Here is a 133967-nt window from a genome sequence, read left to right as displayed (position 1 = left end):
CTTTGCTTTTCACGAAGCACACGCTTACCTCCCCTACGGCCACAAATAACAATCGGAACCGAACCGAACCGCGAAACCGCGGTTTAATGGTTTTTTATCTTCTTCTTTTTAATTTAAAAAATTGTTTCAAACTAATCTTTTCATTTTTAGACCTTATTCTCACATTTTAGGAACATCTTTAAAATTTTAAAATAATGAAATATTATAATTTTAAAGATTTTTACAATTTGACCTAAGTTGAAAAACCGAAACCGAACCACGAAACCGCGGCGTGGTTTGGTTCTGGTTTCAAACAAGGAGGTTTTAGGGTTTTCGTGGTTCGGTTTGGTTTGGTTCTGGTTTGAAACAATTTTAATGGTTCGGTTTTGACCCTCTTCAAACTGAACTGAACCATTGCCGATTGTTAGCCACAAAATCTGCCTCTCGAGCCCCCCCCCCCCCAATATGAAAGGTGCGAAAACCGAACCTCGAGCTTGCGAATGCACCCTTGTTCCGAGAGAAATTGCATTTGTTGTCATACATTGCAAAGTTGGATGTGCCCTTTCACTCTTCTTGAAAGGTATCGGGCCAAGTTTTAAATGGCAAGACTCCTTTTTGTCATATATTCCACTTCCCGGACATTTGAATGGGTAGTGTGGCTATCATGTCGTATTGAGTATCCAAGCAATGGCATAACCTTCAGTGTGTGAGCGCACACTTAGTTTTGAGGTACAAAAAAGGAGTTGTGCAAATAGACCATGATCCCTTTGTCATGATCATGGAGTAACCGTCACTTTAAGAACTTGCAAATATGCTTCTATATTTGAGAGATAACATTGCAAATTTGTGTGTTATGCCTAAGTTTTTTTGCCCTATCGTTTGGATGACTACAATGTTTGATTGCGTATGGAAGCAAACACTTAGTTTTGAGGGATGAAAAAGGAGTCGTGCAAATAGACCCCAATCCTTTGTCATGATCATGGAGTAACCGTCAATTTCAGAACCTGCAAATACGCTTCTATATTTGAGAAATAGCATTGCAAAATTGTGTGTTATGCCTAAGTTGTTTTGCCCTATCGTTTGGATGCCTACAATGTTTGATTGAGTATGGAAGGTTGAAAATTTCCCTCAATTCTAGAGAAGTTAACGAAGCTCGTAAAAAAATATTGTGTCTCCCTTACTTTCACATAGAGGTAAAATCAATTGAATATTATTTTATTGAAGAACATATATGTACAATACTACAGTATGGCATGGTGGTATAGGATGTCAACCCTTGCTTAGATGAGTGTGGGCTTATAATTTGCTTTTTGGTCAAGAAGTGATCTCATTGTCTTATGATATGGTTGTTTTGGGCATACATGATCATAGAATAGGAATATATGCAGAGGATTTCATGGGTATGTGAAGAAACAAGCAAATCTCCAAAAGATAAGAACTTCCTTGAACGAACGAACAATAAAATTCCATGCATGTACAACAAATGGTTTAGAATTGAGAACTTGTTTATTACATTGACTTTTTTGTGACTTCTTCTAAATATGGGGAAATTATGAGGTGACGAAATAGCCATTTGCACAAATGTCTCCATGTTCTATTTGCGAGTCTTAATTTTATGTAAAAATCATAATCTTGAGCAATATATCTTATTGTGTGATTGGAAATAACATCTTATGAGGTGGAAGATGTCATGTATTTTTCTCGATTTTATTAATTGTTTTTTTACATCATTATGAGCTGACGAAATAGCCATTTGCACAAACGTCTCCATGTTCTATTTGCGAGTCTTAATTTTATGTAAAAACCATAATCTTGAGCAATATATCTTATTGTGTGATTGGAAATAACATCTTATGAGGTGGAAGATGTCATGTATTTTTCTCGATTTTATTAATTGTTTTTTTACATCATTGGTTACTAATGCATCCTATGAGAGAACACATCATGCAAGTTGCTTCAATGTCCATTATCATCCATTTGTCAGGCACATAAAATAACATACAATATTATACCCAAGGAATTGTAGATACTATACATTGTACAATCATTTCAACGAGTACATTGTCCAAATTTTAGCTCCAAACATGCCTTCAATGAAATGCACAATTACATCAATGGGTCAATCGAAAGCAGAGATTATGCTTCACGACATTGTTAGGTTCATTAATTTTTGAAGAATAAATGGAAACGTCTTTAGAAAACGAGAATACAAGGTTCCCATTATAGAACCACCATAAAAAACAGAGAGGGTCCTCCAAATGAGTCCAAATCTCTTCAAAATATTGTCATATGGAAGTACATTCGGTGACCGTCCACATAAATAGAGTTCTTTTTCACATCATAGTCTCGAGTCAAGTGCTTTGGAATTGTTTTACTTTCAACCATTTTTGTAGATAAGTCCATGTTAATTATATAGAAGCCTCCAAGACTTTATGTTTTTACAAATCAATATTTGATTCATTCGTTTGGGATTATATGGAATCTTACATAGTCACTGTGATGACCCTCACACATTAAGTAGAAACTCAAATAATTTATTTATGAAATGTTTCTTATGTTTTAATTGAAATACCCATCACTATTCAAAGGAATAACCCTAAATCTTGCATCACTTCATAGTTAATACAATATCAAATGTTTACCAACTATGTCGAAACATCACTAGACATGTAATTTTTTTAGGGTAATGCATAACATGGAAGTTTCACATAAACTCATATAGACAGACAATCAAACCTTAGCTCGTATTGTGGTCTCTCGATGGTTGGTAAATAAATTTCCATAATATACAAAGGTTTGGGAAGAGATGGTGATGATAGTTTCAAAAGAAACTCCATAACAATCGATGCACAATGAAAGAAGCATGACTTTAGATACATTGCTTCTACCTCTACTAACATAAAATGCATGAACAACTTATCAAATTATAAAGGTAACCTAGCTAGTGAAGGTTTTGTAAATAGGAAGTGCTATACAAACCAAACACACACCCACACACGCGTGCACAACAAGATAACTTTTGTACTTAGGTCCTATGGGTCAATATTGCCCTCTCTATGAACGCTAAATCTCTCTATCTCTCTATCTCTCTCTCTCTCTCTCTCTCTCTCTCTCACACACACACACACAAGGTTCTAATTTTTCCATTCGAGGGTAAACTCATGTGTTTTACGTGTAGTGAAGATCCAAATAGAAAGTAAGAACAAGGTTGACACACACACAATTAAAACATGGTTCCTTATTCATTCCATGTATATTGTGTTTCAAAAACAAGACGTGATATACCAAATATAAAGAAATCATGCATGTATACATATTATTCATGGAAAAATTCCAAAAGTACCCTTCTTCATTTCAAAAATATCAATACTATCCATGGTCACAAAAAACACATAATTGGTGTAGTTTAATGATAATCTCCACCAATATTGGTTCAACTCCCTCACTCATGCTTTAGTCATGTTCCTCTAGCTTTGATCTCTTGGTACTTTTGATTATAAACAATTTCCCTTTAGTATAATGCGTGTGATAACCACATACGACCACATATTCACCTCCAACTCATAAACATTGAGTCGCATGTAGACAATCTATATTATAACTTGGTTAAACACCATGCACTGCTTCACAAGGTTCACCCCCTCTTGTTGCCTTGTCTAATTGAATATATATTATTAAGTTCTAAATGAAAATATAGAAATATACCCCTCATATTAAGTGTAATGTCAAAAATACCATTGTTAATTTTGAAAATTGCATTATTGTCCTAGGTCAAAAAGATAATTTGATCAATGTAGGATCAATCAAATTGCTTTGAGACTCCATTAAATTCACGGTTGATTATAATTTACATAATAGTGTGAAATGCACACAAGAGATCAAAACTAGTCTAGTTAGCTTCTTACATCTTACTCAATTTATAGTTGATACAAAGGTACCCATTTCGGTTGGCTTAGCTAAAAAGGGTGTGCTAAAAGGGTGGCGCAAAGGAACACATGCACACCACATTTCCCCCCTAAGAGAAACAAGAGATTGAGGAGCAGGAACATGAATAGGAACAGGAGTAGTGGCTTGTTGAAGGAGGGGGAGCATTTGTTGGAGATAGAGCCCCCCAAGTGGCACTTTCCATGTTGATAGGTTTCAAATGGACATCAATGGACGATTCTAGTGGGAGGCGAGGGTTACGCCCATAGAGTGCTCGACAAGGGTTTATATGTGTCGACGCCTATACAGATGTATTGTAGGCGTGGGTGATGATAGGCAAGCTTTGATCACAAGTTTTGTTGCATGGATCGATGTAAACAACAATCTCCTTCTTAAGGGTCTTGGTGAGGCGTCAGGTGAGACCATTTGTCTGAGGATGGTATGGGAACTTAAGCACATGTTGGACACCTAGTTGAGCTGCAACGATGTTGAAAACATCCCTATGGAACTGGCGACCCTGATCAGATAATAGTTGGACAGGACTAGTGATGGAAAATGAGCAAGCAATTGGCGGATAGAGATCAATCCCTCCAATGGAATGAGGGCCACATGGACTTGGTTGAGATGGGGGACATGAGGGCTATCATGTCAGAGGGGGATCAGGGAAAGATCAATTGGCGGAGAAAGATAAATCCCTCCCGTGGACTGAGGGCCACCTAGACTTGGTTGAGGTGGGGGATAGGAGGGCTATAGGTGGATAGAGATCAATCACTCATGTGGACTGAGGGCCACATGGACATGGCTGAGGTAGGGGACAAGAGGGCTATTGTGTAGGAGGGGGATCGAGGAAACTCGTGGGACAAGAAGTTAGTGGGCAACCTAAGGCGAGAGGGAAGAGGTGGATTGTTGGACGTGGGGGACTAGTACCTCTCATCTCCACAAATATGTGAAATGCACATAAGAGATCAAAACCAGTCTAGTTATCTTCTTACGTCTTACTCAATTTATAGTTGATACAAAGGTACCCATTTGGGTTGGCTTAGCTTAAAAGGGTGTGCTAAAAGGGTGGGTCAGCTTAGGTACATGCATCCTAAAAAGGGTGGGCTAAAAGGGTGGCACAAAGGGTGGGCTAATAGAGATCAATCGCTCATGTGGACTGAGGGCCACGTGGACTTGGCTGAGGTGGGGGACATGAGGGCATTCGTGTCAGAGGGGGATCGGGGAAAGATCAATTGGCGGAGAAAGATCAATCCCTCCTGTTGACTGAGGGCCACCTAGACTTTGTTGAGGTGGGGGATAGGAGGGCTATAGGTGGATAGAGATCAATCACTCCTCTGGACTGAGGGCCACATGGACATGGCTGAGGTAGGGGACAGGAGGGCTATCGTGTAGGAGGCGGATCGGGGAAACTCGTGGGACAAGAAGTTAGTGGGCAACCTAAGGTGAGGTAGAAGAGGTGGATGCTCGGACGTGGGGGACTAGTACCTCGCATCTCCACCGATATGTGAAATGCACATAAGAGATCAAAACCAATCTAGTTAACTTCTTACGTCTTACTCAATTTATAGTTGATACAAAGGTACCCACTTGGGTTGGCTTAGCTTAAAAGGGTGGGCTAAAAGGGTGGGCTAAAAGGGTGGCATCTAAGTTCATGGACTTATTGGGTATGACATAAGACAAAAATGACAAACCGATTGGGTACACCATAATAGAGAATATTTGTTGCTTGACAGATTGTGGCAACCACACAAGACATGAATCCCCACACCTACACCAAAGAAGGTCACAATATTGTAAATGGTGTCGAGTTGTTGTGGTCACTAATAAGATTGTTGAAAACATCTTATGAGTGTTTTGGGCAACCTTTGTGCGAGAAATGCTAAAAAACACTTCCCAAATTATTCAAAACCCATCCCTTGTGACTTTATGTGACATGAATCCCCACACCTACACCAAAGAAGGTCACAATATTGTAAATGGTGTTGAGTTGTTGTGGTCACTAATAAGATCGTTGAAAACATCTTATGAGTGTTTTGGGCAACCTTTGTGTGAGAGAGAAAGAAGGATGTCGATCCACCCAACCACCCCCGAGCGAAGAGACCAAGACGTACTCGAGCCTCGATCGGTGTCCCATAACACCATCATGGCATCAAGTCGTACCTAGTTGATTACCACAAGATCAAAGTCTCGACATAGCCGATAATGTGTCAAATGAGGGTAGCTAGGCCTCATATTTATAGCCTGACCTAAGGCTCCCAAGCAAGTTCACACTTGGCATTAATGAGTTGTCTTAATCCCTAGAATTAAAAGTAATCCTCCCTTCATTACACTCTTGGTTAACCCTCACGAGTTATCCTCGTGTGTAGAATACTACAATACAACTTAGCATGGGATATTATATGGTTATACCTGTAACATACTCCCCTCTTTAAAACATTGCACTCTTACAATGAAAAGATAGGGAAGTTAGTTGTAAGAGTATTTTCTCGTTCCCATGTAGCATTTCTTTTTGACTTATGCATCCATTTAATTTTAAATTCTCAGATTATTTTAGAATGCAAATGTTTCATTTTAATATCGAGAACTCTCTCTGGTACATGTGGTTTAGAAGCCAAATCTTCAAAAGTGACCAGAGTTTTAATTGTAATCATATTATCGCCAAAACCGAGTAGTTCTTTTAGACAGCTTACATGAAAAACTGGATGGATTTCGACACCATCAAGAAGAGCGAGACGATAGGTTGATGAACCAATGCGCTTGAGGATTGTAAAAGGTTCACAAAACCATGGGGCTAACTTAGCGCACATACCTGTAGACAATGTTTTAGAATTATGAGGTACATGTAGAAATACCTTCTGTCCAAGGTTGAATACACGAGGATGCCTATTACAGTCAACACAAAAGCGTGCTCTATATTGAGTAGTTTTTATATTATCTCGTGCAATATGCAACATATCTTGCATATCCCTTAGAAAGTTTTGCATACTTCGCAACTCATCATCGTGTATATTAACATCACTTAGAAAGATTTGTGTGTTTATGTATGTGAGAGAAAGAGAGAGAGGAAGTTACACTTATGAACAATAAGATAAACGAGGGATGATTAACAAGAGTATAGATAAAAACCTTTCTCTATATTAATAAGCATCAAGTTAAAAAAATACCCACAATGAGGTATATATACAACTCATGTGCAAGGGTGCACATGTGTGAGTAGAATATAGGTACAAGAATGTAAGTCCTATATTAAATATACTTGGTAATGGAGGATCTAGAATGTATCCCCACTTACATATAAGTACAAGAACCTATTTAAGGGTTTAAAAGCTCAACACACTGACTAAATTCTATCTAGGTAACTACTAAGTTACGTGGTTAACTAAGTGGCCAAACTAAGTTGAGCTTGATATCTCAACAAATTTACTCGATGAAGATTGATGGGGTTAACCGTGGGTTCGACGTGCAAGGCACTATCCCACAGGCGTGCCATGTGTTGGCCTTTAGAGTAATAATCCGGAGCGGAAGTGTGGAGGAGGAAGAGATGGATCAAATAAATATTATGTAAATATTAGTTAGTAAATATTAGGGAAAGACGAATCTAGATAGTTGTACCGATCCGGATCCACACCGATTGATAGTCGACAACCGGTAAGGCATCGTTTTGTAATCTGTACCGAATGTCTATAGAAGGATCCAGATTGATGTATAAAGTTTACGGAAGTAATACAAGTTAAGTGTTGTTGCTTTTAATCTTATTGTTAGGATTGTGAATGGCCACAACCGGTTATGCTCACGAATATGTTCGGGTGCAAGAAAAACAAGAAAGCTAGTACCAAGATAGAAAACTAGATATAGAGACACAATATATTTAACATGGACCCCAAATGGGAAAAACCACAAGGGTCCACAAACCCCGAGAAACAGAATCACTATGATGGAGGAGAAGTACAATAAGAAACTCGGAGGCAACGACCTCGAGTACTTTCGATCTCAGCCTCGACTGAAATACTCATCGACTCCACCCGATTCGGTTCTTTCTCTTCCCATCCAAAGGGACTTGTTTCCCAACACTTGTCTACTTACTATTTGTGTTATAATGATAAATCCTACGCGTGTAATTAAGATCCGAATAGTTGTGTGATTCTGGAAGGCATCTGGAAGGTAACCGAACAATGTTAAGAGAATATGATCCGAATTATCATCCATATCTCCGACCATCCCTTTGGAGACATGTTCCGGAAGGACACCCTATGTTTGTGGCTAGTCCGGCCCAAGATAAACAACGTGGATAAAAAATATCCAAGTGCATACACTTGAGGAATCATTCGCAAAATTAGGGGCCAACTTTCTCGTATTATATGTGAACTTTGATGCAACAAATGATTTGGGATGCAAGAGATTTTACGAGGAAAGTTGAGGTGTACAACATCGAAGAAGAAGAAGAATCATTATTAAGTAAAACATGGATATTGTACCAATATTTATCATTCATGTGGACAAATTTCTCTTGAGAGAATGAAATTGTAGAAGTGTTGACCCCCCCCCCCCCCCCCCCCATTCAAAGACATCAAACTATGAATTGATTGGCAACAAGGGATGTAAGCATAATACACTCTTCAAGGAAGCGAACCTAGCATAGGGCAATGAACTTGGCAACAAAAAATGCAAAAGATATGTAAGCGAATGAATATCATTGTTGAATTGAGTATGAAGAAAGGCAAGAGTAACTAGCTAGGTTGTGGAACTTATGTATAGAGTTTTCTACATAATATCAACTACTCTATATATACTCCTTAAGGTTCACTTGATTTGATAATTGCCATGTGTATTCCACACATTTTTCAGATTTTCCATAACTTTTACTTATGAACTCTTAGTATGTTCACAATTACACGTATGTTATGTACAATCACTTAATGTCAATTATAGACATAATTTAGTTAGGAAAATATTATAATTACCCTTTGTATATGGGGTTATCTCAATTCTACCCCGTCGGATATATTCCTAAATAATAAAAACTATCCCTCGTCAAACTCTAGAAAGACTAACAAATGCTTTCCTTAAACATATACTCTAAATTCTAATTAAAGGGAATATGCAATGGTGAAGTATCGAAGCCACCATATTTTAAAAAATAAAATAAAATAAAGCAATCTAATCAAAGAAAACTAATATGATGCACGTTTGATCGCTTGCTTTATTTAAGCCCTTTCTTATTTGTTCTTTTATTGTTTTCGAATCACTAACCTTATTTGCACACATGAATTTTATTGTTGCCCTTTAATTAAGGTATTGCATCCAAGAAACGTATTTGTTACTCCTTTGACAATTGAACAAATTGTAGCTTTGATACCAGAAGAAAAAGAGTAGATCTGTGTACGAGAGGTGTTGTTTGCTATTTTACTTTATTGTTACCATCACGATTAATAACTCATTCGTTGAAACTACAAGTTACAATGATTGCATGCAACAAAGTCACATGGAAGGGTTTAACTACAATATATTTTTCTTTATATATATTAACCAAGCCTCCCTTTGAGGCTTTCGAGCATTAAATGAATTTAAAAGGGATGGTCATCTTGTAATCCATACCTCCTCTTAGGCCCTCCCATTTTTTGCAATGCCATGTTATTAAAATGTATCATTATCATTCTTGTGCCTCGTCTGCAATTTAGTTTGAGTGTAAATCTTTCAGGAGTTTGCCAAAAAGAAGAAGCATTTGAATGTTCTTCTCCCAACTAGTCTATAAATGGAAAATATGTAACTTTAACATCTTTAAACGATCTTGAAGGGAAAAAACATTGTTTGTGACTCTTTTGTGTGAGAAAATGCAACGAGGTTTGGATATCTATGACACTATAGTGGTTTTCTACTCGAGAATGGGTCTTTGTTATTATAATCTATTATAAGTTAAACAAAAATAGATGTTAACAAACATGAGCATTTTCGGTATTCAAAGAGTAAGCATTTTTATGATTGATTCATTTGCCCCTTCTTTCTAATTTAATGATGCTTCATGTTTGTTTTTAGCAATACATATATTGTTGGTGGGAAACGTTAATGTGTGGTAAAACCCCATGAAAAATTAACTAAATTTTAGAGCTCAAAAACATTTAAAGTAAAGTTGAAATATCCCCAAGAGATTTTATGCAATTGATGAGTGATGATTTTGTCGTATGACTATATATAGTTCGGATGCTTATGCAAACATATACCATTTGTCCATGACCCTAGATATTGACATTGTCAACCTTCAAAAAGAAAAAAGAATTGTTTGTTAAGGCTTGATCAACTAGTTGTTACTACGAAAAGAGAGACAAGCCTATCACATCTCCATTTATAGGAAAATGTATAACATTGCAAAAATAGGGTGTATTTAGGCCCTCCCTCTATTCGTCTCTTGGTGCATGACATCAACAAACTTCCTTCCAAGATCCTCATTCCGGAGAAAACGGAATATGAATTGAACAACACATAGAAGTGATCGGCGCACCAGGACAATGTTTTGCATGCAAAAAGCTTGGTCATTTAAAAAAGATTTGCCCCACGATGGAGACCTTGGATGGTCGGGACATCATAGGAAATCAGAAGCCTCCCCCACCACGCACCGATAAGGCTGTGATGGAATGACAAGTGGTGGGGAAATCCCATGTCCTACATAAAACTCCACAGTCCCAAAATCCTCCATCGCCAATGAGCCCCAATCATTTTGATCTACTACAAGAGCTCCCCCCTACAGATGAGCACTCCCCCAGTGCTTTCTTAAGCCCCAAGGAAAGACCCAAGGTGACCCCAAACACACAAGAGAAAATCCTTGTTAAAGCTTACAAAACAGGGAAGTGGCGAAGGATAAGTCATGTTAAGACCCTAATGCGGAGCTTTAACGGAATTGCAACCAATGGAGAAACAACAAACCAAGGCAGTAGTTTGAATATCACACGTCAGATCATAGTCTTCCTAGCCATAAATGAGGGTGATACATCTAGCCAGGACCTGGAACCACACCCCCAAAATGCCCTGAAATGGCTAGATATAGGGCATACGACAATGGACAAAATAAGGGTACATGTATCGACGGTACACAAGAATGGAGTACCGACGACCTCAATTTCTTTTCCACTCTTGGTTCCGGCACAAGAGGATTGGTCCAAGTCCAAGATCAAAGATACCCTATTCAGTCAAGCAACCTGTTTTGTCACAAAAATAAGAGATGAAGCCCTCATGAACGAACTAAAGAAGCATTGGAATAACACAGAATTCTGGTGCACCATGGATGACGAGGAACCTCATCTCTGCACATCCACCTGCGGCTTATCATACACACCCAACTAACTCTAGGCTTCTTCTATTTCTATGAGAAGCAGGAAGGGACTATTGAAGCTCACCGAATAGCCCACAAACTCCAGCATTCTATCCCTAGAAATGACTGGATGTCTAAATGGTGAGTGCTCCCCTCTCACGACTTGTTGTGCAAAGCACCAAGAACAACCGGCAATCTCCCACCCCATTCCATGAGTATGAAGATTGTACCATGGAACGTGCAAGGGCTCAGAAGTCGACTAGACCAACAAAACATATGGAAACTGAGAAGGGATCTTGAAGAATATTTATTAGGGAGTGTTGTTGACATCATCATGTTGCAGGAACACCACCTCGATAGCACACAATTAAAGGAAGTCAGAGACCTTCTACCAGGATCATGGCGAACAATTTGGGAGCCAACAATAGGGGAGGATGGCAATCATGGTGGTATTTGCACTTTGATTCGGGAACATCTAGCCCAAGGCTTAATACACAAGGAATCACTTATACCTGGTAGGGCACATTTTTGCACAATGGCCATCCAAGGGCAACATTCTGGGACCACATCCGCCTACAAGTAGTGGGTGCAGAAGAGTGGTGCATTGGAGGGGATTTTAATATGATCGAATCCATTCAGGATAGCTCCAACAACAACCCCATAGTTCTACAAGGAAGGGAATAGAAACAATGGGAGAAGCTTTGTGTACACCTTAACCTGCGAGACATCTGGCATTCTAACAACTTTCAATGAAAAAGGGATTCTCTCTTATTCTCCTGTTCAGACGGGCGGAATAGTGGACCCACCCTATCTCACATTGACCCCATTTATGTGGGCGAGGCTTTAGAAGCGAAGGGAGGGCGGTGTCGCATAACTCCATGCACGACTTTCTCTGACCATTACTTGGTAGTTGGTCATTTTCAATTGCATCGGAAATGGGGCCCATTCCAGACTCGCATCCCACACACTATTTACACATTTATAGAGGTGAAGGAACAACTCTCCAACCAATGGTCATTACCCGTCAATGACTCATCAACATTTGCCCAACTTTTAGCTAAATTAACAAGAGCTTCAACTCTCCTACATGAGATTGTCAAGACCAAAAGCAAGGATGCTCAGGAGAAGCGACAGAGGACAAAACGGGAACTAATAGCCTTACAACAACTCCAACAAAGATACCCGTCATGCAGTTGGATTGCAGGACAAGTCGCCATGGCCAAACATGAACTCAACATGGTGGAAAAGGAAATATATGACATGGAGTTTCATGGAAGCATGGTGCGATGGATTCGAGTAGGGGACAAAACAACGAAGGAATTCTTCCGTTCCAAAGGCCCGAGGCACGCTACAACAGTGATGCACAGCCTTAACCGAGAGGATGGAACGACCACTGAGGATGGCGACAAAATGAGGAATATTGGCACAAGTTACTATAACCGCCTACTTACCGAAGATACCATGGCTACAGGGGAAGACATAAGAGAAGATACTATCCTCCAAAGCATACCCAAGAAAGTCACGCCGGAAATGAATACATGGCTCGTGCGTCCCCTATCAATCATCGAGATATGGGAGGCCCTCTTGGATTTGGATGCCGATAGTTACCCTAGAATTGATGACCTCACCTCACGCCTTTTCACATGCCTTTGGGACACTATTAAAGTAGACCTCCTCTAGGCATATGAGGAGATCATCACCTCTAGAAGCAAGCCGGAGGAATTTGGCCAGGGGATGATACATCTCATTCCTAAAAGTGGTGGGAGTGCTAACGACATTAGCAAGTGGCGGCCCATACTTCTTCTTAATACTGCCATAAATTGCTCGCAAAAATCATGGCACGCCATTTAACACCACTTCTCCCTCAACTTGTTCATCCGTCCCAGACATGGTTCGTTAGAAATCGGAGCATCCTAGACAACCTCTTCTCATTTTGGGACACAATAGCTCTTGCCAAGCGTACCAACAACAAGGTAGCGGTGGTGCTACTAGATTTTGAGAAAGCATATGATAGGGTATGCTAGAACTTTCTAGAAAGTGTGATGGGGAAACTCGTCTTTCAAGAGACATGGATCAAAGGCATTGTAGGACTTTATAGGAACGGCAACAGTTGCGTTTCACTGGCTGGTGAAAGGGGCCCCTTTTTCCGAATATCCCGATCTGTACGACAGGGATGCCCACTAGCTCCATCCTTATTTCTATTATACGCCGAAGCACTCTCTTGCTTTCTCAACTCGTGGCATCTCAACCTACACGGTCTTCCCGTACCTCATTCTCACCAAAGCATCCTGGATATAGAATTTGTAGATGACACAACGGTCTACCTACAAGGGGACTTGGAAAACCTCCAAAAGCTAGAAAGTGGGTTAGCCGTATTTTGCAATAGATCCAATGCCATGATCAATTGACACAAATCCTGCACAATATGTCTTTCTCATGAAACACATTCAGTGTGGCACCCACATCTTGCTTTCAAATGGATCAATCAAGGAGCGAGCATTAAATATTTGGGCTTCCAAATTGGTTTCAACATACCGCCAGAGACTATGATTGCACCCATTATCCATTCCATTCGACAAAAACTGATACATTGGAGTTCGAAAAAACTGTCGCTAGTGCGTTGCATCATAGTGGCAAACCAGGTACTACTCGCAACAACATGGTACAGTCTATCTTGCTGGACAATTTCCAAGGAAAGTATACATAAGATTCAACGACTGGTCCGCAACTACATTTGGTATGGTAAGGAAGACCATGTAACTCGTGCCAAGGTGGCATGGTCTATACTCACAACGCCCAAGTCGAGAGGGGGATTGCGTCTTATTGATCCCCTTTCACAATCGAAAGCCTTACTTGCCAAATATGTGGTGCGAGGACTCCAACCCGGAAATGACTGTTGGAAAATGCTATTGTGGTTACGTTTTGCTTACTTTAGGCCAAGAAAAGGGGTCAATTAGGCCCCCCAAATGGGATGGATTCTAAACATGTATCTCGAACCTAGGTTCTCCCACCAATTGGATGATAGATTTAGTGCATCCATGTGGAAGGCATGGTGTGACATTAGACGAGGGCTCAAGTGCGATCAACCGAGTTCTGAACCTGCCTGGCTCAGTCAACGTATCCTATGGAACCCATGTATCAAGGTTGAATCTAATCAACTACTATGATCATGTAAGGGGTTGTCATGGGGATACATTACAAAAGGTCCAGGAAAAAGAATAGAATGTTGGCGACGGTTTATGTCACTACCACTACAAGATCAAGCCAACATACTCCATGGAATTAGGGGCGGATGGACTATGAGATCGGAAATCATTAACACTATACTGATTAGGGAAACTGCTACTCAAAGAACGACAATGGAGAAATGGATAGGCCATGAGGAGGAGGGATCTCTGATCCCGAGAGGTAGGGGAACACCGGACAGGATCAAAGGCTTTGAATTGCGAGACACTGAGACACCAACACAGAATAACGCAATTCGAGTACTCGCGTATACTGTTCAGAAATGGATTGTAGATCCGGATCCGATCAAAGTACAACCCGATTGGCACATATGTACTCATGAAAACACATGGCTACGTAAGGTCAGTTGGGACCCTTTGCAATGGACATGGCGAGATCCTTACGCGGGGCAAGGAAGCAAACCCATCCCTTTCTTCCAATTCACAACGAGATTGGGTCGCCACATTGTAGCTGCTTAAACTGCTCGAGAGCTGAGTGTTGTGAAGGTCTGGCACACATTTCAAGTTCCTCCAACAATTATCACCAAGTTTTGGCAGAGAATCTAGAAACAACAACACGCGAGGCGAATTACCACGTTCAAATGGCTATTAATACATAAGTCACTACCGGTGGGAGCATGGCAACGTGGGAACCTTAGCTCTCCTAATTGTGTAGAGTGCCCACATGCAGTAGAATCAATACGACATGCTTTGTGGGACTGCCCAACGTCTCATCGAATATGGCAGGGTGTGTAGGATCTATGTATCAATGGAGTTAACTCCTCGATGTCGTTTGTGGAGCTCGAACCGGCGTATACCCTTTTGATGGTGAATCGAGCGAAGATGGTTGTCGGACACCTCCGAGCCTCACACTCACTTAACGATTAATAGATGATTAAGCACGATATCTCTCTCACTCTCTCAAGGTCGCTCTCATAGACAATAGGGTAATGAATATAGACAATAAGAGTAATGAATATGTTTATTAACCCTCTTTGCTAAGAAGTCTAGCACCAACGAGGAAGAGAGATTAATGTTCTCTATCTAAACACTTCACTAATCTCTCTTAAGCTTAAAGGTTACAAGAAGGAGGAGAGGAAGCTCTAGCTCTTAATCAATATGGAGATATTTACAAATGGAAGAACCCTTACAAAGCCACCGTTATGTGGTTTATATAGCATTCACGTTTAGGGTATGGACCTTTCACACTTGGACGTCCCTTAGCCTCTTTTCCTATTGCCATTTCCTCTTCGTAGGTCCTTCAACACATACGACGTCCTTGTTGATGCACTCTTCTTCATGATTGGTTGTGGTGCAATCCAAGCGCTTAACACGGGGCTAAATTATATACTCCTCGAACTGGAGGAGGGCGAAGTAGCAATGACGAGGAGGTTGTGACGAGCAGAGAGAGGCTTCTGTGCGCCACGCCTGCAAACCTCCTCCCTGCATTGGCGCGGTTCAGAACTGCTCCTGCTCCGGCTCCGTTTCCGTTGCTCACTGGCGCGGGTCAAAACTCCTGTGCTGCTGCTCCGCTATGCCGACCTCCTGGTGAGAAGCTCACACCGCATATCTCTGCCCTACATTGGCACACCACTTCGCTACTCCTCGCCTAAGATTTCTTTTTCTTTGTCAAGCATTACTTTGCAAGAAGAGCATTTCTTTGGCCATATATATCTAGCAAGAAATGCAAGGACCAAAACTGATATTTCACGTATTGGTTCAAAGAAGGCTAATCAAGATTACCAAAATATTTCACTCAATAGAACATAATCATATGGATACCCTAATATATGTGGTGCACATAAGTCATTGCCATTTGGTTGTTCAATAAATTATGGAAAAATATTCCTCCATTTGATGAACTCGTATTGAACCAAATGTTTTTAATGTTTTAAGACGGTGAATGTATCGAAGGATTCAATTTAATAAAACCCTCTTTCCAAGACAAGCGTGTATCTTGCGGTTCAAAATTTTTGACACATAATAGTCAATGGTGATGCCAACAAATCTATATATTTTGTAGAAAAATCATCAGTGAGATAATCTTAACTAGGGCATTTGTCTTTCTCCCCAGTCACATTTGTATTTCATAGAATTCTCTCATCACATGGACCTGTCACATGATATCATTAATAATTCTTTCGCAAGAATAAACTTGAAAGTCAAGGCTCGAGAAACTTTCTCCGACTCTATTGCTTTGTGCACCAATGTTGGTTAACCATAATTGTGTTCATTGCTATGAAATTTTGATTCAAGCAAGTTGATTAGGTTCATTGACAAGGATGTAAATGTATATGACCTTATTTCAATTCTTTTAAATTGCAATGATGTTTCATCAACCGCTCATTTAATTCATATATCTTCAGTTTCATAAAGTGAAATATAGGTTTCATAATGCCATATTCATATTTATATCTTATTTATAAGCAGAATTTTTAATGCACAAGATTGCAACCTACGATAGCTTTAGATTTTTGTTTGAAGTAAACATTTGGTTACAAACAACTTCATATGATGGCATGAAATGATATTATTATGACTCATGAGTATTGGGATTATTTGTATTCATAACAGCACATGGCTTGCAACTAGTGATGAGTGATATATAGATTTCTCAATGTTGGACACATTAGTAGTTTATCACATTATTCATGACACATGTGATTATGTTTTTAGGATGACAATGGGGTGTAATATAATGTTGAATGCTTGTTATTTGCATTGGTGTGCACAATATCTTCGTAAAATAGAGTATTTTGTGCAACGACATTTAGTTCTTCGTTAAGATTGCTTTTTGAACGGAGATGTTATAGTTTTCAAGCACAATGTAGAAAAACAAATGGCATTATTAAGGTTTGAAAGCCATTTTAAATAGCAAATTGATGGTGTGCATGATCTATAATGAAGATTATGAATATGCTTGAGGTTTGGGGCAATAAAGCAACATCGTGAATCAATAAACAATTATTTATTGGGACATCTAAAGTGATGTGTAAAGACATCTCTTTCATGTTCTATGTTTGAATGTCCTTTTTAAGTTTAGACTCCTTCAATACTTTCAAGATTATATACAAATTATAAACATATGTGTAAAAGCAACAAAACTAGATATTTGTTTATAAGGTTGGACTATGTATCATCAATAGGCTGGGGTGATTATTGAAACCAATATCGTGAATATACTGACACATCAAAGTACATTGTTTTTGTTTTCTTATGAATACCTTATTATAAAATATGTATACTTTTTTCAAAAGTGAGCATCAAAGTGTATAACTTAGTCTCATATGCTAAAACAAAGGTTTCATATACTTTAGGTAGTCAGTTTGAAAGGCTATGTAAGTAGTCTCATTTTCTTGAACTTGATCGGAGGGAGATTCCCCGTTTTGTGTAAAGCCTCCTTGTATAGTCTCTTTGTAATAATCATTCCTAACTAATGGGAAAGTAGCTTCATTTTGAAAAAAAAACAAAGGTTTCATATATCAAATTAAACACACTTATCCAAAGAATCAAGGATGTGCATTGAGAATTTGCTCCTCCTAGTGTAAAGTTATAGAGGATATAGTTTTTACATCACCAATAATAATTATTAAATCAGGGACAATTAGCTTGGGGAAAGACGATAGGATGTCCTTTGAAGAATTGCTCTAACTAGTGTAAAGGCATGGTTAGACATATTATTGCTATCAATAGGAATCCTTGGTTAATTAGTGCATGCAAGTGCATGAAGGTTTGTTGGTTGTTAAGATTTACACATGTAAGCAAATGGACAAATGGATGTGTATTATCACGTATATAAAGATGCTTGAGGAAGTTCTCAAAGTATATTCATGTGGTGAGAAGCACAACAATTTCTTTACTCTACGTAAATCTTAATCCACATGCAAAGGTATGCTTAGCATCGTGTGAGTTCTTCAACTAATCCTTTTGTTAGCTTAGTTCATCAAGCTTAAGCTTTACTCTTGTAACGAATACCCATCAACATATCGTCCACAAATAATTGAGGATGATGAAATCTCCAAACAAAGCCTTCTTGGTATTCATAATCTTGGGAGTAGCCATTGGAGGGCATGGTTGAGCTTGGATAACATTCTTGAGGTCCTTGTTTGAGCTTTTAGAAGTAGGAATCAACAACGGTTCGGTTTCGACTTAAAAGGTTTGGCCAAACTAGTTAAGCCTAAATCTGTTTAGGAACCGATTTAACCAAGCCGATTAAGCCTTAACCGGTTTGGCTTGAGCCATCCCAAATTGAGCTCAAACCGCTTAAGGAATCTCAAGCCTAAAGTGAACTAAATTGAATTTACGGTTTGTTTCAAGCTTGAACCGAGCCGTTGCCGATTCCTACATAAAAGCTCTTTTCAACCCCCTCACAAAATGTTTCTTTCCTAGAATGATGAAACGTATCAGTTTTTGCATGTAGAGTTATCATTTAAATTGTCTTCCAGGCTTGTGTGGGCTTTTCATCCCAATGCACAAGTTCCTTATCAAGCATGGCAAGAAAGTGCAATGAAAGAAATATTAGTTGAGATCTTGATGAGGAGAGGAAATATATCACCAATTTCAACACCATGACGTTGTTCGATACAAATTGCAATTTGGACGTGTTTGTTTTAAAAGAGGAACTTAAATCTCAAAATCCATTTTCTGCTTTGCTTCATTTCCCTTTACAACTTTGGTGAATCTAGAGGGTTCACTAAATAGGAAAAGTAACACATCATCCAAAGAGGATGATGCTCAAGTAGATATCATCAAGGGATATATGATATAGTTTCTCTTCATCTTATTCATGCATAGACATGGGCGTAGGAACATATATGTCTTGTAAACATTCGAGTACTGGCGTATATTGGTCATAAATGGATTATAGATCCTGATCCGATCAAAGTACAACCCGATTGGCACATATGTACTCATGCAAACACATGGCTACGTAAGGTTAGTTGGGACCCTTTGCAAGGAACATGGTGTGATCCTTATGTGGAGCAAGGAAGCAAACCCATCCCTTTCTTCCAATTCACAACTAGATTGGGTCGCCACATCCTAGCTGCTCAAACTGCCCGAGAGCCGGCTACTGCAAAGGTCTGGCACACATATCAAGTTCCTCACACAATTATCACCGAGTTTTGCCAGAAAATATGGAAACAACCACACGCGAGGCGAATTACCATGTTCCAATGGCTTTAATACATAAGTCACTATCGATGGGAGCATGGCAACATGGGAACCTTAGCTCTCCTAATTGTGTAGAGTGTCCAAATGCAATAGAATCAATACGACACGCTCTGTGGGACTGCCCAGCGTCCCATCGAATATGGCGGGGGTTTGGCCGCTTGTTGCAATTATGCCAGGTGCAAGGCTCAATCAAGTGGGGAAATATATGTTGGTTATCATGGCAGACCCCAGTTGGTAGATACGAGCATCAAGAGGAGGGGATGACTTTGGTGATAAAAGCACAAGAGGTTTTTTCCTCCACCATCGACAATGTCCATTCAACTCCTCTTAATGACAAATCTCAAGTTGTGTTGGAATTGGTCAACCCAATAACTCTTTGGATTCTATGGAAACAACGGTGTATACGGGTCTTCTCCAACCAAACCGCGAATCCAACAATGTTACTGCAAGAGATATGGAGTGAAATTGTAGCCACTCTAAAGAGCCAATATGATGGCCTCAAGGGCATCTCCGATGGAGTTGAAAGACAACGAATAGCCTTCATGCAACAATGGTTGTCCTCTCCCTTTCTTGAGTTAGTGGGCATCCACATAAGATGGAACTATCGCGTCCCTACAGGGATTTGTACATAATAATCTCATTTGTAAAATTTAAAAACTAATGGAAGGAGTTTGTTTTTGGAAAAAAAAAACTTGACAATAACAAAAAATGTATGAAAGGTTTCTCATACATGACTTACTAGAACACTGTTATATTATCAAACACTTGGTCATTTTTCACAAATCCCAACCTTTCCACCTAATATTGGAACCCTTAAAAAGATTGACAACACAGGAATAACAAGACATTACATTTGAGAGCACACACAATCCATATTGGATAATTGATCCCGATTGCTTTCCACGATGAATCACCTTCTCACCTTTTGAAGGACATGATCAAATGACCTTGAAAAAGAGAAACTCATTGAGATTACAAATAATAAGTTGTTAAATTAAAAAACACGTGCTCTATACTTGACCATCGATCCCCTCATTGACTAGCCTTCCCAAAATTTTACCATCCAATCCAACATTTTGAGAAATGACAAAATGACTTGCACATCATCAACTATTTACGATCGCTAGATCTAATGACCCATAAAAGGCTGACAAATTGTGTCCTCGAAAAATTACACACTCCCACAAATTCACAACTTAATCCCCATCATTTTCACATTGTCCAGCTTTTCCACCTTTTTTAACGAAGTCGCTATAATACAAACTCCACAGAAAAAGACAAAAAGCAAACAGTTGCACGAAAGAACAATCGGTTACATTCAGAAAATTAAAAAACCTCGGCTCCTCCATGCTTGGTTTTTACCTTTCACGTTTGTGCAATTCTCCCCACCTTTTACCAATTACGGATTTGATCTTGCGGCAAAGCTAAAAGAGAGACATCTGGGTTTTTTTTTTCTTGGAACACAAACGGTTTAAGATCCAAGTCTATATAGCTAGGCGAGCCAACGCTGATCGAGGGTGCCCCAACAGTCTTGGTCTGCGGTTAGTCTGGATGAAGTGACCCCCGCGTGCAGAATCGAGCGATACAAGCAAGCAGGAGTCAGGCAAGGGGGGGGGGGGGGGGGTCATTGACAAGACTCCTCCGGAATCGGCCACAAAGATAGATAGATTATATTATCATCTCCGGAGGTCAAATATGACCTATGAGGCCAGAAATATTACATTTCACGTGATACGTGTGAAAGTGCGTAGCGACTCTCGGTGTTCAAGAACTTTACCAATGAATGTTGCAATTCGAGAGCACGCACATTGTGGTTGTGAGAGGAATTTGTGCAAGGATTGGTAAGGTTGCTCAAAGGAGACTAGGTGGTCACACGGGTTCAACCACCCCCTGCATTCCACAGTGGCATCTAGTGAAATAAGAGATGCCAAATAAGAGATATATGTATGTATCTAGTGAAATAAGAGAGATATGTATCGAGTAATCATAGAGAGGTGAGAAAATCGGGTTTCGAACCCAAGATCTAGGGCTAGTAATGTCAACGACTACCCACTAGGGTAAGCTAATTACAACTAATGAGTTGAAAAATGAAGAGGGAGGGAGAGAGAGAGAGAGAGAGAAAGATATATGTATTAACGTCTTCTAAAGTGAAAGAGACAGAGAGAGAGAGAGAGAGAGAGGAAACGCAGTCTCATCCCAAAGCCAACCTTCAAGAAAGAGGAAACGGAGCCGCAGTAAAAACAAAAGAAACGGCGAAACGGCGAAACGGCGAGCCCCCACCACTGTGAGGAGGAGAAACGGTCCTCCCCCTCACACACACACACACACACATACACACACATTCCTTTCTCTTTCTCTCTGTTAACGGCTCGGCTTAACACAGAAGAAATTCTCAACGTCTCTCTGTCTGTCTCTCTCTCTCTCTGTGGCAGAAACCACACAGACACACAGAGAAGCTTCAGCACAGAAGTTATATTTCCTTTTCAGGTAAACAAACACTTCTTCCCCTTCTTTCCTCTCCCTCTCTCCCTCTCTCTCATGTAGATCAACATCGAATCGGTATTAATCAGTGTAAGCACACCGATCTTTCGTGTTCTCTCTCTCTCTCTCTCTCTGTCGGACTTCTCAGAAATGGATTAACTTTCGTGCATTTCTCGTCACTTTTCCCTGACGGTTTTGGTTCCCTTTCCTCTTTTCATGGTCCGAATTCCATCCTTTCATGTTTCTCTTTGCTCCCGTTTTCTCTGAAATTCGCTTTTCGTGTACTTTTTTCTTCCTTTCATTCACAAAATTCACATCCTTCCTCCTATCTTGAAATTCCCTATCCTTTCTCATGTTTCCAAACTTTTCTCGTTCGGCTTCCTCAGATCTGTACTTTGTCCTTCATACGGAATTTAGAAATATTTGTGCACTGATAGTTATGATCGAAATGCCTAAAAATCATTTTATGATTCTGTATTCATTTTTCTTTGTTCTGATCCCTCAGATGTAATCCGTTTTCGTATCAGATTTCATCAGATCTAACCATTGTTCCTTTGCAGAAAAACTTTGAAATCAAGTCCAAAAACAAGGACAAGAAAACAAAATCCTCTCAAGATATACTTATCCATCAATGGCGCTCAAGGACGAGCTTGACATAGTGATTCCGACCATCCGAAATTTGGATTTCTTAGAGATGTGGAGACCATTCTTCCAGCCTTACCATCTCATCATCGTGCAAGATGGAGATCCAACCAAGGTCATTAATGTCCCCGAAGGTTTCGATTATGAGCTATACAACCGAAATGATATCAATCGGATTCTTGGCCCCAAGGCTTCTTGCATATCGTACAAGGATAGTGCTTGCCGATGCTTCGGCTACATGATGTCCAAGAAGAAGTATATATATACTATCGATGACGATTGCTTCGTAAGTACAAATTACAACGTGTTTCGGTCTATCAATATGTGCCGATCTATGAATGTATCTTCATGGGAAGAAGTTATACAAATAAACGTGAATTAGATGTGTGCTATGAAATGGGTTAGGTTCCATGTGTTTAGGCAAAGAAACAATAGTTTAGATATGTGTTATACAGAAAATGCCTGTTAGAACAGTTTTATGTAAAGAGGTTAAGTAGGTAGATACACTATGCAAAGAAATTGGATTAGATGTGTTAATGCGAAGTAGTTAAACTGTATGTGTTAATGTGGAAAAGATAGATTAGATTTGTGTGTGGATAGAAGCTAGATTAGATTTGTTCGTGTGTAGAAGTTAGATAAGATGTGTTAATGCAAAAAGGAGGATAGATTGTATTTGTTTGTGCACAGAAGTTAGTTTAGAGTTGTTCGTGTGCTGAAGTTAGATTAATGTGTTATGTAAAGGAATGTGACTTAATAAATGGTTTGACAAATCAGATTACACAAAAGAACTCAGATTACTGTGATCTCAATCATGCTGAATTACATGTTTATACGAAGTCTGATGTCTGCTTATTTTGTGTGCACACCTATGATGTTGGCAAAGTACATCTATACAATATATTGACATAAATGCATTAGTCGGAGAACTTAGATTCTTGGTTCTCGATCTTCCCAATGCACCTTTTGTGTATTTTGATGGTTATTAGTGTTATGTACACTCACTTAACCTCAATAAGAGTCAATATAATTATTGAGAATACAGATTACTGCATGCTCAATCATGCTGAATTACACAATTTTGCATATTTTGATGGTTGCTTATTTTACGTGCACACATATATGATGATTACGAAATATATCTACACAATGTTTTGACATGGAAATGCATTATTCAAAAACTTAGATTCTTGGTTCTCAAAAACATTTTGCATATTTTGATGGTTATTATTGTTATGTACACTCACTTAACCTTAATATTAGTCAATATCTGCATATGGACACATATGAAAAATATTCATCATATTTGGATCCTCTAAGTATTGCCACATTGGGTTTCATAATTTCTGAATTTTTGGAATTCGAAATTCTACCATCCAATTCTTTCTGCAATCTGAGCTGCATTAAAGATTATCATATAATAATCCATGAATATTCAAGCCCTCTTGAAAGTTCAAAAGAAGAACTTTGGTTTGGTAGCCATTTATATTACAGTGCACTATATATGGTTCAGGGTGGCAACTTAGTGTAAATTTTGAGGTTATGAACCATACTTTCTCAATGCTTGCATATTTTGTCAAATGGTTCATGTTATTTATGCACGTGGATTGCTATCCCCATCCAAAACTGGGCGTAGTGTGGAAATATAAATGGCTTCGCCTAGGCAGATTATGGTTAGTGGATAGTTGATCTCTATGGCTTCTATTGGTCATATTTAATGAAGATGATTGGAATTGATTACTTCATTGATAGCGACACCGAAACTTATTGTTATGCAATTCTCATGCGTGTTTTTTCTTGTGGTTTTCTCATATCCTGTTAATTAATTCAGGTAGCGAAGGATCCATCAGGCACAGACATCAATGCTTTGGAACAGCACATAAAAAATTTGCTATCGCCTTCCACCCCCTTATTTTTCAATACGCTTTATGACCCATATCGAGAAGGTGCAGATTTTGTACGTGGTTATCCCTTTAGTCTTAGGGAGGGTGTTCCAACGGCCATATCTCATGGTCTCTGGATGAACATTCCTGATTATGATGCCCCAACACAATTAGTGAAGCCGGCAGAGCGCAATACGAGGTATACCCTTTTGTGGTTCATTCATATAAACTTAAACTCGGGAGTAATGAGGAGATAATGGGGATAAAGATATAATAAGTCTTGGTTTAGATTTACAAAGTCTGTGATGAAAGAAAAAGCTATACCTGCTTTTATAGTTTGTGCTGATATTATGTATCATCCCATCAATATTCTTTATAAATGAGGTATAATGACTACATGGATTACAAAATCGCTGCAAATTTTGAGATAGATTTTTTTAAAATCTTAGCATATTTCTGTGATAAAAGAAATAGCCTATATAAATCTTTTACTTTGTTTTCCTTTCCCCTAATATTATGTGTTGTCCCATCGATATACTTAATAATTTTATAGTGCCATAGACATTTTGTACAAAGTGAGGTCCAAAGATGGGACTAATAACCAGCTTTGGGATAGAAACTTTGGAATCTTAGCTTAGGTTTTGTGATGTAATACACTTTTAAATATTTCTTATGACTCATTAACGTTTTGTACTTGTAGATATGTTGATGCAGTTATGACCATTCCAAAGGGCACCTTATTTCCTCTGTGTGGAATGAACTTGGCCTTCAATAGAGAACTCATAGGTCAAGCCATGTACTTTGGCCTCATGGGAGATGGGCAACCTATTGGCCGCTATGACGATATGTGGGCGGGTTGGTGCTGCAAGGTATTTTTTTACTATCGAGATCATTTTGTTTCTCATCATTTCACATGTAAATTAAATTTTGTGAGAATGCAATCAATGCATATGTTGGACTTCAGATATAACATGTTTTTTCACCATGAAACATATAATACAAGTACTGCTTTCTCACCATGAAATCTTTTCACAGGTGATTTGTGACCATTTGGGTTATGGTGTGAAAACTGGGCTTCCTTACATTTGGCATAGCAAAGCAAGCAATCCCTTTGTAAACCTCAAGAAGGAATACAAGGGGATCTTTTGGCAGGAAGAGATTATTCCTTTCTTCCAAGGAATAAAGCTACCGAAAGATTGTACTACAGTTTCACAATGCTATATCGAGCTCTCGAAGCTTGTCAAGGAGAAGCTCACACCCATGGATCCTTATTTTACTAAACTTGGAGATGCAATGGTTACTTGGATTGAAGCATGGGAGGAAGTGAATACCCCGAAATGAGAATATTTAAAGCTAAACTTGTGAGTGGAATGTCTTCCAGACTAACAAGAGATAAGAGTGGTTAAGTTCCTGAGGCAACTAGGCTAGACATTTGGCATTATTGAGGCCACCAATTTCATATTGAGTATTTCATTTGATTCATTTGATTTGACCTATTTCAGTATTATGTGGAGTTTGACAATCTTAAGGTTTAATTTCTTATAATGTCCGGGCCACATGTAAGTTTTTTAGCCTAATGTGGTACTGTTAATTGGACACATGTATACTAGAAAAGGGATTTCGGTGATATTTTATGCTTTGAATTGTATCACTGATTGTTTGCAAAAAGGATTAATTTAGTGAGATATCCTAGGTGGTTATCCAAGGGATTTTTGGTGATATTTAATGAAGTGAATTGTATGGCTGGTTGCTTGCTAAAAGGATTGATTTATTTAGTGAGGTATCCTAGGTGTTCAAATATGGTAATTTGATTTTATTAGAATCTTAGATACACTTGCATCCTTATCTTCATGGGTGTCTCAGTGTCTTATAAATTGTTGTTAACAAGCAAGTATACGTCAGAACCATATTTCAAGATCCTTCCATGCTACAACTCTGTTCCTCAGCCCTAAGTGATGTATTTTCATTAGGGATCAGGGCTTTCAGCATCTCAGTATCTCTTTTTGCTATGATTTATCCCAAGTGCAAATGAGTAAGAACTTTTCTTTGAACCTCCACATTTAGTTGTATTGGGAGTTCATACAAGACCAAGAATTTACATACCAATCACAACACTAAGACGCTATTGCATTTTCAGATGCTTGTTTCCACATCCTCTAGACAACTGTAATATATATGGTAAGTTCCACTTGTTGAATTTGATTGCATATATGCAATTTGTCTTATAGCCAAATCATACTGTATCCAAATATTAGAAAGCAATATGCTAACAGTCCCATGATGCATCATGGGATCAATATTCATACGAAAAGGATCAACATTCATATGAAAATTTATTAACATGCTCTATACTCTTTACGTCCTCTATCATGATACATCTAATCTCGAAAGTTCTACTAGTTGAACGTTTGCTAACATATACAAATTTGTCATATTACTTATGACAAGGGTGATAATAGTTGTATCCAATTATGAACTCAAAAACTATCAAAGACAGTTTTAAAGTGCATGCATAGTGACAAGTCCTTAGCTGTCAATTTTGTGTTAATACTCTATATTTATCCTTTTGTGTTATTATCACTATGTTTACTCTTTTTAAGCATAGCTACATTTTTAAATGCGGAGTAGCAACAATATAGAAAATGGCAATGTTGGAAAAACCACTTTGCAAACAAGAACTATAATTATAGATTAATTTGTTCAGCACTTCTGTTAAAAGTCATACCTCACAACCTTATCAGTAGCATTAGTTTAGTTTAATTCCCCTTCCACAGTGAGATATCACAGGATCACGTATGAAAAGGTGTGGATGGTTGATTGAAGAAATGGATGAGCTTCTCAGTGAGACAAGTTGGAATGCGAGCCTCCTGAATAGAACATGACGTTGTGTCTTCATTCAGTGGACTTTTTTGTAGTGGCTGCAAATGTAATCAATTACTTTTTATCCAATCAAAATAATCAAAAGTATTGAATGGAAAGACGCCATTTAACATTGCTATTGGATACATTTTTGAACTATTCCATTAGTACTTGTTTTACATCTGTGTAATATCTAACACAGTTGATAGATTCACATTTATTTAATCTAAACAAAGAAGACATCTTTACTGCTGATATTGTTTTGTTAAGCTGAGAATGATCAAAAAGTGGATTTGTTTTTAGGGCTAGCTTTGGAATTTTAGTGTTATAATAAAAGAATGTCGGATACAAATATTACGAGAAAAGCAGCGAAGCCTTTGTCAATGCATTGAAACAAATGCTCCTTTCCCTTGAGATGAAAGACTCCTTTCTGTAAGGCTGTCTCCAGCAATATGCCAAAAAGAGGCAGTTTTGAAACATCCATTTTGCTGCTTCCCATTTTTGATGAATTGCATATGATTCCATTTTTGATGCACATGAAAAGTTAAAACTAATTACAAGCTATAGAAACGAAGAAAGACAATAAAGAACCTCCGATATCTTCATTTTAGACAATAGTGAACCTCTGATATAGCAAGAAGAACCCACAATCCATGATGATCCTTTTATAGCGACTCAACTTCAGCTTTAGAATCATCATAATTGGTTCTCCAGTAATTTACATCAGTGAAGTTTGTGTCTCCCGTAGTAGCTTCACAATTTTTTCTATCTTCTAGTTCCTGTAAAGAAGGACTATTGGTTGGAGAATTAGGGCCAGACTCTCCATTGTGGCCTTCTTGCAATGCATGGTCGATAGCCTTACCTTCAATCTCCACTTGAACACAATCTATTTTCTCATCAAATAGTGCCTCAGCTGTTTGTTGGGAGGTTCTCTCAATCCCAACATTGTTGTCTGGTTTTACATTGAATTCATCTGATACAGTGGTCATTTGTACATCTTCGTTTGCCATTGTAAGCATTTGGCTGGTGGTGGTTTCGACTACAAATTCTCCTCTCACGGCATCTTTGAGAGTATTATTATCACTAAATGAGATTGTTGGCTCCTGCCAACTAGTCCATTCTGGTGACCGGACAGATAATGAATCTGTGGCAATATTCTCATCTTTATAATATGCTGAAGTATCAAATTTATCAATGCTTGCACTAAAGTTGTATACTGAAGTTTCCATCTCACTTTCATTTGCCGCCTCACTAGTTGTAGCAAAATTCTCCTCAAGATGAACGGAGAAAAATGTGTTAGAAGAGCTAGCAGTATCAACTAAATCTTCATCACTACTGGCAACTTCATTATCATCAATATTTCTGCTGTTTGGAGAAGGTACAGCGTTTGAATGCCTGTTTAAAAACAGCACGATTGTCAGCATCTAGCCAAAAAGGAAAATGTTACAACTTCACTTAAAATATGGCAAGAAGATCACATACAGGTCCTGTTCTTCACCAAGCCTCAATGATGACATAACAACTCCAGATGAATCATGCTCAAAATATCCACCCTGCAATAACAATTAGGCACTTTGTAAGTATTTCTATCTGGATATGTCCAAACTAGACTTTGCATACAGAAATCTGACATTCCATGTACCAGTTACCTCAGTTAGATCATCACTATTCCTAGTTTAATGGTAATTTAATTATTAATGCCTAGGATCATCCTTGTTTTGGCTTATTTAATGGAAAATTTTAATATACATGGTTGGTATCAAACTAGGACGCAATATGTATTGCAGCAGATTCATTATTAACTTTCCCATCTCTTTTGAGCAAATATAAAAATGTGCAGGAAGACAGGCTTTGTTAATTAATATCCTGGATTCATTGTGTTGCTCTATAAGAAAAATAAATACTCGAAAAACTTGCAAGTTGCTGATAGCTAAAATACTCCGTAGACATTTCAATGAAGTATAAAGAGTATTAGCAAAACGTATTTGTCTTACATCTTCAGCTCTACCAAATACCCCAAGTTCCTGCAATATAAGATAAGCCTCAGAAAATAAATGTAAATACGATTAGTTAAAAACACTGTAAGTTAAACACGTACACATACCTCATCTTCATTCTGTTGCATCTGATAGCCTAAAACTTCACGACTTATGTGTGACGATATGTCATAATCTCTATCCTGATATTCATCCTCATCACTATTCACAGAACGCTCACGCAAGGTGGTTGGACGACTGAAACCAATTAGAATTGCAAAGCAGATCATACATATGAATATTGAAAATTCTAAGAACTGTTCTTTCCTTTAGAAACTTATTTCGGCATTTTACTCAACAAGAGCCATCTAGTTCCCCAGATTTCTTCAAACTAAACAGAAGCAGAGACATTACCCACTTCAGATGTTTCCACTTACCCACATGTCCATTGAGACACATTTTCTGTGGAATTAAGTCTTTGTAGGACAACTTGCCATTGCAACCATTCAGGTTTTTCCTATACAAATATACTGACAAAATCAAGCTTAACTTCCGGGTTAGAAATAAGTAAAAAAGAATGACCAACCTGTAGGTGAGCTTGAATTTCTGAATTAAAGCTAGATGCATGAACCAGCCGATTTGCAATTCTTGTTAAATGGCCCAGGTTGCCTACTTTCGGTGGATGTTTTCCAGCCTTAGCTACAGTAGGCTATTGTAAAATAGATATTTAGCAGTAATATACATCCATATTTGAGCTTGACAAACAAGTGACAGATATGTGGGACTCAAGCTTAAAGCGCTAGATCATACCACCTATAGCACGTGAACAGGATAGAGTTTCAAGGAATCGCTTCAAACCTTACTGTCCATGCTAAGTACAAACGGATTCTCAAACACTCCCAAAAGTCTTGCAACCAGATCACAATCAACCAAGAGATGATCAATTAGTATCTTGCTGCCACTCTCAATACATGAGGCTATAATGTTCTCCACATGATGATGAAGGAAGTTGTTGAATGGGTAACTGCAGAAAAAAACAGTAACCTCAGGCAAACCCAATTTCATATAAAGATGCTTTATATAAAAATAATTTAAGAGAAACTTCTTACTTAAAAAATAATTTAAGAGCTTGTTGGATTGCACCAAGCCGGACCAACCCTTGTCTGGCTGCATCACTATTTGTTCGGAGAAGAACAGCAACAAATTCTATTATCTGTGTGTAGACACAATCACAATAACGGTAACATTACATATAACATGTCAAGTGTTATGCTAATAAGAAATAAAAAATAGAGATTTTAATGCATTAGAAGTTTTAATCTCTAGAAACATTGATAATAGGCCTTGATTTTCTGATTATTAATAATTAGAAACTTTGATTGTTCCAGTATACCAATCCTGTGACAAAACATCAAGACAACTGCCAAAGTGGTCTTTCATGACTATGAGCATCTTAATTCACGGCAAACTTTATAAGTTACTTTCTGGTACAACAGAAGAACCAACACAAAGGGAGATAGTCCCAATGTCTACACCCCACGGTAACCTATACTTGAAACCAAAGATTATAAAAATAAGTAACTGTTCAAATAATGGTTATGAAAATGACTAATGGCAGAAAGATCTGTAATGACTATCATCCCTCCACATAAAACATGCAAAACTGCCCGGGAGACCTTAGTTCCAACAACAGACAAGATACAACCTCTAGTGGAAAATTCCATGCATTTTCTAATCCTTGTTATACTTATGTCAGTGATATGTTGAATAAGACTCGAACCAAACATATCACTACATATAGACATACTGTATGGATAAGAGTTCAACTTACACAGAGATCATTCCACGAAGCAACATCTGATAATAAATTTATATTCTCTGATGAAAGTAATCTATAGTTGATTGAGATATTATGTATAGTTTAAAAGAGAAACTTATTTTAATATTATCTTTTATTTTATATGGTAAAAAGTGAAATTGAATCATTTTATTTTAATATTATCTTTTAATTTGTACAGGAAACTGCTAAAAGATAAGTCATGGAGTATTATGTGATGACCTAAACAAGCTTCATCCTTTATATTAGAAACAAATTGTGCTGAGGGCAATTAACTATTCCCATTTGTCTACTTCGCTTGATTTAGCCACTTAAATTATCAAATAAGCTCAAAGATGCTAATTACGAAGTTTCTAAAGCTTGTCTTCTTGAAAAGTTTCAAAGTCATTGTTCTAAATTCATAATGCAGTGCAAATCAGTGGTTTTTCCTGTTGGAGGGTGACAGCTCCAGACCTGCACTCTCTTTCATCTTTATTATCTCTGTACTACATTCTCTCTTCCCAGATTCTTCTCTCTCTAGAATCTGCAATGCTTTAAATGCCTTCTCTCTCTAGAATCTGCAATGCTTTAAATGCCTTTTGTCTCTTCCACTTTTTCCAAGATATTCCCTTTTTATTCCTAGTTTATTGTACCTGTTTGGTAGTACAAGAGTCTCTTAACTACCAAACAACCATTACCAATTTTGTATAAATAGCTTATACCAGCCTCTTTTGTAATAAGATTATTTTCTGCTGCTACTTAGAAACAAGCACAACTCTTTGGCTGTGTCTCTACTCTTTGCAACCATTTTTTCTACTGCTGTCTAACAGCCTTCTCACAGCTTGGCTGTGTCTATTTTGTTCTAACTCTTCCGCTGCTGCTATTAACAGCTTTTCTCACATGGTATCAGAGCAGTGAGGTCTCCATATCCTCAGCCTGATTATTTTTGCCAAAGAGCACACAGAACTGTCTTCTTTTATCCCTCCCTCCCAACCCTATAGAGGAGGTTCTCTTAGCAGCCACCCTCCCAACCTACAGAGGAGGTTCTTTTTTCTTTCTTTTCCCCTCATCTGAGCCTCACCTAGCATCTAGGGAGAAGTAGAAAGACCCTGACCATATACTTACAACTGATGTAAATTGTCCAGTTGTAGCTCAAGAGGAGGATATCCATGGCCTCACATGCCACGATTGTTTCATCAACCATTCCCCAACTCCCCAAAGAGTCAATGGGAACAATTACTTGGATTGGGAGCTACAAATAAAGACCTTGTTACAATACCATCGTTTATGGAATGTAGTCACTGGAAGTGACAAGAAACCACCAGTAACTTCATCCTCTTCAACCAAATCAGTTGCTAGCTCATCTAACGCTGAGATTGAAGCGTGGCTAGATAAGGATTCTCGTGCCCATGCTTTCCTCATTCGCTCGTCAATTTCAAGATACAGATGAAGAGACAGCGAATGAACTATGGACATTCATAAAAAAGAGGTACCATCGAGCTAATCATGCTCAAATGATAGCTATTGAGAACCAACTAGCTAATCTCAAGATTCATGACACTCCCAACATCATGGATCAAATAACGCAATTTGTTACTCTCCAAAAGGAACTAGTTTCTTTGGGAAGCAAGTTAACTGAAGTTTAGTTTGTGCATCGTCTAATGATAAAGTTGCCTGAGTCATTCCCAGCATTTTGTGACACAATTTCTCTTCTTCCCAACACACCTGATATGAATACATTCCTTGGTATTCTACAAGATACGGCAACAAGGAAGAAAAGTGCTCAAACTTCCAATGAGACGCTTCTACACGCAACAAGTAAAGGCAAGTGGAAGCCAAATGGCAACTCCTACAACAAACCCAATCCAAGACCACCAAACAACCCAGCCTACAAGGAGCTCACTTGTCATTATTGTGGCTACAAAGGTCACATTCATCCTGATTGTCGGAAAAAGAAAAGGGACAATGCTAAGAACTCTTCTTCTACCGAAATCCAACTCAGCCCACTCAATCAAAGAAACAGTTTTCCTTGGCATTGAGGAACAAACTTCACATTTGGCTGGACCAACTACCTCAACCATTGATGAGTGGTCAGTAGATAGTGGTGCTACTTCACACATGACCTATGACAAATCCATTTTGCATGATGTGAAACCTAGCTCCTCCCAAATCTCCATTGGAGATGCCTCATGCATTGAGGCTTCATGTGTGGGTAATGTGTTTCTTAACTATTCTTCAAATAAGAACCTGTCATTCTTCAAGATGTGCTACATGTGCGTCGCATCTCTGCCAACCTACTTTCAGTCTACCAAATCACTAAGCAAGGTTATGGTGTCTACTTTGATAGCTCGGTTTTGGAAGTCATTGACACCAACAACCTACAAATTGTAGCTAGTGGCACACAAGAAGGAGGTTTATACCGCCTGAAAAGTTCCCATAGCCCCTTGGAAAAGTTCAAATCTCATCTTCTTCATCTTTTTCAAGGCTCTCATGCGTTGGTGGCACAAGAAGATCCCACGTTGCGGCATGCTAGGTTTGGTCATCTCAACTATGATTCTCTTCAAAAGCTCTCCTCTTCCCAACTAGTTGAGGGTCTTCCTATTTTCAAAACTCCCAATACCCCATGTGTTGCTTGTCTTCATGGCAAGCAACATTCCTCATGAAACCACTCACCGTGCAACATCTATCTTGGAGTTAGTGCACATGGATCTTTGTGGTCCCATGAAAACCACTACTCTTGGTGGTGCACGCTACTTCATGCTCATCATTGATGATTTCTCCCGCAAGGTTTGGGTTTATTTTCTTGTAGAAAAATCGCAAGCCTTCACAAAATTTCAAGAATGGGTAGCTCTCGTGGAGAACGAGACATCGAAGGAAGTTCGAAAGATCAGGTCGGACAATGGTGGAGAGTTTATCTCCCAAGCTTTCACCATTTCTGCTCTCAACGAGGCATTGCTCACCAATTTTCTAACAAAATGGAGTCGTGGAAAGGAAGAACCAGACAGTCCAAGAGATGGCTCGTACGATGCTATCTCAATCTGATCTTCCTCTCTCGTTTTGGGGTGAAGTTGTCACCACAGCGGTCTACATCATCAACTGCCGCCCAACAAAAGTTGTTGCTGGAATGACGCCTGCAGAAGCATTTACAGGTGTAAAGCCCTCAGTATCTCATTTTAAAGTCTTTGGTTGTGATGCTTATGTTCACATTTCAGATCATAAAAGTACAAAATTTGAGTCCAAAACCAAGAAATGCAAATTTCTTGGTTATAGCACTCAATCTAAAGCGTACAAGTTATGGGATTTAGAGTCAAAGTCCCTAGTCATCTCTAGGGATGTTCATTTTGTGGAGTCTCAGCCAGATGATTCTAGGATTTCACCTGAGTTCACGGTTGAAATCCCAACTCCTCCCGAATCTCTTATTTTAGACGAAGATGTCTCACCTTCAAGCCCCCCATCTTCTCCTACTCAATCTCTAACTTCGCCAACAATTCAAACCTCTCCCTCAACTCCACTTGTTTCCCCTCCCACTACAAACCAGCTTCCACCACTTCCCAAGTGGCTTCAAGCCACCATTCGTGATTCTCATCTCTCCGATGCTGAACTTCATGAGTATACATGTGGTTCTCGAAAACGTAAGTCACAACGGCCTCCTCACTCATGCAACTTTGCCTTACTGTGCACTGTTGGGCAATCACAAGAACCCACAACAGCAAAAGAGGCCCTTGTTCTTCCAAAGCGGAAAGCAACAATGGATGTTGAACTTGATTCCATTGAGTGGAATCACACATGGGAGCTGGTTCCACAGCCTCAACATCAACAAGTCATTGGACTGAAATGGATTTTCAAGACTAAGTACCATGCTTATGGTACTTTGGATAAGCACAAGGCACGTTTAGTTGCAAAAGGCTACTCACAAGTCAAAGGAGTGGATTACGAGGAAACTTTTTCTCCAACAGCAAGGTACACCTCTATTCGATGTGCGCTTGCACTTGCTGCTCACAACAATTGGCCCATCTTTCAAATGAATGTCAAGACAGCCTGCCGTAATTGTGACTTGAAAGATGAGGTTTATGTTGAACAGCCTCTAGGTTTTGAGATTTCAGAGCAGAAAAAAATGGTCTACAGGTTCCACAAAGCCTTGTATGGCTTAAAGCAAGTTCCCAAAGTTGGGCATGCCAAATTGATACCTTTTTTCTCTCTCTTGGGTTTCAGAACTGTTATGCTGACAACGATCTCTATGTTTTTTTTCCTGCTTCCAAGGAATGCCATTAATCAGCTCCTCGGTCGACTCAATGTTTGAATAAATAGGCTTATACCAAACAACCATTCCCAATTTTGTATAAATAGGCTTATACCAGCCTCTTTTGTAATAAGATTATTTTCTGCTGCTACTCAGAAACAAACACAACTCTTTGGCTGTGTCTCTACTCTTTGCAACCATTTTTTCTACTGCTGTCTAACAGCCTTCTCACAGCTTGGCTGTGTCTATTTTGTTCTAACTCTTCCGCTGCTGCTATTAACAGCTTTTCTCACATTTCCGACACATGATAATGTGTGAGGTTGGCATCAATGGCATAACTGTGTAAAAATGGAATTAATGATTACTCTAGACTCAGATGCATATGCATTGTCACAGCGAAACATGTTTCAGGTCTGAATCAAACTTTCTGAAATGCATGAATAGGTTGGGTAATTAGTGTGGAACCTTCACTCCATCCTTAGGAGGCTTTTATTACTTTGTTAACATTTTCTCTAGCATCAAGTGCCTATCCATCAACACTATGAAACACATTTCACTTCTGCTATCTATTGATGAGTATAAAGCTAGATGATTTATAAAGGTACATGTCAAATCGCACACATGGTCACTTTATTACAACAAAAAACATTAAGATTTATCTATTTTTTATTTATGCATGCGAAGCACAGATTTTCAACTGTAAATGTGGTCAAAGAATATCAGATATTCTTATGACAAAATCACCAACCACATGTAATGTGGCAGTCCCTTGAGGACTTGTATAGAAAACCCCCTTGGCCCATTGTGTTTAGTTAATGATCTTTAGTTTATTAATGTAGCTTTCTCTTCAGTGCATAAACTGAACTCTGTGTATTTTATTATTTCTGGTTATTTTCTCTGATTCCTTCTCTTGATCACACCCCCACTCTCACACATGTATTACGCTTCCGCATAACTCTACGAGAGTTAGATTCTTTACATATCATTTTAACTGCAGCCTCTTTTTGTATCATACTAGTAGAATCTTATTCATATAATTATGCTAGAGTAAATAGATGCTATTCTCAATTTATTAAAATTAGCCACTATAACATTATATTAACAAAACATAGTGAAAAGCTAAAACCTTTAGTCGATGAATGCCAAGAGGAGGACATAATTCACCATAGGTAGTATGCAATAGCTTTCCATCTCCTTCCACATCAAGGACCTTCAGCAAATCTCCTAGTACATATAGTGACCCAATTAACATTTAAGTAAATCAGACCACCAGCTGTCAGTCAAATAATAAGTCAGTTCAACTTCCACATTCTATAAAATCACACGAATAATGTATGATAGAACTATGGTCCAGCTATAGCATACACTTAATAAGGAGACTGTGTAGGTACTAGTAACTACAAAAGAAACCTTATTGCTACAACATTCTGCTGGAGGCCAAACTGTGTTTAAATATACTTGGTCACTAAAATGATTCCGCAACAGTTCTTCTTTGCACAGAAAATATTGAATATGAGGAGTTTAAAATATGCCACGATTTTATTTTCAGAGTTATTTGAAGGAAGGTGGTGGATGACCAATGGCCAATGTCATCAGATCGTTGGAAATGTTGAACTTGATGGCTATTGATATTTTGTTCTTTAATCAAATGCTCAAGAACACTCCACATAAGAGTTTTCACTGAGACAGTCTGGTATTTCTACATGGCATCTGAGAAACAATTGGTAACACGTGGAAGGAGAGATGTGCCATGTAAAGTTCAACTAGTCGAGTTTTTCTCTCTACACCATTTTCTAAATCTCGAGCAATAAACAAACCTCAAATTAAACTCCATCCACAATATGCTCACCATATGGTGAATAATACTAACCTAACCTCTGCAGCATTCCATCTATGGTCTCCGCACTTGCAGCTGTTTGGAGTGAGTCTGAAATTTGTTGCCCTCTACCCATTCCAACCATCATGTGCCTCTTTGGGTCGAGCAAGGCAATGCAGACAGTCAAAGAATGCACAAGTGTGGATTTGGAATCTTGATCTTCTAAAGCTCGATTTAATAGTCTGGCAATGAAGCTGCACAAAAAGAAAGCAAGAGAGAGTATGTCTGATTCCTGATAGCCATATTCAGACAAGGCAATGACGCCATGGTTACCAACAAACTTTCAGTTTAAGGAATCTAAACAAGGATTGATATCCACAATATAAACCAACCTCGGGCTTGAGAGCTTCGATTTCAACTCTGACAGTGACAGTCGAGAGACAGCTGAGAGAGTGTCAGCTGCATTTGCATGTGCTTCCGATGAGTTCTAGAGGGAAAAACGGAAATTCAAAAGATCAATTATGTTGCTCAACAATGTATGAATTTTTGAAGTAGAACAATCTTACAGGGGGGCTGAGTTTATCAAGAAGCATATCGAGCAAGTTTGTATCTGCTAGCCAGTTGAAGCTATCTTCATGAAAAGCGTGCATGGCATCATCTGTTCCGATGATACGTATCAAAACCTGATACATTGTTCGATTTTTTTGCATAATTAAAAGTTATGCTGTGCTCCCATGTAAGTGTGCAACATGTATAAAACATTTTGGCTTCTCTGGCACTTTCTGAATGTTGTGCCATTTCTCTCAATAAAAGTTTTGGAATTAACATGCATCAGCAGAAAGTTTACCTCCATTATGGATGTAATAGAAATTAGATCGACAAGCTTCCAAAGAATCTCTTGATGTGTCTGTCAACAGAAACCAAAAAAGGTCACACATAGCAAACTAATCCACTGTTAAAAGTGAGTATCCATGTAGAAGCATGCAGCCTTACCTGAATTCATACCCTTATCTTCTATATTTTAGCCTAGCTAAGAAGAGATGAGAAATGAATCCACAAACTATCAAAATGCAGACTTTGTAAACAAGATGCATTTACTAGTGACAGGACAAGGAATCAGAGCCAATAATGCAAGGCAGCAATCATCCAATATTGTTACAAGTGCATGCATATGGAATTCATAATAAAAGACACTTGTACAATGATATTTATTTATTCATTGGTTTCATTTATTATAGTTTATTTGTTTAGTTCATATATCAGCCAGCAAAAACTCAAACAAGATAGATGTGCTTTGGAGCTACATATACTCTTGCATTGCAGGATAAAGTACTCTAAAGTATCTAGAATAATTGTTTATCAAATGTGTTACTTGTGGTTCATCTGGATTTTGTCAGCTTTCACTAGTTGTGGTCTTGGGCATCATAAATCCATCTACACATAGTACTTGGCATCTACATAGATCTGTAAGATTCTATTAATTATCATCTTTCAAATTACTAAATCATGTCAAAACTACATTACTTTGTGCATTGCTTACACAGAAATTCGATGGTGCAATATGCATGTGGCATTATCCTTGTTCATGTTTGACCTTATTCTCACAATGCCATATGTGATGACAAAACTTGCACATTATGCAGTTTTAAGGCACTTTCAGGATCATTATTATCACTTCAAGCTCATAAGATCCTGTAACCAAGCAAGCACTTGAGTCTATGATTCTAGCTTCTGGGAAGGACAGGTATGTTAAATGGAGTTTGGAGAACAGATACAAAACACGTTACTATATTGTGAAATTGAAAATACATTGGAAGCTCTAAGGTACTTTGAAAGGTATATATACTGAAACAAAGAGGGGAGAATGTTGTGTGAGACTGATCATGCACACAAAAGATGTAATGTATTCTAAAAATAAGTGCCTGTGTGTTGGCATATACAAATCAATCTCACAAGCAAAATTACAAACCAATACTCCCAAGAATACCTGCAAGTAGCGCATTACAGATGCGGTTTTCCTCATCAGAAGGCATATAGCCACCTGTGCGGAATCTTAAATAATCAGTTATCATCCATCAGACTAGAGCACTATTGTCAAGAGAGAGAATGCTACCTTACTGAAGTATCCAGCAAGCAACGGTCCATGAGAACGTTCTGGATCCAAGAAGGAGAACAGCAAACCAATCAACTACGAACACAAAAACGTAGTTACTAACAAATTGCATTACACTAATGTCTTATAGGTCAAAATGGCCTATAAGACCAAACATGAGATTACACCTTAAAAACTTGTCTCATCCTTGTGAACAAACCAAAACAAATTTAACTATGTGAAAACATAAATAGAAATAAACAGCCCAAAATGAAGAGAACTCCCAAGCATTAAAAACACCTGTGATGACAAGGATAGTGACAATGGAGATAATAGCCTTTATTTGTTGATGACAAGGATAGTGACATTGTAGTTCACAAGGTCGGGTCCCACATGCACAACTAATTGGTATGGCCTATTATTTCACAACCCCTTAATTGACTTGTGGGGTTAGTAGTAGTTATAGCGCTAGAGAAAGTTATGATCGTTCTTTGTCAATGAGCTTGTGTGGTTGTATTGTTGTCCTTCAACAACTTCCCCCTATGTATCTTGAGTTCTAGCAAGAACAATCCCAAGCACCATTGGTACTCATATTCCTTTACCTTGTGTATTGGGCAAAGCCTTGATTAGAGAGCCAATGGTATCTCCCTCTTTTTTCATAGTAGCAATATAGTAGCAAACATAGGTGTTCTTCATATTCCATTCCTGGATAACACAATTAACAGATTCTTTCTTCCAGAAGTGTATGCATATTGGCCTACCTCAAGTTATAAGTAAAATGAAGACATCCACACCTGCGCTATCGCAATATGCAATGCATGCAATAGATGTATATCCATATAAGGGGGTCTGATGGAGAATCCACCCTCCAATGTATAATTGTGAGCCATCTTCCTACCAAGAGATGTTGTGGGGCTGATCCATGTTCCATTATCCAATTTGATACTATCATTTCTGATCACACTATAGTTTCCCACTTTGGTGATGTTCAGATGGGGAAAATTCAAGCTATATTGGAACAGGGGTAGTGCATTTATGGTTATCTATATGACTCTTAACCATTCTTGTGTTTCAACATACCAACAATGATCATCTCCGTGTTCAGCAAGTTGATTTTTTTTTGATGTCATAAATGCCAACCTTGAGTACCTTTGTTTAGGGAGCTACGAAATGGTTGGATATTAATCACTAAATGGAATAGCATTCCGGTCATTAATGGGGCCGCTCCCATCAGTGCCCGAATTAAATCATGGGGCATTGATGTTGTGCTCTTCCGTATCATTAAGAAATCATTGAGACTAAGGTCTCTTCAAATCTCTTTAGTTTTTTACCTTGTGAAGACTCGGTCCCCATGTTTGTACTCCCAAGAGAAGACTGGGGCAATGAGTATAAAAAAGGCCCAATTTAGTCTATGAATCTTGGAGCTGTATATGTGAATATTCTCTTTCAAGAGCACCAAGGGCTACATATCCATAAGAGTTTTGTAAAAAGAAATGAGGCCTTGCGTATGTTACCTAGATATGTGTAAGACTATGTGTATGCCACCTTTTCTTTTGTCAAGAAGAATTATGGTTTTGATATCGTTGCCCATGCTTTAGTGGTGTTAAAGATCATCACTCAACAAAGAAACAATCTTTATAAGCCAAATAATGAAAATTACCAATTGAATCCTTTTCTTGCTGACATTTCATTTTTCTTGACTTGAGTTCATATATGTAAATCACTAGAGCATAGCACAAAGACACTTGAAAAAAGAGCAACATAACTCCAAGGCTGCAAAATGAGCAAGGACAAAGCTTGGAACAAAATGAAAATGGACTTTCATGCACCAAGAAAAAAAAAATCAGGCATGGAGAATCTCCAAGCAGAGTTGGACTCTCTATACTTTGGCAAGACAGTTTAAGATAGTTCCAGAAGCCATTGAAGCAGAAGATTGAATGAAAAGGCTCAAGACAAATAAACAAATGGAGCAAATGTAGGAGAAATACCTAGAGTTAGGCAGACTTATCTAAGACAACAAGATTGGAAAGTGGTCAATAAATTGATTAGCAAATGAACTGTAGTTTCAGGTGGAAAGACAAGTCAACTTCTTTTTATTTCTTCTCATATGGAGATAACAACACAAGAGCGCCTCGTTCAGGCCATACAAGTTCTTGACAATAAGCATAGTTAACATCTCAATGGCCATAAACAGTTGCATCCAAAAAGTACTAATCCATGTATTATACTTGAACGGCAAACATTTTGCAGATTACCATATTGTTAACATCATAAATACTTACCTCTTCATCCTCAACTATGGTTTTCAATATTATCTCAATTTCGCAGGTGAAAATTTCACAGGAAATGAAAGGGAACCTGCGAAGGCCATTGTGATTTCTCATTTCAAAAACATGAAATAAGTGAAGTTAGGGATAAATAAAGCAAAAGACAACTCTGGACGTCTCTTACTTGAAAACTCTCTTATTGTCAGATCCCTCTGGTGGTTCCTCAACAATATATTTCAAAAGCTGTTGGATCTGTACCTTCCCTCTAAGGCTGCAATTTCCAAGTTCCACCAAGATATGTAAGATAAATGGAAAATATGAGCAAAATCACAAAACAAAAAAATTCACATGTTGAAAGGGCATAAAGGATTACAAATTTATCAAACGTGTATTCAACGATTTGCACTCTTGAATAAGGTCATCTTCATCCAAAAGCTCTTCGAGTGTGAAACTATCTTTATCAAGCAACGACTCCACCTAATAGTACAAAACCCAAAATTAAAATGCATAGTTATAGTTTGGGACACACACATACACATATATAGTAAGGTTAGCCATCGAATTACAAAATCAATAAAAATGAAAATATATGTATGAGACTAGAATAGAATAAGAAATTGCACTCACAAATAAATTGTGTGAACAGAAGTTCGGTGAATCAATGTTCTAAATATATTGATTGATATACAGATAGACTTTCTTACTGTCCTTGGTTGTCAAATATGACATATGGGACCAAAGTAAAACATTTCATGTAGTACGTTACATTGGTAAGTGATTCTCAATGTTCGAGAATTTAATTAATGGATGCTGAAATTGAGAGTGCACAAGTGACAGAGAAATGTGTGTAGGAATAAATCAGGGTTGAAATTACGAAAAGCTAACTCAAATGTGAACGAACATGGAGCATTACAATTATACTCAACCTCATGAATTTGTCCAGGGGCAAAACATGCATCATCACAAATCTCCTTGTTGATGTTCCAACAACCTATTTCACATCGAAGATAATGTGAATTGCGATGTGGATGGTACCACGAGAATGTTTCTTGCGTGTATGAATGAGTGTCATTTGTCTACTCAGAAAAGAAGTTGATTTTGTTGTTTGGTGCAACATATGTAAAATATCATGTGTGATGCATGAGCCTCCACATCTTTCCCAAGTAGTGATACATGGATGTTGCAGAAAAAACTCTTTCGTGAAGGATCATTTGAGGCATCATGAAACAAGTGTACTGCACTCCATCTTCAGAGCAATTTTTGCATATTGCACATCCATCCAGAACTCAATATTTTGAGCGAGTAACTTTTGAGCTTTTGTACTTCTCATTTAATTCTAGGAAGTCCATCTGAGTGAATCTTAAGCACGTAATTCACAACCCTCTGCATGCCATGATCTCAAGATACTATAAGCTTTTGCACACCTTCTGATTTGCTAAAGGTGCTACATCATCTGCATATAACAAAATCATAATGAATGGATTCCCAATAGTAAGCCCGTTGGTTGTTTCCCTCTTGTGTACAAACTCATCAACCATTCATCCAGTAAAGAGTTTGAAAATTCCATCTCCCATATGCACACAATATGTCGCCTTCTCATAGATATGAGAAATTGTAGGCATATACTTACTTGGTACTTAGAATTCTTCCACATATCTCCAAAGAAGCTATTGGGACCCTATGAAAAAGTCTTGTCGAAGTCTATAAAACATATACTTCCTTATCTTTAAAATAATTTTCCTCCTGTAGGACTTCAGTGCTGTCAGGTGATTAAAGGTGCTATGAAGTTTTCGAACCTTTTTGTTTGTATGCTCTTTTTCCATTCTCATCAGACCGTGCATTAAGCTTTAATGAACAAAGGAAAAAGATGTGATAATGAACAGAAATAAGTAAGCTTTCAGAAATAGAAATGAGGACATTGTAAAAGAACATTGATATCCAAGTTCAATGTCTTGTATTGACTTATTATTGACTTTCAAAAATATTTGGGCACCACATTCAACAGATCATCAAAATCTACCTTTGTCACAATCTTGAACTTGCACGATGTGATTACCATCATCAAGCTTTCCATCTGGAAACAGCAATTGACTTATCATCATTTCAATAGTGGAACCTCCGTTCTTTACAATTGCTCCAGCTTCCACGTATTAGACAATAACTTCAATTCTCTTCTTGTCCAGATGTTCAATGTTCCTTTCCAATGGTTTTGCTTCTGAATCTAATTCTCTGCTCCCTCACAACACTATACATAACGATGCTAGGAGAGACTTCACATCGGCACACAACATATATAGCCATTTTGCCTCACAGACATAGGCACACCTTGAGAGCTTTAGCTCATCATAGCACAAGACAGCCTTACATATATAGACCCAACAAGAGGGTTTTAGATCATTTTCCCACAGTAGAAACCCATGTGAAGTCAATCATTCGAATAATATTACTTCTTCTTCAAGAATTTACTCAATCCATCCATAAGCCTGGTTTTGCATCACTGTGGATGTCCTTCCAAATACAATCATTTTTCTTCCTAGATAGAAGTTAGAAAGCACTAATTCACACATAGAGATAGAGATCATATATGTACAATATCTATTAGACATATATACCTAGAGAGACACAGTAATGAAATGCATAACTAGAGATAGGTAATTAATCACGTCACTATTAATCTCTTGGCCATTAGAAAACTATCTCATATTTTGATTTTGATGAGCCAAAGACCATGGACACAAGAAAAAACCTTACAACCCTAATGAAAATAGATCAATGCAGTAAAGGAAATGATACCAGTCACAGAAGAGGATGCAGTAAATGATACCTGATCACTGCAGATTACTACTACTCAGCATAATTATTTATAATAGTGACTTGTGAGACTTGATCATTGGGTCAAGACCAAAAACAGCAGTGACCACAGCATAAGATTATCACAAATAAATTTGAAAATTTGAAATTTATAGTCACAAACTTGAAATTTGTTTTTGCCATTATGATTACGAAATTTAAAATTTAGAATCACCACCGATTGGCATATTTCACTTTACAATCATAATGGCAATAATCAATGATCAATTAGAGGCAAAACACAGTGCTGAATAACACCAGAGGATCACTGCTACTTTGGCATTATTCACCATAATTCTTCTTTAGATCTTTATAGTGACATGTCACCATCAGATCAATGTGGGAAACAGCATTTAATACAGAAGAGACTCAATACAACTTCTCCACTGTTCGGTCAGAATTCTTACAATTTCAATAGCAAGACTTAGCCATTAGATCAAACCGCATCAAATAAACGCAGACCATAATTACTACTTTGCCTCACTCAGCAATTGTACAATTTTTATAGTTATATTTCAGGATTATATCAAGGCAGAAACTAGTGCTGACTCATTCACGGAATACAACCGATCAATAACATTTCATAATTACCCAGATCTTCTCAAGGTAGAGAGAAACCACGAACTTACCGGGGAGATCGTGGACAAGCCAGCCATGCGCCAAAACATCTTTTCCGGTAGATTGTATAGAAGAAACGTACAACAGTCTTTCTGTAATTGAGAACTACAGAAAGCTTGATAAAAATTTGATCGATGAAAAGAGGAACCTTAGAGAATGATGGATTGTTCAAGAAAGAAATAAATAAATTTTGAAGGAAGAAAAAAGGATTGATCGATCCAGAACTAAGCACACTTGACCAGCCTTCCGCAGAGAAAGCTGATTATTTTCTTTCTTCGAACGAGAAAGGGTCTGTAGGATGCTCTATTGGATTTCCGGGATATAGAAAACTTTAAAGATGGATCGATTTGAGGAGAATCTATCTTCGAAGGAGAACCACAGAAACCCTTGGGGTTCTGAAATGAGAACTTGACTAATATTATATTAGGTTTCCTGACTTTAGAGATGGATCGATTTGAGGAGAATCAGATGGAATTTCTATCTTTGAAGGAGAACTATAGAAACCCTTGGGGTTCTGAAATGAGAACTTTGACTAATATTATATTCGGTTCCCAAACTAAGAAAACCTTCGAGATAGAACAATCAAGAAAACGTCTTTCCGCAGAGAATCTGATGTAGGTTCATTTCTTATGAGCTATGGGAAGCTTGAAGATGGGAATGATCGTTCAGTCCTTGTGCATTAATATGATCTTATAAATTATACTTTCGGAGCTAGGGAAAGCTTAAAGATGGATTTGATAAGTGTGATGGATGAGACGTCTGTCTGCAGAGGAACTGGCGAAGGTTCGTTTCTGGAATGAGGAAGAACTTGAAGGTACAGACAGTGTAGCCCCTGCAAAGATGCGGTAGATCGAAGGATCTGTCCGCCTGCCTGCGATTAGGGTTAGGGTTAGGGTTAGGGTTAAAGATTGCAGAAAAGAAACGGAGGAGGCGGAAGAAAGGAAGACATAGATGAGAAAATTATTATTATTATTATTATTATTATTATTGTTATTTATTTTGCTCTTTTTCCTTTTTTTAACCCTTTAAAAATAATAATAATAATAGTTTTATTTTTTATTTTTTATTTTTTTTTCTCCTCTTCCTTTTTCTCACCCTTTATAACCAACAATGTACATATGTATACTCTTCATTTTAAAACGAATAATAGAAAAATGAACTAGTTTCTACAAATTACAGAAATAGCCTCACCCTTCCTTTTCTTCACACGAATTTCTCAAAAATAATGCTACTTACCTCTCTTATAATGTTAATGTAATCACTTGTTTAGTCTTATAGGTCATTTTGGCCTCTTGGCTTAAAGTGATGGGCTCACACCTTCGCATCATACATCGTAAAACCCGAGAGACCCGGCATTTTGATCCTCGCCATCGGCTACATACACCCTATCCCATGGATTGCAATATGTTTCTCTCGTGGACCTTCTTCCAAAGGATGATCGATCAATCGATCAATCTGTCTAGTTTGTCTTTGTCCCAAGAAATCACCACCACGGGAACGATTGTGAAGTGGTTCAGAGAATTGAGAGACTTTTATTGTTTGTTGGAACTGCATCAACTATTTCGGAAATCTTAGTAGTTGCGGCTGTTTTCGAAATCATGAGAGAGGTAATAATCGTGGAGTTGTCTCAAACCGTTAATGTATCTCAATAATAAAAATAAACCCCACCCACCCCATCCCATTTCTCCAAGTTAGGCGAATGAGGCCTTTTCTCGCAAAGAACAATGGAGATCACACCATGTTGACATTGAACTTCGCTACCACATCGTTTTGTGAAAATGTGAACATTGTCACTCATTTTAGGCTTTATCCATATTGAGAACGATCAACACGCATTAGCAGAACATGAAATCGGTTAGGCAAATGATTAGTGTCATATTGCGACAAAGTATATCCACCCTCGTTGTTTTTGGATGGTGCATTGAATGATAGTTAAGTTGTGGTTTACGTATTGTTTCCTTGTAAAATGGAAGTTTGTGTTGATGTTGTGGCAGAAAATCATTGTACATAGACATTTGGCTTTTCAAATTGGATATGAATACTTATCTTAAAGATTTTGCTTCGTTTTTCTTTTCTCCTTTTTCCTTCTTTTTCCTTTCATAGGGGGTCATGTATTAAGTAGGCACAATTCACACCAAACATGTAAATGGAAATTCATGTTCTGAAATTGAAACTAGTGGAACGAGATAGACACGGTCCATAGTTGAATAAAGATTTTGATGATAAAAACCAACATGGTACCTTTTGGCACATTGTCAAGTACCCTTTTACAAACAAATGTACAAACTCGGCGATTGATTACCTCTATAGAGTAGCATACAAAAGCTAACAATGATATAATTCATAATTGGAAGTTTATGCAAAATGTTGTCTTCATCGTCTCACAAAGATAAATGCTCCAATCCCCAAATTTAAAAGCATCAACCTTCCATAAATATGGGGTTGTATCATCTCTATGTGAACATCCATCACGATTCATCGAACTTTGCATCGTTTTCATTATATAACCGTAGTGACTGATCTAGATGGAGGAGGTTACAATAGTAGTGGTGCCATTTTTTTAAGTGCAAACAATATTGCTTTCTAGTTCTTTTATACTCCAATCCAAGCAAACATTGACTCTTATGTTGCTTCATGATATCAAGCCTTATCAATCATGTTATTGTGATCTCCTACTCAAATTTAAATTATTTATTTATTGTAGTATTTTATAATTTAGTTATTGATTGGCTTATATTGAAGTGCAAAATTCAAGTTACGTATTCACAACTTCAATGTTGATTTTAGCGATCGTTTGTACATTCGACGTCATGAAGTTATTTGGAGTAAGGTGGACTTGATCAAGAGTTCACATACCCGTCCACTTTTGACATTGATAAGTGAAATTTGGGAGAACATAGACTATTAAAACTTGTAATTATTTAAGTAATGATTTTGATGATCTTCATGCCAGTGCTTGAGGTCTTAAACTTAAAATACGGACAAATGTGCAAGATGATGCATATGTATTGCATTGCGGGTTTCCCTAGTTGTTTCGGTCACGACATTAGTGCATGGATCCCAAGAAAAACCCATATTTATTGGTCTATCATATACATTGTCATCATGTCCATGCATAGATCCCAAGAGAAAACCATATTTGTTGGTCAATCATCTAATGTATATTTGTGTATCTCCTTGTATCAAAGTATACGAAAATCCATAGGGTTGGTTACATAGAGCAACCCCCAATTCCTACGATGTACAATGCAAATATTTGAACTCATATGTAAGTATGGCATGCTCTTTTGGAAGTTGTTGTCAATTTTATATAATGTTTACTAACCATCTTTGTGTGATGCATAATCGCACTGTGCACATACATATGCACATGCAATCTTGCTACATAGGATTCCATTGGATATTACTAAGATCGTTGATCAATGGATGGATTATAAGCATACCTAATTTGTTTACATGATTTATAATCCTTGATACAATGACAATGCGAAAGTTGATGCATGAAACTATAACATAGATCGAATTCTAATGTTTGGAGTTTAGTGTGGATTGATAAATTTATTCATACATATGACAAATGCCAATGTGGAATGTAGCGGTTGAACCCATGACCTCATGGTCTCCATTGGGCAACCTTACCAACTGAGGTATATCTCTCTCTCTTCTCTCTCTCCCTTGATCTTACTTTACTACTAACGGTCTTTGACTCCAACACACCCCACGTGGAAATACAATATGCAAGTATAGGCCCAATCATTGTGGAGGGACTAACACATATTCTTTTGATCATAAGCAGACCCCGACCCACTCAATTGTAAATTTATTATGACCAAATGGCATCACATTCCTTCTTGTTTTGTTTATCAAAGTCATGTCTCAACTTAAATAGGTCCAATATTTAACATACAGAAACATGATGTCATGTGGAATTCTAATTATAGGGGGAAATACACGTGTATGTATGTATGCAAACTATAGATTACTATAACCACATTGCAAAATGACTAAATTTCTTATGCCATTGCTTCTCCCTTTGTTGAATATTTGAGCTCTGATGTTGCCAAGGCCCAAGAGGATGCAATGGCAAGGAGACCTCTCCATCTTGTCAATTCACATGCCTTTTCTCAAATATTGGTCCTTGATTGGCATGCGAATAATTCTCTATCCACTTCCATTGTTCAATTCACAAGTGGATGCATTAACTATTGTGAATTCCTTTCTCTTCCACAACCTTGTGTTCGCACCTTGTTGAGCCATTGGGGTTTGTTCCCCCAATGCAATTAAATCCCTTCGTGTAATAATTATCATTGGTTTCCGTTCACAAAATTCTCAATATCCACCATATCTATGACCATTGACATTACTCTCACTCATGAATATATATGGCCATTCAAAGTGTGCCATTACCAATATATATCATTGTATGTGATCCATTTGTAAGTTGTAACCTATTCATGATCTATCCAACATCTCCATGGCACACCAAATACATGCATTGTTATCATCCATGACCTATCTAAGTTTGTTTAGATCCAATGAGAACCATTTACATTCAACCATGATCCTTGACCGATCAACAACATGTGATGATCTCCTCCATTAACTTTACATGTCTCACTGTAAGGGAAAAAATATCCTTAAAGTTTCTTGATTGGAACTTGACAATGAAAAAAAGAAGTTGTGATGGTCCCCTGGATGTCGTGCCTTATGGTTTGATAAAGGATAACTTGCTTTCTTCATAAATAGTGTGCATTAAGTAATAGTAAGTGGAAGGTATGCTTCGGTCAGGTGTGTTTCATATGGGAGTTATGACGCTCACATGTGGGCCATGGAAGTGGTGGTTTTATGTGAATGAAAATGCATGATGTGTCCTATATGTAATGTACATGTCGTGTTAGGCTCCTCTATGGACCATACACCCACTAAAAACACAAATTCAAATGTTGTCCAACATTTGAAATCAATTTATATGAGAGATGAGAGCTCATCCACCACCGACTCCCCCAAAATGAACCCTTATTTAACACATGAAACCATCCAATTACAAATCGCAAATGGAAAACATAGGGAATTGAATTAAATAAGAATTAAATGTAACATAGCCAATATAAATGTTTATGAGCTCAAAAGAGAAGTTTAACTATTCCATTACAACAACAAAAATATTTAGGCGGTGAAAAAAAACAAAACCTGAAAGCATATGATAGTGTGTCGTATGAGATACTTTAGATGTTCGCACCAATTTGAGTTACACATAGAGACATGATTATTTTTGCTTCATTGTTTGTGGCCTAAAATTATAATCATCCACTTGCTCCTAGAAATGGCTTGATGAATTATACACAACCAATGGTCGAAAATGATAATGTTGGCTAAACAACAAATGAAGTAAAGTTGTTAAATTTCATTCTTCGCATCATCAATCACTCGCGAGTTTATGGTCAAAACAAGGGATCTAGCAGTTATACAATGTCAATAAAATATTCCAAAATGGTACTCACGATGAAACCTAAGGCATGTACCAATATGAAGGTATGATATTGGCCCTTAAATATTTCCTAAGCCACCCCAGTGCATTCAAACATAGATTACTTGTTTTTTTTTTCTAAAAAAAAACTCCTTCCATTAGTTATAAAAATTTACAAATGAGATCATTATGTACAAATCCCTCCAGGGACGCAATAGTTCCATCTTATGTGGATGCCCACTGACTCAAGAAAGGGAGAGGACGACCATTGTTGGATGAAGGCTATTCATTGTCTTTCAACTCCATCGGAGCCGCCATTGAGGCCATCGTATTGGCTCTTTAGAGTGGCTACAATTTCACTCCACATCTCTTGCAGTAACATTGTTGGATGCACGGTTTGGTTGGAGAAGACCCATCTACATCGTTGTTTCCATAGAATCTAGAGAGTTATTGGGCTGACCAATTCCAATACAACTTGAGATTTGTCATTAAGAGGAGTCGAGTGGACATTGCCGTTGGTGGAGAAAAAAACCTCTTGTGCTTTTATATCCAAAGTCATCCCCTCCTCCTGATGCTCGTATCTATTTTAAATTTTCTCTACAATGTGCTCCACTCATTTTGCTTCTATTGGGTAGCTAAAAAAATTGTGAACTACCTTTTAATGTCTTTGTAAATAGCCAATCATAAAAGCGGGGAGGATCGAGAATGTGATGTTAATAAGGAATTAATTAGAAGTTTGAAACCCAATTGAAGGCTCAAAATGGTGGGACTAAATAAACTACACTTGATGAATGCTCTATAATTTTGGCAAATTGTTTTGCAAGTATGTGAAAACTATAATGATTCGCGTTTTTGTGGACATCACCCCAACTCCATAACATGATTGAGAGGGCAATAACCACAATGAAGACATTGACAACACAAACGTATGAAGCATTATGGTGGGAATAATACCATGTGTACTTTGGGCAGTGCCCAAATGCCACATACTACACACTACTTTCTACTCTTCCTAACTATCCACAATTGAACAATTGTTCTTGTTTAGCCATATTAGTCAAAAGATACTCACACACATACAAGCACATTGTCATGTGGATGTGCATCCATCAAGATCACCAACAACATCACACGAGAAGCAATGACAAAAAACACGATGTAACAAGAGTTAATCCTTGGCATGTTATCAATAACGAGGAACTTAAATGCAATTAAATTAAATAGTCATAATTAACAAAGTAGTTAACAAACAAGAGGACGACTATCAACCCATCAATTGTTTCTCAAATTTTGAATCTTTATCAATGCATGAATATCTCATTATCCCACAAGGAATTACTATGTTCCCCTCTTGGGGAATAGTTGGTCCAATGAAGAGGTTGCCTCACACTAGCTCCTCATAATGTAGAACGCAAATTAGCAATAAGTGAAGTTGAGCAAGTACCCCTTCCAAACACTATGCACGTGTACACTCGGCTAATTGTCTACAAACTAACAAATGGCTAACCTCTAAGCAAATAAATTTGATGGGAATCAAGGGTTGTAGAAATGACGATATCAAATTCCATTATACACATTTAATATGACTCTACAATCTAGAATGGGATAATTGTTGGATTGTTTGGACTATGTTTAATCTTAGTCTTGTAGCAGTGCAATAGCTAAGCAATGACATTCCTAATAGTCAATTGCAATGATTTGGTAACATCACCCCTTTTCACCAGGTGATCCTTGCCAACCAAGTGTTTTCTTAAGTAACATTTACTATTCTCCAAGCAATGAATGTTCCATTTTCTTCAACTCATTCCCTCTTTCATCTTATTGTTGCATCTGTATGCCCACCCACACATACAAATTAATTTGAGGCCTAAAGAGAATTCAATTCATTTTTGTAAGATTTTGCACTTCACTGTAGCATAGGTCATTTTTTGGGATCAAAATAGTATTACAATTGTGTCATTGACATCATGAGCATCACCGTGTACTTTATTGAAGGGTATTAAATGACATATAATTGTTGTATGGAGGCTTCGTGTAGAGCAATGCCTAGGGTGTTGGACAAACGAGAATTATGAGAGAAAATGTGAATATGTCAATTGACAACATGTGCGACCCATACTGTTGTTATTATTGTATATTATAGATATTTAAGCACAAATTGCTCTATGGTTTAGGGAGTGCGTGTATAATTAATCAATAGTGGCATGATAACAATATCATATGTTTGACTTATGAAATATATGTTATTTGTAAAGAGATACCTATGAAGCACTACGGGAGCAATATGCATAAAACTATGGTATTGGATTATTGTAATAAAGAAAGGTTTTTATATTATCTATCAATATCTATCATGATGAACCTAATTCCAGGTCTTTTAGGTAGGTATTGTTCTAGACAAGCATTATTCATACTCCAATGGCACAATGTACTTATTGATAAATTGTGAAAGTTTGGTAGCTTTAGTAAATTGTGTAGTTTTGGGACTGATTTGTTATAAGAATAACTTGTCACAAGAGAAGGATCAAGGGAGAAATGATTGATATAACATACAGGCAATGGGTAGCTTCATATTTCGGTATTCATGTGCTAGATACACCAAATTAGGTGCTTGTAATGTACATGTCTATTATGAGAGACCTTTTATTTTTGCTATTTTTACTTTGCAATAACGTTTTTTAAACATGAAATCAATGCTTGCAATAGTTATTAACTAGTTGTTAATTGTACAATTGTGTATAAATATCCTAAAGGTAAGCGTCCAATATGTGTGCACATCATAAACTTCAACAATCAACAATATGGACGATCAAATAGGATGTTTGATCACAATATACATAACATTGTTTCAATTTAGGTCTCAAAATATATCTTCTATAAGTTTATTGGCCTTGGCCATGTGTCCAGAGAAGATACATATCATCAAGGTTAGTATCACTTTGACCCAATCCTTTAATTTCATAAGAAGCCAATACCCAAAGGATCATACAAGAAAAGCATGGGCAATGATAAGGACTCACTCATAGGAAGGAAAAAGTAGAGGCTTTTCCAATATTTGTTTGGATTTTGAGCATATACTTGCATTCCATTTGTATAGGGTCACTTCAACGCCTCAAATTTGACAAGGTCTCAAATCAATACAATCTTTATAAGTAACACAATCAATAAAACATAGATGCATGATCAAGTACTTTTGTTAGGGCATATCAAACTTTTGTGCAGTCAATGATGCTCGTTGAAATAAATGGTTGAGGCAAAAACTAGGATAGGTATGGTTGGCAACTAGAAGCAAGGAGGGAGCCACTAAGTGTTCTATACGATACATATAATCACGTCTTGAAATCCTCTACATTTTAGAAAATATATACTACATTAATAGATAAATCTTAAATATGTGAAGGAAATGAGTACAACCATACACACATGCATGCATATGTGGGCACATCAAACTCAATAACTTTAGACAAAACATAGATCCACGATACAACCACTAGCTATTATTAATGATAAGTATGATCAAATTTGTTAGCAATGTGATATACACACTTATGCATGTGTTGAATGTACAAAACGACAACTATAATATATATACATTAGTTATATTATATTATATTATATATATAACAAGTGGAAACGTTGAGTTAAATACTCACAACTTATTCTACTATAATGCTTATTGGATCGTGACAAATCAAAATTTTTGATTGGTCATTGTTTCATACAATTGTAGGTTAAAAGAGCCAATAGGACTGGGCTCTTGCGAGGAAGCCAACCCTATGAATGATTTGACAATTGTCAAATAATATTCTTGCAATTGACTAAGAGCCAAAGCACACAACTTCATACTTAAGAAATAAAGTTTTATTTTGAAGGACTACGAAAGGGTTCAACAAATAATTGAGTGCCAATATACCCCAAAACTGAACCTATGCAAAAATGAAAGAAACACGAGGTACTTAATAATATATAAATAAGATTTTCACTTGCTTTTTTCAAACTAAGTGGCCAAGACAAATTTCCTTTGGGTAATAACACGAGGTACTTAATGATATATAGATAATGGCAATAACACATTGACAAGCAATATCCCAAGTAGACATTGCATTGGTGAAGAAACAAATGTTACTCAATAGGGAACAACTCATTAGCTCAACATTTCCATCAAACCCGAGATTTTTTCATAGCATGAGCAATTCATGAAAAATATATCCAACCATGGTATGGGTAATACTTTATTGGTGAATCCAATTTGTAGTGATTAATTATTAACCAGAATAATAAATAAATTGTCAAAATATGTCTAATTTAGTGATTGAGGCATAGGTGTATGGTCCAAAATATATCGTAGAATCACATGCTAATAGGGCATGATGGAATCCATACCTAGGCCATGTATTCAATTGTCATCTAGGAAAAGCAATAGGTTTGCATCATCGAAGACTATGTTCACTATGATGATTGATCTTTATTTTTTTGTGAATTAAAAAAGTAAGCATTTTGTTGCTCCACCTTTTGTGAAAATATTTGGAAAATTAAAACTTCAAAGTTTACATGCATTAACCTCTTTCCTTTGCACTCCAAATGTTTCAGAATCCATACCTAGGCCATGTATTCAATTGTCATCTAGGAAAAGCAATAGATTTGCATCATCAAAGACTATGTTCACTGTGATCTTTATTTTTTTGTGAATTAAAAAAGTAAGCATTTTGTCGCTCCACCTTTTGCGAAATGTTTTGGAAAATTAAAACTTCAAAGTTTACATGCATTAACCTCTTTCCTTTGCACTCCAAATGTTCCATTGCTTTTTCCGACAATCAATGAAGTTGGCATCTAATAAGTATTGTAAGAGTTTACCCTAAACCACAATGTCCAATTCCTAGAGCATTCTCGGTGAAATCCATTGCAAACAACAAATATCAAATTTGGTCGTACTATTTCCACGTTGTAAAGTTGCTTTTTGAGCCTAGAGAAGTATTGAACAACCGCATATTTATGTGCTCATGTCACACCCAAAAAACAAGAAGAAGACGTTTGATTATATATATAGCTTTGGTACAAGTAGTTGGTCACGAACGAGTGAAACAATGTTATCACGTTGTATTCAAGATCATGAAGAGGAAGTCAACAACAACTAGGGGGCCACCATGTTCAATCAAGCCAACATCCATCTATCCATCTATCGATCTATCGATCCATTGATCCCCATCCATTGATCCATCTATCCATCCATGCATCCATTCATTGATACATCCATCTATCAATCCATTCAACCCCATCCATTGATCCATTGATCCATCAATCCATCCATGCATCCATGCATTATACATCCTTCTATCGATCCATTGACCCCCATCCATTGATCCACCAATCCATCCACGCATCCATGGATCCATTCATTGATACATCCATCTATCGATCCATTGATCCACCAATCCATCCATGCATCCATTCATTGATATCTCTATCTATTGATCCATCGATGCATGCATGCATGCATACACAAATACATAGCCGATAGGAGTGTAAATAATTGACTTTTATTTATTTATGTTAAAGGGATATGTAGGTGCTGCCATAAATAATAATAATAACTAATGACTTTCGTCGTTGTTACCATTGAATTGGATATTGGAGACCGAATATGCAGAAGATGAATATAACGTTTCTACAATGAATAAAAATAGCGCGAACACACACAGAAGACAGACGAGAAGAAGAATTGAACCCATTCATTTTTCTAACCCTAACCCTAACCCTAACATTCGGAAACACAGCAGTAACACCTGTCAGGTTGAAACAAGAAACAAAATAAAAAAGAGGAGGAGGAGGAAGAAGAAGAATAGATAAAGAAGAAGAAGAAGAAGAAGAAGAAGAAGAAGAATAGATAACGGTGGCCATTCTCTTGGCTTGATCCGCGCCGAAGCATCTGCTGGAAAAACTTGTTTAAAGCGCGTGAGTCTTCTTCTTCTCCATTCCATCTCTGTTTTGGCTATACTTAGGTCTTTTGCGCACAAATTAGACAAGAGAAGAAAGATCTAATCGAGTGATTGAAAGAAAAGAATACATGTATTGACATAGTATTCGCAGAGATAGAATATATATATTTCTTGCTCGCGAATCAAATCGTACAAACTTCAGGTGAGATAGAATTTAGGGTTCTGTTTTTCAGTTCGACGAGCCTCTATATCGATGTTCAATTTAAGGATGAGTGATTTCGATATGTTTGTTGAATCCCCGTTTAGGCTCATGAATGTATTTTGAATCGTTTTTTTCTATTCGTGTATTCAGTATCAATGTATTCATATTGCCTAATCATGGTTAATAACACATATGAAAATCAATCTCATTGTGAATGATCAATTTAAGGATGATTGATATCTATGGTTTTTGAATGTTTCATTTTAGGGACATGAATGTTTTTTCATTGTTTTTCTTTTGTTTATGTTAAAGTATTAATGTCTTGCTACTGCAAACTGTGGTAAGTAACATTTATGAAGATGATTTGCTTGCTGATTTTTGTCAATCTAAGTATCAGGAATTTCGGTATGACTTTTTTGGCATTTAATTGTAGCCACATAAATGTGTTTTTGTTTTTTCTTTCTTCTGTATCTCTTGGGATTGTTGTTTTTTATTGCCTAATTATGATGTATAGCCATAGGCCTAAATGAAGGTGGCTTATCTCAATTGATGGATTGATAAAAGTTGTGCTTTGAACTTTTTATATAGTTATTTGGGCATTTATTTTCAGGCACCCAATGGTTTCTCATTCTTTCCTTCGCATTTCTCCAGTATCAATAGTATTATGTTGCCCTAATTGTGCACCAACTTTTCTGTCACCCTGAGGATAAGTGCTTTGTGTATGGAATTTTATATAGGCACAGTGATCTTTCGTTTTCTCCTTCACGGTTATTCTTTGTATTTACCGAAAGTGCAATGCATTGTATTGTCTGATTGCTATAAGCAGCACATATAAAGGTGGATCTCTCTTTTGATGAATTGATCTTGTCTTTTGGTCAATTGAAGGATGAGAGTTTCCACTAGGTCTTATCGTGCAATTGTCACATGAATGTTTTTTGCTGTATAATCTTTGCAAATTAAGGAGCATTATATTTGCTTACTTGTGGTAAATAGATCTCTTTGTTAATGGATCAATTCAGCTTTTGTCAATCTAAAGGCGATTCTTTTACCTTTGCACATTAAGGAGCATTATATTTGCACAATGGGTGTAAATAGGTCTTTTTGTTGATGGATTGATTCGATTTTTTTCAATCTAAATATCAGTGCTTTGTAAGTCTGTCTGTTTTTAGGAGCATGAATAGTTTTTGTTCTGTTTTCACTTGTTTTTTGTTTGTATCTCTTAAGGAGTGTTATTGAGTATTTATGGTAAATAACCTATGCCATATGTAGGTGTCTATGGCACATGATGACAAGGAAGAGAAAAGTGATGAGGAACAACACACCACTGATGATGAAAGGAAAAGTAAGACCAAGATGGGAGCACTCAAAGCAATGGCGAGGATTAATTCACGGAGACTAAGGGATTCTTTGAAACGCCGTCGAAGAAAGCATTATGGCAGTGACTCATTGCTGCAAATCAAAGACATTAGAGATGCACAAGAACAAAAAGCTGTTGATGATTTTCGTCAGGTGCTCGCCGCAGAGGATATTCTTCCAGCAAAGCACGATGATTACCATGTTCTTCTGAGGTGACTTGATCAGGAAAACTTATGAAGTTTCTTTGTATGGCCGATTTGTCAGGACATTGTTTGAAGCTCTCTTTGTAACATTGAGATAAGGTTATGGAAATAATCTGAAAGATTTTGAACTCTAGGAAGTGAATCCATTGAACATGTTTATAATACATCACTTCACAGGTTCTTGAAGGCTCGTAAATTTGATACCGAAAAAAGTAAGGAGATGTGGGCTTCTATGTTGCAATGGAGGAAAGAGTTTGGTGTTGACACAATTGAAAAGGTACAGTGCTTGTTTAGCCATCAAATGGGACATTCATGTTGCATTAGCATGTGATTTTGAATATTCATCTTGTATTGCCCTTTGTATCCTTTGTTCTTGTGCCATGAGAAATTGCATGCAACTACTAACTGCCCAAAACAGGATTTTATATATTCGGAGCTCGATGAAGTGAAGAAGTATTACCCCCATGGTTCTCATGGAGTGGACAAGGAAGGGAGACCAGTTTATATAGAGAGACTGGGAAAGGTGGACGCTAACAAATTGATGAATGTAACGACATTAGAGAGATACTTAAAGTATCATATCCAAGAATTTGAGAGGTCTGTGAACAAGAAATTTCCAGCTTGCTCGGTTGCAGCCAAAAAGCACATTGGTTCTACTACAACAATTCTTGACGTTTCTGGTTTGGTAAGTTCCATTGTGCTCCTTTTCATTTCTTGACATAAAGAGATAATATTAGTTCATCGCTTTAGTAGAATAGAAATAGTTCTCTGCTTTTTTATGATATGATTGTTTAATATTTGATTTTCTTCACAGGGAATTAAAAATTTCAGCAAAACTGCAAGAGAACTCCTCCATGAGATCCACAAAATTGATAATGAAAATTATCCAGAGGCATGTAGCTGTATTTTGAATCAAGGGGGCAGGTTAATTTCATCACTAAGCTCATAATGTGGAATCTGATGTTCCTATTTTGCACAGACTCTGCATAGGATGTTCATAATCAATGCTGGACCTGGATTTAGGCTTCTTTGGAATTCAATCAGAGGGTTTCTTGATGCAAAAACAACAGCAAAAATAAGCGTAATATCTATTTTTTTCGTTTAATTGTTTTTTTTATTACTTTTTTGTGTGTGTAATTGTAATGCTTTTTTATATCTAGTTGATTTACCTTATCTTCAACGGAGTTGGAATTATGGTTTTCCTTACATATAGGTTCTGGGAAATAAGTTCCAAAGCAAGCTTCTAGAAGTAATTGATGCAAGGTAAACTAGTATAGTTAAATGTGTGAGTCACAAAGTCTCCATAACCAAGTTTTTAACGGAAATCAGTATGGTTACAGTCAGTTGCCAGAATTCCTTGGAGGCAAATGTACATGTGCCCATGAGGGTGGATGCTTGCATTCTGATAAAGGACCTTGGCAAGATCCTGCTATTATGCAGGTAAGATAAGTCATTTTATTTATTTATTGAAAGAAGTAAGGTGAATGATTGTATTTCCTGTGACAATTGTGTACGCCAATTATCGAAAATCTTTAGAAATTATTGGTCTCATACATGGCTGAATATTATTCATGCGTAAACACACTTTAGTTGTCTGGAGATGGCCTTTTGAAATGTGGATGATCCAATCCTGAATGAATATGGTATAAAGGGTTTTGGCTACTGCTGTTTCAATCCATTATTTTTATTTTTATCATCACGTGATTATTAATATTGATATCACCTCCATATGAATGGTTTGAGCTAGATGACATACCTGGGAGTAGTATGTTGCGCGTCAACACCTCTCCCATGGGCCACAGTTCACGGGATATATCTATATATATGGTTGGGTGCATAGTAATCCCAATAGTGTAGTTATGGGAATGGCCATATGCATAAACTGACTTTGGTTGTTTGGAAATTGGAACACATCTTATGTTTCCAAACTAAAATACTCGAAAGGCATTTTCAAGTTCTATTTCAAGATATGTATCTATTTTTATTAGCCATATAGATCTACACTGTCATGTGTTGACTGCAGGTGGTATTAGATGGTGAAGTAAAGAATGCTAGGCAGATTGTAACAGTCTCGGCTACCAATGCTCACCATGCTTGTGAAAAACAATGTTCTAAGGTCCATTGTTACTGTATAATTTTTTACCATTTTTTCCTTCTTTCGCGTCGATGCATTCTTTTGCAGCTGTATAAGGCTATTTGAATTGCAAAACCTCTATTTACTTCAGTCTAAAGAGTATAGCTTATCTACAACCGAGTCTGAATCAGAGTTGGATGATGGTATATTACGACCTGAGGGAAGTACCAGCGAAAATAATGCAAATTTATCACCTGTTCGTGAAGAGGTATTTAGGCCATTTTGCTGAAAAAACTAGTTTCTTGTTTTGAGGTTTTTTGAGCTCGAATATGTTGGAGAAGCTTTATAAATGAAGTTTGCAAAAAGTTCAGCTTCAATATTGTATTCTTTGAATGTCTCAGTCTCAGGGGAGAGAGAGTGTCAACAGGATGATGCTGGATAATTTATCAGGGATGGAATCTGTTCCTTTGGTTGATAAACCAGTAGATATGGAATGGGGAAGGAAAGAAGTCATCAGGGAATCTAACTCCATACAAGGTCTCCTCCCTCCCTCCCTCCCTCTACATATATCTCCTTGTATTAGGGCTATATTCTAGTAGTAAGCTAAGTTTTTATTAACCCTTGCACTACTTTACTAGATATGCCATTTACAACATATAGGGGTTGAACATATGACCTTGGTGTCCACCGAACAACCTTACCATCTGAGATATAACTATCTCACAGACTTGATTGCTAGTTTATTTGATCTTCCTGAACCCTAGAGATAGTTGATGCATGAGAGTATACAGATAAACTTTTAAAACCCAAGATGTCGAATAAACAATTAATGCATTCTAATCTGAAGATATGCATACTTGATCTAAGTTCAGGGATATACTGCAATAAAATAAATAAATGTAGAAGTGATATGGCTGAAGGAGACCAGTTTCTCTCTAATCACGATAAAGTGCTGTAAACCAAACTGATGAAAGGAGAAGAGTTGAAGGAGGGTAATGCAATCCTATCTAAGGATGATCCATCCAATATTTTGTTGACAGTGTGTCATGAGGGTCTTATGTACTCTTGTGGGCCCATAGATGAGCATAATCATATTCAGTTTCGTTTCTCTTTCAAGAAAACATGCAATTCACAGTGACTAGAGTTGGAACTATTAAATTAAATCTTTAGAAGAGTAATAAATCAAGAATAAACAAGATAATACATTGTAAAGCAGAAAGAACGTGAAAGCCTTTCCTCTATACAGCATATAATATGAGACTTCAGATGTCCTGATAATTTTTTTTATAGATTCACAGGTTTATCATATTTCAACTGAATATAAAAGTATAAAATATGGTGTAATTGAGAAACTTGCGTTTTACAACATTAAGGTTGTGGGTGCAACTCTCAAGTAATGGGTTTGATGTTGCGTGCATTATAAAATCCCATTATAATTTTATTCTGTGGTCATACAGACAAATCTGCACCTAAAAACATCTCAACAAAATCAGTATTGAGATTATTTCTATGACCCAATGGTTGAAATGATAGAATTGTGCATTGAAAAGGCAATGCTAATAATTCGGTTATCTTTAAATTATACACCAATGTTTTTAAAACTAGTTTTTCAAAAGCAGTATACGGAATGTCAAAATCGCACAAATATGTTTGCTGTTCTCTCTCCTTTTGCATTATATATGTTATTGTTATTGCAGAAATCTACATGAATGATATAATGCTGAACATTACGGAGTTTCTCTGCTGGGTGGTAGCGATCATCACGGCGTTTTTCATTGGCATTGGGCCGGTTGTGGACTACGTCTTCCGTGGAATTGTAGGGAACAAGAGAAGAGAATGTAAGAGCCATGTTCCACCCTTAACATTTGGTACCATTATGAAAAGAAACTTGCTAAGTGTTTTCAATTATAGATCACACATGGCTCCATGCCATTAAATATATAAAAAGAGAAAAAATGGATTTAAATAGAGAAAGATTCTCTTTTTTGGTACTCCTAATTTAACAAAAAGACAATTTCACTTGCAATTTATTTTGATTTTTTAATAGCAATTCTTTAAATAAATAGGCATGCAAATCCAAAGTTATATCTAGCTATAACTTCAAAGAGAATAAACCACCTAAATTATATTAGAAACATGTTTAAATGAATCAGAAATTGTTTTTAACCTTAAAGCTATTAAAACTTTAGTGGGATGCGGCTCTGACCTCAAACCAGTTTATGATAAGAAGAAGATACCAGAGTCTCAGTATGGACTCTATGCATCAGAGTCCTTGAATTTCAGTAAACGATTGGAATTCTTAGAGGAACAGATCGATCTTTTCAACAAAATGCGTGAGCCCTATGGTGCGTCAAAACAAGCCATTATCGATGAATCGTTGCATAGGATTAGATCGCTCGAAGAACAATTGGCTGAGACACGAAAGGTAAGCTTTTCTATTGAAATATGAAAGGAAGAATAACATCACAAACCCATAACTTTTTGAATATTTACCACATCACCCCTCAGTTTTGAAACTTACCAGATAACACATTTTTTAAAACAATTACCAGAATACCCCTCGGTCTTGTTGACAAATTTACTTCTGTGGATGTGTATTCTGGGTATTCTTTGACAAAAAGGGTTGATCTGGTAAAATATATCCAAAATGATATTGAATATTTTGGTGAGTTTTTTAGGGTTTCTGGGGTTGCCAGGACCCAGTGATTTGGATTATTTTGCTTGATAACTCATAGGTCTAGACATCAATTCCTCCATTAAAAACAAAAGCAAAATGGAAGGTTCCAATATCACCTATAGTTCTCTTCTTTATTTGACATGTATTTTTTGTTGTGTTTATTTGTTTTTGGAATAGACATTACGAACGGTGCTCGCAAAGCAAACTGATTTGTATGATTGTCTCGAAGAATTCAAAGATAAGAGATGGCAGGTGAGTAATTAAGTTGCAAAACTGTTGTTTTCTTTGCCATTTGTGCTTAAGACCAAAATATCTCATTCAAATTTGAGATTTATTTATTTGTCAAGTGTACTTGATCTCTTTGTTTAAATTTGAGAATTTTTCCATTATTTGTTGTATTTAAGTCTGAAGTTTTAAATAATGATGATTTTGTTTACACAGAAGAAGAAAGCAAGTTGTTGGTGATTCATCGATCTTCATTGTTCAATAAAATATCCAAATGAATCAAAATAAAATTAAAAAGGTCTTGGTCATCGTGAGTAATCTCTTAATTGTTTCATTTGGTGAAAAAGGCAGATGTTTAACTTTAACACCACATTTAAAAAAAATTTATTATCTTACTAAGATTTGTGTAATAATCGCCAAACTTATATATGAGGCTTTGGTGAAAGGGCTTGATCTTTTATTATCCAATATAAAACTTTTCGACCTTTGAAAAAATAAAGTTAACTATACTGTTATTTAATTGAATTCTGGGCATTCAGAGATACTTATTACAATGTTATGCATTTACAATATTATGGAAACATAGATATAGAAGGATTTCAATCAAAAAATGAAAAACTAAAGAGAAGAGATTCAAATGATTGTAAATTGTAATAAAGTTAACTAAACTGTTATTTAATTGAATTCTGGGCATTCAGAGATACTTATTACAATATTATGGATTTACAATATTATGGAAACATAGATATAGAAGGATTTCAATCAAAAAATGAAAAACTAAAGCTAAGAGATTCAAATGATTGTAAATTGTAATATCTAAGGTGATTGAAAAAGTGTCTTTCGTAATACTTTTTAGCACATCTATACATCAATAATCTTGCTAAATTATACACAACATATGCAAATACATTAAAAAATAGCTTCAACTACTCTGCTTATGGGGTTGTTTAAGAAGCAATAAATTGTTCAACAGATTTTTTTTCTTTAAAGAATTACCTCACTACAATAAATGGTTCAATCTCTATCTTTTAATCAGTTGCTCAACATACTCTGAGAAACAAGTTAAGCCTACCTCTTGATGACACCTTTGGTAAAAACATTTATTGAGCTCGTTCAGCTATGTTCAGCTATTTGTCTACTCTGTACAGTGAGACAAAATCTATTTAGAGAGAGACAGGTCCTTGCACATTGTGTATGTGATTATCATTCTTTGTTGTGTAGACTTCACTCACATGCTAGTGAATGTTCAGCTGTAGTTTCTTAGTGAATGTATCTCTCATAAACCTAATCATCATCTCATATTGGATGATATTCACAACAAACCTATTCCACGAAGTGAAATTGTTAATAAACCAAAATTCCTTTTGCTTCTGAACCTTATAAAACATCAAAATCAAAAGATAATACACACGTTTGCTATATACCTTCTTCACAAGATGATTGTCAACTTATTACTTAGTCCTCTTGCATTAAAAATTTTGTTGTGAGCCCAAAAAGCAAGATGTTCATAAGTATAAGCAAGAGTATGTTTTATTTGAGAGTATATTTGCTGTAAAAATCCCTGCAGCTTATCATAAAATCCCTAGAGCATATTATAAATCCTTTATAGTATTGCAAGAGTGTAGCATGAGAGCACGAAGCATGTTTAACTCTATGTCTTACAATCAGTTATGTCTATACTCGCATATAAATGAGACATCAAGTTATATGCTATTGCATCATTTCTATCCAAGGACATTACATGTTTGAAGGCCATTTTACCAAGTTCCAAGTTCCCCCAACGTCTACAAGAATCTAATAGTGTGTGCCATACATTTATATCGTTTGGCAGTAGCATCTTGTTAGTTATTTCTACAGCTTTATACAATTGGCCCAGACATCCAAGGATATTCACAAGGCTTGCACTGTGCTCACGCAATGGAAGGATACCATATTCTCTAGACATAATATCAAAATAAGTGTGACTCTTCTCCAACTGGCCTTTATATTGGCAGGCATGTAATACAACAGTAAATGTAACTTCATCAGGTATTATACCATCTTCTACCATTCTATCAAAAATGGAGAAGACATAATCACATTCTCCATTCTGCACATAGCCAGTCATTAATGAGGTCCATGCAACTACATCTTTCTTTGGAAGATACCCAAGCACCTGGGCTGCTTTAGTAAGCAAACCCATTTTTGCATACATGCTAACAACAGCATTGCCCACAAGGCCTCTTTCTAAGAATCTCCGCCTTTCGATATCAGCATAGATTTCCTCACCCTTACCTAGGGCTCCCAAACTCGCACAATACTTCAAGCTACATACAAACACTAAGGTATCTGGTAACACACCATTATGTTGCATCTCGTCAAAGAATGTGAGCGTTTTTTCCTCGTTACCCTGTCCACCATATGCTCCCATAAGAGCAGTCCAAGATGCAACATTATGATAGGAAAGTTTGTTAAACACTCCTTGTGCTTCTGGAAGGCAGCCAAATTTAGCATACATATCAATTAGAGTGTTCCCAACCACAATATCACTTTGAAGCAAGCCTTGTTGTTCAATCTCTACGTGTATTTCTCTGCCCTTGTACAAAGTTCCCATAATACTACAAGATTTCAAAGCCGAAATATAGGAAACAGCACTTGGAGGGATGCCCTCAAGTCGCATATGTTCAAAACATTTGAGAGCTTCATCTCTAAGCCCATGTTCAGCATATCCTGCAATTAATGAGCTCCACGTGATCATATCTCGAACAGGAAGTTTATCAAAAACATTCTGTGCCATCAAAAGCAATCCACCCTTGGCATACAAATCAACCAAAGTATTCCCAATCACAAGATCTTTCTCAAGCAATCCTTGCTTTTCAATCTCATAATCTAACCCCCTAATTTTCTGTTTATCTTGCATAGTATCGCATGCTTTCAAGCAGAAGACATATGTGACAGCATTTGGTTGTATGCCTTTCAGCTGCATTTTCTCAAAGCAGTCAAGAGCTTTTTGATTATATCCAAAATCCACAAATCCTGCAATTAATGATGTCCATGAATATACATCTTGCTCTGGAAGATCATCAAACACTTTCTCTGCTGTTTGAAAAAGACCACATTTGGCATATACATCAACCAAAGTATTTCCAACCACAAGGTCGCTTTCTAGAAACCCTTTTCTTTCTATATCAGCATGGATCTCTTGAATTTTTTGGGTATCTTTTATGCTTCCAGCAGCTTTCAAGCTAAATACAAAAGTGGAAGGATTTGGTGCAATACCCTCTGCTCTCATTTTCTCAAAGCATTTGAGTGCCTCTTCACCATGCTCATGTGTGACATATCCCGAAATTAATGCATTCCATGTGATCGTATTCCGAATTGGAAACCTATCAAAGATTTCTCGTGCCTTTACAAGCTGACCACATTTAGTATACATCCCAACTAAGGCACTACCGATAGCAATATCATTATCTAAGCCTTGTCTCTTGAGTTCAAAATGTATTTCTTGACCCTTATATGTGGCTCCTATATCCCCACAAGCTTTCAAGCTGCAAGTGTAAGTCACAACATTTGGTGAGATACCATCAGCTTGCATATGATCAAAACATTTCAATGCTTCCTCTCCGAAACCATGCTCAACATATGCCGACATAAGAGCAGTCCACGAGACAACATCCCGAAAATGAAGCTTTTTAAATACTAGTTTTGGTATAGCAAGTGACCCACATTTAGCATACATATCGATAAGGCTGCTTCCTATAAAGGGGTCAATTTCAAGCAATCCTTTCATTTCAATTTCAACATGCATCCTATATCCTTTATCTATATCTCTGATATTACCACAAGCTTTCAAGCACCAAACAAGTGTGAAAGCATTTGGGGAGACCTTCTCATGTTGCATTTGTTCGAAACAATGAAGTGCTTCTTCACCATATTGATGTTCAACATATCCTCCAATCAATGTCGTCCATAAGACAACATCCCGTACCAAAAGCTTATCAAACACTTCTTGTGCGTTTACAACTTTACCACATTTAGCAAACATATCCACCAAGCTACATCCAATAAAACAATCGGTTTCAATCCATCCCATTCTCGCAGCCTCAGCGTACAGCTTGACACCAATTTCTAGGTCTTTCACCTTTCCACACGCTTTAAACAGTGCCACAAATGTGCGTGGATTGGGATATATGGGACAATATTTAGATTCATTCTGGCCATAGTTTGCCTCCTTTTGGACATATTTTGCCTCTTCTTGGCCTACAATATGTTTCAGCTTATTTTGATATAGAGCAAGAGCATAATGTGGCTTACCACATTTGATATACGCATTGATAAGACAATAAGTGGAATTTTTTGTTGGGTTTTTCAAACCATCAAAAACTTTGTTGAGCATTCTTTATGCTTCCCACTGATACAAGCATAGAAACTAAAGAATCTCCTACCTTCTGCTCGCAAAGAAAATCATGTAAATACGAGGCATGTGATCGATTTCTCTCCTTCCTGATCTTGTTCAGAATGGATGCGAATTTATCTATCCACGACTGAGAGAGAATACCTTCTTCTAAAGAAAGTAGGGCCTCTTTCAGAGCATGCATTCTTCACAGGAACAACCCCCCCCCAAAAAAAAAGAAAGGAGGGAGAAAAGAAAAGAAAAGAAGCATTACCTGGTCTTCTTCTTCTTCTTCTTCTTCTTCATCATCATCATTATCATCTATGTCATCTGCTTCCTTTCTGTTTCTGCTCCATGTTCCTGCTGTTGGTAAAGGGTAGATGTGGAAATATATATATATATATATATACACATGTATATAATATATATGCTCTCTTCCGGATACAAGGGTATGAAAAAAATAAGGAAAACGTCAATTAGCTTCTTATTCATTATTGTCCCCCCCCCCCCCCCCCCCCCCCCCATCACAAAGACTCCACGTATTTTTCTTTATTTCCCCAAATGCCCCTAATCCTTCGCCACTTTGCCTCAGTTGCAATGGGGTATCTTGTTACTTGGGTGTTTTGCATCTACACAAAAGTCTAAGATTTGTAGTGACCTAGTTTTAATTCCCGAAATTTTCACTTTTGAGAAAATCATCAAATTCAAGGTTGCTCAAATTCCTAGGGGGCACTTATGTACTCTTGGACAAAGCATACCCTTGGATGTTGTTGATCTATTCCTCAAGGTTAGGGTAGGCTATTAGACATGATTGCACTTCATTCCTTGCTCCTTAATTGCCTCACTACTCAATTCATGTCCCTTTGATATCATGGCTCGTATTTAACTAGTATTATTAGCTCAATGCTTTCTTTGTTTTCACTTTTGTCTTGTTGTCAGGGATCCGTGGCCGTTTCTCTAGATTTTGTGCGATACATTGGGCATGAGTGACTGCTTGGATCTTGATATTGAAAGGTAAAACAAACAATAGGTTTATGTCAACCTTTTTATTCACAGAATGGAACACTATGTGTTCATGATTACGTCACTCACACAATGTTGCCTCTTGCATAAACCAAGCCATTAGATCTTGGCCTTTTTGGTTTATGGAGATAATAGGTTTGCTAGTTGGGAAGATGACCAAAATGATTCAATCATTTTATTTTGGTGCTGCCATTTATGATAATGTTGTTTAATGAGCAATTGTTTAGCATGTGAGGTTCTTCGCAAATAGAAAAACATCATTTCAAATATTTGCATAGGTCCCTTTGATCCTTTCTTTAGTTGTGTTCATTGTTGACCATTTTATAACATCTATACGAAAATGTATTCACATTGCTTTTACATAATAAGTGAACACCTCATCTTCTCTTGCGTCACTCCCATGTTCAACTTTGTCCAATCAATATTCATTCCTCATGGCCACTTTGAGACTTAACAAACATCACCCCATAGTAATCAAGGAATATTGAGTTAACATGAGATTTCCATGTCTTCGTCAATGTGATCAACTGGGTGAATGCAACTTTATGATCCCAACTAACATCAACTTATATCTTATGGCAAGCCCTAAATTAACGCATGTTGAGTGCAACTACTTGATGGTAAAGCAAAAAACCTTTATGAAGCTTTAAAAGCTGCAAAAAGATGCAAACCGAGGGCATCTCTCCTTATTGCTTCATCACCCCTTATTGCTGGCTATGCTCAACAAATCGGCTATGATGAGGGTACAAGGGAATCGGTTGGTATATTTGTTTATCCAACACAACTTTTGTATTTCTTATGATTTAATAATATTAAGGCGTATCTTTTTAGGAAAAGAAGAAGAAGAAGATCTATCAATAATTGGTTATTCATAAATTTGTCTTTCACAATGAATCACTCTATGCACTTGTATTGGTGGCAATGGATGTTTTGAGCAATTGATATTTCATCGGCTAGGGACATTAGATGTGGTTGTAGATTACTTATCATGACTTGGGTCAAGAAAAAATGTATAGTGGTATATTATAACGTGAATGTCGATGATGGATCACTTTGTGACAAAGGCAACTCTAATGAAAGGCTTCTCGAAGTTAACTATTCATGAACCATGGTTGCTCTCAACAATCATAACTATTTCTTATGATTTAATAATATTAAGGCGTATCTTTTTAGGAAAAGAAGAAGAAGAAGATCTATCAATAATTGGTTATTCATAAATTTGTCTTTCACAATGAATCACTCTATGCACTTGTATTGGTGGCAATGGATGTTTTGAGCAATTGATATTTCATCGGCTAGGGACATTAGATGTGGTTGTAGATTACTTATCATGACTTGGGTCAAGAAAAAATGTATAGTGGTATATTATAACGTGAATGTCGATGATGGATCACTTTGTGACAAAGGCAACTCTAATGAAAGGCTTCTCGAAGTTAACTATTCATGAACCATGGTTGCTCTCAACAATCATAACTAAAGTTAAACGTAAGCAACTCTCCATTTGCAACTCAGACGTTTATCTTCTTTAATGATATTGCACACCACAATGGTGCCAATGACATCAAGCATCGTGGAGTCAAGCACCACAAAAAGAAGGGTAGGGAATCCAATTATTGTGTCATAGGCAAACACTACGTGGACATAACTATAGATTGCGGTAATGCCTATAACATTGAGAGTGGAAATGCCGTACAATGCATTTGAAGATGTTAATAGATGTTAATCTGATGGCAAAATGCCAAATGCAACTTTGATGACAACTTACAAGTGAGCTCTTGAAATGGACAAGATCACAAACTCTCCAATGGATAGGCACAATTATCATTGATTTTCAAACTATCAAGCAAGGTTTTCTTGAAGATTGGCTCATGAATTGGATTTAAGAAATCCATAGAGGGGAAAATAAAAGAATTGGTATCAATTATCAAATTTAATTAGATCTGTCATGGCCAAGTTATACAACACTATCATGGAGCAAAACGATTAACGCACGGGTGTAACATCATCGCAAACGAGCAATTGGTGAAGTATGCTTAATTAGACCAAAACATTTGGTCGTCAAAGATTTGGTTACAGAAAGAGTAATTAGGGAAGAAAGGCCACGTGAAGGGAAGACGATAATGTGTTATCAGGTGTTCGCACGATTATGTGAGCAGGTTATGGATGCCAATTGAAAATGGACACACACACAATTTCCATGTGAGGGAGAGAGGGGTATGTGCGTAAATTTCCAAATCTTTATCTTCCTCTTGTTGGATCGGCTTTAGCTTTCTTTGTCTGCTGCCTTTGGTTCGGCAAATCGGAGAGAGTGCATGTGCTTCCCATGGACTATGGAGCGGCTCCGTAGAAGAGGAGGTCGATCGGAAATGTGTTACTCAGATTCCCGAAAGTTGTTTAGGGAAAATCAATAAGAATAAAAACTTAACTTATATATGGACTTGTTTCCTCCCAATTATTTAGCTATATCAATAAAAAATTGTTTGCATATGACTGTCAGATTTATCGAGACAAATTAAGGTAACATTAGAAGCATTACGTGATGTCGCAAGGGGTGCACCTCTCAATCTCCATGCATGGAGGCACATGAAGAGTCGTCTCATACTTGGGAATGAGAGTGCAATCTACCTTAAGGCATCATTTAATCTTCAAGTAATATATGTCGAGAAATGGAGGGAGGTAGTATTAGCGTCACATAGTGACGCATCGCATCATACACTTTCAAAGACTCTTAAAGAGTTAAAGCAGGATTACGCGACTCATGTACGTGATTATGGCATCACAACGGAGTATGTAAAAGCACTCATTAGAAGTTGTGGTTGCCAAACGGTGTCGAAGGTTGGCCCGAACGAAGGTTTGGGATCGAGCATGGGAAAATATAACAAGACCCTACCCATAGAAGTGATCAAGGTAGAAACCCACCAGTTAGATGTTGCACTCACGAATTTGCAAACCAAGTATCATACATGCTTAAGGAAAGGAGTCAAGAAGGGTATGCGTGTGAATAGGTATAGTTGTCATCGTGTTGGGACATCTCGACTTGCATCTAATTCCACTCGACAACACAGGTGCACACCCCGATGTGCCATGACTAAGGTTTATTGGTCTTTGATGATGCAAGATGCCTATGCACTCCAAGATCTTGGGAAAGTGGCTCATGTTCAATCCTACCTGCCTAATGAACCAGGATCTCCCGCAAGACAACCATTTATCTTCATACTTCAAGATCAATGGATGTTGGAAATGTGTGAGTGGTTGATCCTAAACAACTCTTGGGCAATTGACTCGACATTTAAAACTAACCAATTCGGGCTGCCATTATATGCAGTTGTTGCCCCCAATGCCATGGGAATTGGGATCCCGTTATGGTACATGCTTTGTAGTTCTGATAAGGGATCAACCCATGCGCAAGTTGCATTAGAAACTTGCTTGAGAGTTATATTCGCAAGGATTCCCACGGTGAGGCCAAATGCGATAGTGACTGATAAATGTTGGACATCATATAATGCCATAACTAATGTGGTTGCAACAGACCGTCAATCTTGGATTGTTGTAAATGGTCAACGGTTGCAAACACATTGTCGACTTTTGTTGTGTCAGTTTGACGTGAAAAAATCATGGGTGGACAACTTGTTGCCAAAAGCAAGTGCAACTGAGAGAAGCCATCTTTATCAACAAATGTGTCAACTGATGCAATGCATTATTGAATCTGCATTCAATGCGATGTGTGAGGAGTTAAAGGTAGAATATGTAGATGAGCTTGGTGTTTGGCAATATATAGAAGGAGGATGGCGTGGAGGAAACTTTGGCCCAAGTTTGGTAGAATGTTCAACTATGGACATGTTGACACCACCAATATTGAGGAAAGACATTGGCAGTTTATCAAATATACTGCCTTGAGAGGAAGAATAAACCGATCAATTACCGACCTTGTGCATGTCTTAATCGGGGACAATGAAACTGGCACTTGCATCGGAGGAACGGTCGTAGAGTGGTACCAGCAACAACAAGAAATATGTGAGAGTGGTCGATTTGCACCTTGTGCAAATTGTAGGGATCAAAGGTCCCGACTTAAAGAGGCGGAGAGAATATTGGAAAGGTATGTCAATGATACTTCCATGGTGCATATTGTGGACGAGGCCCGATATTGGTTTAGAATCTTGAGCATGATGACTCCCACTCTATGGTATAATGTCTCACTCCAATGCTCATATTGTGATTGCCAAGACCTTGCGATTAAATGTAAGCATTTACTCGATATTCGAATCATGATTAATTAGAGGCATATGCCACATTTATGTGGCTCATTGCCTTTTATAGATCACGCGACCCAAATACGAATGGACCATAATACAGAAATAGAAGTAGAGATAGAGGTAGAACGAGTCAGGGAGACAAACCCCACAACATCAGAGATTGAATCATTGAAGTCCAAAATACAAATGGCAGAGGAAGCACTTCAATGTCTCAAGCAAAGGTTAGGAACCTTTGACCGTGCAATTATTTTGGAATGTATACAAACATTAGAAGATATGACTGAGAAGGTGTATCGTGTTGGTGCACCAAGATCAACCAATGAAGAAGATTGCAGATCAATAAGTCGTAACCAACAAATTGGTGCTGAAAGAAGTGCAACAATAGACATCTTGCAAGAACTTATTGGTAGCTCCCCAAACACTTCCAAATCCCACACCAAAAAACTACAAAGAGGTGCAAGTCGGGCTAGGAGGTGATTGCCAATATGTGACCATGAGAAGGTTCGGTGTTTGCGTTGCGATGGCTTGACTTTGACTTCAAGAGACTTGATTGTTACATGTTGTAAAATAATTGTGGTTGCATTTTGCCATCATCCGGACATGAGCCATAATTGTTATATGTAATGTGTGTATTCATATTTCATTTTAGGGTTCCAAGGCGTGGATTATTCCCATTATCAATATTTGACATTCTAATATTTTATGTAAGATTTTTTATTTGAATCTTTACGTTGATTTGTTATTTGAATCTTGGAGATATAAATTTGTGTGATTTTTGAGTTTTAAATTTTAGGTTTTGAGAGCAATTGGAAGTTTAGGTTTTTTTGAGTAATTTTATGTATCATTTTCATGGCAAATATTTGTTGTACACTTCCAACTTTTTGGAGTTTTTGATGTTTGTTTCTAAGTCGGGCTTGTGGTGACAGAGTTTGGCAGACAGTGGGGGGATCCTTTTGACAGGGTCGGGCTCCTGGTGACAGAGGTTGTCAGGCAGCGGGGCTGCTTTTGACAGAGTCGGGCTCCTAGTTACAGAGGCTATCAGGCAGCGGGGCTCCTTGTGACAGAGTCGGGCTCCTAGTGACAGAGGCCGTCAGACAACGGGGCTCCTAGTGACAGAGTCGGGCCCCCCGTGACACAGTCATTGTCAAACTTTTTATCCACATTGGACGGTGGAGATCGCACGCGCCATCAACGGTGCGACCTGCCCTCTTAAATTTTTGGTAGTAGTTAGTCACGAGCTATACATAATACATAATATTGTATACATATAGATACATAATACTGTATTATGTATATGTATACATAATACTGTATACATATACATACATACATACATACATACATACATACAAACACATACATACATACATGTGTGTGTGTTCTCCACCTCTATTTGTCCAAATAGCTATGGCAAGCTTCATGATGTGCAGGCCGTCCCGGCTCTCCCCTATCATCACCATCTCCAGACCCCTTCACCATCACATTATTTCATGCTCTTCTTCTTCTCAAAGGCCCCCCTCTATCAAGGTATCAAGCATTACTCTGCTCTCCGTCTACGCTAAAATTTCATGAAAAGTAAAACCTTCTTTCCTTGATAATTTCGGATCTGAAACAAACATACATGTGTCTTCTTTTCTCCACCAAATGTATGGATATTACGATGTTTGTTTCTAAGAAAACACGAAAATATATTTGACGCAGTGTAAAGAATTGTCATTCTCACAGCCATTTACTGCAACATAAACTAATCATCACCAATTACTTTTATAATGTAAATTAACCATTACTCTTTCCGCAAAGAAAATGTAAACTGATCATTAATCTTTGCGTAGACAATCTAAAGTAATCATCACTCTTCACAATAGTGGAAAAAATGTATATTTCGATTTCATTAACATAAGAAAAAGAGATGCATTCTAATTTAGCCCTCACTTCTATGCTAATGGATCCTTCTTCTTCTTTTTTCTAAAACACGCTCAAATAATATCTGTACTGGCTTTTAATTAAAATAATTTGTGTACTTGTGCAAATAGTACAGTTTTATTTCATTTGTAAATAGTCATCAAACTTTAGTTTACAAATATTTGTTGGCTTGATATTATGGATACTTTCAATATGAATGAATCTGTTAAGGAGGAGAAATATTTCACTTATGTGAGTTCATTGCTTTTATTTATTTGCTGGAGATTTTAAAAACATGAAAATGTAAGACTTATGATATTTTCAAACTTCGCTGTTGAATTCATTTATTTCTGAAGGCATGTGGTATCTACACTTCATCATATACAGAATTTGTCATTGAATTAATTTGCTACTCAGAGATTTTGTTGGTTTTCGTTGAAAAATCAAGGATTATGCTATCCAAAATTTGTTAGTTTCTTGGAGATTTTGCTGGCTTTAGCTGTTGTATACCATAGTGAAATATCAGGGCTTATAGTTTTGTGCTTGAACTCATTTGTTTCTTGGAGAATTTTGCAGGCTTGAGCTGTGTTATATTGCAATGAAACATCAATGTCTATTATATTGTACTTGAACATTTGATTCTTGGAGTCACTTTTGGCTTCTAAATTTGTTATATGAATAGGTCATTGTGAATGGAGCTTGTAGTCCTATAGGAAAGGCTGCAATTGCTGCCATCACTAAAGCTAGAGGTATGGAACTTGGAGGTGCCATCGATTCTGTCTGTGTGGGAATGGATGCTGGAGAGGTGTGAATATATTATAGAAGAAATGATCAAAATGCCACTCTACTTTGGTTTGGGCCCTTAGGGTTTATGTTCTAATAAGAAAATAGTTATTGTAAGTCTGCAAACCTTTGGTTTCAAATTTTCAGAAGTTGTTTTGCCTGATGGACATTACGGCAAGGAATTGCTTTTTAACATTCGGGAATTAATTAAACTAGAGTGACATTTTGATCATTTGGCATAAATTATCATCATTGCTCGTTGTTACGTGTTTTTTTCTTTTTCAGTTTATTTTTGAAATTTCCTTCAGATAGCTGACCTAGAAGAACCCTTGGAACTTCCCATTTCAAATGATCTTGTCATGGTACTAGGCTCCTTATCGCAGGTGCAAATTTATATGCAATTTATAATTTTTTTCCTGTTTACAGATCTTTCAACAATACTGTTCTTCATACTTTCAGGGGTATTGAATCTAGTATTTCATGATATGGTTTTATGCATCAATTATCATAGGGATCATCCTCAGGAGTGATGGTGGACTTCACGAATGCTTCTAGTAGCTATGAAGATGTCAGACAGGTGACCTCCAAGTTTTATAATTAATATATGTTGCCAATGGAAAAAATATAACCTTAAAAATGTTATACCAAAGCATGGACTTTGTAATTGCTTTGATGGTGAAATTGTGAATACTAACAAAGCTTTCCTTCTTATTGAAGGCGACAGCATTTGGATTTAGAAGTATAGTTGCCGGAGGAGAGGGTCTTGATACGGAGAAAGTAGCTGCGTTATCCACATTCTGCACAAAGGCAAGCATGGTGAGCTAGTGAGATCCTTGCATTATGCATTCTGCTGTAAATTATATGTAGTATGAGTAATATAAGTTGGTTGAAATATATTTCTTAAGTAGTAATAGAGTAATACCAATAGAACCAAGTCTATATATGTGTATATGTATGGATATAATTAAATACGGGGAAATGACGAAATATGCTCATATAAATTGAGAAATTAAAATAGTATGATTGCTTATTTGCAAAATTACCTAATACTTTTGGTCAGAATTGTTATATTAAACTTTGACATGAAGAAAATAATTATAATTTTAGCACTAATTAAGAAATGAGCTTTGTTAATTCCAAATTCCAAATTTAGAAACTGGATATATCTGAATTGGTCAAATTTGCAGCAGCTCTGATTAAATTCTCAATTACTTGTTATTATTAAGTAGATTAAGCTAATAAAATATCTTTGATTATGATTAATAACGCTCTAATTATGGCCTATACATTGGTTTTGAAATTTCCTTGTCTATGTGTTTAACCTTTATTTTCATGTGATTAAGTTGTCCGAGAGTGTTTACGTCATCTTGAAAATAACCAAGCATTCAAATTTCTTGTATGTGTAAATGTATTTTGGTAAATTTCCCTCTGTGTGTGTCTATATATACGCTAAAATTAATTATGCCAGAACTCCAAGTTCAAAGCTTAATCCGAAGCCATTTCTATTATATTGCTTTCAAGTGCTCTTTCTGAAACAATAGGGCTGCTTAATTGCTCCAACGCTTTCTATTGGAGCTGTGCTTTTACAACAAGCTGCAACAGCTGCTGCGTTTCACTATAAAAATGTTGAAATTGTTGAAACTCAACAAAAATACAATGTAAGATTATCATGAATATGAAAAGGGGATCAATTTTCTTCAGAAGGAATGGGGGTTCTCCAAAATTGGAAGCTACAATGTTGATCGCTTTTGATCTTCTCCAACTTCAGAAATATCCTTCACCTAATGCAATGGTGCTTGCTGAAAGTATATCTGGTTTAGGCCAACAATACAACAGAATGGATGCTTCATCCACAGATTGTCCAGTAAGCTTCTCTTTACTTCTTATTGATTTGCATTGTTTATTTATTACTAGTCTGCTAAAGGAGGAAAAAACTATCACTAATATTTTTTGTTTCTGTGCTATATGTGTGTAATAAATAGATATATTAATGTCATTTAAGAGGTCAAATGGCCTGTGAAACCAAACTTCAAAGACATTTCTTATCTTGGAGAAGAACAAACCAAAATAATTATAACTAGATTAGTAAAATTGTCAAGGTTTCCCAAGCAAGGAAAGCACCTTGAGTGTCAGGCTATAATCGTCTTTGTTTGTCAGTAACATGGGATGAGGGGTCATGATCCACATGTATGTGGCCTACGTGCACAACAAGTTTCTATTGCCACATCTTTTTTTAACCCTTTCTTAGTTTTAGTCGAAAAGAAGCATGTGTTGGTCTTTTGCTGGTGAGATTTTGTGATCTTGGTCTCCTTCAATAAATTTTATCTTCGTATTTCATTACCTTGCGAAGTGGACCAAAGCCTTCCTCATAGAGGCAGTGACCTGTCCCCCTTATTCCTGAAAAAAACATTGCAACGTCAAACATAGTGCTCCTTTGGCTCCACATCCTGAGGTCTTGGTCACCTTCAACAAATTTCATCTTCGTACTTCATTGCCTTGAGAAGTGGACCAAAGCCTTTCTCATAGAGGCAGTAATCTGTCCCCCTTATTTCTGAAAAAAACATTACAATGTCAAACATAGTGTTCCTTTGGCTCCACATCCTGAGGGCAGAATTGTAGATCTGTTCCTCCATAGCTTGCCATGCATACCTCCATATCTCAACTCTTAACTACTGTGAAGAGGGCTTGAGCTGCCCTATCACATACAGAGTGCATGAGGGAGACATGTATCCATGGAAAATCAAAGCTATATTGGAATGGGGAAAGTGCATAGGTATGTATGCCATGTTAAGTGAACCATCTTTGCATCGCAACAACCAAGCAATGATTATCTCTCTGTTTGGCCAAGTGTTACCAAATTTGAATACCTTTACTGTGGCAACTACCAAATATTATGCATCAAGTCACTGATCAAGAGTGCATCCATCACTATGATGAGGTGCACCTCTCAGCTGGAATCATGTTATGGGGCACCGACACTTTGCTTCTCTCTGCCCCATTGTAGATTTGAATGCATATCTGCCTGTCTCAATCTCTAACTGGTTTGGAAGGGTTCTAAGCTGCCCTATCGCACTATGTGTCACATGAGAGAGATATGTATCCATATGAGAGGGCCTGATGATAAATTCTTCTCATAACAAGTGTAAAAATAGGTCCTTATAATGGGCCATCTTCCTGTCAAGGTCATGTCCAAGTGTGGACAATCCAAGCTATATTAGAACAGGAGTCGAATTAATGTGATGTGGTCAGAATCATTCTTGCATTGCAGCATAGAAACAACAATTATCTCCATGTTTTGCGAGCAGTTTTGTTTACATAAGTGTCAATCTTGAATATCTTTGTTTTGGAGGTTCCAAATCCGTTGGATACAAGTCACCGATTGGAATAACGAGTCTGGAAAGAAGGAATGTTCTTATAAATATCCTCTGGATGCCGAATTTGATCTATGGGACAAAATGGATGCATCCAATATCCATTATATCCTTTGTATGTCTCCTTGTTTATTATCCTACATGAATGCGATTCTCATTGAAACAAATACACTGTTGAGAAAACTTCTTGTGTTAATGTCCTGAAACATAAGACTTCCTGTATTAATCTCCTTGATTTGTTGTCGATATGTATTATGGGATTCCTTCCAGATGGTATTAATGTCGATTTGTCAATCTATTTTTTTGATGGTATCCTTCAATCAATAATATTTTTAGTCAAAGGGAATGTACTTGTGGAATGTATGCAACATATACTTGTGGGATTATATATGTGATGTATAGAATAATTTACAACGATTGATACTCGTGCTATTTTGTCTACATAATTGCATTAAAAACACTTTTGTATTATATGCCAGGCAAGAGGGGTGGTTGTTGGAGACGGTGTGCGGGTTCACAGTTTATCATTGCCAGGGATTATCTCTAGGACTGGAATTCATTTTTCTGGACCAGGGGAGGTATCTAACAGAAAATGCTTCCAACCCAATAGTTAAGAGACTACATTTTCATTGTGTGGTATTTTTTATGAAAATATGGAATAATGCCAGATCCTTTCCTTTCAACATGACATGACTGATATGCAAGCATGGATTCCTGGACTTTTGATTGCCATACGACGAGTTGTAAAGCTTGAGGTATGATATAATATTCTCTTCCTTCTCTTTGGAGTTTGGTATTTAAAATAAAGAAAATGCCAAGTACCCCTAACTTGTTGGGTATTTACGTAATGTCCCTAAACATTTAGAAATTACCAGAGTACCCCCTATGGTATAATTAGGACATTTTTCAGTGATTTTCCCCTAATATGGTTTACACTACTTAAAAAGTCTTACTCCATCTGGCATCATGGCAGTCTTTGATATATGGACTGGAGAAGATCCTTTGAAGTCACTTCGCATCCAAACTTTTCTTCATGGATCTCTTGATAATAACAAAATTTTGGTAAGATCTCATGAAATATCATGTTCAAATTTGTTAAGATGTAACGAAATATCATGTTCAAATTTTTGCATAGATAGAAATTTTAGTGAGTTCATGTCATGATAGATTGTAACATTATTTTTGAACTCTAACAATTATGTCATTATTTTATTTAATACTAAAGGTTCAATTATTGTTGATGTGAACTTCCAACTCTCTTGACTATTCTTAATCAATGTCCTGAAAGCCAACTCTTACTATCAAGTGATTATAGATGTAAGGTACACAAATCTTTATTTGTCATTGTTTCATTACAATATGCAAATAGAATTGATTAGATAACATATTGTCAATCAGATTGCTTTGTTGCCATGTGCAGCATCAATATTTGTCATATCTTTTCTAGTTCAACTAGAACTGGTCATCCTAAAACTGGCAATATTCTTTGTTTAAAATGACCATATGGTGTTTAGGAACAAGGATAACATCGATTATGTGAAGTTGCAAAGTGTGTAAATGCAAACATAATATATACATCAACTTGTAAATTTAAGCAGTTTCCCTAAACTTTGATGGGGAAACAAAATATATGCTTTTTTAATTCCCCCACCCAAATCCAAGAACCATTTAACCTTCCAATGACCACCCAAAAGCCTATTTAAGCTATAGTGTGATCCAACTTTAGTTAGCTCTCTAGATATGAAGTGTATTCCTTTTTAGAAAACTAGTGACATACGAAATTATTTAATTTTGAGTAATTTTGTCATGCGACCAAGGGAAATAATGTTGAAATAGTGACAAATCCTTTATGTTCCATGTCTGCATAACTCTATGAGTCTATTCTTTAATCTTAATGCAAATTATAAAAATGTGGAGATTATCCCAATGCCAAAAAAAATCTGTGTAATATTTAAATATGAAAAAATGCTAAAATATGATTCTTGAAAATTAATTGTTTTGTTAGATAATTCCCAAATGAACATTTCTTTATTACCAGATGGCTATTAAGTGTACAGATATTCAAAAAATGTAATCTAATTGATGCTCGTTGAACAACAAAATATGTGCTGGAAAAAGTTCCATACATTATCTAAAATGTAAAAAGAGTTCTTTGAAAAGGTTACCATTATTAGAACATTAATAATAATAATAACACATTAATCTCTTTCCAAACTATTGGTACCTAACTGTAATGTACAAACATAACATATCGATATATCCAACTACTCGTTGCACTTCAATATAGCATCATGTATAGCAACTCACTCACTACCTAAGTGTGTCCAATGATGTATACCATCTATATCATGAGTTCTTCAATATTGTTTCAAGAAGTCAACAATTAGGTATGCTGTATTTTGTTTCTTAAAATATAAATCATTGGCATGTTTTCCAAAGTGAATTAACTTATACTTGCCTAAAATTAACCAACATGGATGTTGGATATTGAACCTTGTTGTCATCAAATTCCAACATGTCTCTTTCCACATCTCTTTCCTCATAACTATAATGTAGACACATAACATATGGATCAATCCAAGCTATTGGTTGCACTTCAATAAAATATGTATAGCGTCTCACTACCTGACTCAAGTCAGCTATACGATATATATATCATGAGCATCATGACAAATCATACTCTACAATCTTGTTCTTGAAGATGGTTTCAATGCCTTAATTAATATCCTGTATTTTGTTTCTTAACATATTAACTGATATTGAATTTTGTCTTCATCAACCACATTTTAGTGTGCGTCAAAGTATAAAGTTCAGTCATTGATTTTCTTCAGTTTTAATACTTTTCAATCGCTGTTGCAAACCCATAACATATAACTATAGTGACCATGAGCTTTTAACACGAACAGTGATTATAATCTTCACAAATATATACATTCATATTTATTTACTTCATGTGCAGATACCAAGCATTGTATTTCAGTGAGAACCAAGTATTGTGAGGCTTGGTCCATGAGAGGTCAATAAAGTTCATTTGCCTAAAAATCTTCACTTCATGGGTCCTCTGTGCCTTTCAATGTAGTCAATTCATAATGTTTTTCTCCTTGCACGAACAAAAGTAACCTCATGCATTGTCAAGGCTTGCCTCTTGTAGCTGCCTCTATTATTTGATCAAGGTAATGAAAACAAAATATGCAATCTCCAAGTTTCCAATGTTGCTCCAAATCCTCTTATGCATGCACCTTGTTTGTTTTATTCATGTTCAAACACTATCAGATCATCAAAGGAATAATTGAGTACCATGCAATCACCAAGTTATCATGAGGTTCTAGTCATGGAAAGTATAAGGGTTTATTTGGAGAGGCAACAAGGAGAGAATTGATTAAGTGATTACATGCATACATTTCCCAGAAAACATAAAACTGTCTGGTTATAGTACAATTTAAAAAATGCTATTGGATTAAAAAATAAATTAGCACATATTGAACCGAAAAAGCTTACATTTCAATGAACTTCCCTCTTAAGTCACATTTTTTAGGATTGGCTCATCAAATACAGCCAAACTACCCTACATGGAATTAGAAGCTCAGTGACAGCATATGTATACCTGTGCCAATGAATTCAGAATAATATAACCATTCTCAAACCATCTCAATCTTTATCTGAGGCAACCGGTGCCCCACCTCGCCAATAACCTGATGTTGACAATCCACTATCTGCAAGGAATTGCATGTATACTGATTCCAGTTGAGCATAAGATTCTTCTAGTTTCTCATCCTCCAGTTCCTGGAAGGACGAAAGGAAAATTCTTCAAAAAATGCCCATCAGAAGTACCAAGTAGTTTCTCTTAAATATACTTTCGGAGTCCATTAATGGCTTGTGGCATAGCATATATCGGTGTAATTACCAAAATCTTCTTCAAACATATTTTCATGTTCCATTAATGGCTTGTAGCATAGCATGCTACTTTTGCAGGATATAGACAAGAAAGTTAATTGAAATATGACAATTGTACATGATTAATGACTGCTGGATACATGACTGATTGTTTTAAATATTACAATGCAAAATACATGATTAATAATCGCTAAATAATAACAATATCTATGTACTGAGGATGGGCACTCTTATGTAAGGAAATGCTACTGCAGTTAGGATTGGTGGCATAGAGAAATTTACATTTAAGGACAGCCAATGGTTAAACAATTCAGATAGAAATAAGGATATTTGCATCTTATTAACTGTTATGTTAGTAAGTATGCTCAGGCAAATTAGCCCTCATCTTTTGACACCCAATACAGAAAAGGATCTAAAACTATGATAAAACCCAGAAGTTGGCAAGATATTAGTCTTCTAGTTTGCTTATTATGATAGCCATGCCTCATCATTTTTGCAATCAAAATATTACTCTTCATATAAAAGTTTATAATATCCAAGCAGAAGATATAAGAGACTAGAAGAAACACATTCAAAATTTCTTTGATATTCTGTCTTGTAAGATTCTAAATGATGTGATGAATACGACTATTAAATTGATGAGAATGACTTATGATCTGGAAGAACACATTCATTGCATAACCTCTTGGGAATAATATAAAAGATCTTTAAAAAAACATCCAAATTCAGATATATCATGAGTCTATGATATTCTAAACACTTCAAACATTTATTTAAAGGGTGTGGATGACTCATGAAATTACAATGATACAAAGGCAATTTTCATGGCATCTTACCGATATGCTCTGTTCTTCTGGAAAAGCTGCCATATTAGCTTCATCTAATTTCTCGTCTTCTTTTAAGATACCTTCCCATCTTCTTATCCTTGATTGAGATTCTGCATCTCTCAAGTTGTGAAATACAATTTCCTGAGGCTTTGGCACATCGAAATAAGATATGCACTTCCTCACAAGGTAAAATACAGCCAGTAGCACCAAAACAGATGATGCTACTCTAACCTGTTAGCATCACAATAACCTCTCTTTGTTTCTCTCTCTACATACACCTCTTCTAAATCCATAAGCTACAGTGGCCAACCTCCAAGAATTGTATCTCTAGATGCAACAAACACTATTTCACTTTTATTCTAACCTGAAATATATGATATAATAGACACCAATTATTTCTATGTTTCTCACACAAGCATAGAATGAATAATTAAATAATAAAGCCTGCTTGTGTCTGTAGTATCAGGTAGAGTGAAGGTTGACATAAATTACAGATTGAAAGAATAATAGAATGAGGAAAAAAAGAAGAAGTTATGAGAGCTAATTCATCAAAGGATGTTTCAGGCTACTACAAATCTAAGAGAAAACATTATAGCATTAACCATACAATCCTGTAAGCTGCACGAATCAGTATCACATCTTTCTCAAGTGCTTAAGCCTACTATAGGGAATAAGAGGACATTAAAATTATGACCTCAGGAAATAACAGTACAAGGTAACATCTTGATCCTTAGTTGGAATTTGAACCTTCTCTTGCTATCTCTTATTTGGTCTCATAGGCCATTTGGGCCTCTTAAAAGATGTTAATAGATCTTTCTCTCTCTCTCTCCCTCAAATATTTCTCTACTGTTTCTGGCTTTTATGCAAAATTTGCTTTGTCATTTACCCTATAATCTCTCTTATTTCGATTTTAGATTTTTTTCCATTAATTTTGCACTCCCTGCCAGACAACACTTACAATGTAATCTATTGTTTATAGGCCATTTTGGCCTCTTAAAAGACGTTAATATATCTTTCTTTCTTTCTTTCTTATTGAAATTAATGAAGAAATTTAACTCTTAGGCAGGAAACAAAGAAAGTAAAAGAAGACAGAACTTCTTAAAATTATTTATTCTATTTTAAATGTATCAAACTGAGTGCCAAACTTACATGATAAACTTGGAAAAATGAAGCAGAAGTGCGCTTTGGAAAATTTCCTGGAATGTTTTCTGATTGCATTATGACATTATCAACCTCATCTTCAATATTGCTTCTGATTACTACCGATGGTTGATGATTTTTTCTTTGAACCTGATGAAACATGTAGAAATTTGATAGATGATGAAGGTTAATTTGCATCGTCTAAAGGAATTTTTCTTCAAAAGTTCAAAGAAAAGCACACTGTTGATTCTATGTTTTAAAGTCTATGTCAATAAAAGTGACTATCGCATGAACAGGAACTATTATAATTATGAGTGCCATCACTCAACCCCTATATCCAATTCTCATAGTTGCAGTAATTTCCCAATGAAACAAGTTTGTATCCACATAAAAAATCTTCAAAGAATCAAACTAAATATTGAATCTCGTGATATGGGAAATTTAGAATTTGAAACCCAAAAAAGGAAATCTCTTTGTCAAGACTTGAGGTATCAGTAATAGCAAAGACAACCATACAAAGAGATTCCAACACCCATTTCAGAACTTTCCATACAAATCATCAAGGCATCAATACACCTCAAGGTTTAGAAGGAGTATGGAGTGAAATACACAAAGTGAAGAAAACCAACAGAAGAAAAATCCTGCGTAAGTGGGCAAATTAGAGCAGTTTCAGAAGGTTGGCTCATGGTCTTCGACAGAATGGAGGATAACTACTCAATTTTTTGAATTCTTACCAGTCCTACATATGCAGAAAGATCTTTGACATATGGAGCATAGGATGAAGTTTCACTGCTTGGTGACTCGGAACAGTGGTATGTTGCTCAGGCCACCCCAGGACAACGTGGAGGAATGCATCAAACATTAGTACGAATGGGATGGAAAGTGTCAGGGACTATATTTGAACATATGATGGCTAAATTTTCATGCCACTGCTCGCACTGTGGTTCTCTGAGCCCCTCTCTAGCCTGACTTGGATGATTCTGTGCCAGCAAAACTCGTTATGTAGAGTCAACCGAGTAACAATGGTGAAGGGCAAAGAAAGTGCATGACTCGATCAAAGTGATGCTATAAAAAATACTTGTGTATTGTTGGCCAACTCTTTCATGTATTGTTTTTCAAGCAATAAAGTTTGGATTGTATGGATGTGTGGATATTTTATTATTTTGATAGAGAAAGAAGAAAAGATGTATCAATGTCTATTAAAGGCGAAATTGCCCAATGAAATCAGAGCATTTCTATGGCTTTCTCTAAGGTGATTTCTATGTGTTTATTGAATGCTGAGGGGCAGAAATGGTGGAAAGTGGTGAGGCTGTGAAAAAAATTTGATGCTTCTTATTGGGTGATGCTTCTTATTGGGTAGGTTGTCTTTTTTCCTCTTTCTTAGAGGATGCATTTCATATCTCTCAAGAGTCTCTCGTAATGATGTTTTAGTTCTAGCAAGAAGAGTTCCACGCATCTTTGGCCCTTTAAGTCCATAATGATTTATAATGGTCCAAAACCTTCTCTGAAAAGGAAAAGGAAAAGGAAGTAGGAGACATGATAGCCGAAAAATATGTGGTCTTCCTCTCTCTCAGACTCTAGAGAACATAATCAACAGACGGCCTTTTGTTTGTAGACCATCAAATCTTCCAATCGCTATCAGTAACTGATAATGAGCAGTGGATCTGCCCTATCAATATCATACGCCGTGACAGAGTTGAGCATCCATGTTGTTGAGGTGAATAACAAATCAATACGACGATACATAGGAATTTATTCTCTCAATGCATGTCCAAGGGGAGCGGTGGATTGATCCCTCTTTGTTCATTATCCAGCCTTAATAGTATGTCGATTCAAATTACAGGGTTCAGTTCCATGCAATTAAGATCCACAAAGGAGCAATCAAGGCTACAATTGAAAGGAGATCATGAAACAACATATGATGTAACTTGAGACAAGTATTCATTTTGGGCATACTTGGAATTAGTGTCTCCATCTATGCTAGTTGTATCAGTGAGCTAAATCCTCATTTTAATTTAGTATCTCGGCAAAAATGCACTATTGGTGAGTTGTGGGTGTGCATGTTTCGATCACGAACTGAAATATTTCTCTGAATCAGTACACCATGGATGAAACATTATGCAGTATTATTGCATGATATTTCTACCTAGCAAAACACTTTCCTGCACATGGCCTCTCCCTATCCAAGACTTAGATTAGGCAGGGCCATGTTGGTAGGGAGCTTAGATACTAGTACAAGAGATATCAATTACACATTAGATTCTACGGTATGAAGTGATCAGCTGATTACATACTAGAGGATGATGCTTTCATTTGCATCCACCCTTGCCTCCTTTTGGCAGTTCAGGTATGTGTTCCTGATTGTCTTGAGTTGCATACCTCAAAGTGTCTTATATTACATAATCACATGAAAGAAAACTTCCTTATACATATTTCTAAGCCTTAACAGATGGAAATTCTAGTACTCTAATTTCTGTTGTCCATGTTCTGAAATAATTACAGTACTTTATGGACATCCACTGTACTTGCCCCAACTACAAAAAACACTTTTTCTCCAGCAGGAAAATGAATGTTGGAAGCAAAGGCAACAATCATTCGTGATTAATCATCAGGCATTTGAGCAAATATTCATGGATGTCATTGATTATTGTGATAAAGAAACAAAAAAGTATTAGGGGAAAAAAACTATTATAACTTCAGTAGTCATATTCCATGCCTTCAAAACCATAGTACGAAACATACGTACCATACGTGCATTTGCATTTGAGTATGGTTAGGAATCGGCAACAGTTTGGTTTAAGCTTAACCGGTTTGGCCTTATCCAAACCAAACCGGTTAAGCCTAAACTGGTTTAGAAACCATTTTAGCCAAGCTGATTAAGTCTTAACCAGCTTGGTAACTGACCCAAATCAGTTCCATTCGGCTTCAGCCATCCCAAACCAAGCTCAAACTGGTTAAGGAAGCTCAAGCCTAAACCAAACTGAACCAAACTGGCAACCGTTTAAAAACAGTTTAACGGTTTGGTTTAGGCTTGAGCCGAGCCATTGCCAAATCCTAAGTATGGTAAATACCATACCTTTGTATTCATTATTTACTATAAGGTAAAACTTTTTTTAAGGTAAAAAAGTGAGAAAAAAAAATTTTAACACCAAAAGAAAACATAATACGCATTCATTTGCAAACAAATGATTGAGCAGAAGAATGCGAATATTACATTCTATGTTCAAAAAATGTGCATTTTATGTATAAAACGCATTTTAGAATCCTTGGAAGTATTTAACATGCATTCTGCATTTTACAACTGCCATTTCAAACTGTTCCACGTATTTAACAAGTACTTTACATATCCTAAAAATAAATAGTAATAATATTTTGACCACAAAATGTCGTCTGAGATTAAATGATTTCTTCATTGGGCAAAGTTTTGGCATGATTCCGTCATTTCATGAAGTTTTCTGTCTGATACTTGAATGAATTAGAGAGATCAAATCGTCCAAAGTTAGTAAAGAAATTTCTGGATGCAATACAAATATAAATGTTATTTTAACATATTCTACGTATTTTATGTTTACAGTATGTATTCTAAGTACGTTAAAAAAAAGGTTAAATACTTTTGAAATAAGCATACATATTGTGTGCATATTATATGCAAAAGTATTTTACAACTATGTTCAAAACATTACAAACCCTCAATGCCATGTCTACCATGTAAATACCAGAACCTGGACAAATGAAGGGAAGCATCCTCTGATAGTTTGATTAAAAGGAGCACACATTTGTTTGGATTCCACAATACTAAATCTGTCATTATTTTCATATCAACAACTACTAGCAAGCCTTGGAATACTTCATGCATAGAAAAACTAAAGATGTCCTCAAGAACTGTCTACTATAGGCACAATAACACCTAGTGCGCTTGATAAATGATGTGCTACCACTTCAACAGCATTGGCAAATATATATATTCTTTCATATCAATAGGAAACACATGCATGCATGTATGCTCAAGGCTTGTGTGTAGAGAGCATATGTTCCTGTCATAATAGAGTTTTACTTACCTGATCAGAATTTATTGACTGCAACGGTATAAGCAACAGTTTTCCAGCAGGTATATAGTGAACATCAACTATTTTGTTTGCAAGGGCAATAGAATGCAATTTTGTGTTAAACTTATTTGCAATTGCCGTGAGGGTGTCGCCCCTATAAATACATTAAATTAAAATTTTCAGTTCTTTGAAAGAGAATGTAAATCATTGTGAAAATATAATGATCACATTTAACTTAATTTCTTAGGGAAAAAAACCTGAAATGGGCCTGAGTTTTTCTTTGTTTTCCCAAATACCCTTGGCCAAACCCCCCCAAACAGGATTTACATGTGCTATTTGAGCAGTTATATGGTCAATTACTCTTCTTTTCTCCATTTTGGAGGTTGACCAAAGGTATTTGCACAAATAACAAAAACTCGGGGGTATTTTGGACCTTTTCCCATTCTTTAATAGAATAGAATACATTTTTTATTATCCCAAAGGAGGCCATTTTTGACAGATCCACAGAGAATTATAGTGGAGAGAACAAGTAAAACTCTATTACCAATTGGGAAAAACTTTGCACGTCACTATCATGGAACCCTACTGTTACACAATGGGACATGAGCCTAATGATTGATTAAGTACATCAACTATTTTCAGCAGATTCTGATTTCTTTATAATATAGATCATGTCATTTACACTGGCGACTTCATGTTAGCCTGACCTGATTACCAATCCTTAGATCTTCTTTTCACTTGGAAGCTATATAAATATGACACGTGCATAATAGTTTCTGTACTTTTACAAAGTTTTGGATCTTCCCATTTTCTATATTTTTTCTTAGCCATGACCAACTTTAGATATGCTTGCATCTAATCCAGTTAGGTCAAAGCCATAGAAGAAGTTTTGCACTATAACCTCATTATGCTTATTCGCCCACCATGTATACAGCTTCCTTCATGATGCATAATTTTGCTGATATTGATCAAGAAATTTTGTCCATTTCATCTTTGTCTCTATTAATGTCATTATTCTCTCATTCTCTTTCCACTTCATGTGTATATTCCAAATCAATTAAAAATGGCATCATAAGCCTTAAAAAATGTTTCCAAATATTAAGACTAGCTAATTGTTAAGATTGCAATTCTACTAACCAAAATATAGGACATTTATGCTAATGAAAGAAAATATGTAAAAACGAATCTGAAAGGAGAGGTTGAGGAAGTACTCTTTGACTTTATATCCAACGTGACAATCACTTGTAACACTCTGAATTTCCACTATTTCAAAATCATCAATTTGTTTCCCCTGTGCATGAAAGCCATGAATCTGCTTCCGATGCCCTCTCTGCAAACCAATTACATGTTTAGGTACAATCAGATGACCCCAGATGTGTAGAGAAAGTACCAAACCTAGCAAGTTACTTGAAATGGTTTTGCATATCGAGAAATGTTGTAGGAGGCCACGATTATACACCAGTCCAAATGAAACTTTTATGCATATGGAAAGATTACATTTGGTTTCATATATCAATAATTTAATTTCGGGAAGAGTGATATCATGCCCTGGTTGACTAAAAATTGTAAATATAACAGAGCATAGAAAATTGAGATAGATATTTTGAGTATAGCATGAGCTCACGCACTTGACAAGCAAAATATCAACTTGAAATTTGATCATTAGAAAAAACAAAATGAATGTAGTCCCTACAAATACATATTGAACTACAACAACATGAATGAAGGATAGTGATGACGTATATACCTTTTTTTTAATGTGACCAAACATTCATTTGAGGTTTTTGCTGATTCAGACAGCTATTTAATTTTTTAATATAAAAATAGCACAATCTACAAAACAATCTACATTAAAGTTTCCCTTCTTACATAGAACCAAGGGACTTATTATATAGTTAGAAAATAAAACTGATAAGAAATTATTTCCTTTTCCCACTAAGTACATATGTAGTAATGATTAGGGCTTTCCAGGTTTCCGAAATCTGCTCATATCTCCTAAGTTCAAGAGAACAATGGACTTTTTTGAATGATTTCTTTGGCCACCACCCTAAATTTTAAAGAATGATGGTTATTTCCCAAATTTTTAACTCTAATGTCCTATTAGTTCTATCTCAAACAAAACAGCTTGTTTCTCAATCAACATTACTTCAAGTGCTCAAAATAAGTGAATGATTGAAACTATAGAAAATTGCAGCATTTGTTTCCCACTTCTCACCTTGAAACCAAGAATATCATAGGGACATCTCCTCATTTTCCTAACCAAAAGATACATTCTGATTCAGAAGATGCTAGCCGTGACAAGACACACAAAGTACCCTATCATTACGCAAAAACTAGACATTTTTGCTCAAAAGCTCATGAAGACTTTTCAGAGTTGCAGTTATTTTGTTTGCCACTCCCTACATCAAACTTTGAATAACATATAGAAAACTCAACACATCAGTTGCGCTTCAGATGATGCTGTGAAACCATGAGACAAAGAGTGTTCAAACATAAATGAGTTTGCGGTAATTTACACTTCAGTTATTTGAGAATCACCTTCAAATTTTGAAAAATCTTCGTTAAGGATGTCTCTAAATTTCGGGATGTTGTTCAGGATTAAGTTACGTTCAATCATTGAGACATATTTCAGTATAATATTTTGGTTGGCAATTCAAGCAACCCGGACAATATTATTAAACAAACTTATCTAAAAGATTCGATTTCAAATTTGTAAATGATTCGACAGAGTAGTGAAGTATCAGAAAGTTACAGAGGCGGCGGCCACTAAAAGAGGATTTTTTAAATCAATTGAGCCCTACCAAAAGGGAAGCAAGAAGAGACCACTTACTCTGCGAATTCTGAAGGTTCTGGGATCTTCTTTGAAGGAGAATCGATGGTTATGGAAGCTTCCACTTTCACTGCAGAGAAAACGAGAACTGTAGAAGAAAGCGGTAGTAGGTCGCCAGAAGCCACAGGAATTAGGGCAAGAATTGCTCATCTCTGAGCAGATAGGGAGGTAAGAAGAAGCAGAGGGAGGATAAGAATCATTAGAGCAGCGCGCTACGTCTCATATCGATGAGAAGGAAGGAGAAGAAGGTCGTCATTCATTTCATTGTTTGTCTCTGTCTGTCTGTCTGTCTGTCTGTCTGTGTGTGTGGAAAATGAAGAGGAGAAAAGAATCTCTCTTCAGCGCTTTGTAAATCAAATTAAAATTAACCTAAATCTTCCTACTTCATCTACATACATACATACATACATAATACATATTTCTTTTTTCTTTTTCTTTTTCTTTTTCTCTTTCTCTTTCTATTTCTTTTTCTTTTTCTTTTAGATTTTTTCTTTTTCTTTTTCTTTTTCTTTTTTCTTTTTCTTTTTCTTTTTCTTTTTCTTTTTCTTTTTCTTTTCTCTCTTTTCTTTTTTCTTTTTTCTTTTTCTTTTTCTTTTTCTTTTTCTTTTTCTTTTTCTTTTTCTTTTTCTTTTTCTTTTTCTTTTTCTTTTTCTTTTTCTTTTTCTTTTTCTTTTTCTTTTTCTTTTTCTTTTTCTTTTTCTTTTTCTTTTTCTTCTTTTTCTTTTTCTTTTTATTTTTCTTTTTTTTATTTTTATTTTTATTTTTCTATTTCTTTTGCTTCTTTATTTCTATATACAATCATTTCCATCTTCGTTTTTGGGGCGTCTGTATATATGTAATATCTTTATTTCTATCTCTCACTTGAATTTTGTTTGTTTTGGAGATGATAAATGTCCCAATCATTTATCGAGTCCTCATTGGTCATTTAAATTTCGATCCCTCGTGATGTCTCCAGAGTATAAAGAGCTTCGAGGAGATCCCACAACAAAAGAGATGTGATGATTAATGATGGTCCCACCCTATAATCGATCGATTGAATGTTGTGGTGCATTTTTGTAAATGCTTTATTAGGAGATGCACAAAAGCATATGACAGCATTAGATGAGTTTCGCATGCATCTGTAACATAGTTACGCGTCAATCGCTCTCAATAGCTCTAAAACGAAGATTTAAGCTTTGTGAAGAGCCAAAATAAGGATAAGACATGCATTACATACAATGATATGATGCCCGCTTGAAATCGTGGAAAGCTTTACATATTTGGGCTTGAAGTTCCCGCAAACCCATAAATGAAAGAAATGGGCAACCTGTTAACTTAGAGATGGGAAAGAGAGCTTGTTATACATTTGAGAACATATGCAATGGGGGAGACATTAAATGTTGGGTCCTTGAGAAATACCTTTTTCACTCTTTGGTGGCATTGAGGCTTCTCTATGGCGTGAAGGTATGGGGCCTCATTCGGTTTTGAAAATGTTTGAAAATGTTTGGAAGCGCTTCCTCATACAAAATTTCTCCAAGTCAATAAACAAATGCCATACACCCTCCTACTTCTTAAGAGATGAACACTTCCATCAAGATCATGGTATTTTATAATTCATGCAAAAGTAAGAAAATCGTTAGCAACTCTATTATGATTACAAAAATAAAAATCAAGAAGAGAGATGCAAAGACTTTTTAATAAGCTAAAATGGCTTTTGTGATTGAACAACACCTTACATCTTAAAAAATTGTCTCTCTTTCAGAACCACAAACCAAAATAAGTACAACTAAATATAAGTCACTAAAGAATTTCTTCAACTAAGGAGTTTGTGGTCTTAGATGGGCAGTCCCACACGCACGACAAATTGCAATTGCTCAAACTATTGTGACACCTTCCAAGTTTCTTTGGCCTAAAACCCCACACATTTAGTTCTTGATTCACTTGTCGCGTGAGTTTGCGTGTTAGGTTACCTTACATTAAACATTTTCCATGCTCTTTTACTTTCTTGTCCTATGAATGTTGTATACATCTTGGCTTCAATTTTAGCCAAATATATCTCCTTCTTCACAATATGTTTGAAGGATTCTTCTTGTCTGAGTCTATGAAATCCTCGAGTCACTTTTGGCGACGACAAGTGTCTTCTTGTACCACAACATGTGGCTACATAATCCAATGAATCTAGCAACCCTTGTGTGAGTTTATAAAACGGGCTCTAAATCAAGCTTGTTATTGTGTTGTATACTCAATGTTGAGAATCAAGCTCAACTTGGTCTAGTGTGTGAAATCACCTTGAGAGTGAAGAGACACCTCAACGATCAAGAGTCACCATTATGTCACCACTTTGTATTCTAGAATTTAGTATGAGTCATAGAATCATATTCTATGACACATAACTTATGAGCTTTCACATTCCCCATGCTCCATGAGCCTTGTAGTTAATGAAGAGAGAGGGTGACTACATAAAGCACCCTCCTCCCACCTTGTATGTTGTTGAGTCTTTCTCCCTTGTTAATATACTTTTAACCTTGCGTATACTCTCTCTCTCTCTCTCTCTCTCTTTATCTCACACACACACACACAATTCACACCTATTCCGCTTCACAAGAATCCATCTCTTGATTCTTTACATGGTATCAGAGCGATTTGGTAGCTCGATCTAGCCCATTCGCCTCATCGTGATCGTGTGTTGCGCTCTACGCCGACGACCAAGAACCGGCTCTTAGCTATTGTAACGTCGCTACATAGCTCGTATTCGAAGAGAGAAAAAGAAGAAGAAGAATCGACATAATGAATACTCAAATGGGGAGCGCTCTCCCTACCGAGAAGTTGGATCGAAACAACTTCGCATCTTGGGAGTACAAGATGCACCAATACCTTGTCAGACAAGGCTATTGGAGCTACATCAAAGGAGCGCATGAAGACCGACCCACCGAAGTGGCTCCTGGGTACGCGACATGGGAGCAAGCCGCGTGATGTATTGTTTGGCGACATGTGTTCACGACCACATGCTCGGTTACATTCGAGAAGCCAAGACACCGAAGGAAGCGTGGGAAAATCTACGAAAGATTTTCGCCGCCAACACGACCGCGAGGAAGCTTCAACTCCGCCAAGAGTTGAACAACATTCAACAAAGGGACATGTCCATCACGACATACACCTTGAAGATCAAGGAGCTTTGCGACTCGCTCGGCTCAATAAGCGTAAGTATAGATGATGATGAGATGGTTCAAATATGCCTCGGCGGCCTCGCACCATGGTTCGACGCGATGCGAACCGCCATTCTAGCATGGGAGAAATCTCCCTCCTTCTTCGAGCTCCAATCAATGCTATTGGTCGAAGAAAACCACGTGCGTACGAAGAGTAATGAGTCGGAAGGCCACATGCTCTACACGCACTCTAATGGAGGAAGAGGACGCGGACGAGCGAGAGGCCAATTCGGCCAAGGACACGGCGGACGAGGTTTGACCTACGACAACAACTCCCAATTTCGGCCGCAAAACGGAGGCCAACGAGGAACCTTTGCAAGAAGGGGGAGCTTCCACTCCGGCTCGAGCCGTCAAAACGCAACCGAATGCGGATATTGCGGAAAGCTCGGCCACCACGAAGAAGAGTGCCGAAAGAAGATGCGTGAATCGGCTTCCACAAGCCGACAACTCACGAATTACGCACACAATTCCGACTACGAAGAGTATAGTGGAATGTACGGGAACAACTCCGACTACGAAGATCGTGGCAGAATGTATGCACGCAACTCCGACCATGGCGGAATGTTCATGATGAAACATAGAGCAAACTCTATGTCGGCCTCTACCTCAACTAGTGCCCTCAATCCGGAGGACGTATGGTTTGTAGACTCCGGAGCCTCAAACCATATGACATCCCATAAAGAATGGTTTCTCGAACTTCGAGAGCCGGAGCGACCCGGTTATGTCGAAACCGGAGATGACACTACGCACCCGATTCGGCACATCGGCAATGTCCCGTTCGGCGAAAGAGGTAAGCAAACATACATTAAAAATGTCTTGCATGTTCCCACCATCACGAAGAATTTGGTCTCGGTCGGCCAAATGGTTGAGCAAGGGATGCAAGTACGATTCGATCAAGAAGGGTGCTTCATCGAAAAAGAAGGCCAAATCATCGCACGCGGAAGAAGAGAGGGCCGGATGTTCATTCTCGATTCGCACGAGATGAAATCCGCCATGTTCGCGAAAAGCTCGAAAGCCGACTCCGACATAGAGCTATGGCATAAGCGAATTGGCCACATCAATCTCAATAAACTCAAAGCAATGAAATCGAAAGGAGTCGTCATCGGACTCCCGACATTCAAAGAGAAGGAGATTGAAGGTGTATGCGAAGCGTGCCAATTCAACAAGCAACACCGACACCCATTTCCGAAGGAGCGGAATGTGAGCAAAGGCGTACTCGACGTAATTCATTCCGATGTATGGGGTCGGCCTCAAACGGTGACATTCGGCGGATGCCGATATTACGTGCTCTTCATCGACGACTTTTCTAGGCACACTTGGATCTACCCGATGCGGCAAAAGAGCGAAGTGTTCGGACACTTCCAAAATTTCAAGAATGAAGTCGAGAAAGCCACGGGCCGACATGTACGATGCCTTCGATCGGATGGCGGCAAGGAGTACTTCTCGGACCATTTCACGGCGTATCTCCGAAAGGAAGGAATTCGGCGAGAATTCACTTGCCGACACACTCCGCAACAAATGGAGTAGCCGAGCGCAAAAATCGGCACATCCTCGAAGTAGCGCGGGCCATGATGAACGAGAAGCATATGCCCAAGTCATATTGGGCCGAAGCGGCAAATACGGTCGTCTACCTAATGAACCGGCGCACAACATCCGGCATGCACGAGGTCACTCCGCACGAAAGATTCTTTGGAAAGAAGTCGAACCTATCACATGTTCGGATATTTGGCTCTATTGCGTACGTGCACATCCCCGACGAGAAGCGTCAAAAGCTCAACCCGAAGTCGGAGAAATGTATCCTCGTAGGATACTCACTGGAGCAAAAGGGGTACAAGTGCTACAACCCCTCAACTCGAAAATCTCGGGTAAGTCGAGACGTCGTTTTTTACGAGTCCGCATCCTGGTACGCACCAGAGACAACTTCGCCTCCGAGTCCGCTCGACCCGAAATCCACCGAACAAGAGATAGAGGATGAAGATCACCTTACGCGCATGTTCGAAGAAAGTCCGATCACGACCCGACTGAGCGGACCACAAGAGCCTTTGAGCGATCAAAGCATATCACGGCCTAGCCCGAAGATGGACAAAGGCAAGGCGAAAATGGCGGAATATGAAGACAATCGCTTCGGCAACGATGAATCGACTCACTCACTCGACAGTGAGTTCGGCGGTTTCGAGGTACCAATCGGAGCCAAGAAAGCCCTCATCTCTGCAAATGAAAAGCTCCGCCGATCCACTCGTGAAAAGAACCCCGTAAACCGATTTGGCTACAACGATTATATGGCGTACCATTACGCCTTTATGATGAAGGTAGTGATAGTACGGGAGCCGGAAACCTTTTCGGAAGCCGCGAAGGACCCGCGATGGATCGAAGTAATGAATGAGGAGATGCAGGCACTACGGAAGAACGAGACGTGGGATCTCGTTCCCACCTCACCACACAAAAAGGCGATTGGATGCAGATGGATCTACAAGGTGAAGTATAACGTTGATGGCTCCGTAAACCGTACGAAGCTCGACTCGTAGCGAAAGGATACGCTCAGACACATGGCGTCGACTACGAAGAGACCTTTGCCCCGGTGGCAAAGATGACGACGGTGCGGACCGTAATTGCGAATGTCGCGGCGAAAGGGTGGCACCTCCATCAAATGGATGTCAAGAACGCCTTTCTACAAGGCGAATTAGAAGAGGAGGTGTACATGATCCAACCACCCGGCTTCAACTCGAGCACTCATCCAAAAGTCGTATGCTGACTCAAGAAGCCACTCTACGGCCTCAAGCAAGCACCGTGTGCTTGGCATTCGAAGATAACGCAATATCTTCATCAAATCGGCTTCCGTATGTCAAAATCAGACAACTCCCTCTACATACGAAGCGATTCTGCAAGTCCGATCGTCATCATCTTATATGTGGATGACCTAGTCATTGGAGGTGAGCATCTCGTCGAAATCAATAAGGTCAAATCCCTCCTTTCCGACAAGTTCGAGATGACAGACATGAAGGAGCTCCACTACTTCCTCGGCATCGAGGTAATTCGGACTCCGGCCGGAATCATGATCTCTCAACAGCACTACATCCTCAACCTGTTATACAAGTTCGGGATGGCTGAGTGCAAATCCGTGGCAACCCCACTCGATCGTAATCTCAAACTAGATGGGCACTCCGGCACCAAAGCGTGTGAGCCGACTCAGTGTCGGCAACTCATCGGGAGTCTCATCTACCTCACGATCACTCGACCCGATCTCAGTTATCCGGCCGGTCTCCTTAGCCAATTCATGCAAACACCGCGTGATACTCACTTGGATTGCGCTAAGTGAGTTCTACGATACGTGTGTGGCACAATGGATTGCGGCATCCTCTACAAGACCGCGATGCCAATACGACTCGAGGGGTACACCGATGCTGATTGGGCCGGCTACAAAGCCGATAGAAGATCAACCTCCGGATTTGTTTTCTCCCTCAGCAGCGGAGCAATATCCTGGAGTAGCAAGAAGCAGCCTACCGTCGCTCTTTTGAGTACGGAGGTGGAATACAGGGGCGCAGCCGTAGCTGCGTGTGAAGCCGTATGGCTCAAGAGGATTTTGAAGGACCTGGGCGTACCCATCAAGGATCCGACTTCCCTTTACTGTGACAACATGAGCAGTATCTATCTGGCTCGGAACCCGGTGTTCCACGCGTGGACAAAGCACATCAAAGTGCACTATCACTTCATCCAAGAGCGCGTTCTAGCTGGCGATGTCGACCTACAACACATTAGCACCGATCTTCAAACGATTGACATCTTCACTAAAGCCTTAGGAGCCGACAAGCTATGGCAATTCATGACCGATCTCGGATTGACGATCCCTGACCTGCAAAGCTTGAGGGGGAGTACTGAAGACACTACGCAATAACGCGTGGATTCCGCAACCACGCAACAAAGCCGCGAAGAAAGACGCAAGCCAAAGCACAGACTTCGTAACTACGCGCAACGCAAGCTGGAGCACAGATTCCGCAACTCCGCATAACGCGAGTCGACGCGGACTCCCGAACGTGAATTGAAGCGGATTTCGGATACCGTCTGAAACCGACCCGACTTGAGCTTGAGGGGGCGTGTTGAGAATCAAGCTCAACTTGGTCTAGTGTGTGAAATCACCTTGAGAGTGAAGAGACACCTCAACGATCAAGAGTCACCATTATGTCACCACTTTGTATTCTAGCATTTAGTATGAGTCATAGAATCATATTCTATGACACATAACTTATGAGCTTTCACATTCCCCATGCTCCATGAGCCTTGTAGTTAATGAAGAGAGAGGGTGACTACATAAAGCACCCTCCTCCCACCTTGTATGTTGTTGAGTCTTTCTCCCTTGTTAATATACTTTTAACCTTGCGTATACTCTCTCTCTCTCTCTCTCTCTCTCTCTCTCTCTCTCTTTATCTCTCACACACACACAGTTCACACCTATTCCGCTTCACAAGAATCCATCTCTTGATTCTTTACACTCAACAACCACACACCTCAATGTTATCCTGAGCAAACTTGTGTTTATCTTGCAAGATCCCATTCTTAACACATGCATCTTTTTGGCAACAACTTTTCACTTAAAAAGTGTGGATATGCATTATCTATGTCCAAGCTAATAGGTCTATTGTTGATAGTAAACTCTCTTATCTCGTTCAAATTGGGATGAAGATCCCATCAAGTAATTGATGGTGCTTGCACCTCCATTGGGGTTCCAACATATCAAAGCATAAATCACTTTTTCATGTGAACCACGCAAGGCTACAAAGTGTTTTGCCATGTGTTTGTTATTTTGGTCATCTATTAAGCTCATTGCTTTAGGCCAACCTCTTGTGCAACAACTTCTACATAAATGGCATCACTTGTGTCAAACACAATTGTTTGTTCATCCTTAGTAGGAATATTGATGTCCAATAATATTATTGTTTCAAATATTACAATTATAACAATAATAAGTATAACAATTATGCGAGAGTTGTAAACGTCGACCTAAGAGGTGGGAAGTAGCAAATTACAACACATAATTATCTAAGATCTCCTCATTGGACTCGTGTATCTTCTTAGGAAGGAGATATGTATCAAGAAAATATGTGTATTTAGGTCCCATGGTCAAGATTGGCCTCTTTGTAGACACTAAAAAAGTTATAGTTCTCTCCACATGATGTGCAACTACATCATTTTGCACACTTTGGTGCTTTTTGTTATGCAGGTGGTTTGGAATGACTTAGCAACTCCCACCCATATCATGAACATTGAGGTAATATTGCCATTGATGGGTTTTGTATACATAACAATATTTATGTTCTCAAAAGTATCTTCATAACACCTTGTTGGAATCAGAGATGACTCGGCTCAAGCATGAATCGTAAAATGTTTTTAAAGGGGTTGGCAGTTCGGTTTGGGCCAACCCAGTTAAGGCTTAATCAACTTGGTTAAAGAGGGTCGATTCAGGAACCGATTCAGTTCAAGTTTGGAAACTCCCTGTTAATAATTAGGTAATTAAGTAGGGTTAATTAGGGTCTAATTATGTGAGTATTGATAAAGTGGTAGAAGATTATGTGATATTATGTATGCATGTGTGTGAGAGGAAGAGAGAGATGAAGATAAACTTATGAACAATAATATAAATGGGGGATGATTAACAAGAGTGTAGCTAAAGACCTTTATTTGTATTAATAAGCATCAAGTTACAAAAATACCCACAAGGAGGTATATATACAACTCACATGCAGGGTGCACATGTGTGAGGAGAATATAGGTATAAGGATGTAATTCCTATATATCAATGAACTTGGTACTGGAGGATCTAGAATGTATCCCATTCTAAGTACAAAATCCTATTTAAGGTTTTAAGGTCAACACTTCTAACTAGATTCTAATTATGTAACTACTAAATTACATGGTTGACTAATTTAAACCTAGTCGAGCTTCATATCTCAACACTCCCAAACTGGTTTAAGGCTTAATCGGTTTAGTTTGGACAAGGCCAAACTGGTTAAGCGGAAATTGGATCGTCGCTGATTCCTAATACCTACCTTTTATCCTTAACAAACCATTGATGGGTCTCTGTATGGCATGAAGTCGAGTGGTTCTTTACTTTGTAACAACGATCGTACCGCCTCTATAAACAACCCATTTTACTTCCGTTTATTGCATCAAGGACTTCTCATGTATTGTTTTTGCAAACAACTAATTGAGTTGGCTTGATATAATTGTCTTCAAATATGTTATCACCCTCAGTTTTTCCCCTTGGATCCATATCGATGAAGTGCATGAAACCTTAGGCATAGACTCAGTTGTCCCCACACTCCACTTGGCATCTTTAACTAACTCTCGTGCTTGCATTTCCATGTCCAATATTCCCTATACAACAGAAACAAAATTTGCCTCTCGACCATTCTTTTGATCGATCTCACATTCATCACTTCCAGCTTACGATAGACTGAGATCTACGAACACGACCAAATACCAAGACAATAATAAGCCTAGACTCGATATCAAAATAGAGCCAAGACTAATGACAAACCTAGAGCTATACCCATAAACGTGACTAGAGATAGAGACATATGCAAACCAAGAACAAGGACCCAAGACCAAGGCCAATATCATATATATGAATTGAACCCAAGCCTAGACAACCCGATCCCTAAACTAGTTGCCAATGATCAAACTATTACAACTAGCGAATGGCTTGAGATTAAGACACGAACAAAGATTGAGATCGAAACATGACAGAACATGATACAACCCAAACCTAGATAGGCCAAGATCGAGAGACCAAGAGAGTTAAGACCAAGACCAAGATCAAGTAGATATATATAGTACCAAGAGACATAGCCAAGTAGCGTACACTCTTAGATCAGACCTACGCTTTCTTCTAAAGAAACCAGAATGAAAGTAAAGCAAAAGCTTCATAAGACCAAGACCAAGAGAGCAATAGAACAAGACCAAGACCAAGAGACCAAGAGACCAATAGAACAAGACCAAGGTCAAGTAGTTATACATACTAGCGAGAGACACAGCTAAGTAGCGTACGCTCTCAGATCAGACCTACGCTTTCTTCTAAAGAAACATGAACAAAAGTAAAGCAAAAGCTTCATAAGACCAAGACCACCGAGACCAAGTCCAAGACCAAGACCGAGACCAAGAGACTAAGAGACCAAGACCATCGAGACCAAGAGACCAAGAGACATATATATACATAGGCTTTTTATGTATGTACATAGCTGAAGCTCTCAGATCAGACCTCCTCTCTGCTTTCTTCTAACGATAGCAGAAGCAGAACCAAAGTTAAAGCAAAAAGCTTCAATCCCAGCTTTCATGGCGACCCCCGCTTTCTCCTTGCCCCCCCACTATTTCTCTGCTTCCCTCTCTGCAAGATCAACCCTTTCTTCTTCTTCTTCTTCTCCTTCTTCTTCTTTGAGACCGCCTTTCTTTCGTTCTTCTTCTTCTTCTTCAAGATCACCTCTCTCCTTCTCTTCTTCTTCTTCTTCTTCTTTCCTTCCTCCTGCTTCTGTTCAGAACTCCGAGGCTTCCACGGCATATACTGCCGTCTGTGAAAACGAAAACGAAGATGAAGAATGTGAGATTCTTTCCGGAGAATGGCCAGAAAATTTCTCGCTTCTCAACTATGAAGACCTGTGTAAACATTACGAACCGATCCTTCTCAAAGAAGAGGCAAGGAATAATATTATCCCCCCCCCCCCCCCCCCCCCCCCCCCGGTCACTGTCTCTGTGTTTTCTTCTTCTTTTCTAATAAAACGCTTAGGATTAGATTTTCGGTTAAGAAAACTTTGGGATCTCTTTCTCTGTTTTTTTTTCGTCTTTTCTAATGTAAAATTTAGGACTAGAGTGAGCTATTTCAGAGAGGCCAGGGTAGAAGATTTCTGTTAAGAAAACCACGCCAAGAACAAATTTATCTATTTCTTTATTTTTCTCTTCCAATGCAGAGCTTAGAGATGAGGTTTTGTCTGAGGAGCCGTGTTCTTTTCCTTTCTTCCAATTAAAAACATAGGGTTAGAGATTCTGTTGAGAGACAGTTTCCTACTTCTCTGGTGGAGATCCGGAGTTATGATTCCAGACGAGGAACTGCCAATTTTCTGTCCTTTCTAATGGAGATCTTCGACTAGAGTTTCTGTTGAGAAAAATCATTCTGACAGGTTGAGTTTTATGCTACGAAAACCATGTCTGAGAGCCTATGTAAAGGGTATCGTGCTCTATCTTCCTTTCAAAAAGAATTTCAATACCAAGAAAAGACAAAATTACTGGCTTTGTAATCTAAGTAACCCGCCTAAGTAAAGGTCGCTTCCCTTTAAGATAAGAGGCGCGGGTAAAGAAGAGCAATTTTCTCCATAACTGATTGATGATTGATAAAGTGCATAGAGTTCCGTTCTGGGAATCCCCAAAGCAACAATAGTTTCTCCTTTTGTGACCTTTTCCTTCTTCAGTAAGGATGTGGAGGGTCAATATGTGATCCAATGCAGTGAACCCCTTATGACAGATATAAGTAGATGAAGGAAAGATTAAAGGTTAATGAATGAGTTTAAAGTAGATTAAATAGATTAAGAAAAGATTCAAGAATCGATGAAAGAGTTAGGATAGATAAATGGATTGAGAAGAGTTCAATGGTGTGGTTAAGGTACTGGAAAAGAATACTGATAAGAATTGTTTGATTACTAAGCATCGGGGCATTGATTAAATCATGATTAATGTCCATATTAATTAATTATAAGGGATTTTGATTAGGGTTTTGTAAGAATGCTGCAAACATGAATAGCATGTGTATTGATCTTTCTTAGTCCTCATTGTTGCTTTTTAATTAATCTTTTTGTAATCTATTTAGTCAATCCCTTCTTAATCCACTCAGTGTATTCTTAATTTTTTATTAGATAGTGATTAACAATAATAATTGGGGCTTAAAGACCATGCCTTTTTAAAGGCGAGGGTATGTTAGTTATCGTTGAAAGGAAGACACATGTCTTGAGAAGGGTAGGGCTAGTTAGGGTTTCTGTGTAAAACAAAAACCATTTGTGAGGAAAATCATTTATAAGAATAGGCCATGATTTCCTGACAACAAACAATATCGCCTTAGAGGCTAGGGTTTCTATCAGGAAAAACAAATGCATTTCTGAACGGCCTAGTTTTATGGCCTTCTTTGTCAAAGAAAGCATATATAAGATCCTGGAGCTTTTTCTCGGGAACATAAATTTCTGAGAACTTAGGATTTGTACATTAAAAAAGAAAGCCATTGCTGAGACTGTATGGCTTTTTCTTCGAAAAGACCTTGATGTTGAGCTAGGATTTTCTACTAAAAAAAACCTCATTATTTTCCTGAGATTCTATGATTTTCTGATTATCAGGAGAAAACATGTTAACATAATTATTTTCCTGTGGTTCAGGCACAACCCCATACTTTCCTTGCAAATATTATGTCGAACATAAAATACTCTGCCAGACCAGAGCAATTGTTAGAGGAGATCGATCACTGTTTTCTCACCATTTCTGGCTTGCCTGTGATCAATGAAGAGCTTAAATGTATTGGAGTCCTTTCTAAGAAGGACCGAGCGAAAGCTTCTAAAGGGGTTAATTTCTATTCTTCTCGCTCTCTTTCTTTACAATAGAGTCTTTCTTTGTTGCTATTCTTGTTTATATATACATATAGATATAATAATGAATGATAATAAGATATATTTATGTGTAGTATGTACAGGTATATAAATATGTACATATACATATAAACACACGGAAGATTGACAAGTATATAGCAGACTAAATCTTATGAGAGTAAATCTTATATATATATATGCATGTGTGTCTATTTATATATCTACAAAGAAATACGCACAGAACTATACAACAAAGTCACAACATAATATGACATCTTGAAATTTAGAAGATTGAGCCAATCTGTTGTCTAATTTTCACATTATGCTATATATCTACATATAAATACGTCCACAAGTATATAGCAGACTCACAACATTATGAAATCCTGAAATTTAGAAGATTGAGCCAATTTGTTGTCTTAACTTTCACATTATTTTAGCTTACATCTTGTGAATATATTCTTGCAGTCTATTTTTATTTGAAAAGTCTTATTGTTTTCCTGTAACTCTGTGGTTCTCTCCCAGCGTAGCTGATTAGTACTTAAACTTTATATGAATTTCTGTAGGCTATGAGGAGCATAGCTGTAGCTAGGTGTTTTAGTGCTTAAGAGGCTCCAGGAGAAATGATGGACTGGCAATAAGCTGTAAATTTACAAGAACTATTGATTAGGGGAAATCTCTTAAGGAATCATCTTGTGATCAAGCCTATAGATCTAGTTTGAAGAAATGCCAATCATACATCTTTAGCTGAAGCTTAAAATGTGTGAACAAGAGAGAAAGTGACATTTTTTGGTACATATGAACCTGTTTGAAAACATATGAGATATTTATTTATTACCAAATCATGTTTTTGCTCAAAAGGGTTTATTTTTCTCCTTATCTTTTAGCTGCAATCTACTGTTGGTGAAGTTATGTCATCACCACCTATCACTTTATCTGCCGACAAAACAGTGAATGGTGAGTCTTTATCAACTTGTATTTGTTAGATGCATATGTATATATCGTATGCAGAAGATCTTCTCTGGTCTTATTATGAATGGAGATCTATGAAATGATGTGGGTTGTTGTGTGCGTTTATGCAGATGCTGCTATTTTAATGCTTAAGAAGAAGATACACCGCATACCAATTGTGAATGAGGTGAATCAGCTTGTTGGTGAGTGAGACCTATACAAAAATTATGAAGCATCTGTAAATGTTTGTTGCATTCATTAGATGTTATTAATATGGATGATAAATTAAGTTTTAATTCCATAAATTACATGTCATTCCAATGTTTGTTTTTTGTGAAGCATTTGTTTGTTATAGTTGTATTGGCCACACATTATTGAAATGGACAACTCTTTTCAAAATGAATGCCCATGGAGCATTTCCTTGTTGCTTGAAACTCTTGATGAAGTCTATGTTGATGCAGGTATAGTGACCAGGACAGACATATTCAAAGCATTAGAGCATGATTCGTAATTTCGTTTTCAAATCCAAAGATGGGAAACCCGATCATATGTTCACACTAGGGAAACAAAGAAAAGTATGTTTTCCTGAGTAAGTGAATTCGTCAGACATAATAATTGTTCTCAAGAGGCTTGCGTATGCATACGAAATTTGTAATATTGGGTACAAAATCTTATGGTTCTATGCAATTATAATTTTTTATGGTGAATACAAGATTTTATATGCACTTGTCTTGTTATCGGTTTAAAATAATTGCTGTTATTGGTTTTAAATGGCAATCATTTCTGATGTTATTGTTGTCCATGCGTGTAATTAATGGTTTTGTTTGTCTCATGAACTGTATGTTGATTTTCCTACATTTCTGAAATTTAGAAAATGCACTAAACTGTGGTTATACAATCCTCACATATTCTACTTTTTGGCTGTTTTTTAATTGGAACCTCTTATTTTCTAACTTCAACTAGATTTCGTAGTACACTTCAATTCCTAACTAATTACATATTTGTACTCATGGCCATTATCATAAAAGAACCCAATTACTATGTTAAAGATTCAAAACAACCCTATTGATATTCCACTCAAATGTCAAGTGTTGTCTCAACTATGGAAAGAGGATATGTGTTGAGAACTTGCAGAAAACTAGAGCTTGTAGATCTTGCTCAGCATATGTCGAGCAACATACTACTGCAAAGATTTCTATTTTGTTATCAAGAAAGTGCAACATGGTCTCAAACTTTGCATTTTAATTGAGGACCCAAGGTTTAATATTTAGAGGGAGGTCTAGGCTGATCTAATATCCTTTGAAATGTGTTCATAATATTATGATGCACCATTTCATTCTTATTCCAACTACTGTTGCCTGTGGAAAGACCATTTTGAGCTCCTATATCTCATAATTGGGCTTTCTATGCAAGTAAGATCACTTCAAGCATGAAGCTATATGTAATTTAACATTTGATGAATTGCTCTACATTTAATGTCCTGGTCACTATACCTGCATCAACATGGACCTCGTTGATAATACATGCAATTTATTTTTTTATCACAAGTTAAATACCCTGAGATTCACAGGGCATTCATTTCAGTAAATATGCAAAACAAGATTTCATTGCTAGATTTTATCCATGGACATGGTTATCAGGTGGATTGTGTTGATTATAGGTGTTGTGCACTAAAATGACTTCCAATGTTTCTCTTAATGTCCATCACATATCCTATTTTGTGCGGATAGGATTTGACCACATGGCTTCAAGGTTATGAGCCTTGAGAGCTACCATGTTTCACTACAATGAACCAACATGCAATTGACACAAGCGAAACAAGATCAAATATCACAGAACAACATTCCACAACATTCCATTATTTACTTTCGTCTCTCACGTCATCAACATCAATGTGTTCTGTTTGCTGCGCAGACGTTTTCTTTACCAAATAATGATAAGTCCACTCCCTGGGCACCCCAAATTCACCAACTTTTCATCAACCATTTTCCAAATATGACACAACAAAAGGATATACATTCTGTAATTCACTTTCATCTCTCACATCATCAACATCAATATGTTCTGTTTTGAAGTTGTTCCGTTTACTGCACAAATTTTCTTGACCAAATAATGGTAAATCCACTCCCTGAACACCCAAGTCCACAAACTTTTCATCAAATCATTTTCCAAATAGCCGCATGCATATGAAAAAAATCTTAAATTTATTTTGTTTTCCATTAAGATAAACCAATAACATCAATTGGACTGTTGAAAAATCTAAAAGAAAAATAACATTTTAAAAGCGCGCATTGTGAAGTGACATGTGAAAACTAAAGAGCTCATACGGAGCTGAATTCCAATCGTTTAAGACTTATACATGATTTCAGCCTGACGAAATCCTCCAATCAAAGACAAACTAGAGATCCATGTAGGCAAGGGATTTTTACTCGAGATGGTACATACAGCATGTGTGTGTGTGTGTGTGTGTGTGAGTGAGGGAGAGAGAGCGAGAGATCTTACATGTACTTTTATTTCGACATGGATTCCCATGTAGAATTGGTTAATCTCTAGTAGTAGAGTAAATTTCCAAATTGCAAAGCCAAGAATGAATTGCCTCACCATCAAATGAATGAACAAAGCCAGAGTGATCAAACATGTTTGAAAACACCCACACCTCGTCTATTCACATATAGGTTGTCATTGACCTCTCCCACAGCAAGGTGCAATAAACGAAGAGCCAACATGGCCCAAGTTCGTCTAAATCTGCAGAAAGAAAGGTTTTTTCTTTTTTCTTTTGTTGAAAGGGTGGATTGCACCAACTGTTACTAGGCTTCAGGTGGTTACAATGCTTCCAGTGTTCCACGTTGACCTGAATCACCTTCATGATTGATGATTCATAAGTTCAGCTGATACCCTTGATCTATATTTTGTTGGCTAGGAGAATAGCTTCTTGATGTATTATTAGTAGGGTCTACCAAGCCACCACCATTGATATTCGCACTAGCCATTGTCTTGAAACCTCCATGATCCGATACTCTCTTAGAGTCGGGAGTCGTAGGGCCTTGTGAAGATTGTCCTTCAGATCGACTGCTATCTGAGTTGCCATTCGAGCTATCTCCTTTTTTATTCAAAAAACGCCCCCCACAGCCTCTTGCCCGCCTCATTGCATGAAGATGGCGTGACTCATGTAGATAAGGCTGAAATGGAAAGAAAAATTGCATGCTAAAGCACAACAAAAGCACTCACCTATTATACCTTATAAACGAGACAAGTCCCCATAAGTTTCTATTTAAAATTTACTAGGATTTAATGAAATTCAAAATTTCAAATGCATTCTTGATGGTGTGTATAACTTGTACTTTGCAACATTGAGGTTGCAGGTTCAAGCTTTGAGGAATGACTTTAAAAATCTTTTATACTTATGTTTGAAATTTTTAAAAAAAATGCTTACTCACACCCCCCTTGAAATTCTTGAAATCGTCTGGGCATTTTTCAACAAAACCTCAATAATAAAAATGAACATTTGAAAGGCAGAGGAATTTATGTTTTCCTAATGAAAAAAGAAAAATAAAGACCAGTCGTGTGTGCATACTTTACGTGGTTTGGCAAGTTTGTTTTCAGATTCTGCCTTTGCCCGACATTGCCGACGCATCATAATGCGCTTATACTGCTTCGCATTTACGTAGACAGGCTCTTCCTTTATAACTTCAGAAGGTAATGCCATACGGCCTGGATGAATCCCAAGTATGTGGGGATAAACCTGAAAAAAATGAGTTAAGATCAAGAGGGAAACAGTCTCTCTTGGCATACAAAACGCTTGATTAATGAACAAAGGAGTGCTAACGACAAACGTGGCAGGCACCAAACAGCAAGCAGGCAGGGAAAGTGCAAATACAGCTGGTACTTGGCCTTTGATCATTACCAACCTCACAAGGATGTCATCAATTTGCCGATTGAGTGCTACTTCTCCCATAAACGAAGTGTACAGCAAGCATGAGAGCGAATTACCTATCTATTCTATTGGGGACGGAAGACTGAACGACATCCCGACAAGCAAGCAAGCAAAGTGGGAACTTTCAACTTTTATCTATGTTTGAAGGTTCTAACAAGAATATTACTGAAAATGGAGCAACTTTGAATAGATCAGACCTGGGGACCATATCCCGCAATGACTCCACCATAGTAGGGATCAACATACTGATAAGCAGCTGGAGCCTGAGGGCAATAAACAAAGAAAAACCATCAAAATGCTGAAACTCAACCTGTCAATCTGTGTTTTTGTTGATTTTTGGTGTTTAGATACCATAGAATGCCCAAGTTCAAGTTGAGTATGAGGCAGCACGTATTCAGAAACAGTTGTAGGGAGTACTACTGGAGCTCCTGTGGTTGGTTGCTTCTCATTATTTGTATTTCCCCCACCTATTTGCACAAGGAAAAAGAAAAAAGAAAGAAAATGCCATAATGAGAAGATTGTTTAAATAAATCACAATGTTACGGAAATTTACTGATGAATGAGATAGTGAAAAACATGTAGGTGTAGAATCAAGGTAAGAATTTGATGTCATGCCCAACATGTTCCTCTCGATAAAAATAAAACATTACACAAGAACTCTTACTTCTTAAGAGAAGATCAAGGTTACTTGAACACACAAAATGGCAAATTGAGAAAACATTTGTTGATTTTCTTTACAAATGTTATGCAAATCATTGCCAACCTTATCATTCAGGATATTTGTAAACATGTACAAATTTAGCTCACAGCACAAGAGGGAAAATCCCAATCAAAGAAGGCCATGGAAGTTACAGGAAACAGCGAAGTTAAAAAATCCCAGACAGAAGAAAATAATAGAAACATGTTCTATTAAAGAAGAAGGTTACAACAGCATGCAGGCCAGCACGCTTCCAGCAGTGCTGAACCTACTCATGAAACCACGACACATTGGTGGATCTTGTTCCTACACCAACACTCCCTCTCAACACAGTGCTCAATTATCTACTCTCACATTCCAGATTATGACAACACGTCGGCAGATTCACCAGTCAGACTTTTCCCACTTCAATGACTCAGAAGCATGGAAGTCTCATTGATGATCTCCACACAAGTTAAGAATTCATTCGCATGCAAGATAGGCATGTACATAATTCGTCTCCTTGGTCTCATCCAAAATCCACTAACTTATTCAATATCATCTCAGTCTTACTACTCTTCAAAAACTGTCACTTTTTCCAACATTCAATGTACTTGACCTGTAGGTTTGATCTGTACGACTTCGTTTGGAGCTCATTATCTAATAAGCTCCCTTTTGGTGATCCCGGTAACATCGGTTAGGATCGCCTATTCTGCACCTTTGATTAATTATGCTATGTGTTCTTCACCAGAATTCTCATGTCTACGTCTTTAATATGCCATTCTCCACATCTACTTATGACAATAATTGCTGGTATGTTGCAATGCAGAAAATAATAAAGTGATATGAACTGATATTACAAATTGGATAATGGAACATGGATTAGCCTCACATCTCTTGGTAGGAAGATGGCCCACTATAATGCACACTTTTCATACACATCAAAGGAGGTATACATCTATTGCATGCGCTGCAGTGTGATAGCAACTGCAGAACCTCTTCACATCAGGCCACACAAGATCATCAACAAAGAACAATCACAACTCTTTTACCCCATCACTGCTACTCATGCTACAAGTCAAACAAGGGCTACATAAGTGTCTCCCAACCAGGACATTGCAAAGGAATTACAATAAATCGGGCAATAGCAATTTGTCGTGCATGCAGGCCCCAACCTCATAAACCACAATCTCACCACCATTGTCACTCACAAATAAAGGCCATTACCTCCCACCATTGCAAGTGCTTTCCTTGCTTCAGAGATATCTCCATTCTGAATTGAACTATGCAGAGATTCTTTGAAAACAAAAGTTACAATCTATTTGACTTGAGAATGTAAAGACAATGGGATTCTTTAGTCACCCTGTTTTTAGTTAGTTACATTTATTTTTGTTTGTTGTTCTCGAAAACAAGACAATATTTTAAGATGTAATCTCTCATTTGGTCTTACAGGCCATTTTGGCCTCTTAAAATATGTTAAGATATTTTTACATTCTTTCGCAAAATTTCCTCTGGCATGATGTAGGCTATATGCACAGTTTGCGCAAGTGTTGTGAGGAGTTAGATGTCCATGGGGACTAATCACATGCATCATTTGCTTCAACTAAGGATATCCACTCTCCCCTACCCTCTTCTGATATACATCAACGAGGTAGTGGACTACGTCACACATGGAAGTAGTGAGGAAATTGACATATTACGCAAACCATCCAAATTCTTCTTTATGCTAATAATATACTCTTGGTGTCTAAATATCACGCAGGTCTATAACATCATCTCAATGCTTTAGATGGTTTTTGCCCTGTAAAAGAGCTCATGGTAGACCAAGAAAAGCATAGAACCATGATCTTCAATACATTCACACTGAATCACAGACAAACTGTCTTCATCCTATCAGGGGGAAGTTGAAGAAGTTGATTCATAATATATCAAGGAGACACATTTCTCCATGACCCAAGTCACCAAGGTTTGAATCACTCAAGGATATGCAGTTCAACCTGTGCTAGCATCCACCCCACATGTAATCACCTATGCTGAATTGGCAGCAACCCCCCTGATGGTAGAAGCATTTTCCCCAACTTTGAACCTCATCAAATAGATTTTAACCATGCCACCTCAAGAATTATACATTAGGAATTTGAACCATTGAAGCAATTAGTGATTATAGAGCACACAAAAGGATCATTGTACGCATAGATAATGAAGTGGTTCAACAACAATGGCTTCGACATTAAGACCTTTCCACCCTTTCAATATTGTCCACCTCCAAAATTGTGAACTGAATAAGGTAATGTGACAAGATCTATGGCAACTCTATCACCCAAAAGTCTTGGATTACACCAAGGTAACCTCTTCCCCCAATATTGCCTACTACAAAGATCATTTTGTGAACTTCTCACAGGAAGGATTCATGCAAGGACTGAGATATATGGACGTCCACACACTACTTGCAAAGCAATAGGCCAATTTAAAGTTTCCTCCCGCCAACTAGAGATCAAGGTAAACTGAGCATTTCTCATACCTTAGATTTTGCAAATTATGTGAAGGAGATATCAAAGGCTCGGAATATTTTGTTTGCACTCTCTCTCTCTCTATAACTTGAGAATCTCACATGTGCTGAAAACCAGATTCCCTCGTCTCTGTTTATCTTATTTACTTTTATATTTGCTGAGTAATATTTATTTTTATTTTTATTTGTTGTTCTCAAAGACGAGACAACATTTAAGATGTAATCTCTTGTTTGGTCTTATAGGCCATTTTGGCCTCATAAAAGACGTTAATATTTCTTTCTTTCTTTCTCTCTCTCTCTCTCAGCTTGGTCGTTTATAACATTGCATCAAAAGTCATAAAATTAAGAGAACCCAAGTTTGATCCTTGCCATGGGCTAGGCCTTATCTCATAGATTGCAATTGGTCTTCTGTGGACGTTAAAAATCTGCGTGTATGTGTGTGATGAAAAGGCAGCTAGTGGCATGGACTATGTACAAGTCAAATACAATGCCTTGAATTTGGTATGGAGCTTTAAAGTTGGGGATATATCTCCAACTTCGAAGTTCAAATCATATGCCCATGCCTGTAAGGTTATAATTGTCACAGCAAGTGAAGCCAAACCAACACAGACCTCAGATTGGTCATATCAAATGAAATGACAAAACAAAATACTTATGCTGGCACATCAGAAGAATTGCTCATGTGTTGTCTAAACAATATTGAGAATGCATAATCCTTTTTTAGACAATGTATCCTGTTAGGCTACAGAACACACATTGGGCATTAGCATAGAAAGCACTTATAAAAGGCCATAATTTATGGTTTGATGACGAATGGTAATCACATAAATGCAAACTTAATGCTAGCCAAGAATCACGTGTTGTATGGATGATGGATACACGTAACAAAAGATCAATCTCCACAAAAGGAATAAATGAAGAGAGTTTGAAATCCACAAAGAGACACAAGACACATTACATCTTAAAAAGACCAAAAAAGGGGTATAGAGATCTATCACGAAACACTTTGTTATTGGTTGAGATCTTGACAAATGTGGAACAATTATACACACAAGACAAAATGCTCATGAACAACAGTTTCCCTTAAGGCACATGGGAATCGTTTGAGTATAATAGGGTAAAGAAAAGCCAAAATGCTGAAGAGTATGCTCAAAAATGCTAAAAATGCACTGGGTCAGTGGCCAACAGATGGACACGTGCATTATTAAATCAGGAAATGGATAAAGGATTTCCTCAGGATTGGTAGGATAGGTGGATAGAGTCACTATTAAAGGCAGGAATAGAAAAACCTTGCCAACTATTCCACGATTATGGCAGGTCCTTGTATGGCTATACAGTTAATATAAATTAAGTGAATGGGCCAAAAACACAGGATGAGAGCTATGGATTATAGATCATCTTGTTTTTCTGCAGCCTATAATAGAGGAGGGTCTGCTTAAAAGACAACCATTGGGATGTTGTTCTCTAGATGTCAAGAAAGATTTCAAGAAACAATCCCAAGGGCAAAGTTATAGGAAAGAACAGAAAAACATTCAATGCTACACATGTGCAATCTATGGTATACCAATAATTATGATGGGTGTTGGAAGATAGGTGAAGGGTTTTCTAGAGAATTCACAAGCACTCTGAGAGTGAACGAAAGATGCCCTCTATGAGCCACCTTTTGTTCTGTGTTATTGAGCAAGTATAAGAATTCATCCAATAAGACTTCAGAAAACGTGAGGAAAAACCACCTATTTGGGAATTTCACAGCATTGCTCCTGATTTTATGCAGGTGATGTTGTAGTTTCCGCATCTTTGATGTTGAGACTGCAAAAATCTGTTAGATATTGTGCATAACTTTGGTGAGCTTCGCGGCCTAGGAATCAACATGAATAAGACCAAAGCAATGGTACCCTAGTGTTACTTAGCCACATTGGGAACTATACAGCTAAAATATAGATCTAAGGTTTTCATTACTATTGCAGTCACATTAACTAGTTGATATTGAGAAAAATGGCTGTGGGCAGTGGATGACCAATGGACAAGCTCACATCCAGACATAACAGGATATATATATATATACATATATATATATATATATATATATATATATATGTTGCCTCAACTCCATAAAGAAACGTGCCAATTTGACAATGATTCTGCGTATGAGGTTAGCATTAGGCAGATTTAGTTTCTCATAAATTCCTAGAAGGTTTGGTATCAAGATCCCCCCCCCCCCCTACCATGAGCTAAATCATCACCAGAGAACAACACTCAGCATTATGCTCTACGCTCGTTTTAACTCATGGAAGATCCAGAATTACAGAGAAATTACGCAAGTAGCTCGGATTTTTCCAGTTCATCTTTTTTGCATTCTCTTCTTTCCTTCCTTTTTTTGTTGTTGTATCTCAACAAACGAAACAACACGGCAATAATCTCTCTCTCTCTCTCTCTCTCTCTCTCTCTCTCTCTCTCTCTCTCTCTCTCTCACCTTGGGTGTAGTTCAGAGAGGGAATGAACACAACCCAATGGAAACAAATATCTCACCTTGGTGTAGATCAGAGACAGAATGGACAAAACCCAATGGATTCACAACAGCGGCAGGAGCAGGGGACTGAGAAAAGTAGAGGGAGCCACACCAGGGAACACCTATTTGAACGGTAGGAGGAGTAAGAGAAGGGATGGGAAGGATGCCAGAGCTTGATCCTTCCTCTGTTCCTTCCTTCTCTTCTTGTTCTTCCATATCCTTGGGAGAGGCACAGAGAGAGAGAGAGAGAGAGAGAGAGAGAGAGAGAGAGAGGAGATACAGAGGGAGGTTAGGGCTAAGATTCGATGGAGGTTAGTATATCCTCGGTATCTATGGAGAGAGAGTGGGAAAGAGAGGTCTGGAACAGAGAGAATGAGAGAGAATATGAGAGAGAGAGAGAGAGAGAGAGAGAGAATTAGAGAGAATGAGAGAGATGGGAATTGAACCCATCACCGATATTTGGTATTAGGAATGAAACCCCAACTCTCTCTCTCTCTCTCTCTCTCTCTCTCTCTCTCTCTCTCTCTCTCTCTCTCTAATATGTAATGAAAACCCAATTCCCTCTCTCTCTCTCTCTCTCTCTCTCTCTAATATGGAATGAAAACCCAATTCTCACACACACACACACACTCTCTCTCTCTCTAACAAATTACAAACAAACAAACAAATGAATGTGAGTCCAATCATTCATTGTTAGTTGGATCAATCATTGGTCCATTCATTCTTCGTAGTCGCTCGCCCATTCCATATCTGTCCCGACAGATACTCTCGCTTGGTCGCATGACTATACATATATCACCGTGTCACGACTCACAACCTGACCCGAACCCATCCAGACTTCTACCCTTCCAATCATTGTCAATTGGATCAATCATTGGTCCATTCATTCTTCATAGTCGCTTCGCACGTTCCATCTTTGTCCTCATAGATACCTACTTGGTCGCATGACTATATATATATCTCATTGTGTCTATGTGACGACCTGACCCAAACCCATCCAGACTTCTTAATGTTGTGCGTGTTTCGGGTGCTTCACGTGCGTGCACCCTTGCTGTGACGTCTTTATGAAAGAGAATGGACAAGTGTAAACCCGTGTTATTAGTCTCCTGACATGTGGGATGGCCCTTCCCCATTTCTCGTGTGGGTGGCATCATGGTACCACGATGGATTCTCAAAGCCATTCTTTAGAAAGCTCCCATCTAACATTCATCACGTGGCTCTCCGCATTGTCAGTCTTGTAACATCTATTGTCTTTCCCAAAGAGGTGACGGGCGTGCAATTTACCGTGTTCCAGCATGATTAGGATTTTATGATAAATAATAACAATTGGATCTCATTTTTCTATCATCATCTCACTCCCCTTCACTTTGGGTCTTTTGTAGAGCGTCCTTGCCCATGAACCTTGCCAAAGTCCTCTTCGTTTTCCCAGTTGATAGGTAGCTATTAAGTATTTGAAATCCAATATTTGCATTTGATCATGTTAGTGTATTTTCTGCGACCTTCATTCATCATACAACAAGAAAGTGTTTTCAAACCGTTTTTAATCGCAACCCACGGATATATAAGTACAAAAAATGACCAAATTTACACGAATATTGACAACATATTTCCTTATTGTTCACCTGAACGGGTGACCCCCTATAGGTGGATTCCAATGAATTAAGAAGTGGGGAAATATGAGATGGTGGGCTCATGGTTATGGTCCCCTGCTTCGCCCTTGCCCCCAAGCTAGTCGAACTTATCCAATATTCAAAACCACCAATGATTCAACCTCTGAACTATAATTAATAAGGTCAATAACCAATCATGGAAGGTTACAATTGAAGGGTCATACATTCTCTCGAGTGGATTTTGTCGACATCTTACCTCAAGCATCATCATTGACCTACATCAATCAAACAAAATAAACATATTAACCACACGGAAAAACAAATATTACATGAGTCAAATTTCTAAATTTTCTTCTAAAAAACTTCGAAATTTTAACATTGTCCACAATACCAAAGAGTGAAAGTGAATCGAGAATGACTTAATGTCTCATTAGACATTGATGGGCTTAAATTCGAAGCTTATAACTCAGTTGTTTCTTAGGTTTTTGATATTATGAAGATTAGATACCTTTCTTATCATCATTTTTAAAACTATCAGTAATAAACTATGGGCAAATGAATATTGATGCGTAAGTACAAAGATTGCACATTCTCCCATTTGGATTCTGTCCATGTAACAATTATCTCATCATCACTCATTTGCACCAATCAAACTAATATAAACCATGGTTATGTCTAAATACTCCATTGGCATGGCAATGTTTAATAATGAATCTTTCCCCAAATAAAAAATTCAAGATTATTCCAATGATAGAACAAAATTTATCATTGTTAGAGATCATCCACTTCAAATTTACTAATCATTGCTTGTTGACTTTCTTAGATTCCTAACATCAAAGATCCTTCGCTTGACACCTAAGGTATCAAGATAGTCTAATTTTCTTATATTTTCTAGAGGTCTTATGTTGAAGCATATGGATCATTAATTTTCTGACCTTTCGAATGTTATGTTTTGAATTTAGCATAACATGCCTTTGTTGTCCCTCATTAAGTACCACGTGCTTGGATTCTTCCATGTAGAATAAGAGATACATAATGCTTGCGATCCTTATTGGTTTAGAGGAAATAGTTGTGAATCAAATCAACACTTTTATTTGTTAATCATTGCATTCGTTATCTATATTTAGATATATGTGCACAAGTGCCTATATTTTACACAAAGATTTCATTAAACGACTGAATGTGTGTACGTGGTTAAGTAGGCTTACATGCTTAAAAATTGACTAAATGTTCATGGAAATATCATTGGTTCCATTGTTCCAAATTCAAATATGATTAAGGTGGATTAGCATTGCTTGTATCACAAAACCTAAAGCATTGTTGTTGCAAGGAAAGTAATAACTATGGACCAACACATATTGCACGATTTCTCTTATTATGCTAAGAGATTTTCCTTATGTCACAATAAAAATGACAGAAAAAATAGAAATTTATGGCACACTTTAAATGAAATTTTGATAGTGAATTTATTGGTGTGTTTGTACAAGCAATGCTCTTTTTCTAAGGTACAAGCTACTTTTGGTAAGATGTAAGCATTAAGTGATATGTCAATATATGTATGCCTTCATTTTCTAGTTGTTTTTCCATGCATGAACTACTTTTTAGCAAGCTTTAATTGGTATGCCAACATATGTTGACATTTTCTAGTTGTTTATTCTTGTTAATTGAAAATGTATGTGAGGATTATTGTTTCTCTCTCCTCTCTATAATTATTGGTTCCCGTTGAGAGTTCCATGTAATTACCGATGACCCATATCCTTATCCATGGGGCCACTATATTATATCCTATAAAGCTATGGATTCCATCACACCTGCAACCAACATGTTTAGCCCGTTTCACCCAAAATTCGATGAAAAATGTAATATAACTAAAGATGCACATTGCTACATCGAAGTTTGTAGATGTGCAATATATAAATGGAGGGTTGACACCTCTTAATTTATAAATGAGATTAACCACACATAACCAAGTACTTTTGCATATCAATGTTTCAAATATGCACATGCTTTGTTATTAAATATGCCCCAACGTTATCACTTCAAATGCTTGACACTTCTTGATTTTATTACAAATTAATATTGTAAACACATTTGTAGTTCATGTGTCACTCCATAAATACATAATAGTTTGACATGGATTAGATAATACTTGTTTTCCATGAGGTTACTCACACAATCATATGTTTATCAAAATTGTGTCTAAAGCGCACTATTATTTTGAGATGCTTAGTTTGAAAAGTTTTGAAAACCCTATGTTAACGAAGGAAAAGTGGATTGTCCCCTTTTTTCTAATATTTTTATAATAATAATCGACCGTCAATATATTTATGCATTGACACATACATTTATTATACATTTATGTCATGGAAAAAAGTCACTTGTTTATAACAACACCCTATATATACACATGCAAGACACCTTTTGAGTTGTTCACAATCACAAGTGTACTACACCTTTAGTTAGTTTTGTTGATCAACTTCCTACATCTCATGAAATTGCATGGAAACATCGTACAACTTTGTTTGATGTTCATGAGGCATTCAACTAGCTCTAGTTCACTAAATTAAGAAACTTGGGCACACATCCTTTCATGGATAGTTTGTGGTTGACAAATTGTTTGGCTTCAAATTGAGAAGCAAGGTCCTAAATTGTGTTTTTAAGCATCTTATAATTAAATTAGCTTCTAAGTTTTATGCAACAAATAAGTTTGCATCATTATTGTGTTCACGATACAATTTTTTATGTGGTGGTTTTTGGCTCATTGTAATCTTCAAAACTTCCTTCATGTTGATTTGTTATATCCTTTCAAGGGAACACACCATGCGCATCCAATAATTGTTGACACTTCCCCTTTAGAAGAGCATAAAACTCATCATGGATGCTACAATGATTTTCGATAAAAAAAAGATTGTGTAATCACACTTCATGATATTATTTAGCACTCCATAACACACGCAATCAATGGCCTTCTACTGAAATATACAACATGTCTTACAACAAGCTTGATCAACCCCATAGTGAATCACATTTTTTGTTTAATAATAAATCAGACAATAGGCATTTTCACCTCTCTCTCATACAAATCGTATAGGGGCTAGTAGGGTAGTTGTATGGAATAAAAGCTTCAATTTCTTGATGTCATTATCTACTCTTGAGATCCTTGAATTGGTTATGGACTATTGATAAGAATAATCACTATAGATGCCAATAATTTTGATAGAAGTGTAACGCAATCATTTATGTGAAACAAATGTCAACTATCTCATTTTCATGAATGTACAAATATGCGTTAATTATTCAGATTGAAAGGTATGGCAATCATTTAGTCAATTATACTTTTTCTTATGATACCAATACGAGGCCAAATGGTAACATGGAGTATCAACAATTAAGACAATTTTAAGCCATCCATTATTTACCTTTCCCTTCAATGATCCACATAAGCCTCTCATGACATGTTGGGCATATCTATGCCCTATTTTTTATGTTTATGATATGATATGCTATAAATATTCTTTGTGGGGGTTTTATGTGAATCTTGAACCAAAGAAAAAAAATTATAACAAAAAATACCAAACCTTTAACCAGAAATTATGTGCAAAGCACAATGTGATGCATGATCTCTTGATTAATCCACATTTCAATTTGATAGTTAAATTTATGCAATGTGTACATATTTCTAGTATTATCCTAGGACAACAACATCATGTTTGTATGAACATATGAATTATGAACTACGTTGTTGTGAAGATTTTTGGCAACGGTGTGAAAATTGCATGGAATGTACAAAATCGAGTGTGGTTCTTCACACACAACATGAAACAATAATAATGAAGATATTATTTTATATCTTGGTACGAAAAGATGGATGTCTTCAAGAGCTTCCGAATGCATTTTACTACATGTGAAATGGACAACTTAGTGTCAAGTTATGTGAGTGTGAAGTTTGAGAAGAAAAGAGAAAAACAAAACTGTGAGATATCCCACATAGATATGACAAATAAGGATCCCACAATATATAAGTAGAGCCAGAACTTATTACTTTTTGTCTATGAGTGGAGCACAAAATGTTCTTGGTGCTAAACTGTGGCTTAACTACTTGTAATGGTTTTGGGTGACCGGACAACGACAAAACCGGCGATGGAACCGAAACCGAACGAACGACAACAGAACCGGAACCGGAACCGGACGACGACGGAATCAAAACCGGAACCGGGCGGGGACGACACCGGCACCGAAACCGGACCGGATAGATCGGATAGGTTGATCACGACGATTTCGGTGTGAAACGAACAAAATATCTAGACTAAAAAACCTAGTAAAAGTTTGTATACAAAGGGATGCAAGCAAGGCTTGAACCTTGCACCTCCAAGATAGGAGGCAATAGACTTACCACTAAACTAAGTCATTTCCTTAGAAATGTTTTTCCTATCAGTATAATTTTATATGTAAATTCTCATATTAGAGCTTGATTGAGTGACATGGTTATCATGCATCACATGTAATGCATGAGCGCCAAATGACAAACATACATCACATGCATTCCATGCATTGTATGCATGTCTTGTACCCTCACATGCATCATATGCATGGGGGCGTCTATAAAAGAGTGGTTGAAAAAGATCAAAAGGGGATTGATGTATGAATCAAGAATTTAATAAGAAGAAAATTCGTTATCCAATTGATTATATATCTTGTTCTTCAAATCTAAAGTCAAGGGATCAATCTTAATCTCTCTCAATCTAAAGTCAAGCGTTCTATCTTATCTCAATCTCTCTCTCTTTCAATCTATCTTAAATACTTTCTCGCTAAAGCTACTACCAACTTCGAATCCTTCTGATCCAGAACCCCGGCGGCTCCGCCTCACGATCCGCAGGTAGTGACGGATTTTTCACGACAACGTGAATTGCTCTCCAGTACATATTATATGAAACTGAGAATTGTTTGTACCAAGGCAAAGAATAAGAGAGATGATGGTGATACTTTTCTATCCTTAGTACTTACAATGTCAAAAACAAGGCATGTGGTCCTAGGCAAAGCGTTACAAACTTTTATCGAAAAAAGGGAATAGCCACTTGTAGTTCATGTATTTTCTTAAGCTTTTTGTTTGATATAATATTCAAGTGTTAAGAGGAATTATATTAATAAGAGGTAGAAGTAGTTTTTTCCACATCAAGGCTATTGTTTGAGTGATGTATTCCCAACTTAGGAGCCCTTTCTTGTCACCGGGATGGTTTCGGTTATGGTTAATGCCACATTGAAGGAATGTGGAAAATTAATGGCTTCAAAAGGAAAGAGAGGGATTTGAACCTTCGATAAACAACAATCTACTTAGAATTCTAGTTCTACACCTTATATCCCTCAAGATTAGAATTTAGGGATAAACATATTGAAGTGTTGAAGAAAAATTGGATTATAGGAGTGTGTGACTTGTTTTGAAACGCAAATGCTATGTAACTACCTAGTAGATGCTACAACCCCAACAATGTTTGTTTCTCTTCCAGGTGTTCCTAGTTCAAATACTAGGAATTGAAACTCCAATAGATTTAAGATTCTATCTACTTGGTCCCCATTAATTGGGAAGAGGTAGAGACTAGTTTACGTGGGAGTTATTATCATTATTGCCTAATCATTTAGGCGACGGACCTGTAAGTGCAACGACTCATGCACTGGTGATGCTATATTGTTGAGAATCAAACTCAACCTAGCCTAATGTGGGAACACACCATTTGAGAATTTATAAGCACTAAAAGGTCAAAGGTCACCACTAACTCTACAACATTAATTATGTGTCATAGAATCATATTCTATGACACATAACTAATGAGTTTCCACATTCCCCATGACACATGAGCTTTAGTGAGAGAATGTAGAGAGAGGGTGACTTTATATAAAGCACCTCTCTCCCTCTTTTGTACTTAGTTGTTTTCTATTGTATTTCTTACTCCTTGTTAATATACATTTGAGTCTTTTTATTTTCCTATCTATCTTGTGACTCTTCTCTCCTCTTTGACACACACATCTCTAATATATTCAGCATAACATAATTACTCTAGCTAATTATTTACATGGTATCAGAGCGCGTGGTTTAACATATCCACTAAGCTCACCCGACTCATAATGATTGTATGTTTAATACGCCGACGACATATCCGACTATCCACTTCATAGTGCCACTACATAGCTCGTGTCTAAGAAAGAAGAAGAAGAAGGAAATCTTTATCCACATAATGAATACTCAAATGGGTAGCTCTCTCCCTAACGAGAAGTTGGACCGAAACAACTTTGCATATTGGGAGTACAAGATGCACCAATACCTTGTCGGCCAAGGTTATTGGAACTACATCAAAGGAGCTCAAGAAAACAAACCCGACCCAAAGGACGCCGACTACTCAACATGGGAGCAAGCGGCTAGTCGAGTAATGTATTGCTTGACGACATGTGTCCATGACCACATGCTCGGCTACATTCGAGAATCCAAGACGCCGAAGGAAGCGTGGGAGAATCAGAGGAAGATTTTCGTGGCCAACACAACCGCAAGAAAGCTTCAACTCTACTAAGAGTTGAACAACATCCAACAAAGGGACATGTCCATCACAAACTACACCTTGAAGATCAAGGAACTTTGTGATTCACTTGGCTCAATAAGCGTTAATGTGGAGGATGATGAGATGGTGCCAATATGCCTAGGCGGACTTGCACCATGGTTCAACGCAATGAGAACTATCGTCCTAACAAGAGAGAATCCTCCCTCTTTCGTCGATCTTCAATCAATGTTGTTGGTTGAAGAAAACCATGTTCAAACAAGGAGCAATGCCTCGGAAGGACCCATGCTCTACACACACTCGGACGGAGGAAGAGGACGTGACCGTGCAAGAAGAGGCCGATTCAGTCAAGGACGAGACGGACGAGCTTCGACTCATGAAAAAAACTCTCATTACCAACAAGATGGTGGAAACTCAAGAGGAACATTCGTGTAAAGAACCGATGGTGATTCTTGTGTAGCGGAAAAGATGTGTGTTATGTGTATGTGTGAGAGGAATTAGAGGAGAGATGAGAGAACACAAGATAAATAGAAAAAACGAATACTTAAGAAGAAGGTGTATATTTCACAAGTAGAATAAGAATTACAAAATGTAGCATAATAATATGAAGTATGAGGAGGGTGCTTTATATAGAGTCACCCTCTCTCTTCATTAACTTTACAACAACCACTCTCTCTCTTGGGGAATGTGAAGACTCATAATCATGGGGAATATGTAACTCATTAGTTATGTGTCATAGAATATGATTCTATGACACATAGTTAATGTGTAGAGAGTAGTGGTGTGACTCTTGACCTTTGAGTAATCATAGATTCTTAAAAGGTGTGTTCACACGTTGCATTATGTTGAGCTTGATTCTCAAAAGTTCGAAAGAAGAGGGAGCTTCCATGCTGGTCCAAGACGACAAAATAACCCCATCAAATGTGGATATTATGGCAAAATCAGTCGTGACCATGAAGAGGAGTGTCGAAATTTGAAGAAGAGTGACTCGACTTCTATAAGCTGACAACTCACCAATTATGTCACCAACTCCGAATACTCTATGTCAGCCTCCGACCCGACCAATACCTATAATCTGGAAGACGACTATGGTGGATTATTCGTAATGAGACATAGAGCGAACTCTATGTCAGCCTCCGACCCAATCAACACCTCTAATCTGGAAGATGTATGGTTTGTTGACTCTAACGCATCAAACCATATAATGTCACATTAAGAATGGTTTCAAGACCGACGAGAGCCGGATCAACCTGGCTATGTTGAGACCGGAGATGACACTACACATCCGATTCAACATGTCGGCAATGTCCCCTTTGGGAAGAAGGCGAATAAACTTGCATAAAAAATGTCTTACATGTACAAACCATAACGAAGAATTTGGTCTCGATCAGCCAAATTGTTGAGCAAGGCAACCAAGGTGGTTGCTTCATTGAGAAGGAAGGCCGACTCATAGCTTGTGGCCGAAGGGAAGGCCAAACGTTTATCCTCAAGTTGAACGAGGTAAAATTGGCCATGTTTGCAAATGGCCATAAAACCAACACCAATATAGAGCTATGACATAAAAGAATCGGTCATATCAACCTCAAAAAGCTCAAGGGGATGTAATCAAAGGAGTCGTCATCGAACTCCCTACATTCAAAGAGAAAGAGATTGAAGGAGTATGTGAAGCTTGCAATTTAGCAAGCAACATTGGCACCCATTCTTGAAAGAAAAAAACGTGAGCAAAGGCCTCCTAGATATGATCCACTCAGACGTGACATGGGGACCAACACAAACGACAACATTCAGAGGATGCCAATATTATGTCACTTTTTTCGACAACTTCTCCAAGCACACATGGATCTTTCCCATGAGGCTAAAGAGTGAAGTGTTTACACACTTCCAAAAATTAAAAAATGGAGTCGAAAAGGAAACAAGTCATCAAGTTAGATGCATTCGGTTGGATGGAAAAAGAGTACTTCTTCGACGAATTTTCGGTTATCTTCGGAAAGAAGGAATTCAGAGAGAGTTTACCTGTTGATACACACCACAATAGAACGGAGAGGGCGAATGCAAGAATCGGCACATCCTCAAAGTAGCAAGGGCAATGATGAATGAAAAGAATTTGTCAAATCGTACTCGGCAGATGCAACAAATACTGCCATCCTCTAATCCATTCCGCATAACATAATTACTCAAGCTAATTATTTACATCTACCAATTGAGTTATATCCCCCTTGTGCTTGGGCCAAGTGAAGCATTTGTGAATTGATTGGATGCTTCTCCTACATGACATCGACCTCCCTCCAACCATCCAATAGTCATTCATGTGCACTTTTTTCATGGGGTTGACATGTGGGGGTTATATCTTGATCCTTAAGCTCTCATAATATATATGTATGGGTATCACACTAGGATTCCTAAAGTTATCACTTTTTTTCCTTTTTCCTGAAACGTTTTCATCAACAACATGCCATAAATTCTCTTTCCAACCATCCAATTCATCATCCCAATTTTGTCTGCTTGTGGGTTTCCATGAGGATTATATTGGCTTTGAAAGTTTAATTATCGCTTTCTTGAAACATCTATGAGACGTACATCACAAATGCACAAATCCTTTAGTTGAAATGTTTTCATCAACAACAACCAATACACCATCCCCATTGCCGTTGCTTGTGGGTTTCCATGAAGATTTTTACTAGCTTTGAAAGTTTTGTTGCTAGCTTGATGCATCTATGAAACATACACTACAAATGCCCAAATCTCGTAGTAATACTTATGAGTTCTACGTATTTGTTTAACATTGTTATATTAGACAACATGATGCAACTCCATGTACTTAATCACATTTAAGAATAGAAGAGAATGCACTATTGCTCGTGGAGGAATGTGTAGAGGAATACCACCATCAATAATATGGGAGAGAGGGAGACAACATCCCATACCTCTACGCTCTACTAATACATAAGTATGGGATATTTACAAATACAACCCAAATCAGACATATTCCAGATCGGCTACTAGCCGATCAACCTTCATCCGATTCGGCTCCCTGTCCGGATCTGGCCCAGATGTCTTCCGGACGATCTGGCTCCTCGTCTAGATTAAGCTTTCTTGCACATTCCATCTGGGGGGACCAACTATCCCAACAGGTATATGATGAAGAAAATACAAGAAATAAGCAAATAGCACAATAACTATTTTATTAGGTGCCACCTTTTGTCCCTCTTTGAACAAAAAGTGGTATAGATGAGGAGGTGGAGAGCTTTGGCTTTCTTGTTGACCTAGGGAGCCTCGATTTATGGAGTGGTTATTTTTCAGAGAAGAAAATTGCCAATGGATGTCCTTGAGTTGTGCATTAAAGGACTTGACAGGTTGAAATTGAGTTGGTAAATCATTGGGTTGTTAAACCTCAAGGTCTTGGATGTAGACAATGATGACTCCAACAAGAGTTGGGTATGCTATTCAACGAAAATCATAGTAGTTATGCTCATGTTGGTGGCGACTATGTCTGTGGGGATATGCACTATCAACAAGAAGTTCAAATATGGTGTTCCATAGTTATCGTTACTTCTAGTTAAGGTGATCCTTTGTGTGGTCAAGGTGTTTCTTAGTTATTCATTGCTTTTATAAGGATACCTCGAGGTTTTCCTTATACAAGTGCAATTCAGATTACATCGAGGAGACACCTTTCTCAACTAAAGCTCTAACTCCCTGCCCAAGTCATGATGTGGGATATAACCATGATGAACCCTCTTTATTGTGTGGTTATGAAACATCCATAAGTTACGAGTGTCAACATTTGAGGGGAATAGCGCGGAATATTGCTCGGCCACAACCGAGTCTTGAATCACTTCGATGAGAAGGAAACGTAGGAGCGGGAAGTAGAGAGTACATAGAATATTTACGTGGAAAACCCTAATGGGAAAAAAACCACGGGAGCCCACAGACTCCAAACTATCACTATGTAAGAAAGGTACAAACAGAGACTAAGAGGCAACAACCTCGAGCTTTGTATCTTCGCCAGTCGGCGATTACAACAGAGTATCTCTCTGTATCTCTCTCTCTCTCTCTCTCTCTATACAATAGTTATCTCTACAACCATATGAAAACCCTCTCACCTCTCTGTATGTACCAAAGTGATTACCCTAAGTCATATTTATACTTATATGAACTTAGGGCTATTTACAAATATAGCCTTAATATGCTTACTCAAAACATATTTCCAAATATGCCTTCACTTCCGGTTCTCACCGGGTCCACCGATCTAGTTTCTGGATCTCTTCTGGTTCTCACCGGGTCCTCCCCATTCATAACCGGATCCCATCCAGAGGGACTGATTTCCCAACAATCTCCCCCTTCACTTCGACATGAGATATCTCGCCAGCCCGATCCGCTTTCAGCACGCGTCCAGCTTGTCGGTTGTCAACACCTTAGTCAGCATATCCGACCCGTTCTACTTCGTGTGGATCTTCGTCAGCACGAACTCTTGATCTTCTACTCTCTCCCGGATCCAATGGTACCTCCGTTGGATATGTTTCATTCGTGAATGGTAGGCCATGTTCTTTGCAAGGTGGATGACACTTTGACTGTCGTAGTAGAGTCGATATTCCTCCTGTTGGATCCCTAGTTCTCCGATGAAGTCCTTCATCCAGATTATCTCCTTGCCGACTTCCACAACTGCTATGTACTTCGCCTCCGTGGTTGACAACACAACTATCTTTTGCAGCCTCGAATGCCACGAAACAACTCCCCCTTGCATAAGTCATGACATATCCGGATGTACACCAGCTGATATCCGCATCGGCCGGCATATCCGAATCCGTGAAACCATTGGGTTGGGGTTTTCCGGAGCCAAACCAAAGGCACATACTCGAGGTGCCTTTCAGATACCGGAGTATCCACTTGACCGCGTTCCAGTGCTCTCTTCCGGGACTGCTCATGAACCAGCTCACCACTCCGACTGCATATCCGATATCCGGCCAGGTACATACCATTGCGTACATCAAGCTTCCGACGGCAGAGGCATATGGTATCTTCATCATATCCTTCTTCTCCACCTTTGTCCTTGGACTTTGTTTTTTGAATAGCTTGCAGTTTGTCGGAAGTGTCGATCCGACCGGTTTCGCCTCCGACATGTTGAATCGTTGAAGCACCTTTGTCACAGACTTCTCTTGTGGCATCCACAACAGCTTCTTTGATTGTTCACGGATGATGTGCATTCCCAATATCTGTCTTGCCAGACCCAAGTCTTTCATTGAGAAGGTCCAGTTCAGAGCCTTCTTAACCATCCAAATATTGCCTTGGTCTTGTCCGACGATCAACATATCATCCACATATAGGAGGAGTATCAGGAAATCTCCTCCGTCAAATTTCTTCACAAACATGCAATGATCGGCATGCATCTTGTGGTACCCTTGGTCGGTCATGAAGGAGTCGAACTTTTGGTACCATTGCGGGGGAGTTTGCTTCAGTCCGTATAAGCTCTTCTTCAGTCGGTACACCAGGTGCTCCTTCCCTTTCTTCTCAAATCCTTCCGGTTGATGCATGTAGATCTCCTCTTCGAGGTCACCATGGAGGAACGTCATCTTTACGTCTAGTTGCTCTACCTCAAGGTCCATGCTTACCGCTATGCTCAACACCGTCCGAATGGAAGTCATCTTAACTACCGGGGCAAAAATCTCGTCGAAATCCACTCCTTTCTTCTGTTGGAACCCCTTCACCATGATTCAGGCTTTGTATCTCGGTGGGTCTCCGACATCTCCCGGTTTTAGCTTGTACACCCACTTGTTCCAAAGTGCCCTCTTTCATTTCGGCAACTCCATCAGTTCATACATGTGGTTCTCGTGCAGGGAATCCAAGTCATCTTGCATGGCACTCAACCACTTACGGTTGTGGGTGTCTCTCTTTGCTTCTTCGAAGCTTTCCGGCTCCCCCTCATCAGTTAGTAACACATGCTCTACATCCGGAAATCTCCGGGGGCTCTTCTCTCTCGGAGAGGATATCTCCGTCCTTGGTTTCTGACTGTTGGTTCCTATGTTTGTTCCTCATTCGAATCTGATTCGGGATCTTGTCTGGTTCTGTTATCTTCTTCTTCGGTCAGTTCGGTTTCCTGTTCGTATCCGGTAGGTTCGTCGAGTGTCATCCGGTTTTCAACCGGGTAAGTCCTTGTGTCCTCAAGCCGGTTTTCATTGGATGATCCAGAGTTCATCACCTTCTTCTCCGACTCCTAGTCGGCAATGGTCCTGTCTTCCATGAAGAATATGTCCCGACTCCGGAACACCTTCTTGTCGACCAGATCCTATACCCGGTGTCGTGAAGAATTTCGGCCAGAGGCAGAAACTGGGAAACATTGGCTACATCGGTGGGGTGCAGCATGTGTGCTCACCCTTGTATATTTAGTGTGAATAACGAGGGCGCCTTTATTGCGCCGAAGAGTAGTCCAATCGGGACAAACGATCCCATGTAAGTCGGGATTTATCCCACATTGTAACGCATCCCTCTCCTTGTTCTATAAAAGGAAGGGAGCGCCCTTTGTGAAAGGGTTGCCCGTTTTGTGTTAGAGGGTATACCGTTAGGTTTAGAGTTAGTTTTCTTCTTCTTCTTCTTCTTCTTCTTGACGGGGAGGTCGACCGTTGAGGGCTGTCTCTGCTAGGTCTCCTGTGCAAGACCCCGCTCCGCGTGACGAGCCCGAGAGCTCCCCGGACGACGGCTTGGCAACAGACTGCTGCTGTAACCTACCCTACCATGGTCCGGCTCGAAGCCGGGATTGTATTCTTCCCCTTTGTAATATACATACTAGTATCCATCTGTGCATACTCGTGTCTCTGTTTGTATGGGTGTTTTGGTGTTCCCTTCCCTGCGTTTCTGTACATAAGGGCGTGAGTTGGTTCGGCGCAGTGTGTGTGTGGGTATGAGTCGGAGTCAAGTGCACATTCTCTCTCTTTCTCTCTCCCGTTTGGTGGCTTCTGGAACCCGCCGGGAATCGTCTTCACGGCTTCCCCTCTTCCCTAGTCCGAGACCCCCGTGGTCCCGCCCTTTTTACACGTACGCGCATAACAACGTGACATCTTTGGTGAACCCGACGTGAAAGGCGGCAAGGGAGAATGGAGTCGGAAGGCGACGACCTCGCGACGATGGTGGCTGAAGTGGTGTTGGAGTCGGCACGAGTGGTGATGAGGCGAGAAGCAGCGCAACAAGCGGTTGAGCGAGTGGTCGAAAGAGTCGGCCGTTTCAACGGGGACAAAGTCCCATCTTACTTGGAAGCCTACAACGCGGAAATGGAGGAGCGAGACATGGACGAAGCGTTGAGGCTGGAATTCTTCTGTCGGGCTGTCGCCGTCCGTATGCACGCGGAAGTAAAGGAGCTCCGACAAGCTCATAGTTCGTGGGAGGCCTTTGAAGAGGCGCTCCTGCAGGCATATGGAGGACGACAGAAGAGCCTGGGACGACACGACTTCGACAAGTGGGTCGCATCGGCAAAGACCCACCGGGGCGCGACGAAGGCGTTTCGAGAGTTCGAGCGACTGCTTGCTCGGCTCCCGGAGCGGGAACAAGGTTTGGTGGGGACGGACAAGGTCCTATTGTTCGTCAGGTCGATCGACCGAGCGGAACGGGAGGCCATCGAGATGGAGCTCGAAGATGATGATGGAGCGAATGGGCTTACGGAGGACTGGTCGAAGGTCGGAAGGGTGTGCCAATGGCTAGATGATGAGCGAGCCGAGAAGGCTAAGTGGAAGACGCGCGACGGCGTGCCATCACAACGGGAAGAGGCCGAACGGCAAAGGGAGCTGGCAAGGGTCGGCGTTGGGGCCAGGATTGCGGAGGCGTACGCAGCTCTCGAGGCGATGCTCGAGGAAGAGGAAAGATCGAGGCCCCAAGCTAAGACCGAGGAGACGGTCTTGCCCCACGAGATGGCGGAAGATCGGTACGATGGTACCACGGGAGAGGGTGCAGAACAAAACGCCCTCTCGACTTGCGGAGAATTGCCGACCGAGGACAGGGTCGAGAGCGGAGAAGAGCCCTCCACGCGGATTCCGGAGACTCCGGCAGTCATGCCCGTGTGCCGACATGAGACCAGAGAGAAGGAAGGCGCCGACGAGGAGTCTTGGCACGATGCCAGCGAAGATGGATGGGAAACGGCTTGCGAGGAGGCCGAGGACGGAAGCGGCACGAGAAGATCGGCATTCCGATTCGGATGGAGCGTAATTCGGTCGTGGATTGTTCGACCGAGGCCGGATTCGGCATGAAGGTGTCGATACGGAAGAGGGTGCGGGACGAGCCACCCTCTTTTACATGGGGAGAAAGACCGACCGGGCGATGGTCGAGAATTCGAAGGAAGGTGATCAAAGGTTCAGAACGAGTCTGGCAAGGTCGGCATCGGAGCCGAAACTCCGGACATTGGAGAATCAAGCTCAAGCGGGGCTTGATTGATCACAGAGCGGATGCTATCCACCGACACCACTAAAAGGGGCGGTGGTCTGGACGAGTCGCCGAAAGAAGTTGCAAAAATCGGTTACCCCACGTCCGATTCGGAGACTTCGGCAGTTCGGCCGACGTGGCAACGTGAGACCGAAAGAGATGGAGGATGGAGGCGAGAACGCGAAGAGGAGAGAAACGACGAGTTCGGGAGAAGTACAGGGGATGAAGAGGAGAACGAAGACCGGTCCTACAGGATCCCCACACAAGTCCGGAGGCCCGGCAGTTCGGCCAAGGTGGCAATGTGAGACCTAGTAGGGAGAAGGCTGGTGGCGATAGGAGAACGGGACCCGGCAATCCAGAGAAGGACGAACGGACCCGGACGAGAACCGGGCGGAGCGGACTCCCGGATGACCATTCCGGGAGGGAGGAAGAGAGCAGGCCTACGAAGAGGCCGGGAACATGGTACGTCGGTACCACAGGAGAGGGTGTGGAGCGAGCCACCCTCTCGACTTACGAAAGAAGGAAGACCCAGGATAAGGGTCAGAGATATGGCAAGCCTGAGGAGGATCCTTCACACCGGTTCTACAGAAACCAGCGGTCGGCCTAAAGTGACGAACGGTGGTGGCGAGGGGATGAAGGTAAAGGGCTACGGATGGGCTGTTACCCGTTCCTTTGGGTGAACACCTTCGATAGATTTGCATCTATCGGTCTTCAAGGGCGTGGTACGGTAAGGCTCGTAACAGAGGCGTCGAGAGAGATACAGGGCTCAGGGAGAAAACACTAGCGAGGTCTTCATAGACGTGGCGACGTAAAACTCATAGGTATGGATCAAAGCACAGACTCATGCAGCAAAAATAGGCACAAATCAGATGTATTACTATGACAGAAAAGATTACAGAACACGGCCTATGGCCGGTGACCTTACGAGTTTATCTAATTACGAATGACTAAGCTAGTGCTTCCGCCTATAGTTTTTCTTCTCTCCCTCTCTGAGGTACTGGTCCTCGTTTAAATAACTTTTCCCCTAATACACAGCCGAGCCGTCGGTGGCCCGTGATACTTGGACTCAGCGTTTGCTAATTTCCTAATTTTACATTTCTGTCCCCTGGACAACACATGGCACGCCCGTGGGACAGAACCTTGTCCGTCAGACCCACGACTTACAAAATACTAACAATATTACAAAAATTGCCTTTTAGGCGTGATCCTCGTTTCATTCCTCCTTTAAGATGTCGAGGATGCTTTCAGGGTCTGGGGTGGTGGCAGGGTGGTCTGGTTGGATTGTCGGTGCGGGGGGTTGAGTTTGGTCCGGGGGTGGCATATCTTCTCGGACGTCCGCCTCAGGTGCGGCCGATTCTTCTGGTGGGGGTGTGGGTTCGTGGGCGCTGACCTCTACTTCGACAGGCTCTGGTACCGTGTGGGCGTCCATGGGATGTCTGTTGGCCAGGGCAAGTTCCTCCTGTGCCGTGTCCGTGATCTCCTTGCTGGGAGGTTCTTCTTTTTGCTCTGTGGCCGTTGGAGGGCTGGTGAGGATGGCTGCGAGTCGTTCTCGTTCGAAGGCTTCTGCTTCTAGGCGAAACAACATCTGACTGTCATTGAAGTCCTCCATTATTTGCTCGATTTCCGCGGTGTGAGATTTTGCCAAGGACTGGTAATCCTCGGTTAAATCTGCACGCAGGTTTTGTATGCTGGCTTCGTTCATTTTGTAGAAGCCGCGGCCCTCCTTCCGTCGGTTCTCGGCGTCGGCGCATAAAATATGCAATTCGGCAGCTTGGGCTGCCCATTCGTCTCCTGCGCGACTTAATGTTTCCTCGACCTTTTTGGTAAGGTGTTGTCGTTGTTTCTCAATCAGTATTCTGATGCGTGTCTCATCCATGCCGGGTTGTGCTTGGATGGCTGCTAATTCCTATTTTAAGCCGTCGACCTCGGCCTGAATCTTCTGTGTTCTTAGCTCATAGATGGCTTGAGTGTTCTTTGCATCCACGGTTACGAGCTGGAGAGCCTGCTCGTAACGCTTGGTGAGTTCTTTGGTGGCCTGCTCACGTTCTTTTTGACACGTGGCCCGGATTTGTTCCCGTTCGACGATTCTCTCTTCTTGTAGGGCGAAGTAGCAATCCGATAATGCGTCTTTTTGCTCCGAAAGTAGCTTGCATTTGATGAAAAACTCATCAGCCATCTCTTTAAGGGTCGTACACTGACTCTGCAGCTCGACATTCTCCGCGTTCATCCTCTCCTCCCGTTGGTGATTTCTTTCTTCCTGCCGCTGGTTCCAGTCTTTTGCATTATCGAGCGCGGCCTGTAGGTTGAGAAACTCCTT

At 38.2% G+C, this 133967-nt stretch overlaps 8 protein-coding genes across 15 annotated transcripts; 4 read left to right on the top strand and 4 right to left on the bottom strand.

Annotated features, from left to right (window-relative positions):
- The first annotated feature begins 21963 nt into the window (after positions 1-21963).
- On the top strand, positions 21964-26150 carry LOC147850287 (putative UDP-arabinopyranose mutase 2). Of its 2 annotated transcripts, XM_087336268.1 has the most exons (5): positions 21964-22089; positions 22644-23011; positions 24554-24804; positions 25306-25474; positions 25641-26150. In XM_087336268.1, the coding sequence occupies exons 2-5, from the start codon at positions 22715-22717 to the stop codon at positions 25944-25946; spliced, it is 1023 nt and encodes a 340-aa protein (XP_087192394.1). In that variant the 5' UTR covers positions 21964-22089; positions 22644-22714; the 3' UTR covers positions 25947-26150. The 2 variants fall into 2 exon arrangements, with proteins under 2 accessions (XP_087192394.1, XP_087192395.1); XM_087336269.1 differs by lacking the exon at positions 21964-22089 and having other exon boundaries at positions 22608-23011.
- Positions 26151-27572: 1422 nt separating this feature from the next.
- On the bottom strand, positions 27573-46085 carry LOC147850286 (uncharacterized). Of its 6 annotated transcripts, XM_087336261.1 has the most exons (20): positions 42995-43598; positions 42585-42917; positions 42045-42148; positions 41856-41942; positions 41687-41762; positions 39426-39500; positions 39300-39353; positions 38160-38219; positions 37879-37995; positions 37705-37799; positions 37367-37566; positions 36623-36720; positions 30550-30653; positions 30299-30464; positions 30027-30149; positions 29878-29957; positions 29569-29698; positions 29459-29488; positions 28947-29017; positions 27573-28859 (listed from the first exon to the last, which is right to left on the bottom strand). In XM_087336261.1, exons 2-20 carry the CDS (start codon positions 42630-42632, stop codon positions 28130-28132), a joined length of 2448 nt encoding a protein of 815 aa, XP_087192387.1. In that variant the 5' UTR covers positions 42633-42917; positions 42995-43598; the 3' UTR covers positions 27573-28129. The 6 variants fall into 6 exon arrangements, with proteins under 6 accessions (XP_087192387.1, XP_087192389.1, XP_087192388.1 ...); XM_087336263.1 differs by lacking the exons at positions 42585-42917; positions 42995-43598 and adding an exon at positions 45151-46085; XM_087336262.1 differs by lacking the exon at positions 42995-43598 and having other exon boundaries at positions 42585-42943.
- A 10204-nt stretch (positions 46086-56289) lies between these two features.
- LOC147850285 (phosphatidylinositol/phosphatidylcholine transfer protein SFH6-like) lies at positions 56290-63796 on the top strand. Of its 2 annotated transcripts, XM_087336226.1 has the most exons (15): positions 56290-56558; positions 58014-58312; positions 58481-58580; positions 58722-58988; positions 59118-59195; positions 59283-59384; positions 59517-59566; positions 59644-59743; positions 60327-60419; positions 60529-60645; positions 60779-60914; positions 62075-62215; positions 62567-62802; positions 63232-63306; positions 63496-63796. In XM_087336226.1, exons 2-15 carry the CDS (start codon positions 58020-58022, stop codon positions 63517-63519), a joined length of 1812 nt encoding a protein of 603 aa, XP_087192352.1. In that variant the 5' UTR covers positions 56290-56558; positions 58014-58019; the 3' UTR covers positions 63520-63796. The 2 variants fall into 2 exon arrangements, with proteins under 2 accessions (XP_087192352.1, XP_087192353.1); XM_087336227.1 differs by lacking the exons at positions 63232-63306; positions 63496-63796 and having other exon boundaries at positions 62531-62660.
- A 1034-nt stretch (positions 63797-64830) lies between these two features.
- On the bottom strand, positions 64831-67903 carry LOC147850284 (pentatricopeptide repeat-containing protein At3g09040, mitochondrial-like). The gene has a single exon (XM_087336541.1). The coding sequence runs from the start codon at positions 67652-67654 to the stop codon at positions 64931-64933; it is 2724 nt and encodes a 907-aa protein (XP_087192667.1). The 5' UTR covers positions 67655-67903; the 3' UTR covers positions 64831-64930.
- Positions 67904-74296: 6393 nt separating this feature from the next.
- CRR1 (Dihydrodipicolinate reductase, bacterial/plant) lies at positions 74297-80778 on the top strand. The gene is made up of 10 exons (XM_087336289.1): positions 74297-74454; positions 75512-75634; positions 75921-75995; positions 76124-76189; positions 76330-76428; positions 77154-77270; positions 77381-77476; positions 79463-79561; positions 79652-79738; positions 79957-80778. Exons 1-10 carry the CDS (start codon positions 74335-74337, stop codon positions 79987-79989), a joined length of 915 nt encoding a protein of 304 aa, XP_087192415.1. The 5' UTR covers positions 74297-74334; the 3' UTR covers positions 79990-80778.
- A 1684-nt stretch (positions 80779-82462) lies between these two features.
- LOC147850282 (uncharacterized) lies at positions 82463-91976 on the bottom strand. The gene is made up of 6 exons (XM_087336290.1): positions 91721-91976; positions 90102-90220; positions 88903-89044; positions 84854-84994; positions 83714-83935; positions 82463-82766 (listed from the first exon to the last, which is right to left on the bottom strand). Exons 1-6 carry the CDS (start codon positions 91868-91870, stop codon positions 82632-82634), a joined length of 909 nt encoding a protein of 302 aa, XP_087192416.1. The 5' UTR covers positions 91871-91976; the 3' UTR covers positions 82463-82631.
- Positions 91977-102182: 10206 nt separating this feature from the next.
- Positions 102183-106192, top strand: LOC147850281 (uncharacterized). Its single transcript, XM_087336840.1, has 5 exons — positions 102183-102588; positions 104310-104492; positions 105404-105473; positions 105599-105670; positions 105929-106192. Exons 1-5 carry the CDS (start codon positions 102232-102234, stop codon positions 105976-105978), a joined length of 732 nt encoding a protein of 243 aa, XP_087192966.1. The 5' UTR covers positions 102183-102231; the 3' UTR covers positions 105979-106192.
- A 1532-nt stretch (positions 106193-107724) lies between these two features.
- LOC147850280 (nuclear transcription factor Y subunit A-4-like) lies at positions 107725-115447 on the bottom strand. The gene is made up of 5 exons (XM_087336507.1): positions 115116-115447; positions 109753-109868; positions 109599-109664; positions 109042-109209; positions 107725-108646 (listed from the first exon to the last, which is right to left on the bottom strand). The coding sequence occupies exons 1-5, from the start codon at positions 115309-115311 to the stop codon at positions 108344-108346; spliced, it is 849 nt and encodes a 282-aa protein (XP_087192633.1). The 5' UTR covers positions 115312-115447; the 3' UTR covers positions 107725-108343.
- Positions 115448-133967: the final 18520 nt, after the last annotated feature.

This window comes from Azolla caroliniana, unplaced genomic scaffold (assembly GCF_043228905.1).
Source record: "Azolla caroliniana isolate FFs.n. ecotype wild unplaced genomic scaffold, voAzoCaro1.0.p SCAF_21, whole genome shotgun sequence".
NCBI classification, from domain to species: Eukaryota; Viridiplantae; Streptophyta; class Polypodiopsida; order Salviniales; family Salviniaceae; genus Azolla; species Azolla caroliniana.
Note: the sequence above shows the minus strand (reverse complement) of the source record. Positions and strands in the feature narration are given on the sequence as shown.

What these genes read in the sequence shown, in the direction of transcription:
- LOC147850280 (XM_087336507.1), bottom strand. Translation starts at nt 115,311, where the DNA reads ATGGAAGAACAAGAAGAGAAGGAAGGAACAGAGGAAGGATCAAGCTCT. An exon ending in TTGCGGGATATGGTCCCCAG is followed by an intron (nt 109,210 to 109,598) that starts GTCTGATCTATT and finishes CATTTTTTTCAG; the next exon opens with GTTTATCCCCACATACTTGG. An exon ending in AACTTGCCAAACCACGTAAA is followed by an intron (nt 108,647 to 109,041) that starts GTATGCACACAC and finishes TTTCCATTTCAG; the next exon opens with CCTTATCTACATGAGTCACG.
- LOC147850287 (XM_087336268.1), top strand. Translation starts at nt 22,715, where the DNA reads ATGGCGCTCAAGGACGAGCTTGACATAGTGATTCCGACCATCCGAAAT. An exon ending in CCGGCAGAGCGCAATACGAG is followed by an intron (nt 24,805 to 25,305) that starts GTATACCCTTTT and finishes TTGTACTTGTAG; the next exon opens with ATATGTTGATGCAGTTATGA. An exon ending in GGGCGGGTTGGTGCTGCAAG is followed by an intron (nt 25,475 to 25,640) that starts GTATTTTTTTAC and finishes ATCTTTTCACAG; the next exon opens with GTGATTTGTGACCATTTGGG.
- LOC147850286 (XM_087336261.1), bottom strand. Translation starts at nt 42,632, where the DNA reads ATGATGCATGTTTTGCCCCTGGACAAATTCATGAGGTTGAGTATAATT. An exon ending in CTATTACATCCATAATGGAG is followed by an intron (nt 37,996 to 38,159) that starts GTAAACTTTCTG and finishes ACAATGTATCAG; the next exon opens with GTTTTGATACGTATCATCGG. An exon ending in TCGAAGCTCTCAAGCCCGAG is followed by an intron (nt 37,567 to 37,704) that starts GTTGGTTTATAT and finishes CTTTTTGTGCAG; the next exon opens with CTTCATTGCCAGACTATTAA.
- CRR1 (XM_087336289.1), top strand. Translation starts at nt 74,335, where the DNA reads ATGGCAAGCTTCATGATGTGCAGGCCGTCCCGGCTCTCCCCTATCATC. An exon ending in AAACTCAACAAAAATACAAT is followed by an intron (nt 77,271 to 77,380) that starts GTAAGATTATCA and finishes CTCCAACTTCAG; the next exon opens with AAATATCCTTCACCTAATGC. An exon ending in GACGAGTTGTAAAGCTTGAG is followed by an intron (nt 79,739 to 79,956) that starts GTATGATATAAT and finishes GCATCATGGCAG; the next exon opens with TCTTTGATATATGGACTGGA.
- LOC147850284 (XM_087336541.1), bottom strand. Translation starts at nt 67,654, where the DNA reads ATGCTCAACAAAGTTTTTGATGGTTTGAAAAACCCAACAAAAAATTCC.
- LOC147850281 (XM_087336840.1), top strand. Translation starts at nt 102,232, where the DNA reads ATGGCGACCCCCGCTTTCTCCTTGCCCCCCCACTATTTCTCTGCTTCC. An exon ending in CGATCCTTCTCAAAGAAGAG is followed by an intron (nt 102,589 to 104,309) that starts GCAAGGAATAAT and finishes CCTGTGGTTCAG; the next exon opens with GCACAACCCCATACTTTCCT. An exon ending in TGAGGTGAATCAGCTTGTTG is followed by an intron (nt 105,671 to 105,928) that starts GTGAGTGAGACC and finishes ATGTTGATGCAG; the next exon opens with GTATAGTGACCAGGACAGAC.
- LOC147850282 (XM_087336290.1), bottom strand. Translation starts at nt 91,870, where the DNA reads ATGAGCAATTCTTGCCCTAATTCCTGTGGCTTCTGGCGACCTACTACC. An exon ending in GAACCTTCAGAATTCGCAGA is followed by an intron (nt 90,221 to 91,720) that starts GTAAGTGGTCTC and finishes ATTGGTTTGCAG; the next exon opens with AGAGGGCATCGGAAGCAGAT. An exon ending in CATTTTTCCAAGTTTATCAT is followed by an intron (nt 83,936 to 84,853) that starts GTAAGTTTGGCA and finishes TGATGCTAACAG; the next exon opens with GTTAGAGTAGCATCATCTGT.
- LOC147850285 (XM_087336226.1), top strand. Translation starts at nt 58,020, where the DNA reads ATGGCACATGATGACAAGGAAGAGAAAAGTGATGAGGAACAACACACC. An exon ending in ATAATGAAAATTATCCAGAG is followed by an intron (nt 59,196 to 59,282) that starts GCATGTAGCTGT and finishes TATTTTGCACAG; the next exon opens with ACTCTGCATAGGATGTTCAT. An exon ending in GGAATCTAACTCCATACAAG is followed by an intron (nt 60,915 to 62,074) that starts GTCTCCTCCCTC and finishes TTGTTATTGCAG; the next exon opens with AAATCTACATGAATGATATA.